The 132,870-nt window shown below is 51.4% G+C and overlaps 2 protein-coding genes across 7 annotated transcripts; both read right to left on the reverse strand.

Moving 5' to 3' along the window:
* Positions 1–1,471: 1,471 nt before the first annotated feature.
* Positions 1,472–75,400, reverse strand: ARHGAP23 (Rho GTPase activating protein 23). Of its 4 annotated transcripts, none has more exons than XM_065908979.1 (24): positions 75,296–75,400; positions 49,734–49,895; positions 47,204–47,231; positions 45,953–46,048; positions 45,668–45,746; positions 45,450–45,504; positions 41,291–42,455; positions 39,473–39,628; positions 39,140–39,251; positions 38,930–38,987; positions 36,873–37,016; positions 31,425–31,493; positions 30,080–30,141; positions 29,682–29,812; positions 29,009–29,130; positions 26,904–27,059; positions 21,173–21,251; positions 18,498–18,571; positions 18,160–18,249; positions 17,368–17,493; positions 11,176–11,217; positions 10,554–10,650; positions 8,524–8,555; positions 1,472–3,980 (listed from the first exon to the last, which is right to left on the reverse strand). In XM_065908979.1, the coding sequence occupies exons 1-24, from the start codon at positions 75,356–75,358 to the stop codon at positions 2,952–2,954; spliced, it is 4,227 nt and encodes a 1,408-aa protein (XP_065765051.1). In that variant the 5' UTR covers positions 75,359–75,400; the 3' UTR covers positions 1,472–2,951. The 4 variants fall into 4 exon arrangements, with proteins under 4 accessions (XP_065765051.1, XP_065765050.1, XP_065765053.1 ...); XM_065908978.1 differs by having other exon boundaries at positions 31,425–31,742; XM_065908981.1 differs by lacking the exon at positions 75,296–75,400 and adding an exon at positions 53,201–53,498 and having other exon boundaries at positions 31,425–31,742.
* A 19,685-nt stretch (positions 75,401–95,085) lies between these two features.
* Positions 95,086–128,831, reverse strand: SOCS7 (suppressor of cytokine signaling 7). 3 transcript variants are annotated; one of them, XM_065909078.1, is made up of 10 exons: positions 127,750–128,831; positions 120,296–120,360; positions 117,624–117,728; positions 117,047–117,148; positions 116,034–116,164; positions 115,383–115,551; positions 113,204–113,332; positions 104,666–104,801; positions 104,098–104,251; positions 95,086–100,704 (listed from the first exon to the last, which is right to left on the reverse strand). In XM_065909078.1, the coding sequence occupies exons 1-9, from the start codon at positions 128,715–128,717 to the stop codon at positions 104,128–104,130; spliced, it is 1,929 nt and encodes a 642-aa protein (XP_065765150.1). In that variant the 5' UTR covers positions 128,718–128,831; the 3' UTR covers positions 95,086–100,704; positions 104,098–104,127. The 3 variants fall into 3 exon arrangements, with proteins under 3 accessions (XP_065765150.1, XP_065765151.1, XP_065765152.1); XM_065909079.1 differs by lacking the exon at positions 117,047–117,148; XM_065909080.1 differs by lacking the exons at positions 117,047–117,148; positions 117,624–117,728.
* Positions 128,832–132,870: the final 4,039 nt, after the last annotated feature.

Consider the following 132,870-nt stretch of genomic DNA (forward strand, 5'->3'; position numbering starts at 1 on the left):
GTGTCATCAGAGACAGCCTGAAGCTGGCAGGAGCAACTATAGAGACATGACATAGAAGCCCGTCCCAGGTTGTAAGCTTCAGTTCAGTTCAGTCGCTCAGTGGTGTCTGACTCTTTGCGACCCCATGAATCGCAGCACGCCAGGCCTCCCTGTCCATCACCAACTCCCGGAATTTACCCAAACTCATGTCCATTGAGCCGGTGATGCCATCCAACCATCTCATCCTCTGTCGTCCCCTTCTCCTCCTGCCCTCAATCCCTCCCAGCATCAGGGTTTTTTCAAATGAGTCAACCCTTCGCATGAGGTGGCCAAAGTATTGAAGTTTCAGCTTTAGCATCAGTCCTTCCAATGAACACCCAGGACTGATCTCCTTTAGGATGGACTAGTCGGATCTCCTTGTAGTCCAAGGGACTCTCAAGAGTCTTCTCCAACGTCACAGTTCAAAAGCATCAATTCTTCAATGCTCAGCTTTCTTCACAGTCCAACTCTCACATCCATCCATGACCACTGGAAAAACTATAGCCTTGATTAGATGGATCTTTGTTGGCAAAGTAACGTCTCTGCTTTTTAATATGCTGTCTAGGTTAGTCATAACTTCCCTTCCAAGGAGTAGGCGTCTTTTAATTTCATGGCTGCAATCACCATCTGCAGTGATTCTGGAGCCCAAAAAATTACAGTCAGCCACTGTTTCCACTGTTTTCCCATCTATTTGCCATGAAGTGATGGGACCAGATGCCATGATCTTAGTTTTCTCAATGTTGAGCTTTAAGCCAACTTTTTCACTCTCCTCTTTCACTTACATCAAGAGGCTTTTAAGTTCTTCTTCTCTTTCTGCCGTAAGGGTGGTGTCATCTGCATATCCGAGTTTATTGATATTTCTCCTGGTAATCTTGATTCCAGCTTGTGCTTCTTCCAGCCCAGCGTTTCTCATGATGTATTCTGCATATAAGTTAAATAAGCAGAGTGACAATATACAGCCTTGACATACTCCTTTTCCTATTTGGAATCATATGTGAATAAGACAAAGGGCAAAATCCACACTGTCCTCTTTATTGTCTGGATCCGGAGTGCCTATGATGACAGCTGGCCAGGAGAGACCCTGGGTTTTCCCAAAGCCTCCTCTCTGCTGGCCAGCACCTCTGAACCATTCTGAAGGTCCAGACAGACCTGAGAAGGAAGGTGCCTGTGCCCTTCCTGGGCTCTGCAGGAAAAGAGAGCAGGTGTGTGAAAATCTGCAGTGATGAGGGTCAGCACCCTTCCATCTTATCTTCTGTGCCCAAGTCATTGCTCAAGCCAGTCTCCCAGGACACCTCCAAGCTACCAGGAAGCAGAGGTGTGTCTCCACTCTGTCACTACCTGGCCCAGCTCCACTGCCCCCGCTCCGTGGGCCAGGTACCTCACTTTTAACCCTTCCCAGTCCCACTCTGTCCCTCTCCTCCCTCCCAAACAAGTGAGACAGCTGACTCATGCCTCAAGGAAGGCCATTTATTTCCAAGATATAGACTATACTGTTCAGACAGGACTTTTCAGAAGCAGGAAATCTTAGTTGTCGCCTAGAGAGGTGTGTCAAGGACACAGTGAAAGGAGACATGCGGACGTCGGGCAGAGGCTTATCCAACACTGTTACAACACTTTTTTAAATGAGCAAAACATCTTTAAAAATCCTTATAAATTCTTTATAATATGTTACACATTTAGAGACAATATTTACAATAAAGGATGAGGGAGGGAGGATCAAGAAGTCTACTTTACAGCAAATCTTTGCATAAAACAAGAGGACCGATAGACATGGCAGTGGGTTCACAATCCCCTGGGCTTCCCTGGGATGAGTGAGGACATGGGTGGAGAGGCCTGTGATCTGAGATCTATTTACAACTGTGGGGGGGGGGAAGGGCGCTGGGCCCTGCCCTTCCTGAAGGAGCAGCCCAGCACAGATCCCATCCATCTGTCTGTGTGTGTGTGTGTGTGTGAGAGAGAGAAAGTGAGCGAGTGAGAAAGAGTGTGAGAGACAGACACTCAGACACCAGGGATGTTTTCTACCCTCCCTCTTAAAGGGAAGACGGTGGGGCCCATGTGCCTGAGCTGTGGAAGGAGCAGGCACAGCTAGAAGAACAAAAAGAGGGGCAAGAGGTCTAGCAGGGGGGACTCTGGACCCTACCCAGACGGTCTGGGGCATGGGCAGCTCCCCATGGTCGTAAGGTAAAGATTGGAAAAAGATTGGTGTGGGGAGTAACCCTGTAAGTGTCAGTCCTGCCTCTGTGGAGGGGCCCCAACCCCCTTCTCTGGCCCTGACCAGCAGCCGGGGAGCAGGATCCCTGTGCAGGGAAGACGGGGAGCCCTGATGGGGCGGGGGAGGAAGGGGCGGGAGTGGCAGGAGTTGCTACTGGAAACACTTGGACAGTGAGGACACACACTCGCACACACCACCCCCCTCCCCCCACGGACACTATCACCCTCCCTCCTCTCCCCCAACATACATACACACACCCCCACCTTAGCTGGCAGCTAGGAGCTAATGCGGGGCGGGGAGGACAGAGGAAAGGCGTGAGGAGCCAGCATCACCCAGTGTCTTCTCCTTAGTCTGAACCTTAGGGGCTCCCTATCCACACCCCAGGGGCCGATAAGGGTCCCTAAGTGCAGACACAAGGGCCCAGAAGGGCACACTTATCCAGGGGCCAGAGACCTTCACAGCCCTGCACGGAGCCGCAGTAGCCTAACCCTTCCGGGTCTCCTCAGCCTCGGAGCCCCTGCCCGCCGCTCACACTCCGTGTCCAGCCCCGGTTTCTCCGCTGGCCACGCCCGACCAAATCCAGCGCACAAACCAGAGACGCAATCTCAGCGCCCCCCACTTGCACCCGGATGCTCCCATGGGCGACCAGAGAAGGGGTGCAGGCAAAGACGACTCCTGGGAAACCAAGGGGCTCCGGGGGCGTTGGCCGACGCGGGCGGTGTCACAGACACTGATGGAGGCGGGAGGCGGCCGAGCGGCGCGGGGGCTGGCTCTGCGGGGCTCCCGGGTCCCCGGGCGCGGGCGGCAGAGAGGCGGCGGTCGACGGGGCCCGCGCCTTGGTGGACTCCAGGCTGCTGAGGCCCGAGTCCTTGTTGTCGCTGTGCGCCCGCGGGCCCGCAGCCTCTGGGGGACCCCCGCCTCCCAGCTCCTTCCACTCGTTGAAGTTGAGGTCGGTCAGCGGGCTCTGCACCACCACTGTGTGGCGGCGCCAGCTGCTCCGGCGCCGCCGCGTCTCGGGGGACAGCGGCCGCCGCAGCCGCACTGCCAGCATGTCGTCGGCGGTGCCGCGGAGGCGCAGCCGCAGCGCCTCGAGGCGCGAGGGCCGGGAGCCCAGCGCCGCCGCCGCCGCCGCCACGGCCGCCGGGGGGCGCAGCGACTCCTGGCTGCTAGACGAGGCCGAGCCCGGCAGCCCGGCGGCCGCGCCCGCGCCCTCGCCGTCCGCGCGGCTCCGGGCCAGGCGGCGCCGCGCCAAGGTGTCGCCGGGCATCAGGTGGTGCGAGCTGAACGAGGGCCGGCGCGCCGGGCGCCCCCCGGGCCCCGCGCCGCCCTCCGTGTCCGTCTCCACGTGGCTCAGCTCGCTGCGCTCGTCGTCCGCCTCGTCCCCCGCGCCCGCCCGCCGGCCCCCGGCGCCCGAGCACACGCTGCGGTCCATGGTGGACAGGGTGGAGTAGCCCGAGACGATCGAGCGCGTGTCCGCGGCCGGCCGCTCCTCCGGCGCCGCCGGGGGGCTGAGGCGTCCGGGGGCCTCGGGGGCCGCGGCTCCCGGCCGCTGCCCCTCCGGCCGGTCCTGGCCCCCCGGCGCCGGCGCCCCCGCCTCAGGCTTGTGCGCTTCCTGCTCCGAGTCGTCGTCTGTGCTGCTGCCCAATCCCCGCGCCTCCCGCCGCTTCTTCCGCTTGCGGTTTACCGCCGAGATGAAGGAGATCGCCAGCATCTCCCGGGTGTACGGCTCCTTCTTGGGGGCCCATGAGCCCTGTGCGGGAGACAGGTCATTGTGCCGGAGGTGCCCTCCAAGCTCCAGCCCCTACACCCCCCACACCACAGCACCTAATCTCGACAGGGCCAAGCCAAGCCCAGCACCCCCACCGGCACCGTCCGCTGTTCCAGATCCGCCCTAGAGCCTACCACCCCCGCCCCCTCAATTCTGAAGCCTCCTTGGCGCCTCCTCTGGTCTTAATCCAGACTCTGAGCTTTTTCCTGCGAGCTGGAGGTTGGTTTCTCACCTCGCCCCAACTTTCATTCCATTCTCCACATCCAGTGTCGCATAAATCGTTTTAGACTCCAGCTCTACTAATAACAGACTCTAAACAGCGAAATGACACTTGACAGTTTGAACCCATTTCACGTGTACTAACTATCCTGGGTTATGATACCAGAGGCTGCACCTTTCTCTGACAACAACTGTTCCCTCCCTTCCTCTCCACTCAGTCTCACCAGGAAACCTGCCTTTTCACCTACTCAGTGGGAACAGCCTCTCTATGGCAACCTGCCCAAGTTCATGTCCCTTCCCACCGCACCCTAAGCATCTCTGTGATCCCACCAGCACCCTGCTGGTGGCTCTGATGATAAAGAATCTGCCTGCGATGCAGAAGACCCGGGTTGGATCCCTGGGTCAGGAAGATCCCCTGGAGAAGGGAATGGCACCCACTCCAGTATTCTTGCCTGGAGAATTCCATGGACAGAGGGCTACAGTCCATGGGGTCGCAAAGAGTCGGACAGGACTGAGTGACTAACATTTTCACTTTTTCTTTTTCCCACCAGCTCTCCACCTCCACAATCCCCAACTCCAGATCAATCCAACCACCAGTTCTGCTGCCAAAAGTGGCTTAAGAATCTTGCACAATCCGATGGTTTGGATTGAAGCCACTCCCAAATTGTGATTTACAGCTGCAACGTGGGCAGCTTTCTGCCACTGTTCTCACTGCTGAGCCCGTGGGTGTTTTTTGGTCCTGGCCTTCCATGATCCCCTAGCAGAGCCCAAGCTGCCCATCACTGCCTCCTCCACCTGGTTTTTAATCCTGCCTTTCTGGCCTGTCCTCTGTCTCCTGGGAGGCTTGTTTTCTTCTTCATACCCCTTAAGAAGCCATGTTCTCAGGGCTCTGTTCTCAGCCCCCTTTTTCTTCTCTCTCCCTGGGAATATCCTGCCCCTGAGGTCTCCCTCTCCAACACCAAATTCTTTATCTCTCGAGCTCCATCCAGAACTCCCCTTTCAACTGCAAATCTGTCTCTACCAAGGGGTCTGCCAGCACCTGAAACTCACCTACCTGGAAACACATTACATTCCCTACCCCTGCCCTAGACTGCCAACATTCACGTCCTCATCTCAGGTGACTCTGACTCCTCCCTCTCCCCTCCTCCCTCTAGATTCTCCAGGAATGACTCCCAAAGTGGTTCATCCCCATTATCCTGTGTTCAGGCCCTCACTCTGCCTTCTCTAGACCTTTGTGCCCTCTCCACATAGGACTCCCTGCCTCCACCCTTACATCATCCCAGCCCCTCCTCCTCAAGAGCAGTCAGTCCTTCTAAGGCAAGGCAGGAATCTGACTGCCTCCGGGCTCTGCAGGACGAGACCCCCATGAGGATAAAGCACAGACACAGGGCCCTCAAAACCTGCCTGGGGTCCCTCTGCCCTGTCCCCAATTGAACACAGCCATCACTCAGGCGATGCAGACCCTTCCCTTGGTAGGGCCGCACTTTAACACTGGCAGCTCTTAGTTGCCCCCCCCCCCCCCCATTTATGGAATGAACTCTTACTCCGCCTACTAGGTACAGGACAAATACAGCATCCTCTGCACGGCAGCCTCCCACCCAGCTCCTTGAGGCTGAGCTGGGAAATTCCTTCTCTACCTGTTCCATAGCCCTTTGAAAATACACATATAGCAGCTCTTTCTCGCATCAGAATAGCTTTGTTTCCACATCATCTGTACCCAGCCCTGGGTTCTCTGAGAGAAGGTCGCGTGGCTCGTGTTTGCACCCATGACCCCTAGCACAGTGCCTGTCACAGAACAGGCACTTGAGAAACGTTAAGTGATTAAACAAATAGGTGAACCCGCGTAGGAAGCTCAGTAGAAGCAGATGCTGGGACTGGTCCCCTGCTGGGCTGGAATGAATGACCTGCCCTGCCACCCCTTCTCACAGGCCACCTCCTGTTGCAGCCACAGTGTAACAGGCACACCTCAGAGATACTGCTGGCTCAGTTCCAGACTACAGCAATAAGGCACATACCGCAATAAAGTGAGTCACATGAATTTTTCGGTTTCCCAAAGCATATGAAAGTTATGTTCATACAGCAGCCTATTAAGTGTGCGCTAGCACTAATATCTAAAAAAGTGGACATACCTTAATTTAAAAATACTTCATTGCTGAAAAACACTAAACATTACCTGTGCCTGCAAGGAGTCGTAATCTTTTTGGAAAAGTAACATCAAAGATCACTGATCACAGAATACCATAACGAATATAATTATCATGAAAAAGTTTGAAACAGCACAGGAATTATCCAAGTGTGAACACAGACACGAAGTGAGTAAATATTGTTGGAAAAATGGTGCCAATAGATGTGCTCAACATAGTGTTGCCACAAACGTTCAATTTGTTTTTTAAAAAAAAAATGCAGTAGCCGTAAAGCACAAAGGAAAGTGTAAGAAAACGAGGTCTGCCTGCAGGGGATGGAGACACAGCACTGTCTCCCATGACCGCCGCCCTCTCTCACATCAGTTAGCTCTGAGAAAACCGGAGCCTGTCAGGGATTCAGGATTCACAGGCCTGTGGCTCCTGGGCCATGGCTGCCCACATGGTGTGACTCGAGAAGGCACGACCTGAAGCTGTGTGAGGTGCAGCACTGCTACAACCAGCCTGAGGTGCATGGTGGCCTCTTCCCTGGCCTTCTTTCCTGGCCTGTGCTCTCTGGGAGACTTGAGAGACCACTGGGCTCATCTGATCAAATTACACTCTCATCTTGGCGAGTTACAGGAGCAATGAAGTCAGAATGGTCACTTCTAGGGAATACAGAGGTCAGCAGGTTCACATAAAGGTAGGGGTCAGTCCAAAAGAGGCTCCAGGAAACCAGGGGTCTGGCATGAGCAAGGGGTGGAAGTGACAAGGAACTAGATTCAGGTCACTATAATTAATTTGCTCCCTGCCATGGTAGTCTTGTGATGGAGTGAGCTCCCTATCACCAGAGGTGTGCAAGCAGAGGCTCTATGAAGAGGTTACAGTGGACTTCTGCACCAGACTGGAGCAGCCTTCTTTCCTTCTGGGCTTTCATCTGACATATAATGAACTAACAAATATGTATTATAAATAATGAATATATAATATATGTATGTATATGTTAATATATAATGAATATAATGACTAGATAACATAATGTGCTTGGTGTCAGGCACACTGATTTTGCTGAGACACAGCCAGGGCTTAGAGATCCAGAAAGAAATGAGCCCAGTTTGACCAGCCAACATTTAGCTGATTTCACGCACTACTATGGACAGAGCTGTTCCCCCCACCAAATTCATGTGTTGAAGCCCTAAGCCCCCAGTGTGATGGTACTTGGGGTATTTGGGAGGTAATTAGGTTTATATGAGGTCATGAGGGTGGGGCCCTTATGACTGCATTAGTGCCCTTATAAGCAGAGAAACCAGAGAGCTTACTCGTTGTCTCACACACACACCTGTTCACTTTCTCTCTGCCACATGAGCACATAGTGAGAAGGCAGCCATCTACAAGCCAGGAAGACAGTTCTCATCAGAAACTGACCATGCTAACACCTTGACCTTGGACTTCTAGTCTCCAGAACTGTGAGAAAATAAATTTCTGTTTTTAAGCCACCCAGTAGGTGGTATTTTGCTATGGCAGCCAGAGTTGATTAAGACACACCCCTGGCCTTCAAGTTCTAACCTAACAGTCGGGCAGGGCTCATCTGGGGCAGGCATCCTTGCCTTACTGGCAGGCTCTGGAACAGGCAACTAGCTGCCTATGAGACCTGGTTCAGAGAACCAGCTTAGGCTTCGTCGTTTTCAATTTCATTGATTTCGGTTCTTATCTTTATTATTTCCCTTCATTTGCTTTGGGCTCTGCAAAGACCTTAAAAACAATCATTATATCACTCATAGTTGTTGTTAACCCCATTTATGAGGAGAAATATTATCCTCATAAATAGTATGAGGAAGCTGAGGATCTTAAAGAAGTTAAATAACTTGCCTAATGTCCCAAAGCTACTAAGTGGTGGAGCCAGGACGCAGGCCCACAACTGTCTGTGCTCCTAACCAGTAGGCAACACTGCCTCGGGCCACCAAACTCCCAAGCCAGAGCTTCTCCTTCATCAGTTATCTCCCCAAGCACTGCCAAGGTGAGCAACCTCAGCTTACCTTGGTCACTCAGGTGTTTCCCACCTTCCTTCCCAGTGACTAACAATCTTCTTCAAGGCTCCAATCACAACTCTCCCAATTGTTGTGACCAAAAAGGAAATGGGCTGGCTTGTACAGGAATATAACTTTCAGAATCACTGTGGCACTTACCTTAGACTTGGCTGAACTACAGGTGGTGGAATCTGTTGGTAAGAAACCAAAGAACAATGAAAGTTGGATTGGGCAAGAGAAGGCTGATTCTTGTGAACACAATTCCCTCTCCTCAAAGGCTTCAGAAACCAGGGAGTTCAGAAACCTGAGCTCTCCCCAGGTCCTGGGAGTGTGGTGGACTTCTGATGTCATTTCCTGGGGGATAAGGATGGAGCAGAGAAGGAAGTCAATCACCACTTCCTTTTGAGGCAGGAAGTGACATCAGGCCACTGGACCTGCATTTGCCCAGGGTTAAGGGCAAGGCGGACTTTTCTTTGGCCTCTCCCCTGCCCTCCTGTCCCTGTTACTCTGAAGCACTAGAGAGAAAATGCCAAACATCAGATGCAGTTCACAGAAACCACAACACAAAACACAGCAAATCACAGATGCTCTGGGGAAATGGAGAGCACACGGTGCAGAGAGGTGGGTGCTCTATACCTCCCCTCACCCCCCAACTTCAGGGACGTGAGAGGGCAGAGGGACATGTGAATGATGGGGTACAGGGCAGACAGGAGATGAGCGGGGCAGGAGGTAGAGAGGGCTGGTGATTGCAGCCTGGAAAGGGTCTACCTCCAGACCAGAGGTCGGGTTGTCCTCAGGGGCAAAGCCCCTGTTTATTATCAAAGTTATGAAGGAGGGCGGGATCCACTCCCTTATTAACACTGGGGTGGGGAGGGACCCAGAAATAAGTCTTGCAGTGCTGTCCCCAGGACTGGGGAGGGAGCAGGCCCACCCAAGGATCTCTGGGGGTCTGAAGGGGGGCAGGTGCAGTTAATCCACACTCTCCAGCAAGCAAGTTAGACGCCTCCTCCCCAGCCCTCCCCTGCACACAGTGAGAAGAGCAGATGGGCTGACCACACAGCGACACACACGGGCAGGAGAGTGGCAGCAGGTGATTAGAAGAGACCAGGGGCTCCTCTCTGCCATCCCCACCCCCATGTCCTCTGGCCCCCTCCCCAGCCTGCCTCTTGCAACTAGGGGTGCTGTGGTATGCCTCTGTCAGAGACACAAGGGGGGGGGGGTCACCCACAGAGCGGGAGGAGTTAGTGGCTAGAGCCAGAAGGCTACCCTCTTGTCCCTGGAATTCTCTGCTATGACAGCCAGGGGCCTGGGAGCAGGACTTAAGGACTGAGTGACCAGGGGCTCCAATTTCAGGAGCAGGAAGAGCCAGCCCTCAGAAGCGGCCAAGGCAGAGCTATAGAGGTACGTACAGAGGCTTCTGGGGTGGCATCCCTGAAGTCTGGAGATGCTAGGTCCCACTACCAGCCAAGCCTCCTCCACCCAGATAATCAGAAGTGGCCGAGCTCAGCGCAGAGAGAAAGCCATAGAGTTGGGGGCAGGGGGGTGCTGTCGGGGGGCAGCCATGTGGTGCCCAGGCTTCCTGGCAAGGGGACCCGACTTGGCTCTAGCAAGTGCCTCCTTCGTCCTGAGAAGGGGCTTTCAGATGGGAGGCTGGTACGCTATTAACAAGCATGGGGAGCTGGACTGTCAGGGAGAGGTCCTCACCGCCCCAGACAGCTCTGCCTGCCCCCCGCCCCATGCCTGCCCAGCCTTCTTATAATCACCCGCCACTGTTAGTGACCGAGGTCGCGATGCCACACTGTACCCTTTAAATCTCCAACAGGTCCGCTGGAGGAGGGAAGGGAGGAGAAGAGGAGAGCAGGATCCAGGGGATGGGGGGAGAGCACAGGGAGAAGAGAGAGGAGGGGTGCAAGGAGAAAAGGAAGAAAAATTAAAAAGAGGCACGTGCCCAGGACACAGCCCTCGAGAAACAAAAAGCTCAGGAAAGAAACTGGTAGAAATGAAGCTCCTACCCAGCCCAGGGCAGCCGAGGAGGCAGAAGCCCCCGCCACAGCCCAGCCCAGTGGTGGGGGCAGGGAGGGGCCCCGTGGGGCAGGAGCAGGGCAGCTGGGCGCCTGGCCAGGCATCCGGGACCCTCAGGAATGCAGATCCCACGGCCTCTCCACCCCGTCCTGGGCCCGTGCTCTCACCTGAGCCCGGCTCTCCAGGCGGCACGGTCCTGCCAATGTTAGGCAGGAGGTACTCGATGTTTGGCACTGACTGAGGCTCCTTGTCATCCACAGGGGTCTGCAAACGGGAGGAGGGTCAGGCCCCACAGCCTCAGATGGGTGGCTGCAGACCCCTCGGAACAGGGAACCCTGAAGACAGGGCGCAGGTCTCCTCCATCAGACTGGGGCTCTCCAGGGCAGGTCCTACCTGTCCCCGCCTTCCCCAGCACCTCGGCTGAACCCTAAAGGCCGAGCTACTCCCTCCGCTGAGGGTAGGATCTGTGTCTCCTCCATCAGACTGGACCTTCCTAAGCCCTCTATCCTCATAGGATTGGAGGGCATGGTCTGCCTTTGCTCCTGGACTCAGATTCCTTAGGGCACGGCCTCTGTCTCCCCCTCAGACTTGGGGTTCATGAAAGCCAGGACTATATCTCCCATCAGACTGGAGGCTCCTGAGGAGAAGGCCTATGCTTCCTCCATCAGACTGGGATGTCTCAAGGGCAGGAACCTTCTCCCGCTTCGGACTTGCTGCCCACCCCAGCCACCTGGGATGAGGGCCCAGCACCAAGCTGACCCCACCCCACGGCCCCCCTGCGTCACTCACTCTCTCTCCCTTGTCCTCGCTGTCGCTGAAGAACCAGTCTGACTGCAGAGGAGACAAAAGCAAGTGATGGAATCAGTGTGGGAAGGGGCTGAGGGAAGACAGCGAGGCGAGACAAGGGCTCCCAAACTGCTCGGTTCAGAGGACCCACTCGGGCACCCGATGGAAAAGCTGGGACCCAGTGTGGAAAGGAAGCACAGCCTGGAGGGGGAGCGGGTCCGGGTACGGAGAGATGCCCGGCTCAGGACAGCTTCTCTCTGCCTGTTTTTCCCTACACAGAGTCCCTTGGCATCACCACGGCCGCTCCCTACTGCAAACCAGAAGCGAGGGGCGCAGCAGCGCCATCTAGTGCCAGCGAGTTCCCTGCAGGGAGACGGCCCGCCCCTGCGGCCGCACCTGCGCGTATCCCACCCCAGCCTGGGCTCCACGAACGGGGCTGGTGCCCCCAGCCCCAGAAAAGGCAAGTGCCTAAGGTGAGGTGTCAGGAGGGTCCCTGAGGGTCAGGCAGGCAAGGGTTTTCTCACACATGCCAAACAGAATAGAAAATAAAAGTCCCACTCAAATATGTTTTGTGAAATTTGAGAATCTTGATGATAACACCCTAAAAGCTTTCTGAAAAACAAAAACGTTGCTTACACGTGAACAGGTATCAGCTTTAACTAGAACTTTCGGCAGCAACGGATACAAGAAGACATGAAATACTTGATGTGTTTCTGAACTAAAATTTAAGGGATTTTGAATCTAGAATTTTATATCTTGCTAAACTCTCATTTGAGTGTGAAATAAAGCTATTCTAACACATCAGAAAGTTTGCTACATGAAGAGTCTCTTAACTGAGTACATGAGCAAGTAAAGAAATGAATCCAGGACAGAACAGGAAGTTCTAAGAAGTACGGATGCATAATAGCATAGAAAAATCAGTTGTTATCAAACTAAGCAATGATGCACACATACATACACAGGCACCAAGTAAACCCATGACAATGTGGACTTCAAATTCATAGGGAGGAACCAGTGACAGGTTGAAAATATACTAAGGTACTTGACTCTTAGATGTGGTGGAAGGAAGACAGGGATACCGATAAACTTTAGAAACTGATAATAAAAATTAAACATAACTACAGACTTTTTGCAATTGCATCATTCAACATAAGTATAGGTTTTATAAATTGTGTAAGTTTTATATCAGGAAAATAAAATCAACCCATACAAAGTTAGGAAAGACCCAAAAAAAACAAATAAAATGAAAATGCAGTAGACAGAAAATGACATTTAAGATGGCAGAAACAAGTCCTAACAGCACAGAAATTACAAAAAGTAAATGAGCTAAGCTCACTAACTCAAAGGTAAAACACACGGAATATTATTTATATTTATGGATATCTTTATACTTAAAATCAGCATGTAGAAGGCGGACTGAAAAGACACAGGTTAACCTATTAGAGTGGGAATTATTGGGGGCCGGGCAGAGTGGGCTTTGGAATGAAGGGAGGAAACAAGGAGACTTGCAAAGCTGATTATGATTTTGGGCCATGAACTTCAGTTATTATTCATCATAATCAGGCATGTGATTAACTCACATAAGCAGCACAGAACAGAAACAAGGAAGAGACACAAGAAAAAGAGTGAGCGGTGATGAGGGAGAAATGCAAGGTCGGGAGTCAGTCACTTCAGGTTCCAGTTCACCTCAGGTAAATTACCTCTCTGAGTCTACTTACTTATCTTTAAAATGGGCATGATACACCAGTATCTACTTTGAGAACTGTGCTGAGGATTAAAATAAAATACCACATGGCCATTATCAAAACGACAAAAATAACAAGTGTCGGCAAGAATGTGGCAAAAACGGAACCCTTGTGCGGTGTTGGTGGGAATGTAGATTGGTGCAGCCTCTATGGAAAACAGCATGGAGGCTTCTCAAAAAATTAAAAATAGAATTACTGTATGATCCATAAAATTCACTTCTGGGTATTTATCTGATGGAAATGAAAACATATATGCACCTCCCTGTTTGCTGCAGCCATATTTACCATAGCTAAGACATGGAAGCAACCTAAGTGTCCATCAATGGGTGAACGGATAAAGAAAATATAGCATATATACACAGTGGAATATTATTCAACAATAAAAAAGAAGGAAACCTTCCCATTTGAAACAACATGGATGGACTCTGAGGGCACTATGCTAAGTGAAATAAATCAGGCAGAGAAAGACAAATACTGTATGATCTCACTTACATGTGGAATTAGGAAAAAAATAATCTAGACTCATAGATACAGACAACAGATTGTTGGCTGCCAGAGGAAAAGGGATGGGGAGGTGACTGAAATGGGCAAAGATGGTGAAAAGGTATAAATTTCCAATTGTAAAATGAATAAATAAGTCATAGAGATGTAATGTACATCGTGGTGACTATAGCTAATAATACTGTGTTATATATTTCAAAGATGCTAAGAGAGTAGATCTTAAAAGGCTTCATCACAGAAAAAGTTTTCTATGTATGGTGTTGGATGTTAACTAGACTTATCGTGCTGTTCATTTCACAATCTATACAAATATTGAATCATCATTTTGTATAATTGAAACTAATAGGTTAATACATCTCAATTTTTAAAAAAGCAAAAAAGAAATACTGTATGTAGAGCTTTTAGCACAACACATTAGTGTATAATAAATGTTAGCTATTATTAAAAGGTGCAGTCCCTGAAGACAGACTGACCAGAAGGAGCCCTAAAAAGCCAGCCTCTAACTCAGGTTTGAGAGTACCTGAAAGTGCTCTGAGAGCCCAGAAGGCTACAGGAAGCTTCTGGAAGTCTACAGGAAGCTTCTGGATGGCCCGCGGTTCTCTGGAAGAATTCACACTAGCTCAGACCACCCTGCTTTTTGCACATGCTGTTCCCTCTGCCTGGAATGCTCATTCTCCCTTCTCTGCCTGGCTAAATTCCTAGTGTCTTTCAGGAACTCCCTGACTCTGGTCCCAGCCCTGCACCCAGGGCTGGGCTGGGACCTTCCATGTGGCTTCTCTGGACACAGCCCAGAGCATGGAAAAGTGATGCCCTCACTGGGCAGCATTCCTTCAGAGCAGGGTCTGAGTTCATTCATCTCTGTGTTGCCAGCACCTGCATTTGTATCTGGTATGGAATAATGACAATGATGGTGATGATGACGACAATGGTGATGACTAACCCTTATACAACACTTACTACCTGCCAGGCACCCCTTTAAGTGCCTCACAGATAATAACTCATGCAACCCTCACAATAACACTGGGAGACAAACAGGAGAGGAAACAGAGGCACAAATAGGATAACTTGTCCAAGGCCTCACAGCATATAAGGGACAGAACCAGGGTTCAACCTCAGGCAGGCTGGCCCAGGGGCAGTGTCCTGAACCCTTGCATCAACCTGAACCCTCAACTGGGGTGACTGTGCCCCTCCAAGAGGGCATTTGGTGATGTCCGGAGACATTTTCAATTGTCACAAGTGGAGGGAGGCTCCTGGCATATGGCCAAGAGATGCTACAAAACATATTATCAGCCACAGGACAGCCCCCAACAAACAATGATCTGGCCCCAAAGGTCACTAGTGCCAGGTTGAGAAGTTCCAGTGCACACACAGTAGGAATCACGTTTGCTGAGTGAATAAATGAACAAATGCCTTGGCATGGTCTTCAGTTCGGTTTCAGCTGGCTTAGTAATCATGGGTATGAGCTGGCTGGTGACTTGCTGCTGGGTGGTTGAACACTTAGGTTTGCTCATAACTCGGCCATATCGTGCTGTGGGACCCTAAGCAAGTCACATTCCTCTTCAAGCCTCGGTTTCCACCCTCTGTACAATGCAAAGTCAGGTCTCATATCTTAAGGCCCCTTCCAGCTCTGCTGCCCAAAAGTTCCATGGAACACAGGAGCCCCAGGCAGGGAGGCAGGGGTGGTCACAGCTGAAACTCCCAGTGGAATGGGAGGTCATGTTACCCATGAACTCCAACCACCTGCTCACTGGCCAGGGGCTCAGAGCCAGAGCAACTGCTGCCACAAGTTCTGCCCTGCCTGGGCTCGGGACTCCACTGGGACTACCCTGGTTCAACAGTCTCTGTGCTTGACAGACCCTGGCCAACTTGGGTGGACGGGCTCAGCGGGCTCAATGTGAATGAGCAGGCAGCTCACTCTCTTGACAACTGACAATCACCCAGGGCTGATTACTTTAATGCCAAGGGGGCTGAAAATGGAGGGGTGCACATTTGGTCATTCCCCAGGAATGATTCCCTTGATAGTAATGCCCAGACTGGCATAACCTCAACAGCAATTCACTTATTTATTCTTTCATTCATTCATTCAACCAACACCAAGGGTTCACTCTATGCCAGGCACAGGTTCAGTGCTGGGGTTACACCAATGAAGGAGACCAATGTGCTCCACCTCCCCCACTCTACCCAGAAAAGATGCTGTCACTGGCTGGGGATGTCCCCTGAGACCCTAGGGTAGGGGACGTGGACACACTTTTGGCCTCCCATGTCCCTGAAGGTCCTGACACTCCAGCTGACCAAGGCTTTGGGCTTCTTTGGACTTTGCTAGGAGTCAGGGGGCTGGTCTCCCTCTCTTCCTCACTGCCTTCCCCACCAAGCATACACTCATGGGGGCTGCATGGGTTCTTCATTGGGGGAGCTGAACTTTTCCAAGTGAGGAAAGCTTCCCCAGACCAAGGCCTCATCAGGATGCCTGATACTGCCCAGCAGCCTTGGCCTCCCCAGCAGCTCTGGAGTGGGCCTCTGGGCTGGTGGTCCCAATGTTAGAGTGAGAACAGGCCTCGACATACCCTCCTATGGCTCAGAGCTCTGACATGCAGTGAAGGAAGAAAAGAAGCAGGCAAGGCCAGCCAGCATGACCAAAGTCTACCCATGGCCTCACTCGGCTAACTCTGACCACCTTGCTCACTCAGAAGCCAGCTCTAGGATGGACCCAGGAGTCGGCCCTCCTGTTCGGTGGGGCGTAAAGCAAAGGAGTTGGTCAGACAGACCTGCCTTCAAATCCTGAGGCTGCTACTTAATAGCTGTGTGATCTTGAAGAAATCACTTTTCCTCTCTGAGCCCCAGTTTCCTCATCTGTAAAACAGGAGTAACGTGACCTGGCTTCCTCCCTTCCCTAAAGTGTCCACGAGGTGCGGGCAGCTGAAGTTCCATTCCCTTGTTTGTTGTTGTTGTTTGTTATGTATATGTGCTCAGTTGTGTCCGACTCTTTGCAACCCTATGGACTGTAGCCTTCCAGGTTCCTCTGTCCATCGGATTTTCCAGGCAAGAATACTGGAGTGGGTTGCCATTTCCTACTGCAGGGGATCTTCCTAACCCAGGAATGGAAACCACATCTCCTGCACTGGCAGGTGGATTCTTTACTACTGAGCCACCAGAGAAGCAAACCCTTTTTTTTGACCAGTTGCCCATCTTATTTCTCTTGGCAGGAGGGTTCTGATTCCATTCTTTGTGGGTTAAACCACAGGTCCCACCAAGATTTGGAAATGGAAAAATCAATGATTCATAAAAACATCTCTGAGTGCCCCCAGAAGGGGGCAGTGCTGCCCTGGGTTTGGCGCTTAAAAAAAAGGGAAAGAGAAAAAAAAAAAAAGGCCTCCTGCGCCCTCTGCTGGCCATTCTGGGTTCTCATCCTGTGATGGATAATAAAAAGACTCCTTAGAAACCACAGACTCTTGCGGGGCCTCCAGGCAGCCTTAAGGAGGAAGGTGAGCAGCCCAAGACACAGTGACCACGCAGCCAGGATCCTGCCCCAGCCCATCATCCGCCCTGCCCCATCCGCCTCCCCCTCCCCCAGGGAATCGCCATTTTCCCCCTGAAGTCTCAGTGGGCCCGCAGGGACAGTGCTGTCCCACCTGTCTGCCCGGTTCTGCTTGGACACCTCTCCCGCGGTCACCTTCTGAAGGCACCCGTTCTTCCACCTCTTCTGCCCTCCAACCCAGCAGCACCTCTCCCCGACCCTCCTCCTCCCTCTGACCCGCACATGCGTCCTGAAACTCAGCGGCCTCCTGGTTCTCCTGCTGGGGACAGGCGTTCAGGATTCATACCCGCCTGGCCTTAAAATGCAGCCTACTGCTTCTGAAGGGCCTCCTGCACCCCTGGAGCATTTTCCACATCCTTCCCTGAGCACACCCACCCCGGCGAGCAGGAGCCAGGTGCCCAGGGAGGTGCTTACGTGCTGGATCAACGTTTCTACAATCTTGTAGCGGTCAGGCATGTGGGTCACCATGTCCGCCATGTTGTCCTCAGACGTCCTCACCAGCGTCGGCCCGAAGACCAGGGCTAAGTTCCGGGGCTCCATCTGGGCAGGGGAGGGAAGCGGGGCAGTGTTAACTAATCCCTGTGAGCTTTGACCTAAAGTCCCCTGGGCCTCCCCTACTCTGGGCCCCTCTGGCCCCCAGCCCGACCACATCCTGAGCTGGCCCTGGCCTGGGGCCATGTGCCTCCTTGCTGGGCATGGAGGTGCCTGGTAAGTAGAGAATAGGTCGGATTTCAGCCCCACTCAACCCCAGGCCCAGCTCTCACGGGCAGTTCCCCACCTGCACACCCGTACTGTCTAGCAGTGGGAGAGGCCAGAGTGAAGACCCACTGAACATCCCAAGGGTGTTTTGGATAGGCAGGAATCCTGTATGTCCCCTCATTCTCCCCCTCTGCAGAACTAGAAGATATAGAGGTTTGCTTAGGAAAATGCAATGCAAGGGATCTGAGCTCAGTCAGAGGGTAGATTCCACCAGATAGGGAGTCTGAAGCTCTCCACCTCTGAAGACCCTCAGAAATTCAGGAGGCGGCTCAGGAAGAAGAACTGGCCAGTATGTGAGGGCAGGGGGACAGAAGGATCCCCTAGGTAGGAGGGCGGGGCCAGTGAAGCTTGAGGTTATCTGACCCGGAGAAGCTTATTGAATAGAATATGCTGAGGAGACCCCACTAGGCTTCCCTCCACCACACTTCAAACTGGAGCTTGACCCACCTTGTTTTTCTCCGAGTGGTCGGCAATGGTCTTCAGATGACTCACGAGGAATTTGAGTGTTTCATAGTAGTGTCCTGGGAGATCCCGGATCTGAGTGGGAGAAAGAAGGGTGTGATGGCTTCTGCCTCCCCACCACACCCCAAAGGGGCTCTGCTGGCATATCTCAGGGGTTCTGGAACCCACTCTCTAACTGCCCCCCGTGGACAGATGGAGAAATAGAGGCCCTGAGTGGAGAAGGGCTTGCCAAGGTCACAGGGGCAGCAGGCGGCCCTGGGCTTGGGCTCCTGGGGCTTGCCTGTCCGGCCTGCCTTTGGTCCAGCAGCAGCCCCTGTCCTTACCAGCTTCCGCAGAGTCTTCAAGCGCTCCCTCGAGTCTTCAATGCGATTGGCCTCGATGAAGTCGTTGTATTTGTCTAGAACAGTGAGGATTCTTTAGAGAGGGGGGCTTCCAGGCTGAGGAGGCCCTGCGGGGAGGTCATGTTTGTGCTGAGGTTGTTTCAGCTGGTGGGAGGGGGGCTCCAGGGCCCCGTGTTCTTGTGACCAAACCCACCGGAGCTGCCCTCAGGCGTGCACCTGGCCCGGAGAAGCCCAGGTGTGCTCATTTGGGCAGAAATAAGACCTCAGCTGCCTGCTGACCCTGGAGAAGGGGTCCCTGCCCCAGGCTCCAGGACAAGGACACCACGAAGTAAGAATAGAGGGTACCTAGAAAGAGGGAGGGCCCTTTCAGCCTCCAAACACCCCTCCCCATCTGTATCAGGGTTCCCCCAACTCCCCTCAGAAGAAGTCCACGGGGAACTTTAAAAAAGGGAATGTGGTAAGTTTATCCTGAAATACACCCGGATGAGAGAATGTGCAAAGACAGCCAAGAATATTCTCCAAGGGAAGAATGACGAGGGAGGATTTGCACTGTGAGATACTGAAATGTACTAAAAAGACAGTACAACTCAGGCAACGTGACACTGACTGGGAAAGGGGATGAAGGGTCAGGAGTGAAAGGAGGGAGACAGGCCCTGTGGATCCACATGAAAAAGCGTTAGTCGCTAAGTCATGTCCGACTCTTTGTGACCCTCTGGACTGTAGTCAGCCAGGCTCCTCTGTCCATGGGATTCTCCTGGCAAGAACACTGGAGTGGGTTGCTATTCCCTTCTCCAGGGGATCTTCCCGATAGCACTTCAAGTCAGCGGGGAAGGGTGGTGGTATCGATAATGTCCTGGGGACTATTAGCTATCTTGTTGGGAAAATAAATCCATTTCTAGCTCACGTAATACACAAACATATTTAATTGCATTACAGAGTCAAAAATAATACTTATTCAAGTATTGGGAAAAATAAGAAAATGTTTTTATAATCATAAGGTATTCCTAAACACTCATGTTTATGTATGTATCTCAGTACAGAATCCATTAAAGGTTAATCTCCTAGTAATGACAGAAATGAAAATGAAAACAATAGTGAGATGCCATTTCCCCTCTCTGATCAGCAAACCTTTAAAATATTAATAACATCATCCAGTGTGATGGGGATGTGGGAAAACAAAATATCTTACACCGCTAGTGGGAGTGTGAACTTGGGTCAGCTCCCCAACATGCAACTTGACTTTAGCTTTCAAAAATGTTTTCCAGGACTCTGACCCAGCCAGTCCACGTCTAGGAATCTACCTCTGGGACCCTGGTCCAAGCATGCAGGGACACAGTCAAGGAAAGTCATTGTTAACATGTATTGAAATAGCAAAAATGTGAAGACAATCTAAATATCCATCAGTAGGAGAGTGATTGAGCTTCCCAGGTGGCTCAGTGGTAAAGAATCTGCCTGCCAAGCAGGAGACACGGGTTCGATCCCTGGGTTGGGAAGATCCCTTGGAGAAGGAAATAGCAACCCACTGCAGTATTCTTGGCTGGGAAATCCCATGGACAGAGGAGCTTGGTGGCTACAGTCCATGGGGTACCAAACAGTGAGACACGACTCAGCAACTAAACAACAAGGGGAGTGATTAGACAACATATTGTCTATTCAGGCTGGGAAACACTATGTGGTTGATTTAAATGGAAAACAAGGTCGAGCTCTTTGTACTGACACGAACGAATCTCAAAATTAATGAGCCTCCTTCTGTTGAGAATCACTCAAGCAGTGGAGCCACTCGCTCACAGGACTCCCGACAACTGGCTGTGTCTGTCTTGTCCCAGCTCATGTCGGTGACAGCAGATTGGGATCCTGAAGCCAGCCATGGCGGGAGTATCTATACTCTAGAAACTGGAAAGTGCTATCATCACAGCTTTATTCCTTTCAGAGCCAGATGAAACAGCTACCAGCACGCCACTCAACTCACCCAACTGCAAGCCCTATGTAGGCACATGTGTCTTTGTCACGCATGAGAGAGGGAAAAGGAAAGTGAAAGTTGCTCAGTCATGCCCAACTCTTTGCGACCCAGGCCAGAATACTGGAGTGGGTGGCCTCTCCCTTCTCCAGGAGACCTCCCAACCCAGGGATCGAACCCAGGTCTCCCACATTGCAGGAGGATTCTTTATCAGCTGAGTCACAAGAGAAGCCCCGTGTAAGAGGGTCTGGAAGCAAACACAGCATACTGTTAACAAGGGGCTCAGCAAACGGCCAAGAGCTGGGCTCTGAGGACAGGTGCTTGGGGTCGAATTCTGGCTCTAACACTTACAACCTCTGTGACCTCAGGCAAGTCACTTAGCCTCTCTGTGCAGCTGCTCCCTCATCTATGGGGTGGAAATAATAGTACCTACTCATGGATTTGTAGGGAGTAGTGCCTGGCACACAGTAAATGCCCAGAAAGTGTTAGGATACCCTCTGTGGACAGGAAATGGGAAGATGACAGAGACCTCTGTGTTCACTTTATTTATATCAGTACTGAAGTTTTTTTAAAGCATGTGTTTCTTTTGTATTTTATCACCCAAAGTAAAACCACACACTCAATTTAAAAAGCAGTCAGGATGCAGCATAGACAGGTATTCCCTCCCCCTTCCGTCCCCCATGTCCACCCCCCAACTCACCATCGGTGAAAAGAGGCTCAGGTAGCTTTCGGAAGAAGGACTTGAGCAGGCTGCTGATCACGTTGAGGTCTTGCCAGCGCTGGGGAGGGGGCAAAGACATAAGGCTGCAGTCAGGCCCTGCCCCAGTGCTCACGCCTCCATGCAGGTCCAGCCCTAGAGCCCAGTCCAGCCTGGTTCTGGCCTTCTCTGGGATCTACTGATACCATACCCAGCTCTGCCCAGGCCAGGGGTCACTGGGCTATGAATACCCATCACAGCAGAACAGAGTCCCCAGCTAGGGCCAAGCCCCTTGAGCCCCTAGCCCCAGCGCCCCCTGCTCCAGCCAGCCCAGTGGGCTTGGACATTTGTCCCTCCACAGAAAGGAGAACACACCTTCCCTGGTGCAGGCACTGTGGGGGACAGAAGTGAGCAAAACCCAGCCCCACATGAGCCTGCCCATTGGACCTGCTGGTGCCAACTCCTACTGGTCTAAATCACGAATTCTCAAACAGGGACGTTGGAACTGTTTGGTTTTCACAACTGGAGCACGCCACTGGCATCGAGTGGACGGAAGCCTGGGATGCTGCTCAACTTCCTCCAGTGCACAAGACAACCTCCCACAAAAAAAGAGTTATTCTGCCCAAAGTGTCAAGGTTGAGAAACTGGGCTAAACAAATGGTTGTTGAACACAAGAATGAACAGCCGGGTCAGTGTCCCTTCTGTGCACCAGGGGGCGCCATCACCCAATGCAAAGTCCTCCCTGGATAGGAACTGCTCAGAATAACCCATGTTCAGAAAGCAACAGAATCCTCCGGCACAGACACACAACTCAGCAATATAGTACTCGTTACAATGGGTCCATAGCTCAACGCTTTTTTCTCCTTAACTGGTAGTTAATTGAATTTTCATCGACAAGCCCAAGTGCAACGAGTTGCTACATGACACATCCTCTTGCCCATCCTACACCCTAGGTCTGCCAGGGACAGATACCACCAGTCCGCAGCTCAAACTTTTGGCTCCTTTCCTACCCCTCCTTCTTCCCTCTCATGCAGCCGAGTCCTAGAGCTGCTCCCAACCTCCTTATCCCCCTGGGACCCCTGAGTCCTCCTGACTGCACCCCCCCCCAAAATGGGTAATTTCTTCCCTAGACATCCTGCTCTGGACTTCCTTAGTTTGCATCCACTGAAGTGAAGTGAAAGGTGCTTAGTTGTGTCCAACTCTTTGCGACTCCATAGATATACAGTCCATGGAATTCTCCAGGTCAGAATACTGGAGTGGGTAGCCCTTCCCTTCTCTAGGGGATCTTCCCAACCCAGGGATCGAACCGGGATCTCCCACATTGCAGGTGGATTCTTTACCAGCTAAGCCACCAGGGAAGCCCGAATACCCATTAGGCATACGCTAAAGCCCGACTTCTCCAACCCGACTCTCATCGATGCCTCCCCAACTGAAGAAACATCCAGGGCTCCCACTGTCCATTAGCTCAAGGTCAAAGGCTTTAGTGAAGCCACCAAAAGCCCTCTGTCCTCAGCCCTGGGCCTCACCCTCTCCACTGCCAAGTCCAAGAGGTGGGTCCACTCTCCGTCCTGACACTCAGATTCCTCTCTGGGACACACAATCTGGTCCCTGATGAGAACCAGCCTTTTCTCTTGTCCACTATTTCACATGTGCTCATCTTGTCTCCCAAGTTCCTTCCCAGGGGCAGGAAGACTGTCTTCTGTCTTCGCATACAGCTTCAGAGTTCGTGACTCATAGGACTTTACTGCCCAAATTCATGGTTTTCTGAAACATCTTTTCCAGCAGTCTCTTTTGTCCAGGAAAATGATCCAAGAAAACCCAATATGAAAAAAATCAACATTATAAAAAGCAGACAGAAGGACTTCCCTGGTAGTCCAGTGGTAAAGAGTCTGCCTGCCCACGCAGGGGAGAGTAGGTTTGATCCCTGGTCCAGGATTCCACATGACGCGGGGCAACTAAGCCTGCGTGCCGTGGCTGCGGAGCCCACGTGCTGCATCTACTAAAGCCAATGCTGCTAGAGCCTGAGCTCCCGAGAGTCCCTGCTCCGCGACGAGAGAAGCCACTGCAATGAGAAGCCGGCGCACCGCAACGAAGAGCAGCCCCTGTTGGCGGCAACTAGAGAAAGCTCACCCAAAGCAACGAAGACCCAGCACAGCCAAAGATAAAATAAATAAATAAAAAGCAGACAGAGCAAAGCAGGTTACTCTGGTTCAGGCAGGGATGCGGGTCCTGGCCTGCCCTCAGCCTCCCACAGCACCTCTGGGGAACCTTAGGATTCTGGGAAACACTGGCCCTACTGCAAACTCTTTTTTTAAGTGAAAATGTTTATTTGGATATTTCCCCCAGTTTTATTGTGATATAATTGACATTTAACCTGCTGCAAACTCTTTTTTTCTTTTTTTTTTTTGCTTAAACAACAGAACTTTCTTTTCTCACAACTCTGGAGGCTGGGAAATCTAAGATCCAGGTGCAGGCCCATTCAGTTTTTGGTGAGGGCTCTCTTCCTGGTTTTCAGGCAGTCAGCTTCTTGCTGTGTCCTCACGAGGTGGAGAGGGTGAAGACAGGAGCTCTTCGGTGTCTCCTTCCACAAGGACACTCACCCTATCATACCGCAGCCCTGACTTCATTTCACCATAATTACCTCCCAATAGGCCCTGTCCCCAATACAGTCACGTTGGCAGTTCGGGCTTTGATGGATGAATTTTGGGAGGACATGATTCAGCTGACAGCACAAGAGAAAGGGGAGATGACAGAGTAGAAATCTGGAGGAAATACCAAAACAGGATTGTGAACGCTGGTTAGAGACATGAACGTTTCTCTCTATATCTGAAAAGGACAAGTTGTAATGAAAGCACAGAAACATTTCTAGACAGGACAGACATTTTGGGAGTTTGCATTAGATGGCCTTGGCCTTGACCTTGGGAAGGCTGCACTCTTCCTCCCCAATCTGCTGTTACCCATCTTTCAGAGTTATTTGACATTTACTTTATATACTCTGTCCAGGATTTTTAGATGTAATCACTAGGAAAAATTGATCAGAGTGTGCTTTCTCTATCTTAACTGGAAGCAGAGTCCTTCTATGTAATTTTTTACCTGCTTAAACACGTCTTTTCGTGAAAATTGAGATCTAATTGACGTTCAGTATTATATAAGTTTCAGGTGTATAGCATGTGTGTGCCAAGTCACTTCAGTCATGCCCAACTCTTCGTGACCCCATGAGCTGTAGCCCACCTGGCTCTTCTGTCCATGGGATTCTCCAGGCAAGAATACTGGAGTGGGTTGCCATAGCCTCCTCCAGGGGATCTTCCCAACTCAGGGATCAAACTTGTGTCTCGTGTCTCATGTCTCCTGCATTGGCAGGTGGGTTCTTTACCACTAGTGCCACCTGGGAAGCCCCCAGGTGTATAGCATAGTGATTCACAATTTTTAAAGGTTATCAGTTCAGTTCAGTTGCTCAGTTGTATCTGACTCTTTGTGACCCCATGAACCACAGCACACCAGACCTCCCTGTCCATCACCAACTCCCAGAGTTTACCCAAACTCATGTCCATTGTGTCAGTGATGCCATCCAGCCATCTCATCCTCTGTTGTCCCCTTCTCCTCCTGCCCTCAATCTTTCCCAGAATCAGGGTCTTTTCAAATGAGTCAGCTCTTCACATGAGGTGGCCAAAGTATTGGAGTTTCAGCTTCAGCGTCTGTCCTTCAAATGAACACCCAGGACTGATCTCCTTTAGGATGGACTGGTTGGATCTCCTTGCAGTCCAAGGGACTCTCAAGAGTCTTCTCCAACACCACAGTTCAAAAACATCAATTCTTCAGCACTCAGCTTTCTTTATAGTCCAACTCTCACATCCACACATGACTACTTGAAAAACCATAGCCTTGACTAGATGGACCTTTGTTGACAAAGTAATGTCTCTGTTTTTTAATATGCTGTCTAGATTAGTCATAACTTTCCTTCCAGGGAGTAGGCGTCTTTTAATTTCATGGCTGCAATCACCATCTGCAGTGATTTTGGAGTCCAAAAAATATAATCAGCCACTGTTTCCACTGTTTCCCCATCTATTTGCCATGAAGTGATGGGACCGGATGCCATGATCTTAGTTTTCTCAATGCTGAGCTTTAAGTCAACTTTTTCACTCTCCTCTTTCACCTTCATCAAGAGGCTCTTTAGTTCTTCTTCATTTTCTGCCATAAGAGTGGTGTCATCTGCATATCAGGTTATTGATATTTCTCCCGGCAATCTTGATTCCAGCTTGTGCTTCCTCCAGTCCAGTGTTTCTCATGATGTACCCTGCACATAAGTTAAATAACCAGGGTGACAATATACAGCCTTGACGTACTCCTTTTCCTATTTGGAACCAGTCTGTTGTTCCATGTTCAGTTCTAATTGTTGCTTCCTGACCTGCATACAGATTTCTCAAGAAGCAGGTCAGGTGATCTGTTATTCCCATCTCTCAGAATTTTCTACAGTTTATTGTGATCCACACAGTCAAAATAGGTGTTTTTCTGGAACTCTCTTGCTTTTTCGAAGATCCAGCAATTTGATCTCTTGTTCCTCTGCCTTTTCTAAAACCAGCTTGAATATCTGGAAGTTCACGGTTCATGTAGTCCTGAAGCCTGGCTTGGAGAACTTTGAGCATTACTTTACTAGTGTGTGAGATGAGTGCAACTGTGTCATAGTTTGAGCATTCTTTGGCACTGCCTTTTCTGGGATTGGTTATATTCCATTGTTATTATAACCTGCTTCAGACTCTCAAGTGTGGTTGTCAGATCCCTTCACAAGCTAGTCTTGTCTGATCTGATCAGCCACCCACATTGCTGGCCACTCCAGCAAACACCATACGCTCCCTTTCTTTTAACCAGGGGTCTGCAAACCATGACCCGTAGGTCAAATCCAGCCAATGACCTGTTTTTGTGTGGCCCTTGAGGTAAGAATGGGTTTTGCATTTTTTAAATGTTGTGAAGAAGGGTTTCCCTGGTGGCTCAGTGGTAAAGAATTCACCTGCCAATGCAGGAGGCCTGGGTTCAACCCCTGATCTGGGATGATCCCACGTGCTGTGGTGCAAATAAACCTGTGTGCCCCAACTACTGAGCCTATGCTCTAGAGCCCGGGAGCTGCAACTACTGAGCCCACGAGTCCTAGAGCCCGTGCGATGCAACAAGAGAAGTCACGGTACTACGAAGCCCACACACCAGAACTAGAAAGTAGCCCCACTTGCTGCAACTAGAGAAGAGCCTGGGCAGCAACGAAGACCCAACATAGCCAAAAATAAACAAATAAACATTGTGAAGATGAAGAAGGAAGAGAAGAAGGAGGAGGAGGGTGCACAGCAGACCACATAACCAAAGCCTGGAATACATGCCATCTGGACCTTTACAGAGAAGGCACGGTGAGTGCCAGCAAGCCTTCAGAGCCACGCTTCCCCAAGCCATTTCCCTGCCTGGACCGCCCTTTCCTGGCTTTCCCTGGCTTTCATGAACTCTACTCATCCTCCAGGCCCAAAAACCTGTCACCCGTCAGCCTCTGCCTCGGGGCTCCCAGGCCCTGACCGCATCCACCTGTTGGGCCGCAGCCGGGTGAGGCCCATCCCTGCGGCTGGTCTGCAAAGGCAAGTCCCATCGTGCCCATCTTGGTGCCCTGGCCCAGTGCCGGGCACATCACAGGGTACAATGAACACACCACACTGGCCCCCTTCCATGGACCAACGCCCAGCGCCCAAGTCAGACTCACCTCATCCTGCAGGTTGATGTCCCCGGGGCCACGGTTGAGCTGTTCCTGCAGGCTGGACACCACTGCATTGTTGCCTGGGACTCGGTAAATGCCCGTGGACTCCAGCCCCCGTGCCTCCACGATTCGACAGCATGCGGCCACGATCAAGGGCACACGCTGGAGATACAGGCAGGGCAGGGGTGTTAGGGAGGGTAAGAACAGCATTCTCCGGGAAAGGATACTTGCAAATGATATGACTGATCAATGAGGAATATGAGCCAACATACATAAACAGCTCATACAACTCAACATCAAAAATACAAACAACATGAGAATTCTCTAGCAGGACAGTAGTTAGGACTCCTGTATACTGCTGGGGACCCAGGTTTGATCCCTGGTTGGGGAACTAAGATCCTGCAAGCCACAGGTCAAGGTCAAAACCAATACAAATGACCCAATTAAAAAATGGGCAGAAGAATTGAACAGACATTTTTCTAAAGAGGAAACGCAAATGGCCAACAAGCACATGAAAAGATGCTCAACACCGCCAGTCATCAGGGAAATGCAAGTCAAAACCACAGTGAGACATCACCTCAGACCTGTCAGAAGGGTTGTCATCAAAAAGATCACAAATAACAAAAGTTGGTGAGGATGAGGAGAAAAGGGAACCCTTGTATTCTCTTGGTGGGAGTGTAAATTGATGCAGTCATTGTGGTAAACAGCATGGAGATTTCTCAAAAAACTAAAAATAGAGTTACTATATGACCCAGCGCTGAAGAATTGATGCTTTTGAACTATGATGTTGGAGAATACTCTGGAGAGTCCCTTGGACTGCAAGGGGATCCAACCAGTCCATCCTAAAGGAAATCAGTCCTGAATATTCATTGGAAGGGCTGATGCTGAAGCTGAAACTCCAATACTTTGGCCACCTGATGCAAAGAACTGACTCATTTGAAAAGACCCAGATGCTGATAAAGATTGAAGGCGGGAGGAGAAGGGCACGACAGAGGATGAGATGGCTGGATGGCATCACCAACTCAATGGGCATGAGTTTGAGTAAACTCTGGGAGTTGGTGATGGACAGGGAGGCCTGGCATACTGAAGTCCATGGGGTTGCAAAGAGTCGGACACGACTGAGCGACTGAGCTGAACTGAACTGACTGATGATCCAGCAATTCCGCTCCTGGATATATATCCAGAAAAAAAAAAAACAACACTAATTTGAAAAGACACATGCACCCCAATGTTCATAGTAGTATTATTTAAAACTGTCAAGATATGGAAGCCACCTAAATGTCCATCAATAGATGAATGGATAAAGAAGATGTGGTACATGTATACAATGTAATACTACACAGTCATAAAAAAGAACAAAATTTTGCCATTTGCAGAAACATGGATGGACTTGGGAAGCATTATGCTCTGTGAAATAAGTCAGAGAGAGAAAGGCAAATACTGTATATCACTTATATGTGGAATCTAAAAAATAAAATAGTGAATATAACAACAACAACAAAAAGCAGACTCAGAGATGTAGAGAACAAAGTAGTGGTTATCAGTAGGGAGAGGGAAGAGGGCAGGGGTAAGGCAGTGGTAGGGGATTCGAGGTACAAATTACTGGGTATAAAATAAGCTACAAGGATATATTGTACAACACAGGGAGTATAGCCAATACTCCATAATAATGATAAATGGAGTATAATCTTCAAAAATTGTGAATCACTACATTGTACACCTATAACTTGCATAATATTGTACAACAACTATACTTCAATGAAATACAATTTAAAAAAGAACAGTATTCTCCCCCAGTGGGCCAGAGGTAGGGAGGATAAGATGGGAACAGAGAAAGGCCAGAATCCCATGGAGGGTAGTTACTAAAGGCTCTCACTGCCTCCCCCAGTCTGGAAGCCAGAAATCACACCAAAGCCTTGCCATGGTCTGGCAAGGAGCACCAGCTGGGAATCAGGGACTCTGACTCAGCTCTCTGCTCCCTCCCTGGGCGGCTTCCCCAGCTGTGCCATAGGCTGAGGTGGAGAGCTGGTTCCAAGGCCCCGGCAGCTCTGATCCTCTGCGCCTCAGTCGCCCCCCTCCCCTGCTGGCCCTGGAGTTCGGCAGGAACCCACCTGGTTCTCCGTGGCTGGCTGGCACTCCTCCAGCCGGACCCCAAATGCCCTGGGGGCTGCCTTCTTGTTCTTCTTGATGATGTTGATGCCCCAGGGGGTTTTGGAGGTGGAGACACTGTCATCTGGGGTTGGAGGAGGCAGAGAGAGCCAGGGTGAGCTAGGGGCCCAGGGTGGGGCAGCAACCACACTTGGTCACAGACACCTGTACATCACATTCACACACTGGACGTAAAGGGACTCCTTCAGAAAGGCAACCAGGATGCTGAGGGCTGATGGGAAATTATACTATCCCAACAGAGAAAGCCAAAGTCATGAGGGTGTTTACCCTGGGGAAGAGAGGCCTCAGAGTAATAAGGGGATTTCTGTATGGGCTCAGGGACTGACAACAAGGTGGGCGCAATAGATTCTGGTACAACCAAAGAAAGAACTTTCTAATGGTCAAAAGTGTATGAAGATGGAAAAGGCTGCCTCCTGCTCCTGAAAGGACACAAGCAGAGACTGGAGGACCACCCAGCTGGGATGTCCTGGAGGGAAATCGGGTTCCAGGCCCTTCCACCCCTGAGACCCTCAGAGCCCCCAGACCCTCACAGGCATACACACATGGGCAGATACATGAGGATAACCAGGGCACACACCCACATGCATACCACCCCCTTAGCAGCCACCTTCCTACCCTTGCTCCCTGCAGGCTGGTCCTGAGTTCTGAAGCCACGTGCCGTACTCTGCTTGAGGAACTCAGACTTGAGTCCCCCCAGGCCACGAGAGCCTTTGGGGGAAGAATCAGCTTTGGGCCCAGAGCTATGGCTGTGTAGGAAGAGGGGAGAGGTCTTCACTGGGGTGGCCCAGCATGCCACCTGCCCTGGCCTCCCATCTCTTCAGACCTCTCCTCCATCCCTAAGCCCATTCCCCCCATGCCCTTCTGGGGACTGGAGGCCTCAATGCCCCTTTGCCCTCCCTGCCCCCAAGTGAGGGCGATTTAGGGGCTGCCCTCAGGTCTGGAGGTAGGCCAGGAGGGTGACCTCTGCCCTGGGGGTCCCCCACCCTGTGGCCAGGACAAAGACTGGGACTTACCTCACTTTGCGATAATCATTAAGCTTCTTGCTGATCAGAGCTTGGTTGGCACAGCCGGGGTCCTGGAAGAGGGGAAGAGAAAGCAGACCCCATCAGTGCCCATGGTCAACCCACCAGGACTTCTCCCTGGCCCCTGCCTCAGCTTCGCCTCCCTTGTCCTCCATCTGCCAGCTGGAGGGGACAGACCCCGGAGCAAGAAAGGCCAGGGCCGGACTCCGGAGCACCCCCTCACCAGCCGTGTGACTTTGGGTAATCCACTTAACCTCTCTGAGCCTCAGTCTCCTCCTTGGAGAGATAATATGGCAACCTCAGGGTTGGTGTACAGAATTATGCATGTGGCATTCATCACAGTTCTGGCAAGGCACAGCCCAGCTGCCGCAAGAGGGGGAGCTGTTGCAATAATGCAGGTGACTTGGGACCCTCAGCTCATGCCCTGTTGGGGACAGCCCAGCCAGTTCCCACAGAGAAGGGCCCCAAACTTCGGGTGCTTTTCTCCCTGCAGCGAGGACAGACAATGTCCTGGGGCAGCAGAGCCTGGATCAGTGAAATGGTGTGTCCTCAGTGGACACTAGGACCCCCTCTGTCAGAGCAGATGAACGTTTGGACCAGGGCTCAAACCCACCATCCTCTTGGCAGAGACCAGCCCCCAGCCCAGGACCCCCACATAACTACAGGGCTGCAGAGGCACCTTTGTGCAGCCACCTAGCGGCTGGAGTGAGCGGAGGCAGATACTCAGCACCGGCCCCTGGCATGCAGCGGCATCGTGGAGGGGGCGCCATTTAAAACTTCTCCTGGATTCCCTGCCAAAGCCCTTGGCTCAGCCCCTGCTGCCTGCTGCCAAAGGCCAATCCCCTTGGCCTCCGCCCAAGGTCAATGTGATTTTGCCCCTGCAGAAAGGCCAGCCCTGGCAGGGGGGTCCCCCACAGCTCTGGCCCAGGGGGACCTCTTTCTGTAATACATTTCACAGGAGACCCCCCTGCCTCCCAAAGCTCCACCAAGAGGCTGAGGTTTGGCCTGGACCTGACCTCTCTGCGCCAGAGCCTGCCCAAGGCAGTCATAACAACGATGATGATAATAATAATTACTGTCACTCTGACAGCTATTATTGTTACTGCCAGTCGTGGAACACTACGGACGCCAGGCCCTCGGTGAGCCGCTGTCTCATTCATTGTCTCTTCACACCAAACCCTGGGCGGGCAGAGTCGCCAGGTATACTCCTGTTGGCCCATTTTATGCAAGGAGGGACTGAGGCTCTGAGTGGCGAAGGGAGGAGCCCGGCCGGTGAGAGGGGCCCGGGGCCTGCCCTGCCCTCCCTGGCCCGCCTGGGGCCGGGCCGGGCCCTCACCTCGCCCTCGGCCCTGCTGTTCTCTCGGATCGCTCTGATCCAGCCCAGCATGTCATCCCGGTCCTCAGCCTGAAAGAGATATTCACAGAAGTCAGCGGTGGTCAGCCGGAACACGTGCCTCCTCTTGGTCTCGCTGTAGGAGATGTCCACCAGGCAGGAGCCGATGCAGACGGGCGCCGCCTCGTCCTCACCTGCGACGGCCGCCGCCGCCCCCGCCGCCGCCGGCCCGGGCTCCCGCCGCTCCTTGCTCAGCGAGAGCGAGCGCGCCCGCAGCGCGGCGTACACCCGCTTCCACTGGCGCAGGCCGCCGCCCGCTTTCTGCAGGGAGACACGGGGAGGGGGAGAGAGGGGAGGGGGCCGGGGTGAGAGGCTGCGCCTGCCCTCCCCGCCCCCGGAGCCCGAGGGGGCCCTAGGAGCTGCAGTGGACAGCGGTGGGCACTCCACCCCACTGCCCGCCGGGAGCCCCTGCCCTGCGCCACTCCCGCCGGCACCTGGGGCGGCCTCCTGCCCGCAGTCCCCCTCAGCGGCCTGGACACCCCTATCCATGGTTCTCAGAGCCCCCAGAGGGTCCCCGACCTTTTCAAGTGAGAAGGCTCCTGCGGCATCAGCAATGCCCCCAGAGAACCGGCAGGGGGCTCCAGAGGGCAATCAGGCCCCCCACCAAGCAGGACCCACAGTCCATACAATCCTCCTAAAGCCATTCGGGGTCCACATTCTGCTCCCCTTTGCCGGCAAAGCTAGTCAGAAGCTGTCAACCACGCTTGCTGTCCCTGCTTCTCTGCCTCTCATTCAAGACTCCGCTCCGTCTCCACTTCTGCCCACCAGGCCTCCTGGGGCCGGTGTTGCCAAAGCTTGTGGCAGCGTCCAGGCCCTTCTCAGCCCTTTGCTTGGCCTCTTGGTGGTGGAGGACCCAGCCAGCAGTCACTCCTTCCCTCCCCAAACTCTCTCTTGGCGTCCAGGATCCTATGGTTTCTGGTTTTCCTCCTAATTTCACTGATTCCTTTTCTACCCCTCCACCCCGCCCCCCAGCAACCAACATCCTCTACACCAGCAGTTCTCAACCAGGAGATGTTTGTCTGGAGACATTTTCAGTTGCCACACCTGGGGAAGTGCCATGGCACCTAATGGGCAGAGGCAAGCCGAGGATGCTGCTAAACATGCTGATGCCAGGCCAACCCCACAGCGAAAAGTCATCTGGCCCAAAATGCCAACAATGCTGAGCTGACAGTCCCTGCCCTAAAGCAGGGGCAGCTCCAGAACTTTGTCCTGGGCCCCCACCCCCTGCACAGCTCCCCCATGACACCATCCACGCCCGTTTTCTAAATCTTGTCTGTCTGATGATGCTGATGCCCAGACGTAGCCCTGGCCCATCATCTCCCCAGAGCCACGCTCCGTACCTCCCACTGTCGGCTCAGTATGTCCACCTGCATGTCCCACAGGTGCTGCAGATGCTGCATGCTCACTATGGGGCACTTGATTTTTATGGTTCCTCTTCCATCCATCTTTTCCAGCTCAGTAAATCCACCCAGTTGTCTGTCCAGAAACCTGGGAATTGCTCTTGATTCCTCCTTGTTCCTCAACCTTGACTCCAACCCATCAGGAAATCACAACTGTTCTGCTACCAAAGTATCACCTCTCTCCACCTTTCCTGCCACCACATCAGCACCTCTTGCCTGGACCACTGCACGAACCTTCCCAGTCTCCACTCTCCCTCCTGCAACCCACTCTGCAAGCAGCAGCTGCAGCCATCATTTGAAAATGTAGCTGAGGTCCTGGCTGCCCCACTTGGTACCCTCACCTGGCTTCCCATCACCGCTGGAATCAAATCTAAGGTCTTTTGTGATCAGGTCCCTGTTCCTCCTAACCCAATCCTCTTTTTTTCTCATGACGCTGAGCCACAGGGGCCTTTTCTAGTGAACAAGCCAAGCCTTTCCTTTCTCCGGATCTTTGCACATGCTCTTCCTTCTGCCCAGAGCCCCTGGTCTTTCTTCTTCATGTGGTTGCCTCCTTCTTACCCTTATGGTCTAAGCTCAAGTGCTACCAACATCACCTCCTTAGCGAAACCACCTCTAAGCACTTCTCCCCTAATGGCAGCTCCTCCTTCCTCCCCACTTAAAGGCAATCACATCGCCCTGTTCATTTTCTCTGAGTGCCCACTGCAGCCTCAGATTACCGGCTATGAGTAGCTTTCTCCATATCGGGAAAGCTCAGAAAAGCTCCTGAGCCAGGGAGCTCATCTGCCCTCTTGCCTCCACACTCTAGAGCCTAGAGCCATGCTGGCACAGGGGAAGTGCTCATCGATATTTACTGAATAAATGAATTAGTCGTTCTCGGAACGACACCCTGCAGGCTGGGGCTCCATCTCCCCCATTAGGTCGAGGGCACTTTCCTCTGGCTCACGGCCTACCCACGACTCCCCAGCCAGCATGAGCCTCTGTCCTCAGAACAAACCAGATGAGACTTCATGGCTGGCAGGTGAACACAGCCACGTCTGGCCATGAACCCTGCCCATCATCCTATACCTACTGGACCCAGGCAGGGATGTTCACAGCAGGAAACAGCAGGGCCCTCCAAGAGAAGTTTAGTGTCAGAGTGAGATGGTGACAAGGAGCCCCACTAGGACTAAACCAGCTAGGTGACCTTGGACAAGTCAGGCCCCCTGCCCCTAGCATCAGTATGCCGTATTGGAAAAATAAGAGGTGACCCAGCTGGTCTCCAAGGTCACATCCAGCTCCAATGATGGGTCTGGCTGCAGGGATATGTCACACCCACCCATCCCATCCTCTGACCGATAGTCAATGGCCTCCGAAAGAGCTGGGGGCCCGAGGCAGGCTTGACTAGGCTGGAGCAGATAACATCTGGCTGGCAATCCCGATCCTGGACAGACCAAAGGGCCCGGGAGGGGCCAGGTCCTTTCCTTGCCCAGGAGATCCTGCGACTGGGCTGCCAGAGGCCTCCCAGAGTGGGGGGCAGCCTACTGGCAGGCAGGAGTCAGCGGCTATCACCTCAAGCCTTGGGCTGGACCATTTGTCCACACCTGCCTACTCCTCCTTGGTCTCCATCCTCCACTTCCTCCCGAGGCCCAGCCGTCTCTTGCTTTCTCCCTCAGTGTTCCTGCTCCTGTGGCTGCAGACGCTCGTGTTCTCTCTGATGGACAAGCACCCTCTCCAGGGGGACCTCCCTCCTGGTGCCACACCCTCAGAGCCTCTGTCACCAGGACGTCTCCACCAGGGGATGCCCCAGGGCCCTCGGATACCATAGGCCCCCAAAGAACCTCTTGGTTTCCTCTCCCCAGACCTGCCCCTCCAGCTGGGGGAAGGGTCCCACCAGTCACTGACCCTCCAGCCTGTGCTGGGACCCCAGGAACCAACACTGCCTCCTCCACCCTCCCTCACCTCCCAGCCTGCAGCCCGCCCAGCTTTCCTTCCCCGTCACATCTCTCTAAATTGTCCCCTCTCCTCCACACCGCTTCCCTCGCTCACCTGGACAACAGCAATGGCCTTCTCTCCGCTTGTCACAGATGCAACACTTACCTCCTGGGCTCACACCTCCGCCCCACCCCCTCACCTGCAAAGGCTTACCCCAAGGGATGGGCCTGCGAGTGGGCAGGCACCCAACTCCACACCTGGCTTCCATCTCTCATCCTGGCTCCCAGTTGCCCTGTCTCATCCTGGCACCCCCTGCCACCTTTCCCCTAGACTGCCCAGGAGGGCATCTGCCCTGTCAGATCACACCCTTCCTGCTTCATGGATCCCCAGACACCCTTCACAGCTCTCCAGACACCCCCTCCCATCCCGCTGAGATCAGGGTCACAGGTTACGACATGTTGCTCCCCTGAGCTCCCCCATCACAGCAGTCAAGCACTGTGCTTTCTCTACCCAGCATGAACCCCAGCAGGGCAGGACTGGCCTGTCTCCTTCACCCCTGAATCTGTAGAACCTCAGCAGAGAACTGGAGCCGACCAGGTTGCCCTGCATCATGAACAGGCTGGTCAAGGGCACAGAGGAGTGCCGGCCCTGCCTCAGCTGCACTCTCAATTCACTTTCACACGGGCCCTTGGAGTAGAATAACACTGTCCCCATCTCACAGATCAGAAAAGTGAGACTCGGACATTTAGGGGGTTACCAGCTGCCTTGTGCCTGATAAGTGGCTGGGCAGGAATTCCAAGTGTGTCTGACTTTGAAGCTTAAGTTACCGCCAGATACAAAGACACCCTAGAAGGCAGGATAGAAAATTCAAACAAGAGCAATAAGCAGAAGAGCAGCTCCCGAGGGCCAGGCACCCAGGTAAACTCTTGCTTAGATCATCTCATTTAATCCTCAGGAAAGATGCATGATCTGGGGATTAGCATTGGCTCCATTTACAGACGAGGAAACTGGGTCATAGGTCAGCAATCAGCCTGAGCTTCACCAGCAACTCAGCACAGTTAAGAGCCAAGCCCAGGTTCACACTAACCGCTCTGCTGGGCTCTGTCTGTGCTGCTGAGAGGCACAGCAGTGGGGTGTCTCCTCCTCCTGCTTCTGCGGCCCATGGTGCTGCCTGGAGCCAGGGTTCATACTCCACAGATCCAGGGGCCCCGCCTTCACCCCTTGGGGTCCTGCTTGTTCCCCCACCCAGGCCCAAGCCCCCTTCATCTCTCACCTGAATCTCCATAGCCGCCCTTACCTGGCCTTCTTGCCTCCCTCTGACCCTGTCTAATTCACTCCCCTCAGAAGCCCAGTGGAAGGGGCCTCAGGGGCTTTTGGTTGCTACTTGTTGTTCAGTCTCTAAGTCATGTCTGATTCTTTGAGACCCCATGAACTACAGTCCTTAGTATAAAGACTTCCCTGGCGGCTCAGATGGTAAAGAGCCCGCTTGCAATGCAGGAGACCTGGGTTTGATCCCTGGGTAGGGAAGATCCCCTGGAGAAGGGAATGGCAATCCACTCTAGCATTCTTGCCTGGAGAATCCCATAGATAAAGGAGCCTGGCAGGCTACAGTCCATGGGATCTCAAAGAGTCAGACACAACTGAGCAACTAATACTTCTCAGGATAAAGACTAAAATCTCTGATGGCCTTGAAAAGGCTGAACTCTGCTTTCTTCTGGGGCTTCAGCTCCCCTAAAAGAATCACCCTGGCCTTGCTCTGTCATTTTCCATGAGCCCCAGTAGCCATTCTGGGTGTGATCTGCCAACCAAGGATCAACCATGGGATAGTATGGTCAGAATTCCAAGCACAACGTGATCAGATCCACCCACAGCAAAGACCATCTCTCTGATTAACTTTTTTTCATGAGTTCTTTAGGATCCCTGGGAAGTTCTTCCTGGCATCTAACCTCTAACCCTCATGCAGCAGTCTTAGCTGGCTCTCTTTAGCTCCAGAGGCAGTGGGGTGGGTGTAGGAAAAACTGGAGAGTTCTGCTGGAGCCAGCTTCCATCCACCTCCAGCTCATTCCTCCAGCCATCTTACCTTCCCTTTCTTGGTGAGGACCTGCTTATAATACAACCAGCCTTCTCTCCTGATGTCGCTGAAGGTCGCATCCGAGAGGTCAGAGGTTGAGTGTCGCTTGGAAGGAGCGTCAGCCTCTTCAGAAGTGCCCCAGCTATCCAAGGACTGAAGAGAGACAACAGAGAGCGATTTAGGGTGGCTCCCACACTACCAGCATCTCAGAAATCCCATGGCCACTTGCAGTCCCACAGGCCTGGTGCGTGCTACACTCCTCTGTGCTGTGTGGTCTCAGAGGCCTTGCTTGCCCTCTCTGATCCATCTGTGTTAATGTCATGAGACGTATGTGATGGAGAAGCCAGAAAGGAGGAAAGGCTATGTGACCTGCAGGCCACCTGCCTCAGCACATTTAACTTTATAGACTTGAAGGAATTAAGGAAACAGGGGAAGTGATTGTGTCCGCATGGAGTTACATAAACAGGGGAAGTAGGAACATCAACAAAGACTGAGTTAGTGGAGCAGGTGGTCATGCCCACAAGGAGTTAACAGAGGAAGTGACAGTGTCAGCAGGACTCCAGCAATAGCAGTGACAGGTTAAGGGAGGGTTAAGTAAGCAGAGGAAGTGATAAGGAGGAAGCCAGGTGACAGAATCATCAAGGTGTTAATGAGATCAAGATGCCAGAAATTCCCTGGTGGTTCAGTGGTTAGGACTACTCGCTTTCATTGCTGAGCATGCAGGTTCAACTAAGATCCTACTAAGCCGCAGGGTGTGGCCAAGAAGAAGAAACAGAAATCAAGATGCCTTTTCCAGCCCATCTATAATAAAAAAGATTTAAGCCTGGACTTCCTTAGTGGTCCAGTGGTTAAGAATCTGCCTGCCCTGTATAACACAGGGAGCCTGGCCCAGTGCTCTGACAACCTAGAGGGGTGGGATGGGGGTGGTGGGTGGGAGAGAGGCTCAAGAGGAGGGAATATATGTACATATATATAGTTAGAACTGATTTGTATTATACGGCAGAAACCAACACAATGTTGTAAATTAAATTAAAAATTTTAAAAAAAGAATCTGCCTGCCAATGCAGAGGACATGGGTTCAATCCCTGGTCCGGGAAGATTCCACGTGCCAAGGGGCAATTAAGCCCATGTGCCACAACTACTGAAGCCCGAGTTCCCTACAGCCCAAGCTCCACAACAACAGAAGCCACTGCAATGAGAAGCTTGCACACCACAATGAAGAGAAGCCCCTACCCATCACAACTAGAGAAAGCCTTCACACAGCAACAAAAGACCCAGAGCTGCCAAAAATAATAAAAAATTTTAAGACAAATAAAATACTTAAAAAAAAAAAAAGACCACTTCAGAACTGATCCTGTGTCTCCCAAGGTCCTGAGGCTGGAAACTTTGGCCTCTCCATCACTCTCAACCCCATGTTCCTGCCCCCCTTTTCGGGGTGTTCGCTGTCCCCTGAAGACACCACACAAATACTGGCCCAGTGCCTCCCACTGTGGGCACTGTGTTAGATACCCAGTGGGGTCAAACAGTGAATAAGACAAATGAAACCCCTGCCCTCATGGAGCTTACATTCTAGCTGGGGAGACAGGCAAGAAAGGAGATGAGTGCATAAAGTGCTTAACAGAAGTGCTCAGAGGAAAGCACAGGGGTGGAGGGAGGCATGAAAGTCAGGGCTAGGCTGAAATCTGATGGAAGGCCTAGAAAAAATCTAGAGGGAAAGAGTAAATCTAGAGAAAGTGAAAAAGTGAGTCCTTGCAGCTATGGTGGTGAGCACGGACAGGACTTTCTAGACGAGAGGTGGGGGGTTGGCAGGACAGTGCAAAGGCCTTGGGAGGGGGTGCTCACAGTGTCTTTAGGGGATGACAGAGCCCCCAGAGAGGGTGGGTCTCATGGCTGGCACAAAGTGAGTGTGGGGAGAGCCAAGAAAGGAAGGAGACAGGAACCCGGGTGACCCATTTGGGATCACAGGAGTCCCAGGCCAGGCCCTGCTGCCAAGGCCAGGCTCCAGAGATGAGGGGTGGCTCACCCCAGCCCTCTGACACCCTCACCAGCACACACGTGCCACTCACCCCATCAGTGAAGAAGCTTCGAAGCATCCGCAGGCTGGGCACGCGGTTCGGCAGGCGTCTAGGGGTTGAGGATCAAGGATGAGGCGTATGAGAGGCACCACTTGGACCTCCCACAAGCCCCAAGGCTCAGAGGTCCTGCAGGGGGAAGCCCGCTGCCCCTCGTGTATAGAAGACCCCAGGACCAAGAGCCCTGCCACACCCAGTCCTCACCGCAGAGCCCGGCCCTCGTCCCGGAAGGTGTTGAGCCCATCATCGCAGGACTTGGAGCGCTCGGTGGTGATGGCTAACAAGTAGGAAGAACGGCGGCCGGCCTTGATGCTGCCTGCAAAGCCGCCCAGAGGGGCCCTGGATCAGCGGGGCAGCGGAGGGGGCTTCCCTGGAGCCCTCCCATCCGGCAGGGCCCGGGGGCCTGGTCCCCAGGGGACCCCAGGAGGAGCAGAAGCCAGTCGGGGGAGGCCAGCCATCAGGCAGCGGGCCCAACAGGGACCAGTGGGATCAGGCGGCAGGGGAGCGGCTGGGGCGAGGGTTGCGGGAAGCACTCACTGCAGTCCTGGGAGTAATGGCGGCCCAGGGCAAAGGTGAAGGTTGGGGAGGATGGGCTGGTGCCCAGGACAGGGGCAGAGTTCATGGCGCTGGAGACCACAGCAGAAGCAGGGACGTGCTTGGCTTGGAGGTCAATGCTGGGGCTGGTGGGCTCGTCTGCGAGAGCGGAGGGGGCGGTGGGTGAAGGCCCCAGAAGCCTGAACCTACCTGCCACCCCGGGCCCCAGCCTCACATCCAGGCTGGGACCATATCCCCAGACTCCAAAACCCTTCCAGGGCCCTCCTGGCAACACCCCCACTGCCAAGGGAACTCACCCACCACCGTGGTCACGCAAGCTCAGCTTCTGCCTCCTCCATCACACGGAGGGCACTCAGGAGGGGGGACAAGTCACCCCTCTTAGACCTGGCTCCTAGAGGCAGGAACTGTGTCTGCCCCACCAGACTGATAGCTCTCTGAGGCCATGGAGTGTGTCTTCCCCATCAGACTGGGAGCTTCTTGAGGATAAGAACCATCTATCTCCCCCATCAACTGGGGGCTCCTTGAAGTGGGTGCCACGTCTCCCCCTCAGACTAGACGTACCTCCTACCCTCAGATCGGGAGCTTACTGAGACGACAGGCTGCGTCTGCCCTGTTAGATAAGGCTGGCTCAGCGGACTCGGGGGCTGGGGTGCGGGGGGCAGGTCGTGCCTCCTCTCCTGGCCCGGAGCTCTCCCCGGGGTCACTCCCATGGCTGCCCTTGGGTGAGCTCACCACCCTCAGGTCCGGTTACCACCTCTGGGCTCCAGTTCCATGAACTTGCAGCCCAGTCTTCCCAAGCCCCCAAACCCAGCCCAGCTCATCCTGCTCCCCTCATGAGCACCTCTTATTTGGCAAACCCGAAACCTTTTCCCATCTCGCTCCTTTTCTTTCCTGATACGGAGGTGAGGCTCTACCCTCCAACAAGGCCAGAAACCTGGGAATCACCAACCCTTCCACTGTCCCGTCTCTCCTTTATGCATCTATTCCTAACGAGTTTGCAGTATTCCCTCTGCTCTCAGAGTAAAGTCCGAACTCCTCAGCAACTAACGAGGCCCCTCCCGACCCACGCAGTGACCTGGAAGGACATCCTAACTCACACTTCGGGGTCTTTGCATATTCTCATCTCTGTCCCTGAGTTTTCTTTCCCTGACTAACTCGTTCGTCTCAGCCAAAAGCTCCTTTCTCTCTTTGGCCACTATGCCCTAGCCCAGCCCTCCTCTATCTCTCAGCGTTCCCTGTGCTCCTATCACACACCCGTTCACCTGGATCGCTCTTGTCTGATCACATATTCCCATGGACCATGTGCTCCAGGAGAACACAGAGCCTAGCACAGTGCCTGACACAACAATGTGCTGGATGCGTGGAAGGATGGAGGGTGGATGGAGAGAACAAAGGGTGAAGGGAACAAAGGAAAGATAGAAAAAGAATGGAAGGAAGGGTGAAAAGAAAGAAGAATGGAAGAACAGAACAAAGGAGGAAGGAGAAGGAGGGAGGGAAAGAAAGAAGGATGGAAGGGAAGGAGGGAGAGGGGAAGTAAAGGTGGATGGGAAAGAAGACTGGACGTCAACGAATGGAGGGAGGATGACAGGATGATGGGAGAGAGATGGACGGATGAATGGATAGATGGATGGACAGACAGATGGATGGCCACAGAAATGAGCTGATCCCATCAGCACCCACCCCAGAGTTTTGCCCGGATGGCAGGTAGGTGGAGTACAACAGTGGCACAGAAAAGCAATCTCCCAAAAAAAAAGAAAGAAAAGCAATCTCCCAAGACAAGCCACCTGTACCATCACTCACCGATGAAGGGAATGGAAGCTAGAGAGTCTTCAGTGGTGGCCAAAGGGGCCACCTTCCTGGCCGGGCGTTCCCCTCGCCCACTGGCCTCTGGCTCTGGGGACTCATCACCAAACCCAAGGTTCATCTGTCTTGCGGGGGGCAGCTGGACCTTGCGGCCCGTGGGGGGCTTCTGCCTCAGGATTACTTCATCACGGCGATCCTCAGCGGGAGGCTCCGAGGCCCGGGTGCTGGGTTCTGGTCGGACAACTCTTGGTGGTTCAGAGGCCTCCGGTGGGAACGGTGCGGGGGACTGGGCCAAGTTGAAGGTGGGCAGCCCCCCAAAGGGGGAGTCTCGGAAGGAGAGCGCCTGCAGGAGGCCAGTCCGGCGCTGGAATGATGGGCTATAGCTCCGGTACCCGATGTACCCGAGGTCGTCCAGGCCTTGCAGGCCAGGCGGGGCTGGCGCCTGGGGCCCAGGCAGGTCCCTGGGTGCGCAGGCAGGGGTGCGGGCAGACGGACGCTGGGAAGCCCAGCCGCAGCGCTCGAAGCGGGGTGACACCAGCGCTCCTGGCCCCAGCGCCTCGGCAGAGCGGGTGGCCCGGCTCAGGTAGTCGTCTGAGCGTGCTCGGTGCCAGCCCTCCTGGCCCAGCTGGCTCAAGGCACCCTGGGAGGTGGAGCAGGGCCAAGGGCGATGGGCAGTCACCTCCTCCAGTCGGTCCTGGGAGGCACTGCGGGCCCGGGGGGGCATGGCGGGGCACCGTCTCTCCCCCGCCCTGCGGGGTACCTGGTTCGACAACCAGTGTGACAAGGCCTGCTGGCACTCCAGTCTGCTGGGGGGCGCCCGGCTGCCAGGCTCCGGGAAGGCACGAGGCGTCCGGGGCTCTGGGGGAAGGCGGGGGAAGGCACCAGGGCTGGGGCGGGGCTGGCTCATCCCCAAGGAAGGGTGGTCCGGATGAGAGCGGGCGGTAGACGGGATGCGGGGCCCCGGGTCACTCCAGGCAGCAGGACTCCGGGGGTCACCGGGCAGTGCTGAGAGCGGCTCAGGAACCATAGTGGCCCAGGTGGAGACCCGGGCTGGCGGGGCGTAGGTCTTTCGGGGGTAGCAGATCGGGGGCGGCTCGGGGATGCTCCGGGCCTCTCCAGAATACGGCTCGTTCCCCTTCAGGTAGGCGTCCTGGGAGTAGGCCTGCCCAGGGACACAGAAGCAGGTGAGCAGGGCTGAACGGGCCCCACAGGGCGCGGTTACGGCAGCCCCTGGAGGTCAAGGCCCCCCAGAAAGGGGCCTGAAGGAAGGGGACCAAGCTGTGGGGGGCGGCCCTGAGAGGGCGGGGGTGAGAAGGCATGCTCCAAAGACAGTCAAGGGGAGGACAAAGAAATAAGAGGCCTTTGAGTCTTACACATACACACACACACACACACACACACACACACACACACACACACACACATTCACTCGAGAAAGAGCCAGGATTTTTCTAAGGCTTATGACAAGGACTGCCTTTAGCCACAAACATTCCAACATCTGCTTTCTGGGGTCCTCCCGTCGTGCTGGCCTCAGCCGCCTCCCTGCTTCCTTGCATCCCATGATGCCCACAGACCCTCGGGCGGAGCTGGGCAGCCCCACCAGAGACCAGTCAAGGAGGCAGATGACAGGGGAGGGAGCCGCCTAAGGGGTGTGTCCAGGGTGGGGTGGGCGGGGGCTGGGAGAGCCCAGCTGTCCCTCCATCCCCCTGGACGGGAAGCTGAGGGCCTGGCTCCTGGGCCACTGGGGGGCGGGGGAGGGACTTGCTCACCCCCTGCTTCTCTGGACCAGGCTTGAGGGAGAGGCCAGACTGGTTGAGGGACCTTGCGCCACCTTCTACCACCCCGGGCCTGGAATTTGGCGCTGGGAGCTGAGGCTGACGCTGCATTGCTGAGGAGTGGCAGGGCCAGCGCCCAGGCCCGGCCAAAAAAGGAGGCAGCCCCCAGGGACAGCGGCCTTGTGGCCCTGGCCTTGCCTGGCCCCTGAGGGGCTACCCAGGGGCCTAACTCAGGGTGAAGTATCAAAGAGGGAGGGTGAAACCAAATACACACAGACACACAGACACACACACATCACAAGGAGACACAGGAAAATACACACCCAGAGACACTCAAACACACACAGAGAAGCACAATGAGACACACACAAACACACACACACACACAAATAACTACAGCTCCAGTCCCGGGCACACACATCACGTGACGAGGGTGAGTAAACCACACCCCGTACTCAGCCCCCTGAGGACCCACACACAGCCAGGACACTCACGTACCTCTCCCTCCTGCCATCCTGCCGGCTCCCCGGACTGCCCGCATCACAGCGGCTGCGGCGGCATCCCGGCCCGCCTCCACCCTCCCCGCGCCCGCTAGCCCCCACTGACCACTGTGCCGGCCCTGGCCTCGGGGCCCCCCAGCCTGCCCTCCCGGCGGCTGCCCTCGGCCCCCACCGACTCTCTCTCGCAGGCGGGAGGAGGAGGGAGGGGAGGATGGGTGTGGAGGGGCCTCGCCGCGTCGGCGGTGGCGTCAGCAGCTGCCGCGGCCCCATTGGCCTCCAGCCTTGGCTCCCAACCACAGGAATGCCTGGGCCCCACCCTCTGGCTAGCCAGGGAGAGGGGGGCCGACGGAGGCCCCCAGATGCTGACAGCTGGGGCTGCTTGCCCACCGAGCTGGGGCAGCAGAGCTCAAAGCTGTTGCCCCACCCTGCCCAGAGGGGAGAGCAACGCCCTAGGTCCCGCCTGGTCACACACAGTCCTCCACCCCACCACAGCAGGCCTCCCTCTGCCTGGAAAAGGTGCACGGGCAGCGCCTTTGAGACTTGGGAAGAGCCGTCCACCTACCTCTCTGGGCCCCCATCCATCCCTGCCTCCCCCTCCCCAGGAAGGGCGAGGGGACAATCGAGGTCACGGGGTGGAGGTTCCCAGAGGGGCATGGTGCCAAGTATGGCACTGAGATTACAGTGATTATGAGCGTACATCCAGGGCAGAAGCCGGCACGGCGGCTCCCAAGGCCTCCAGGCTTGGCCCGCAGCCCTCTCCCAGGGGGCAGTGACCTTGGGGGCAAGCAAGCTGGCCTCTGGCTGGCACCCATGAGACCAGGGAACTGGGCACTGGGCAGAGAGGACTGCTCTGGGCTCTGGGTCAGAGCTGGGAGGGAACAGAGAGGCAGCGTGTGTGTTTGTGTGTGTGCACAAGTCATGCATGGAGTGTGTGGTATAAACGGGTACACACGTGAGTGCAGGGTACATTGTGTGCCCCGTCTGTGGTGCCTGCTCTGTGAGCAGTGGGGTGAAGGAAGGGGCGTCTGCACTGCGTATCATGATTGTGGAAGTTCACGTGGTTGTGGCCCTGCTGAGCACACACGCTGGTGCTGGGATGGAGCAGGCTGGGACGTCTGTGGACACATGCGTCGTGACAGCAGCAAGCATCCGTGATGTCCTAACTATTTGTGCTGCAGTGGTGAGAAGCCCCAGCGTGTGCTGTGACACCCTGGTGGTGTGTGATGGGGATCCGAGATGCTGAGGAATGTGTGGTATGCTGTGATGCGTGTGGTCGTGAGTGTGGGGCAGTGCGTGTCTGCGTACTGAGCGGTTGTGTGTGTGGTGTGTTGTGTCTGGGGTGCCTTATCACATAGGACAGGCTAGATGGAGGGTGGGCTGCGGGCTGCGTGGCGTGGCTGTGTACCGAGTGTGTCTGCGTGAGTATGGGGTGGTCCGTGGTATGCCGTGTGAATGGGAGCACACAACAGTATTGTGTGTGTGTGTTTGTGTGTGTGTGTGTGTGTGTATCTACAGGAGACGTGCTCACACGAGGCCAGGCGGGGAGGGGGTGGGGAACAGACATCTTACAGGAGCCACAGGAACATGCCAGTCTGGCAGGGCCTGCTGGGCCACCTTCCTCCCAGATACCCTGGCAGGAATCCTGCCAGTCAAAGCCAGTGCCCTCCTCTCCCAACACAGCACAGCCCTGAATGAAGCAGCCAGCAGCCCCAGCCCGGGGATGGGCCTGGCATCCCCAGGGGGGCATCGCCGGTCTGGTGGTGCCCCCACACTCTCTCCTCTGCCTCCTAGAGGGGTCAACGCAGGAGAGAAGCCAAGGAGAAGGGCTGTATCCCACCCCGCACCCAGGGTCCTCCACCTCAGGCAGCGGGGAGGACTCACCAGCTGGAGGATGTCCTCGTCCTTGGGCATGATGGAGAGTTCCAGAGTGTCGTCGCTACAGAGACAGGGCAGGGGGTCAGGCCAGGCTGAGGCAACAGGGTCTGGGAGAACAGGGATCCTGGTCGCCAGCGCACCACCAGGGCCGAGGAGGCGGGTGTGGAGGGACTTGGGGAGTGGGCTGGGGGCTCTGATGGGAGAAGGGAGGCAGGGGCGCTCACCTATTCTGGATCAGAGCTATGACCTGGGAGTAGGTCTTCCCAATGACGCTTTCCCCATTCACCTTCACCAGCCGGTCTCCTGGGGACCAGGGGCAGGACCACAGGTGAGCAGGTCAAAGGGTGTCAGTAGCCCCACCTGAGACCCCCTGCATCACATACGGATGACAATGTGGGGCAGGAGCCTCCCCAATGGCTGGATCCCAGCATGGCTGGATCTATCCTAACCAGGGGCGGGAGGAGAAATTCCAGAGAGGTGCAATGAACCAGGTAACTGGGACAGCTCACCTGTGCGAAGGCCCGCCTTATGGGCCGGGCCATCACCCTTCACATGCTTGACAAAGATGGTGTCCATGGGCTCCAGGCGGTGCCGGGGGGAGGGTCCTGCCGAGCATCCGTCAGGTTAGCTGGGGGTGGCTACTGGAGGTCACACCCATGCACAGCTACACACATGGGCGACACACACTCAGAGAATGAGCACACTCACACGGACACAAAACAGAGCCACATATCCACAGGATCAGACAAAACACACTGCTGGGAGGATGAAAAGTTACACGGACACATGGAGTCGCTCCTTAAATGGCTCCTGTGACCTAGCACCATGCTAGAAAGTAGACCTCAGAGGAAGGACAGACGTGGCCGCTGCCCTTCCCGAGCTCATTGTCTAGTGGGGCAGACAGACAGGCATGCACACACACACACACACACACACACACACACACACATCGCAAGACAAAAGAAGGGTGACATAAAAGTCCAGCAGGGAGAGACACCCGCACGCTCAGAGAGTGTCCACATCCAGACCCAGGGAGAGCTGAGCAAAGCCCTGAGGCTCACAGACACCCTGACCTCCCAGGACTGGCACTTGCTCCTTCATGATGACATCACGCTACATCCCAGCCTGACTCCTCTGCTAAGTGCAGCCTCCATCAGAGAAACAGGCCTGCACTAGGTCGGCCGGCTCCTCCCCCATCACAGGCCTCTGCGGTGGGGATTCAGAAAGACAGTCCCCATGCACGCCCAGTAGGAGCCTCAGCGGCAGAGAGGGAAGCCTGCCTGTTCAAGGAGTTCTGCCTTGACTACCCTGGGGAGCCATTTGGGAGAGCAAGGGTGACAGCCAGCGGAGTTAGTCTCACATCTGGAAACAGAAGGACCTCAGGGCCGCCCTTATACCCCGAGAACCCTAGCGTCTCTGCCCCCCAGGACAGCCGTCAATCAGCCTTCCCACCCCCAGGGCCCTGCAGGTCCCGCCTGAGCCTCCATCTAGGCTGGGAGTAACTCTAGGGCAGGGGCCAGGGCTTAGAAACCGATCTGCTCCCCAGAACACCACCCCCAGTGTGAAATGGACAGGTCCAAGGAAGACAAATGTGGAGAAAAGAGGAGCAGAGAGTAAGCATATGTGCAAGTGGATAGACAGGAAAGAGCAGACAGGGGCCGCAGTCAAGGGCGAGGGTGCAGCAGAATTCACGTCGACCTCAGGAGAGGGCCAGACACAGAGCGGGACCCCAGCCCAGCCCAGACCAGCCTGCTCCTTACCTCCTCCTCGGCCTCCATCCTCTTCTTCCTGCAGGGGACAGAGGCGGGTGTCGGCTCTCAGCAGCACAGGGGGAGGCCCAGCTTCGCCGGGGTGGGCCCCTTCAAGCTCCCCCACCCATCAGCCTCCCCTCTTATCATCCTTTAGCTAGCCCAGAAGAAAGAGGGGGAGGGAAGGGTGTCCACAGGGAGGTCACGTCCCAAGCAATGTCCCCCAGTCACAGGAGCCCTCTCTCATGCCTGCTCAGCATCTCAGCCATCTGAAAGCCCCCAACCCAATGGGGGACTCAGGACCTCTTTCCTTGGAGAGCTCGAAGCCCAGTGGAGGAGGGGCCAAACCCACTGACACACAGACAGGACCCGGGCGGACACAGATAAGCAGGTATGACACGTGCAAACAGTGGCTATCAGCTCTCAGAGAATGGGCAGGGGAGGCCTGATTAGTCCCTCTGGGAGGGGGCGGTTTAAGGCAAGTTTCAGGCCGGCTGAAAGGAGGCACTGGGGTGAGGTGAGCAGAGTACGCAGGCACTCGGGGGCAGAAATAGGACTGGGTCAGCTGAGCCAAAGCAGAAAGAGAGTCAACACCAGCAAGTGACAAGAGTCAGACTCAAGATTTCAGGTCTGAAAGGAAAGAATGAGGGAGCCAGTGAAGTTCTTGAGTGGGAGAGTGTAGGTAGGAAAATGTTTCCAGCATCTAGGTGCAGGGCTAAGAAATGGCCTCAAAAAGACCCATGAGGGAGATCTCTGGGCTCATCCTCGTGAGTGAGGGGGGAAAGTGCACTGCATCTGGGGAGAAATCAGGGAAAAGGCTAGAAGTCAGAAAGACAGTCCAGGCCAGTGGGGTGCAGCATTTTCCAGCTGGATAGGACCTTTGGGGTCATCTTGTCTAATCCACTCCCCAGATCATCCACTTTACAGACAACAGGGTGTGATTTGTCCAGGGCCACTCAGAGACAACAGAGAAGCCAGTGCTGGACCCTAGGAGTCTGGGGCACCTCAGCCAGGACAGGAAGCCGCGGGGCTCTGCTGGAGAGCAGTCCCTTGGCGCCCGCCTTCCTGAGCCGGGCGCGTGCCCGCTGATATGAGCTGACAGCGCCGTGAGCGGGAGGCAGCGGCAGATGGATGCATCTAGACAGGTGAGCGCCCTGCCAGCTCCCAGCCCTGGGCATGTTCTGGAAAGGGACAGAGCCCATCCCTGGCTTGCCCTGCCCTGGGGTCTTCCACGTGAGCAAGGTCGCTCTGAGACACGGGCTGACCACCCAGCCTAGACCACTCGAACTGCATCTGCAGGGCCACCCTCCGGAGGTCCCCTGAGAGAAGGAGGAAGGTCCAGGAAGGGGGGACTTTCTGGGGAAGGAGGGACCCGAGGTTCCAGGGAACTGGGAAGCTGGTGTCCTCAGGCATAAGGGGTGAGGCGGTGCCCCTACCACACACCATCAGCCCTGTTACAGCCAATGAGAAGATCTGACTCACACCCAGACTCAGACACGGGTGTGAGAGCTATGCAGCAACATGTACACATGAAGCGTATATATAGACACATGTCTAGATATACACACATGCGTGTACATGACTAGCATACCATGCACGCATGTGTGCATACAAAGAAACATGAGCAGGCACACGGACCCAGGCAGAGAAATCCAATGCCTTGATTCTCTGGCAGGTGGGACTAAGCTCCCTGTCCCTCAACAGCTGTGCAGGCTGGTCCCAGCCCTGGGGGAGGGGAGAAACAGGTTCATGGGCCCCAAAATAAATCATTCTCCCCTCCTGCTGGGAGAGAGGAGGGGAAGGGAACTGGGCCCTCCTGGGGAGTCCTGGTTGCTGTCTAGGTCCCCCTCAAGCCTTCCTGTCAGGGACCACACCCCCGCCCCCAGCCCAAACCGTGTCTCGGTTTGAGTAACCCCCGTTCCTGGACTCAGAGAACCTGGTATTTATATTAGGGCTGGAAGGGTTCCTAGGGGTCAAAGAGATAAATGCCCTCAGGTGACAGCAGCCGGCATGGGGCCCAGAGAGGTTGAGATTCCCCGAGATCCACCGTCAGTTAGGAGTTGTACCAGCACTGGGGCCCAGGTCTCCAGCCCAGCGCAGGGCTCTTTCTAGGCCCAGAGCTGAGACCAGTAAGGGTCTGTAGGCTCTGGGAGGGGTCCCAGAGGTGTGTGAGGACAATTGCTCTAAAGTTCAGGCTGGGGAGGGTCAACTAACCCAGCTCAGAAGTGGCCAGTAGACAAAGGGTCCTTGGAAGCCCATCTCCTGAGAAGTTGTTCACCTTCCAGAGGCTGAGAGTCCCGGGGTTGGGGGAGCATCCTGACTCCCCCACCTCTAGCTCCTTGCCCCAAGCCAACCACCCCGTTCTCCTTAGAAGACTGAGCCCAGAGCGGATAGGGGGCTTGTCATGGCCCACAGATGACCCAGCCAGCGCTGCCCCTGCCTCTTGGTGATCCTCTTCCCCAGGCACAGAAGCACCCGGAGGAGAGCACAAAGGAGTGAAAGCTGAAAACTCCCTCAGAGCAGCCCGGGGGCGCGGGCCTACCTTCAGGCTGCAGTGCACCGCGGACTCGGGCGGGTACACGATGAAGTGGCGCAGGGTGAAGCCGAAGCCATCCTGGAGGCTTTTGTGCAGAAGCAGTGTCCGTGGGCCCTGCCAAGGGAGGGGGCGCGCGGGAGAGCACCCATCTCTTGGACCCAGGGGCAGCTGTGGGAGCAGAGCGAGCAAGGGTGAGATGCCAGTCCTCACACAGCCTCCTGCAGCCTGGAGGACCTGGGGGGACGGCCGGGGCCCACCGACCCAGCTGTGCCCAGACCCCTGCTCCCCTCTCCCTTCCTCTCCCACACTCATCAGCCCAACAGCTGCCTTTTCTTTTTTCCCTCAGTCCCCTCAAGACACCTATGCGTCCAGGGAAATAACTGCAGCAAGTCAGGTGTCCGTTCTGCTCAGTTCAGCCAAAGTTCACTGACTCTAGACACACAGCCTTCCTGCCTGGAAAGTGCCCCGCTGCACAATCTCACACACACACACGTGCACGCGGACACGGGCACAGACACACCCACACGCACTCACGTAGACAGGACACACCACAAATACCCAGACAAGAACACTCGTGTGCAAAGGTGCACAGACATACCGATGAGCACACACATGCTCACCGAGACACAGACATGCGCACACGACACACACAGGCATGGACAGACTGACACACACATGCATCCTTCAAGAGCAGCAGCAAGAAGACGGGAGGGACCATGAGTCACAGGGGAGCAGACTGGACAGCAGACAGTCCGCTGGAGGGACCAAGCCCATGTGTCTGGCTGGCTCACCAGAAATGAGTGGAGAACCGGGCTGGGGAGACACTCCGCTACCCTTTGGCCACCCCACCTAAGTACTTGGGATTCCCCAAGATGGCAGGGCAGAGGGTGTCTGAAGACAAAGGTTTGGGGGCACATGGGTCTGTTTCTGGGCCAAGAGGGAGAGGAGGAGGTTAGTGCCGGAGAGGAGGTTCCCTTCAGGTGCCCTGCTCAGACACAGGGAAAGTGGGTGACAGAAGGGCAGTTCACTAACCCCTGATCTCGGGCAGTCTAACCTACCTGGTGCCCCTAATCCAAACCCCTTGGAGGGCAAGAAGCCCCTCTCCTCCCTCAACAGTCCTCATCCCCTCGCTCTTCCTTGGCACCAGGCAGGAGGAGCCTTCAGATGCAGGAAGAAAGGTGCAGCTGGGTGCAGAAGGAAGAAGATTCGGGGGTGAGGAGCCCCCACTTCATTACGAAATCCCCCTCACTCCCCACCTCGAAACTGCAACTCTAATGTACTCATACGAAGAAGTCCCTGCCTGCATCCAGCCACCCTCCAACTTGCACATCTGGCAGAAGGAGTGGATCCTGTGCCCAGCCCTAAGCTATGGATTTCTGCATGAGGTGGGGGCTGGGCTCCATGGGGCAGGAGGTTTGGGGAGGGGATATCCTCAAATCTCAGAAGATTAAAGTGCCACAGAAGTAACAGGCTTGCTTCATACAGTTCCAGAAGACACAGCCAGGAGAAAGATTTGAGAAGGCCAAGCGAAGTTTCTAGCCAGGGAGATCATTCTAATCACATACATCTGGAAAGTGGCCCAGATGGGGCTGTGAGCTCTCTGTCCTCACAAGGGCCCAAGTGAAAGCTGGATGACCCCCATCAGGGAGGCCATAGGATGCCTCAGCTGCTTTTCTGGCATCAGGCAGAAGGTCCAATGATGCCCCCTCAGCTCCTTTCACTTGTGGCTATAGCCTGGACACTCCCACTGAGCCCCACACCCCCACGGGGGTCTGAGGAGCCCAGAAGAGAAAATTCTCTGGGAATTCTGCTGAGATCTGAAATCCCCTGGATTTCCTATCTCTGCTGACCTGGCAAGGAACAGATGAGGAAGAGAAGAGGGCCTCTGGGGACCCTCCCCTGCCCCCTCCTACCAAAACCCCTGCTCCTGCCCGGCGTGGAGTGCGTCTGCTGCACGTCCTCCACCGGGGCTCTGAGCTGAGGCTGTGTGCACGGCCTATTGTTTTGCTGGTGTCCTGGATTAAGGTTTAAGCCACCAGCTGCCCCAGTGATGAGAAATGGCTGGGACAGGTCCCCGCACGCCCCCCGCCCCTCCCCCAGCACACATCCTGCCTGGAGCTGCCAGCTGCCCGGGGGTGCCACTCCCCGGGGAGGAGGGGCCTGTCATCAAGGGCAGTGGGCATGCCTTTCTCTCTTGGGTCCTCTCCTCACCCAGGCACCACTGGCGCTCCCTCCCTTATCTCTGCCTCTCCCTTTCCTCTTTTCCTTCCTTCCAAGGCCCCTTCCCCCATCCCTGCCAACTAGGCGCCTGAGAATGTCAGTGTGGTAATCCCCCTGCCACAGTAACCACAGCCCTGCCTGAAGAGGAGACACTGCAGGCCCCATCAATGACCAGATTTGGCGGCCCTCCTGTGGGAAGTTCTTCCTTAGGTTTAACCTCAATCCTTCATGCTATTACACATGCTTGTTTCCTCTGCTCTCCTCCCATCTGGGACAGCGCTGGGTCTTGCTCTCATCTTGAGGGGGAGGGAGGTGACAGATGAAGAAACAGAGGAGGGATCAGCAGTGGAAAGTGATTAGACTGGGAAGAGGCAAAACTCACACACCCATCCCCAGCTGTGCTATCTGAGGTAGGTACAGAGACGAGAGGAAGGAGAGAGGGAGGCTCGGGGGACACAGAGACATCACCAAGTAATGCTCCCTAGCACAGATCCACTTCCAAACGCTCCCACCCTGAGGTCAGGAGAGACATCCAGAAATTCCCACTGATGGTGGGAGAAAGGCAGGTGGCCCCAGGGCCGCAAATCAGACAGACCTGGACATGTGATGGGCTGGCAACACCAGGAGCTAGAACCCAGGAGTCCAGCTCCTCCCCTCCCCCAGGAGCATAAAGAGGTCATTGCGGGGAGCACAGCGTTCACACTGGGCATCGCGCCCACTGTGACTCATACCCTGCCAGCCTGGTCGATCTCGGACCTCAGAAACACTGTCCCCACCCCCCCCACCCCCCACCATATCAGTCCTCACCCTGAGGTCACTCATTACCTCCTTGGCCTGTTTGAAAACCCTGTGTGTCTATGTGCCCAGGTCCCCTACCAGGGAGAGGGCAGAGTTCTGACTCAGGATCACTGTCAGCCCAAACTCTCCAGGATTCCATACCCTGGCATCTCTTCAAACAACCCCGGTCCCTTCCATCTTTCTGCTACCTGTAAACCAAGAGGCTTGAGCCCACTGCAGGCCACCACCAGATTGGGGGCTGTCATCCAGCACCCCCAGAAAAGGTCTCGGCCACCACTCTGCCGCCCTCACCTGCATCTCTTTAGCTCCTCACTCCCTCCCCACTCTGGGGCATGGGTCCCGGAAGACTGGGCGGCGCAACACAGCTCAAGGATCGCAGGGAGTTGTTGGTGACTCGGTCCCATCCACCCTGCCCCGCTTCAGCCCCCGGCCCCGCTGGCCCCCGCGGCGCTCACCCTGGCCGGACGCGCCCCCGGCACGCGGCGGTCGCTGTGGCTGAGGCAGGGCAGCCAGAGGCATCGCGGCTCCGGGGCGCTGCAGTCCACGCCGACGGCGCGCTCCCAGCGCCAGCCCCCGGCCCCCGCGCGCTCCACGCGCCACACCGCGCTGCCCACGAGAGCCGCGGCTGGCGGGGGCCCCCGGGGCCGGCCGCCGCCCCGGCCCCAGCGCACCGCGGGCCCGTCTTCCGGAGCCCGGCGCGCCGCGCGGGGGCCGGCGGCCGTTCCTCGGCGCCCGGCGGGCGGCGTCCTTGGTCCCCTCGGCGGCGGCGGGCGGGCCCCGGGGGTCCCCGCCCGCCCCCCGGAGCCGCGGGCCCGGGGCCCTGGGGCCCCGAGGGGACGGACGGCCCGCGCGGACGGAGGCAGGACGGCTGTAGCGGCTCCGCACCTCCCACGCCTCTCCGCCGAGGGCGCCTGAGCCCGGACACACCGGCGAGTCGCGCAGGGCAGACGCCTCCCCCTCCGGGGCGGCCCCTGTCCGCGGCCGCCCCATCCCACACACACACCCACACAGGAGAGGCCCTGCGCAGTGCCCCCGCAGTCACACACTGCACACCCCGTGCAGGCGCGCGTGCATGCACACACACACTCACGCACACACCCCACTCGCAGGAAAACTCTCTGTACCCGCCCGCACACGCTCTACTCCTTCCACTCCAAAGCTCACACATCTTACTGCGCCCCAGAGAAATATACACTCGCATGGGTACACATGTAAACACACACCCAACCCACCTCACCACACACACATCCCGGCATCCCACACCCTCCCCCCACAGGCGCACTCCTTCTCCCTATGTTCACATACCCCACAGAAACACACACACAGACACACTACAACCCGCATACACAGGGTGTGCATGGACACCCTTCTTTATGCACACACGCTTTGGACACCCTCCCTTGGGTATAATGGCCCCCACCCCCCACTGAGACACATTTGCAAGCATATCCACTGTGCCCTTAAAAGCACACCAGGCCCCCTCCTACCCACCCCTACCTACCCACACACACAACCCCCACAGAGAGACCCACAAAACCCACACAGGCACACACCTATAGGACTTGTACACACTACTCAGCACAGACACTCAATGCATTGCTGCTGTGGCCCCTCGGGTCTCTCCGTCTCTCTGTCTCTCTCTCTGTCTCTCTCTCTGTCTCTCTCTCTCTCTCTCTCTCTCTCACACACACACACACACACACACACACACACTGCCCTGCACAGAAAGCAGCTCTCTCTCATACCACCCCATTTCACAGTCATGTTGTACACTTCCCGCCACCAGCCATGGGAACACGTAACCGCCCCTCTTCCCCAGGACCCCCTGCCCATGAGCTCGACCCAGAGGGGACACCACAAGCCGACAATGGGCTCCAGGCTGGCCCCCACCTCACCCCCAGCACGTGAGTCAGACAGGAAGCCGGAGTCATGGCAGACCCTGTCCTCCGCCCCTTCCTGCTCTCTCTTCCCAGGCCCCTTCCCGGGTGGGGCCGGCAGAGGCCTTGGCTGGTAGGTGTGTTGTCGCCACCACCATTTCTATCCACTTGACTGTTCACCGTGTGTTTGCCCCACACAGCGGCCCACTGGGGCCTGGGGCCCCTGCCCTGACCCAGTTTTCAGAGAAGGAAACAGCAGAAATCCAAGAGCACCCAGTCTGTGAGGATGGCACTGGGACTCCAAGTCCGGAGCCCTTCATTCCAACTTTGATCTTACACCTAAACTCTAGCCAACACCAGGGAAGGAAGGCTGAGGGCAGCGGGGAACAGATCCAGCCAAACTCTTTTCTCAAATCTAGGAGTCAGGGAGGAAGAGTCATAGGGTTGGGCCCTTGTGGGGGAAGCCACTAGAAGGGAGAACCAGGCAGAAGAGCCAGCATCCCTTCCCTCCCTCATCCCCATCACCTGCTGTCCTAGGAAAGGACAGGCCAGGACGGACGATCATGTGGGAGGTAGAAGAGAGAGACAGAGGGGCACAGAGAGGAGGTGAAACCAAGGGGCAGAGGGAAAAGAAATAAAGGACCGTGAGGGTGGGCAGGAGCGAGGGAGGGAGGAGGAAGGGTGAGGGTGAGGCGTGTGGGGCCGGGAGCGGTTTTGTTCTCCTGTTTCCTGTTTGCTGCTAGCTGGGCCCCCAGTGCAGGAGCCAGACCCCCACCCCCTCCCTGGCGGAAGCCAGACGGGAAGAGGGAGGCTGCCATCAGCGCTGAGTCAGGAGGGCTTGGGGCAGAGCTGGAAAGGACCATCCATGGTCAGGGGGAGCAGGACTCCTGGCATCTCCATCAGCAAGCTCCCCATCATTAGAAAAGCAAGGCTTCTGAGTCAGGACCACTCCTGCCTTTGTCATGCCCTCCAAAAGCCAGGGCCTCAGACCACCTGGAAACACTGCCCAGATGTCCTCAGACTCTGCCACCCCAAATGAAGGGCTGTGACCATAGGGATGTCCTGACTCAAAGACTGACCTGCTTTCCCAGAAGGCCGCTAGTCAGTCCCTCCAGCTGCCTGGTTTCCTTTCCTATTGCTGCAAGTCTGGTCCCTGGTTCTGAGAAAATGGACTCACTCTCCCCTCTCGTACCCCGTGGAGTCCCTCATGGCCAACAGGTGCTGATGTGTCCATGTGTCCAGGTAAGAACCCACCTCCCTCCCTGGAAATTGGTGAGGCTTCTGAGGGCTGCGGGGAGTGGCGAGGTGGAGTGCGGACGAGCAGCACCAGGCTTCTGTGTGCAGGGAGACCTGGGAAATATAGGCCATCTGTGACACCCATCTCCTGGCAGGGGCAACAAGGCCCCCAAAAGCAGGTAACAGCCTCCTCCAACACAAACCGACACCTTCCCCACCCCACCCTCTTCACCCCAGCTTCCTCTGTAGGGATGGCAGGTGCAGGGTACATACAGCAGGGCCTAGAAACCTATACACAGTTTGAATAAATGATCCTCCAGGCCTGGGGAGCCTCTCAGCCACCTCCCCCATTTCCTTTGGGAAAGGAATGTGGGGTGGGCCCCAGAGTGCAGTCAGGGAGGGGGCCAAGGGCTGGGAAATACCAGGCGTAGCTGAGATTCTATTCCAAGCCTTCCTGCCTGGTGTGAGTCCTCCCCTACACCCTCCTGGCTTCCTCCCCCCAAATCAGGAATTACCCCGCTGAGCAGTCTCTCCCATCATCCTCTAGTTTGACCAGCTTGCAAAATCCATTCAACCTTATCTTCCTGAAGGTCCCTGGGGAGGGCTTGGGGACTACACTCCCAAAGGGAGGGCATCCAGTCTTCCTCTCGCCAGATGAGCTCATCCTTTACTGTTTACAAGTACTTTCACTTTATCTCATTTGATCCTTACCCTAAGAACTGGATATGTGAAATTGTTTTTATACCCATTTTTCAGATGCAGGAACTGAGGCTCAAAGAGGACAAATGACTGATTCAAGACTCACTTTTACTAAGCTGGGACCATCCCAGGATTCTAACTGACTCAAATCTCTTTCCATTATCCCCTTATTTATCTATTGAGGAACTTGAGTGCCTGCTGAGGGCCAGGTGCTATTCTGGGGGCTGGGACACCTTAGGAAGATAAGACAAATGCATACCTCACCCTCAGGGCACTTACAGTGCTATAAGCTCCTGAAATCTTCAGGGGTCTCCAGCTCTAGATTCAGGCCCAAGCCAGCTGCCTTCACCCCCACCAACAGAGACACCCCACACACACACCAAAGGAGCCCCTGTGTCAGGGATTCAGGGCCTCTTCTCTCTGGAAGGGGACAGCTTGTTTGAGGGTGGCATTCGGGGCCTCCCAGGTTAGCCTTTGAACCAGAGGGTCGATGGGGCTGGTGGAGCGGAAGGCTGACAACTGGGAGCTGGGGAGAGGAGAGCGTCCTGGGGCCCAAGGGTCAGGTGAGAGGAGAAGGAGGGAACGGATACTGCTGAAGGGCATGCGGTCCAGGAAGTGAGAGGGAGGGTCTCTGGGTCAATTCGCCGGCTTTTTCTTCCTCTGGCTTGCTTACTGCCTCCTCCCAGAACACAGGCTCCAAACCATGAGACAAGCAATGCAACCACCCCAAGAGAATCATGTGGAATTTCCAAAGGTCTGACTGGTTCCACACGCCCACTGCACATGACCAAACTGGGACCCATTGACACAGGCTGGGACCTGGGACCCTTTGCTGCAGTGCTCACCCCTGGACAAAACTCTCCTCCAGCAACAAAATGCAAAGAAACTATATGGGACTAAAAATAACTGTACACATTCACAGTTGGGGCAAAATTATGGACTAAAGATACAAAGAGACCAAAAAACCCAACTGCCACTTTTGAAGAGCCCAGAAGAAAAGCAGGAGTTGGGGAGAAAAAGAAGGGTATTGCGAATGCCCTGGATACTCAATACCACCAGAGGGGTGGGCAAAATACCTGACACCCCTCCAGCCTGACTCCTCCCCCCATATAAGGAACAAGCCTGCCCCTTCCTCAGGTCACAGCAAGCAAGGCAACTTGTTTGTTCTCTCTAGACCCTGCTGCAGCAGGGGCCCCAATAAGGCCTTGCCTGAATTTCTTGTCTGGCTTCTAGTCAATTTTTATTGATTGGGGAAGGCCAAGAACCCTGGTCGGTATCACCATAACCACCCCACAACCTCACATACAGACAGAGCAAATCCTCTGTCAGCCGGTCCATCCCAGGCATGCAGGCAATGTGATACCAAGGCATGCCCGCCCGCCCACGCCTGGGCCTCTGACCCCTGCCCCAGTCTCCTCGCTCAAGGGCGGCCGCCCCCTCCCTCCTCCTCCACCCTTCTGCCCCACTCGGATGCCTGCTTCTCAGCACCGCTTGTGTGCAGCCGGACGTGCCCCAACAGGCGAAGCTGACAAGCCGGCCAGGCAGGCCCGGGTCTCCCCAACATTCCTCAATGTGCAGATAACCCCGCGTCACTGGGAACCTGAGGACCCCATACTCGGGTCTAGCCTGCAGGCAGTTGCAGGGGTGGCTCAGAGGGTCTCTCCCTAACCAGGGTCAGTCTTGCCCTGAGTAGGGGTGTGGTGACACTCCTCTCCCACTCTGAAACTGGGTCCGAGGGTGGCTGGGGGAAGGGAAGGTGAGAGAAAAGGGAGGAGGAAGCACTTGTGATGCCAGAAATCCAGGAGAGACTGAGTCTCAAGCAGCATGCTCAAGCAGCACCGAATCCCCTAGTTCTTCCAGTGGCAGTGTGGCTCGGGCTTAGCACGTGGACTCCAGGGTCCTCTGGAGTCCAGAACTTCTGGGCCTGTGGCCTGTCTCTACTACTTCCTGGCTGTGAGACCTTGGGCAAATTACTTAACCTCTTTGAGCCGCAGCTCCTCACCAATAAAAAGGGAATGACACTTAAGTTCCACCTCATAGGTTGTTGGGAGAATGAAGTCAATTAAAGGAAGTCTGAGTAGGAATTCAATAAATGCAAGCTTTTGTTTGTTGCTTTTTCTTTTAAAAGGTTTTTTTTATTGAGGTGTAACTGACGTGTAACATTATATTAGTTTCAGGGGTACAGCATGATTGGATGGCTATTCACATACTGGATATTCACATATATTTTGAAGTGATCACTACAAGTCTAGTTAAACATGTTACCACACTTTGCAGATTTTTTTTCCTGTGATGAGAACTTTTCAGATCTACTCTCTTAGCAACTTGCAAGCATGTAATACTCTATTGTTAACTATGGTCACCATGCTATACATGACATCCCCAGGACTTTACTTTTTGACTCCTTCCACCTATTTCACCCACCCCCCACTTCTGGCAACCATCAGTCTGTGAACCTGGTTTGGTTTTTTCTTTTTGTTTGGGGGGGGGGCTTCTTTTTAGATTCCACATATAAGTGAAATCATACTTACAGTATCTGTCTTTCTCTGATTTATTTCACTTGCCCTCAAGGTCAGTGCAAGATGTTTTCAGCATCTTTTGGATATTCACACTCTCACACACCCAACCACACGCACAGTCAGACAAACAGCTCGGCCCCACATACACAAAAACAGTGACATGTACAGATGCTCAAGGAGGTCTGTACGGACCCACGTGAACCTAGTCACGTGGGCATCACCATCATCTCCACTGCCAGCCCGCTTCGTGTCCCACCTCCCCCTAGTAAGCAGGGAGGAATCATCAGGAGCCCCCCACTTTTGTAGCAGAACTTCCTCAGGCCCTGAGCCTTGTCTGTAGGCCCTTTGGGAACGAGGAAGGGGCGGCCAACACGAGACCCCAGCAGTGAGTCTGCTCCCAGCGGACAAGGAGCATGGTGAAGGTGCCAGGCTGGCAGGGCCTCCTCCCAGCAGGACAGTCAGTTCCCTCCCCAGGGACACCAGAGGGAGGGGTCTTTCCTCATGGTGGGAAATGAGCACTTACAGGGCAGGGTGAGTCTGGAGCCAGCCACAAAGTAAACAGCAGGGCCATCGCCCAGGCAACCGTGGCCCCGGCGTGGGACACGGCGCCCCACGGGCCCTCGCAACCCCTGATTTACTTCACTCAGCAGCCCCCCGACTGTCTCAGGGCATGCCCTTTCGGTAGCCATTCTGGTCTCGGGGTCTGTCTGGAGACTCGTCAGAGGGAAGAAGCCATGCTTTCTCCATCAGACTGGGCTCCTTGAGAGCAGGCTTCTTGTCGTTCTGCCCCATGTTATTCCAGAGGCTCTTCCCAGCAGTCAAGCCCTGCGTCCTTCCCTCAGATTGGACAGTGTTCCAGGGCCTGGCCTGAGTCTCTCCCACAAGACTGAGAGTTTCCTAAGGATCATAGCTACTACATTTTCAGAAATGTATTTGTATGGCTAGAGTGCTTTGTCTGTAGTAGGCTCTGAAAAAGCATTTGCCGATGGTGAGAATGTGGAGAAATTCAAACTCTTGTGGTGGGATTCCTTTTGCTGGATTCCACCAGCAAATTCCCTTTGCTGGTGGGAATGCAAAATGGTTTATTTGCATTTACAGAGCCCGGACTTGTGGACATAGAAGGTGAAGTAGAGGAGGGGATGAATTGAGAGAGGGGCATTGACACTACCGTGTGTCAAACAGACAGCTAGCAGGAAGCTGCTGTAAAACACAGGCCGCCCAGGTCCAGTGCTCTGTGATGACCCAGAGGCATGGGACGGGGGCGGTGGGAGGGAGGCTCGAGAGGAAGGGGCTCTATGTATATCTATGCCTGATTTCTGTTATTGTTCATCAAAGATCAACACATTGTAAAACAATTATATTCCAATTTTTAAAATAGTAGAAAACAATATGGTGGTTACTAAAAAAAATTAAACATAGAATTACGATATGACCCAACAATTCCACATCTGGCCGTGTACCCAAAAGAAGTGAAAGCAGGGACTCAAAATTTGTACAATGATGTTCACAGCAGCATATTTCATAAAGATTCCCTTTATGGAAAGGTGGAAACAACCCATTATAGATGAACTGTATAAACAAAATGTGATATATATATATATATATATATAAATATATATATATATATATATACAATGGAATTTTATTGTCTTAAATTCTGACATATGCCACAATATGGATGATCTGTGAAGACAATGTGAATTGAAAGTGAAAGTCACTCAATCGTGTCTGTGACCCCATGGACTGTAGTCCACCAGGCTTCTCTGTCAATGGAATTCTCCAGGCAAGAACACTGGAGTGGGTTGCCACTTTCTTCTCCAGGGGGTCTTCCTGACCCAGGGATGGAACCAGGGTCTCCTATATTGTATGCAGATTCTTTACCGTCTGAGCTACAATAACCCAGTCCGTGAAGACATTATGCTACGTGAAATAAGCCAGATCAAAAAGACAAGTATTGGAGCTTCCCTGGTGGTCCAGCGGTTAGGGCTCCACGCTTTCACTGCAACGGGCACGGGTTTGATCCCTGCTCTGGGAACGAAGATCCCACATGCCACGTGGTATGGTCAAAAAGTAAAAAATAAAGAAAAAGAAAAAAGGAGAGAGAGACAACACTGCTTTAAAAAAGAAAGACAAATATTTTATGATTCTGCTTATATGAGATACCTAGATTCACAGAGGCAGGAAATAGAATGGTGACTACCAAGGGCTGGGGGAAAGGGGACTGTAAGTTATCATTTAGTGGGTACAGAGTTTAGGTTTGGGAAGATGAAAAGGTTCTGGAGGTTTGTGGTGGTGACGGTTGCACAACGATGTGGATGGATTTAATGCCACTGAACCGTACACTTAAAAATGATCAATTTTGAGCTGCCTATATTTTAGCACACACCAAGAAAATGGCAAAGTCAGAATTCAAATTAAAAATATACATACTGTTGAAAGAAAATAGAACAAATGAACAGGTCCTCCAATGGGGCCCAGGAGCAGGCCCTGCCCCCAGTGGATGCCTAGGACACCTGGGGACCTCCTGAGGGGAGAACCTTTCCCTCCCATCCCTTTCCATTGTGTCCTCTCAGAACCCCCATTGTCATCTCTGGGGCACTAGTAGTCCCCGTGCAGGGGGAGTTCTCAAACCCAGGGGAGTCTGAACCTCGCATACGGTAGATCCTTGGCGTTGATGAGGACCTACCATATATCAGGCTTCACTGGTGGCTCAGACGGTAAAGAATCTACCCGCAATACGGGGGAGCCAGCTTCGATCCCTGGGTTGGGAAGATCCTTTGGAGAAGGAAATCGCAACCCACTCCAGTATTCTTGCCTGGAGAATTCCATGGACAGAGGAGCCTGGAGGGCTACAGTCCATAGTGTCATAAAGAATCGTACACAACTAAGCAACTAACTCTTTCACTTACCATCGATCGGAGGCCAGACATATGGATGTGATGTCTTGAAATGCCACATTCCAAGGTGCCAGGACTTTGGAAGAGCTTTTCTAGCAAAGTCAGGCTGAGTATGGGGCTCCTCATCCCCTGAGGTCCGACCCTCCCCTCAACATGCACGTTTTCCCCAAGCCTACATACATATGGTTGCACACTTGTAACATGTGCACACACACCAGGGTATGCACAGAGAGGCAAATCCCTGTTCTCCCATGCTCTCTCAGGCACAGACTCCAAGAAAACCACGCCTGCACGCTGAAGGATGCAGACTTGGCAGAGACACAGGCAGGTCCCGCATGCGGCAGAGCCCCCTGCTGGCCCAGGTCTGGCACATTTATCTCCTTTCACAGCCGAGTGGGCAGGGTGCCCTCATTCCCCGCACTCCCCTTGCCCGCTGCATTGTCCAGGCCCCTAACCAGGCCCCAGGGTCAGACTCCCCAGGGTCAGACAGAGAAGCAGAAGGACAGAGAAACTGTGGACCCTTAGGAAGGGTCTCGCTTTGGTTGGTCAAGGAGGCCTGGAGAGAGGCCAGAGCCCTTTCTCAGACCAGATCGTGTTAGGGGCAGCCACTCCTGAAGGCCAGAGGATGCCTGCAATGACTCTTCCCCAAAGTCATCATATCCGTTCTATGACTCCACACTGAAAAGCTCATTTCAGAGGAGACTGGGAGAGAACTCTGGGCGTGGCTCTTCCTGTGGTCCCCCACACCTCTCTCCAGGAGTTCTTCCCGTTGTCTGACCACCTGGGCAGACAACAGGTGCACCCACTGGTTTCTTTCAGGGGAGCACTCAGTCCAAGTCAAGCTGAGACCACATCCCCTCCCAGGGCAGGTCTCAGCAGATTCTGAAAGTCTCCCCAAGGGCACATGGGGCTGCCTACAGGGAGAGGTTCTCAGCTCCACCCCTGAAACCACCCACCCCCTCAGCCCAGGTCCTGCTCAACCAGGTCATCCTACGCCCAGCGCCCAGCGTAAGAGCTCAACCTCTCCCTAATCCAGCCCCTGTTGCCCCCGAGGCAGCTGGAAGGGTGGAGGGGACGGTGGCTCTGCAGGGACAAACAACCTCCCCTGGCTTCTGCCCAGGAGGGAGCCGCGATGGTTTCTGGGCTGGGCTCTGTGGTCTGGAGGGGACAGACGGCACTGCTTTCAGCTCCAGATCCTCCCCCTCACCAGGTGCCAGGCTCTGCACTTGGGGACACTGTGACAGCCGCAGCAGTAATTAATATTTGTTGAGCCCTTGCTATAAGCCAGGCACACTTCACATGCATTACCTCATTTAACAGCAGATCAGCTTTTTAGGATAAGTGAGACACACACCCACACACCACCTTGGCCTCTTGGGCCCCCCACCCAGTCTGGTGCTGAGCTAAACCATAGGGCACCTAAGGGCGTGGGATAGAAGGCTGGCGAGGAGACTTGAGAAAGCTGACCTGGAGAAAGGGTCACACTGGCCAACGGTTTTGACTCTAGTCCTTTTCTGGCTGTGTCCTCGAGTTCACACAGGTTTTCTTATTTCTTCAGTTACAAAACAAAGGTAGGTATAGCAGTCTGACAAAGTTGCTGGGAAGCATCCTGGGAACCGATAAGTGGGAGGGGTTATAGCCCCGGCCCTACATCCCACCATCTGAGAGTGGACTCTGTCTCCCAAATGTCTCCTGAGTCCACCCACTTCACCATGTCCACCACTCTACTCAAGTCTCCATCACTCCTCTGGCCCCTGACAGTCCAGATGCATTGTTTTAATATGAGGACCACCAGCCCCTATGCAATGAGCCTCTGGGTTCCATGCCCAGCACACCCCCTTCCTCTGTGCTCCGGTTACCCTGGCCTCCTTCCAGTTCCTTTGAAGACTAGGCACCCTTCCAGCCTCAGGCCCTTTGCACATGCTGTTTCTGGAATGCTGTTCCCTCTTCCCCAGCTCCCTCCCTGCCTCATCAACCCACACCCTAATTAGTTCCAACCCACTCTGCAGTTCTCAGCAAAAGAGTCACTCCCCAGAGACACCTCCTCTGGCCGGACCAGGTCAGATCTCACAGTACTCTCGAGATGGTGCCTATATATTTATGAGGTTATTTTGACCAACATCTCCCCCCTGGGGCTGCAGGTTCTAGAAGGCTGGGACCGTGTCAGCTTCTGGCCCAACGTGGATGCTCAGCACACTTGTTTCTGAATGTTCAGGAATGAGTGAGCCTCTCCTCAGAGGGGGTGGATGGTTGGCAAACTCCCATTCCCAGGAAAGGTCTGCCTGGGGCAGAGGCTGCTTCAGATCTTTGTCCATCTTCTTGTACAACCCCCCCCCCCAACTCCTTCCTCAGTAGAAACCAGATCCAGAAAGTGGGGGTGCTGGACGAAGAGAGTCAGGGGTAGGGAGAAAAGGGAAGCTACTTCGTCTCTTTTGCAGGGTCCACTGTCCCCTTACCCCAGTTGGCCAAGCCCTTGTCCACTCAGCGCTGGCCCACCACACCCACAGCTCTCACTCCCTGGAATTTAACATTTGTCTTTCCCTCCCCCACCTTCCTTTAACTTCTCCCTTACCCTCCAGGTCTCAGCTTGACTGTTTCTGAAAAGCTTCCCGGACTGCAAGCTACGGGACTTGCCAGGGAGCCACGGCTAGCAGCAGTTCAGATTCAAGCCCAGGTCTGTCTGCCGGCAGAGTCCAGGCTCTCAGCCACCTCATCACACGCCTCATTACTACGTTTCTCCCTTGAGGCCGGGCTGAGAGACACGCCCCCTCTCTAGGCCTCAGTTTCCTCCCGAGGGTTCGGCTACCCCCAGACTTCAGGAAAACAGAGATGGAAAGTGGCGGAGGAGACACAGGGAGAAGTTCGAGGAGAGGAAAGAAGAGTGGAGGGAAGGAGGAGCGCAGAGGGTGGCAACCTCGGACCAGCCAGACGTGAGTAACGCCAAGTATGCGAACTACGCCAGCCCCTGAGCTATGAATAGGGCGGTCACGCTGGCCGCCCAGGTCTGCCCTTCACGCCCGCAGCCCCCGAGCCCAGCCCTGCATAAGGTCCCGAAATGGGGCGGAGGCCGAGGAGTCACGCTTGGGGGCGGAGGCTGAGTGGCAGGATCCAAGAGGTGTGGTCACGCAGATGAAATGCAAATAGAGAGCAGCTGGCTTATCTGATTGGTGGGTCTCTGTCCTTCCGAAAGCGTGCTCCGAATGGGCTCTAGCATCGCGCTGGGCCCCTGCTCACACTTGTTTTTGCCCCGGCAGTCGCGGTTCCCCAGTGGTCCCTCGGGTCATCCCTTGGATGAGTCGCAGTGATATGTGCAACCTCTACCAGTTCAGGGCTTCCCTGGTAGCTCAGACGGTAAAGCGTCTGCCTACAATGTGGGAGACCTGGGTTCGATCCCTGGGTCGGGAAGATGCCCTGGAGAAGGAAATGGCAACCCACTCCTGTATTCATGCCTGAAAATCCCATGGACCGAGGAACCTGGTGGGCTACAGTCCATGGGATCGCAAAGAGTCGGACACGACTGAGTGACTTCACTTCAACCAGTTCTGTTGAGGCCCTGGTAAGGCGCTGCGGTTGAGATACCATTCCCTGCCCACCCCAGGGCCAGGTCAGCCTCTCCTCCTTGGAGCTCGTATGTCTGACAGCTGGGCTTTTGGAAAATTACAAGAGCCCACCCCGGCCTCCCCTTTTCTCATCAATGACCAAAGTGGGGAGCACACTGGGTCAGGAGCAGGAGACTCAGTCCCCCGCCCAGAGCAACCCCTTGTGTGCCCCCAAAAGATTCAGTCAACCTCAGAGCCTGGCTCCTCTTTCTTTCATTCTGGCATGATTGACTAGGTGTCCCCAAGGGTGAGGAGTCCAAGAGACCTAAGATCAGGTCCTAGCTGTGTGACCCCAGTCAAGTCTCTTCCCTCTCCAAGCCTCAGCTGTGAATGAGGTCCCTGAGAGGGCTCAGTGTGGAATGCCTAGCACATAGGAGTTTTTTTTGATAAATCTTAGTTCAGTAGTCCACAAAGGATTTTTTTTTCATTAATAAAACAGTTCCTGATTTTATGAAGAGACAGACATGAGAGAAAATTTAAAGGCCGCAGAGCATAGTGTTTAAACATTCCTAAACAAGATTCAGAAGAATCTGGCTTTGAATCCCAACTTGGTCACACTTCCTAGCTGTGTGTCCTTGGACTAGTTACTAACCTCTCTGAGCTTCTGTCTGCATTTATAAAATAGAGATACTCTATTCCTATTGTACACATTATAAAACAGAGATACTCTATTTATTGTTGTACACATTAAAGAGATAAATGTGTATAAAGTGCTCAGTACAGCAGTGCCTGACACTGAAATGTTCAATAAAAGTCAGTTGCAACCAGTGCTCCTATTGTTATTATTATGTAGTTTTTACCAGGCAGTGTGAAGTACTATGGTAACTTTCAGTTCATCAGTCAACAATATTCATTCAATTTGGCCAGGTCTAGAAGCTGAAGATAAGAGTAGTGAATAAGATAAAGTCCCTACCCTCATGGGGCTTAAAGTCTAGTGCCCAGAGGAGGAAATCCCTGTATATTTGAGGAATTGGTGGCTGATACGTGTGTGTGTGTGTGTGTGTGTGTGTGTGTGGCAGATTTACAGAGAAGGATATTTGAACTGGACATTGAGGATAAACAGGAGCTTGTGAAATGAAGAAGGCAAGGAAGTTCTATCAGACCAAGGGGAAGAGATGATATGGCATGTTTCTGGGAAGGGGAGGACGGTGACACATCCCACTTGCATCCTGTCCTCTCCGTCTCCAGATCTACATTCAGCCCTCATCAACTCTCACCTGGTCTGCTGCCTCCACTTCCTGACACCTCTCCATGGCTCCACAGTATCTATGGGAGCAAGTCAAGTTCCATAGTACGGCATGAAGGATCCTCCATGAGATGGAGAAGAGGGCCAGGATCTGGCCCTCATTGGCCTTGACAGCCTCAATCTCTCTTTCCTCTCAATCTTGCTCTCACTGGCCCCGTAAGAGGCCAGGCTATTTGATACCTCCTTGCCTTTGCTCACGCTGGGTCCTTCTGGCTAGAATGTCCTTCTCTCCCTTCTTCACTACCCCACTTGTCCCAGCAGGCATCTTTCAAGCCTTGGCAAGCCTCACCTCCTTGGGGAAGCCTTCATCCCTTCAGAGCTGGAGCATCTTTAGCAGGGCAGGGACTCAGCCCACGTTTATTGACAGAGCCCTGGGGTCCTCCATACCACTCACGAGCAATCTCACAGACAGGGGGATCCCCTGTGCATGCAGGGTCACAGAGAAGCAGGACATAATCGTGCTGCCTGCATCCTCCAACTTTCCTTCATTATACCAGCCCCTACCTGGACTTCAAGGCTCAGCTGGAGGCAAGGAGAAGTGTCCACCTTTCCATGATGGGGACTGTGCTCCCAGGCTCTTTCTTGTCAGGGCAAGTAGCCATGACACACGATAGCCTTAGTTAGAATTCAGAAAGGCCCAGATTTAAATTTGGATGCCCGATGACCTTTGGTGGAGTAATTTAGCCTCTCAGGGTCTTGGTTCTTGTTATTTGTAAATGTACAACCACTTCATGACAGCCCTTGAAAATTGATCAAAAGAGGTTTCACCAAAGAATTCTCAACAATAGATTTGGAAAGAGGAGATGAGAGAAAGGAGATTAATCACATCACCAACTGGTTTTTAACCAATCCCTACAGCAATTCTACCCAGTGGCATTGTTTCCATCTTTCAACTCCCGTCACCACTTTTGTGACCACATTTACACTGAAATGATGTTGCAGTGAAGACACCATTTGTATCTACTATAGGTCTGTCTCTCTGGTTAGATCAGGCCAATTTTCATGGTAATATTTTTTTGGGGTGGCAAGGGGTGTCTGCACTGGTGGATAGTATACATGCACATCTCAGAACCCCTTATAAAACCTTAGTGGAGCTTTTGGCTGGTGGGGAAGCAGACAAGGAACCCCTTGAGGGCAGGGTTATTTCATATTCATCCACAGAGAGAGCCTGGAACACAGACAGTGCACAGGAAACGGCCACCAAATGAACAAAGTCCGGTCTGGTCTGCATTAAGATCTCGCCACTGCCTGATTTTCCCAGGCACTGAGCCTCCAGTTCTTGGCATCAGGTCATTCTCCTGCCCCAGGCTGAAATTAGGGAGAGGGACACTCTCAGGCAAGCCAGGCCTGGGAATGTCCTCAGCACCCTGGGCCACACCCAGTCTCAGAGAATGCTTTCCCTAGCACTGTGGGGATCTAAGCACCTGGAAGCCACTGGAGGAGGAAAAGGTCCCAGTGGGACAGGGAGGGGGACACATTTCTCATCCCACCAGCAATCCTGGCCTTGCTGTGTGACCCCCATTGCCTGACTCCCACTCTCCCCTCTTGGAGACATGCCATCCCCTCCTGGGCTGTGGGTCCAACCTCAGCGGCCCCCTTATCCCCTCACCCCCACCAGGTGCTGCAGGGCAGAGGGGGGCACAGAGCCAAGGCTTCATTAGAGCTAATGACGGCTCAGCCCTTCAGATGCCAGTGCAAGATACAGGAAAGTACCAGAGCCACCCGCAGCCCGCCCCCCCATCACAGCCTGGTGCTCAGCTCTCTCCTCCCCTTCTCCTGGGGAGGAACCAGGGGCCACACCCTCCGAAGAGGAAAGGGAGATTAAGTGTCTTCCCAAGTACAGAGTGCCGCGTGATGTCAGGGGAAGATGGGGAGGAGGGGCCTGAACCAGACAACAGCCTCAGGGTGGGGGAGGGGTCTCACCTGGGCTCCGAAGGCTCCGCGGTCCACCGCTCAGTCCAAAGCAACCCACCAACAGATCGCCCCTTCCTTTCCTCCCTTTCACGGAACACAGCAGGTCAGAGCTGGGGAGATCATGGGCTCTTGTCCACTCCCCTCAGGTCAGAACTGAGCAGCCTGAAGCTACTTCTCACCTGGCGTCCAGCCTCCCTCTTCCTCCCACTGTTGCCGGTCCCCTCCCCTCTGCTTCTAGACCCTCGGCCTTGGACTTTCTCCAGGCCCAGAGGTGGGGGCGGCCTTTAATATCCATCCAGCTAAAACTTACAAAGATGTTCCCTCTCTGGGGTGTTGGCTCTCCCTGGCCCCTCACTCTCTTTCAGAGAATGATGGAAACTCTGAGGTGGAGGGCAGGGGTCTGCACTGCAGCCTCCCCTTCCAGCCTTTCGGGGGCTCTTAGACACACCCTGTAAGTCCTGCATCTACACCCAACTCTTTCCAAGGAGCTCTCACACACTTTGAGGAAATTAAAAAGGAAGAAGCTGAAGATTTAGGAGCCCAGAGTCAGATAGAAATCAAGCTAGGGACTGTCGGAAACCAGGAAAAAATGAACTCTGTCCTTCCCTAATTAACCCCCACTTGGCGGCCAAGACCCTGGAGCGGCTGTCCTTCCACATGGCTCCCACATGTCCCCCCAGCCTGGCCACATTCCTCCGGCCCACACACCTCCCACCAGCCTGCCCGCCCGAAGGGGCCGGCGCCGGGTCTGTTTCCATCCTTGGCAGTGGGTCTGTCATCCCCATGCTCCGCCCCAGTTCTCTCCTCCCAGGGATTCAGGCTGAGCTTTGAAAGGGTCACTTCAAAGAGGACCTGCCTGCCGAGGGCCCAGCCAGACCCAGGGCTGGCTGCTGGGCCAGATTCCCGGTGGCCGGGGACAAAGGCCCCACTGTTCCCCCGACCCCCGGACGCCCCCAAATGCACTGGCATGAGAAGTCTTTCTTTCCCCAGTTCTGCTCCTTACAGGCCCCGGCTCTTTGCCACAGGGAGTAGTCCTGATCCCTCGTCCAGCTAAATCTCGAGGGTGGGGAGGTCAGGGAACTACCTGTTTCCCACCCCCACCATACACCCAATACCTTTGGGCAGCCAGGGTGTGGAGGCAGCTTTGGGTTGACTGCAGAGCCCGCGGTCCAGACACCTCACTGCCCCTCAGTCACCAAGCCCTGCCCAGGCCGCTTCTCACACCCATCGGAACCATACTCATCCTCCCAGGCCTCCTCCAGGCAGCCTTTCAGGATTCCCTTTCCTCAGAGGTGCCTCACAGCCCAAACCACAGCAGCCAACCTCTCACTCTTCTCCCCAGTTCCTGACAGCGGGGACCACATCTCACCTGCTCCTCTAATTTCTTACCATGCAGTGCTGATCCCAAAGCAGGATCCTTAGGTTTTTCTGTGTCGACTCCTCACCCAATGCCTGAATTCTCTCTAGTCCAACCTGTGCTTGCTTACCTCCACTGATGGGGGCCTCATTACCTCCAAGGACAGCTCTTCCGATTACTCCAACCATAAAGGGTTCTCTTTATTGAGCCCAAGGTGTATCATTCTCATTTCTAGCCACTGATTATTGTTTGTTTAATAACAGTTTCAGCTAATAGTTGCAATTATCAAATGTCAGCCACTGGGTAAAGTATTACCTCATTTAATCCTTTCAACAATTTTGAGGGATTATTTCAGGGATAAGAAAATGGAAACTAAAAAAAAAAGAAAATGGAGACTAAAAACAACTAAGTGAGTTGGCCAAGGTCATACAGTTAATAAGGGGTAAAGCTGAAATTTGAACCCACTCAGGCTGAAGGCAAGGCCAGACACCCAATGTGCCTCCCAGTGCACCAGAGGCCATGTGAGACCTGGGGCTCTCACCTCCCGCGTGGCCTGTCTATATTAGAAGGCAGATCACACTCCCCACACTTCTTTTTTCCTAGTTAGCTTCCACCAGCCTTTGTCAGCAGATGAAGTGTGGCCTGCGGATAGTGACAGTTTGATGCTAATTCAAAGCAGTCCGTGGGGAACAGAGGGAGTCAAAGGGGAAGAAGTCACCTGACTAGGGGTACACAGGCTGGAGGAAGCTGGAGGAGGTGGCCTTGGGCTTCAGGTTTACAACTCGAGGTGACTGGAAACCCAATACTCCTTCCCATGAGAGATGGAGAATTGGTAGTTGTGACAGGCTCTGTCCCAAACCTGCTACTCCGTCCACCATCCAACTTGAAAGGGAAGGAATCTTCCAAGATGGTACATTGGGCTGAACATCTCAGGGCCAGAGAGATGAAAAGGGAACAGATAACTTTAATCCAACCTGTAGTCTTTTTCCCACCTGCCCATTGCTCAGCACCACTCCCTTAGAACTCTGGGGGAGGAAGGGAGGGAATGAGAGCAAGAGAGAAGTCAGAAAGCTGGGGGCCCCCGATGGCCTTAGAGGGCAGATGTGATAGGGTGTGGGTGAGCTTTTTTTTTTGGCCATGCCACACGACTTGCAGGATCTTAGCTCCCGTCCAGGGTCGGGAGTACAGGCTCCTAACCACTGGACTTCCAGGTAAGTCCCCGGGGTGAGCTTTCCTTTCCTCTCTACCTTTGGTTCAGGCAGTCCTGAAGCAGAGAATAAGATGATGCACCTCTAGGCTACCTTCCCAAGACTCTAACCCAGTTACTTCCAAAGGATTAGACTACAGGATTCCATGGTTTTTTCCACACAGTCGTCAGTCAGTCAGTCAACGAACATTCTCAGAGCTCTGGCTGTGTACCAGGCTCTGTGGACACTAAGATAAACACAGCACCTCTGGGGCTCCTGGAATAAGCATGGTCAACTCCCTAGCTCTGCCGCTTACTAGCTGGGTGACCTCAGGAGGCCATATAATTCTTTGTGTCAGTGTCTTCATCTGTCACATGGGATGGGGACAGTGCACCCCCATGGAAGTGGTGGCCATGATTATTTTTCTTGCCCTCAAATAACTCCAGTCTGGCAGAGAGACTGATGTGTAGACCAAGCATCCCGATGCTGGGCAGAACTGGCCCAGAGCACCCTAGAGGTCCAGGGGAGGGGCTGTTCCCCGGCCTGCATTTCACAAACATTTATGGAGGGCTGGCCGCTCTGTGCCAGGCACTGTGCTGGCCACTGGGGACACAGAGATGAACAGGACACATTGTCCACTTGTCCCTGCTCCTCCCTGCCCTCCCTTTTCCCTCCCAGTGTTGGAACCCTGCACTGGAATGGGGCACCCAGGACAGAGCTGAGTGGGGAAAGGCACAGCCCAGGAGCCTGGGAGTCAGAACGCCCTGGGTTCACGTCCACCACTCTCGGGTTGTCTGGCCTTGGCCACTCTCTGGCCTCAGGCTCCCCACTGCTGGACAAGATGGGCCCTCTGGTCCTGACCCACTCTGACAGGTGACAAGCTCCACTCCAACAGAGATTTCAACTGGCCCCAGAGTCCACCCCAGACTGCTGTCCCACTGAGGCAGTGAGGAGGAGACGCCAGCCTGGTACTGACTGGCACTGCCCTGCTGACAAGCTGGCACAATTTCACATGAAAGAGGGGGGCCTGGATCTAAAGGCGGGTGTTTGAAGCGGGTAGAGGGTGCTAGGGGAAAGGCAGAGCCAGCTCCCACAGGTCCTATTCATGGCTCTCTCTGGGGAGGGAGAGAGAGCAGGATAATTAAAACCAGGCTTTGTCCAAACCCCTGACCAAGCCAATATCTCACCTTTGAACCCCTGCAGCCAACAGAGCACAGCTGATGCCCCTTTGAAAGGAAAACACCAGTGAACCAAGCCACGGACCAAGTGCGGTGGGTTGGCATGGGGTGGGATGGGGGGCTGGAGGAGTAAATGAGCCAATTCTCCACCCACCAAACACAGATGGACACCTGAGGCTTGGCCGTCCTGAGGCATCTTTGTCCCCGTTTCTGTCTCAGCTGAAAGACAAGCCATCAAGCTTCAATCCAGCAAGAGATTGACCTTGATCTTGGCCTGTATCCAAGACAGACCCAGATTCAGGGTGGGAGTAACAGCAGACAAGTCAGGTCATGAGACGTAGGGTAATGGAGTGAGATCATGAACTTAAGCCAGACTGCTGGGTTCCTATCCTGGCTCTGCCACTCGTTAGTAATGTGATTTTGGCCAAACTATTGGTTCTCTGTGCCTCAGTGTCTTCAACTGAAAACTGAGGATAATAAAATAATAGTACCCACATCACTGTGGTTTTGTGAGGACTGAAAGAGGTAACATATAAATCCTGGCCCAGAGAAATTGCTATCTATGTCTTAGCTATCAGCTCTACTATTAAAGCAACTCCTCATCCTTACAACACATTTTTTTCAGGCACTAATGTATATGCTCATTTGAGTATATTTGCATCTCCCATGAATCTCTCCAGATTTTTACATTGGAATCCAACATCATAGGAATCTACCTAGCCCACTACACCAGAGGAAATTTCCCTGCATGATGCTCCAGGCTAGCCTGGGATGCTACAGCTTATAAACTTCTCCCTAGAAGTTCTCTCAAAGAGCTAACTGCAGTCCTTCATTTGGTAACTTATTCCATTCTCCTTTGTAGACTCTCTTTTAATCTGATACATCATGAAGTCCTTAAGTATCCCTGCAATACACGATGAAGCAATAAATGCCTCTGCCCACTCCTGCACTCTCTGTTCTCCAGCACCCTCCCTCATCCCCCGCTCTAGATCAAAATGCTGCACCCATGGAAGGCCAGTCAGGCCTCCTGCTCACCTGGCCCATGAGCTCAGAGCTGGCCTGAGGCAGGGGCACAGAGGTCCCCATCCAGGTTGCCTAAACACAGGGCCTATTCCCAGGGTCCAGTCCCTTTCTGCTTGAGCTGAGATCCTCAAAAGGCTGCCCCATTCTTCATGGTGTCCCAAAGCCACTTTCCTAATACTACCCCCTCCTCAGAGTTTCATCTTGTGCCATGACTCCCATCAGAAGATTCGGCACTATTGTTGTATAGTCTCAGCCGCTAATATCCACCCTACCTGCTCCCAGGGCTTGGCTTTTGAGGCCTTCACATCCAGCATTGAAGGATTTATGCATTGAAACCTAGGGTGGACCCAAACACTTTCTGAGCAAGTAGAAGAGTCTGGGGCTGGGAGCCTTTGGCCTGTGTTTGGAGGTGAGATGACTGGTTATGTAACTGAGATTCAAACTGCATGCCAATGAGTGCATCTCAGTGAGAGTGGCCACTCTGAGGAATGGGGTTGTTGCCCTGACAGAGGGGGAGAACCCCAGGGGATCAAATGCCACCCACCCCCAGCAGAGCCACAGGGTGGGGCTGGGGGTGGAGATAGTAGGGGGGGGTGGGGATGAAGTAGGTGGTGGAGTGTGTGTGGAGGGGGCGATCCAAGGAACTCAAGGATAATGACCTCCACTTCCATCCCCTGTCCATCCTGAAATTCAAGTTTGTAATTAGGAAACACTTTTAGCTGAAAGGTAGAGGGGGAGTCTGGGATAGAGATGCAGATTAAGGGAGAACTGTGCACACATCCAGCTCCTGAGGAACACACCAGGCTTAGAGATTCCAAAGCACCAGACCCCCGCTCAACACTGAGCGGATGGTTGGGAAGGAATAGCCCTAAATCTTCCAGCCCTGATAAAAGAGCAAGAGACCTCGGCCCAGGCCTTGATCCCAACCTGGACTCCCCAGAGAACTTTTTCCCCAGCTCCGACAGTATTCAACTCTTCAGCTTGGAAAGAAGGGGATTGTGTTTTGGGTGGTGCTCCAGCAGAACTGGGCAGTCAGGCTCAGAGGTAGGGAGGGGGATGGCCCCAGTGGAGCCCGAAGGTCCCTGCTGGCCCCTCCCCAGCCTCAGCAGCTGGCAGATGAAAGAACCCAAGCAAAGCAGCCCAGCGCTGAGTAATGCCCCTGGCACCCCGTGCCCAGACCCACCCACAGCCAGCCTGAGAGGGCAGAAGGGAGGGCAGTTGCGCCTGAAGGACCGGGGGTCCCGGCCCCGTTTCTCTTCCCCAGGACCCAGTGGGGCGGAGGACCTGCGCCGGGCAGTTTGTCGGGTGGTCCGGCCCGGCAGGAGGGGAGTGTGGCCCACGGAGGGGGTGTCCGGCCACACTGGCCAAGGACATCCCGCTCTGGGAACCCCCTCCCCCACTCCCTCTCCCTCCAGCTGTGCCGGGGCCTCGCCAACGGAAAACGAAAACTTGGGCAGAGGAAACGGCGGCAGGCGCCCCGCCTGAAAAACCCGGACAAAAGGCGCGGGCCTCCCGCCCTCGCTGCCCGGCCGCCGGGGGCCTGCCACCGCTGCCCGGGTCGGTGCCCCTGGCCCTGGCAGCCCGGAGTGCGTCCCGACCTCCTGACTACCTTCCTCCTTCCCGTCCTTTGCCCAGGGCAGCTCCCGCTCCAGCTCCCTTCCCGACCACCAGCGGATGTCCCCTGCGGCCGTGCCTCGCGGTGCCCGCGCCGTGTGCCCCAGGCTGTGCCCACGGAGCGGGGACGCCGCGACCCCGGCCCTGCTGCTACCTCCCCGGCAGCGCCTGGATCCGCCCCCTTTCCTGGATCAGCGCCCTCACCTTGGGGGGCCGGGGCTCCGGGCGAGGCGGGATCCCGACCAGGCAGAAGACGACTCCATTCATCGGGCAGCAGGGACGGCTCTGTGGCCAGGGCACTGCTGGGGGCGCAGGCAGGGACCCGGGAGGGGCGGGGCCGAGGGGCGGGGTCGAACGCGGAGGGTGGGGCGTCTATTCGCTCCGCCCCCTGCGCTCCGGACAGGGCGCACCCTCTGCCTCTTGCTGGGTTACAGATGCGTACAGGAGGGCTGAGGTTGGGGTTGGCGCTGACAGCCAGCGGAAGAGAGACGGTCTCAGGGAGACAGTTTGGGCTGCCCCAGCCCAGAAAAGACGATGATCCAGGCAGGCCAAGCAAAGAGGATACGGGCACAGAACACAAGATTAGCACCTAGACAGGGAGGGAGGGAGGGAGAAGAAACGGAAAGGGGAGCAGAGAGAAACAAAGCCAGACAGAGACGATCAGAAACAGAGACGGAGAGACTCAGAAAGCAGGAGAGAGGCTGAGACAAGATAGAGACAGAGAGAGGCAGAGAAAATAAGAGACAAAGATGAAGAGATTCAGGTTGGAAGAGAGGGAGAGACAGAAAAAAGACTTAGGGAGACTTCCATTCAGAGACTCAGGGCAGTTGAGACAAGGGCAGAGATGGGGGACGGGGGAGGGTACCAGGGGAGCTTTCAGGAGTTTTTATGCTCCTCAATCTAGGACTCCCTTCCCAGTCTCAGCTCTTGCAGTCAGGGGAGAGGACGCTGTAAAGGAGAAGCAGACCTTCAGACCCCCACCCAGCCAGCCTGTGGCTCACGCCTTTAGACAGCTCACAGACCCACTCTGCAGTGGGTGACAATAAAAGCAGAGACCCTCCAGGCTTCCCAGTCACAAGCTCCCACAGCCTCCTTTCCCAGCCTCATTCTGAGCTGGGCCCAAGGAACAAACCAGGGTCCTGAGTCCATTTCTCATTTCCCTGCCCCCAAGCAGCCCATCCCCTGATGACCCTGGAAGGGACAGTCTCTCAGGCTTTAGTTTCTGTTGGAAAGTTCTTTCTGCTGTCTAACAACATCGTTCCTACCTCCTTTTTTTACATTCTATGCTTACCTCTTTTCCTTGCATTCTTGTAGTTCTAAAGGACTCCTGTATTCCTTCAACCAAATTGTGAAGAAAGGAAGGCAGAGGTCACAGATAAATAGAAATGTGATTTGGATGAAGAAGGCAACGAAAGCAGGAAAGCCAACTCTGCCTGCTGAAGTGGCCCACTCCCTCTGGGGCAACGAGCCTCATAAAACCTATTTGCTTTACCACCACTACCCTGACTCCTGAGAGCTGATCAGTCTCAATGAGGAGGATAACTCTGATGAGGATAAACTCCTCATCAGTTTTATGAGGAGCATAAAAACTCCTAGACCCTCAGGATCAAGAACTCAGACCCTATAGGGGACAGTGTTGTCCAGACACCATCTAGACCATCCCTACTCCTATAAGCCTGAGGAAGGAGATGTTGACTTGTTAAGTCTTTATGTTTTATTTATTATTATCAAATTCTCTGGAAGTCAGTAGAAAAGGATGCTTTTGTAATGATGGAGGGTCAGTTAATGACTCCTCTTCCTTCCTCACCTCTCTTCATCAAGGTCATATGCAGCCGGAATTATGCCCCACTTCTGAGAAGTCTTTCCTGCTATCTAACTGTAACCCTTCACACCGCCTGTATTTTCTTGCTTAGTCTTCAACGAAGTCCCTCTGTCTGACTTTCTGCCCTGAAACTCCAACAGTCCAAGGCTGGCTCAGGGGTTCTTTGCTCTCAAAACAAATCGGTTGTCTGTGTACAGGGGGAAGCAGTGACATCTGAAATCCAGACTGGACTGAGGGTGTGGGGAAGCGGGGAGGGTGGCCCCTGGGGTGCCCCTGGCTCACTTTTTCCAGAGCCTCATGCCCTCAGACACTGCAGGAGGCGGTGAGAGGAAATGAGCTCACACTGGCCGGCAGGCAATTCCTCCCTCCACAATGCACTGCGCTCACCTCCCCCACCCTCTCCCACTTCCCAGAAAGTGCACTCTTCCCCCACCCTGCTGCCCTTCCCACCTCTTCCTGCACCTTGACCTGCACCCCCATCCTGTCCTGCCCTCCCCCATCCATCTTCTCCAACATCTCTCTCATCTTTCCTTTTCACCTCGGTTCCCCATCCCCTCTGACATCTGTATCCCATTACCTGTATCCCACCATCCACCCTGGAATCCACTCTATTCCTGGCACACTCTCTGGGGAAAAGGGCAATAAAGTCCAATATGGGATGGAGGGTGCCCCTCACTGAGGACCCTCTTTATATTCTTCCCTTTCTAAATTCCTCTCTAAGCCCACTCAGCTTCTTTCCTTCGCAAATATTTATTGGGAATCCTAATATACCCTGGGGTAGGAGAGTGGAGGTGGCCCCTGGGGATAAGAGATAAGGCTTAGCTCCTTCCCTTTAGGAGTCCTGGTCTTACCAACCCTGACTCTAGTGTGAGATCCCAGGAGAGGAGCCATGGAAGGCGGCAGAAGCAGAGGAAGGCTTCCAGAAGCAAGCAGCCATGATCTTTGGAGGGTGTCATGGATGGGACAGGGTGGGGTGGGCCATGGGAAGAAAGAAGATCATGGACAAAAGCAGGGAGGCAGGAGAAAGCAGACTCCAACAGTGTGGCTGGAACCAAGTGGAAGTATCATGGGCAGGAAGCACGGAGGGATGAGGAAGGAAATGTGGGTGGGGATGTCACCGTGGAGTGACTGGGCCTGAGGCATTTAGATTCTAGCCTAACTCGAGGCAGGGATGTGCCAGGGCCACTGTAGTATGATGTGGGAAAGAACGGAGGTGCGGGAGGGCAGTAAGGAGCCAGGGGTGGGGGATCAGATGGGAGGGTCCTGCACCTGGGCGGGGGCACCAATCATCAGAGGCCCCCAGATCTTGTTAACCAACTAGGTATTATGGAAAGGAAATGGAAGAGTCTAGAACAACTCCCAATGGGCTCCCCTTGTGGTTCAGCTGGTAAAGAATCCACCTGCAATGCAGGAGACCTAGGTTCAATCCCTGGTTCAGGAAGATCCCCTGGAGAAGGGAACAGTTACCCACTCCAGTATTCTCACCTGGAGAATTCCATGAACTGTAAAGTCCATGCGGTCCCAAAGAGTCGGACATGACTGAGCGACCTTCATTACACTTCAGAACAACTCCAAGTTTTATGGCTCAGAATATGAGATATTAGTTGTCCAGAATGTTCTCAGGGAGAGGGGACATGCCAGGCACTGGGCTAAGTAATCCTTTGTATATATTATTCCAATTCAGCCTTATAAAGGGTCTATGAAATAGGTATTATAATCTTCATCTACAAATAAGGAAGCTGAGGCCCAGAGAGCTTCAGCATCTTACCCAAGGCCACCCAGGATTTGAACCCAGGCATTTGGGCTCCCCACTCCAATATTCTTGCCTGGAGAATTCCATGGACAGAGGAGCCTGGTAGGCTACAGTCCATGGTGTCACAAGAGCCAGACACAACTGGGTGATAACACACACACACACCATTTGGGCTCAAGTCCACACACTTAACATACAGGCTGTGCTGTAGGTGGGGTATTGATTGGCAGCTTGAACCCTGGATCCTTCTCCCTGAAGAGAGAGGCCTGAGCTAGAGACATGGCTTTGGAAGTTATTCGTGGATCAGGAGTGGGGTTCGGATTCTCCAGGGACACTGCAGAGAGGAGATGAGACGTGGGATGGGACCCGAGGAGCACCCACCTTTCAGGGCAGGCAGGAAGGAAGAGGCAGCAAGGAGGACTGAGGGGAGAGAGCTGGAGGAAGTGACACTGTGTCGTTAGCAGGGGACAGGCGGGGCGGAGGCCAGACTGTGCAGTGAGGAAGAGCATCAAGTGTGAAGAAATGGAATTGGGCCACTGAGAGAGTTAGCAGGAAGGGACGGGGGACAGGTGAGTGGGGCTGAGGTACAGCTCCAATTCCAGGGGCGGTGGGGGGGACACTGGAGCAGACTTTTTGGTTGGGGAGCAGGAGCCAAGGGAGAGAGCCTGAGGGTGTGATAAGTGGAACAGAGGAAAAGGAACCCAGCATCCTGCCAGTGGAAGAACCTGCCTTCCCCAGACCCAGGTAGGGCTAGGAGAGGAGCGTGGGGGGAAGTCAGGGAGGCCCCAGACCAGAGCATTCCAGGGCCAGAATCAGGCCGGCCTAGGAGCCATTGAGGGGTTTTATGGTGTCATCAAGGAGCCCCGAACCAAGAGCACATTCAAGTTCCCATCCTGCCCACGTAGTAGCTGAATGTCTTTGAGGAAAAGTACATACTCTGAGCCTTAGTTTCACCCTCTGTAGATGAAAACAATAGGCCTTCTCCACCAGTCTCCAATGGAGAGCTCACATTTGATAAAGAATCAAAGCAATGAGTGGAAGACTATAGGGGTGATGACCATAGGGGCTATGGTCACAGGGGTTATAGGGGTGATGACCAAGCATACACCTGGCTACAGCTTCCGGCCTTTCCACAGAAGGGGAGAGAGCACCCCCTGGTGGAGAAGGGCAGGAGGGCAGGACTGGAGGGACCGGCTGAAGAGAGACCTGACCTGTTCCTCTGGCTTTCAGCCCCCAGGTTTTCTGCTTGTTCCCTTGAAGCAACTCATGCCCACCTAAATTTTAATCTCCAAAGAAGGTGGTGGCCCATAGGACTTCCCTGGTGGCCCAGTGGCTAAGACTCTGAGCTCCCAATGCAAGGGGTCCAGGTTCAATCACTGATGGGGGAACTATTAATAGATCCCTCATGCCACAAATTAAAAGTATGCATACCACAACTAAAGATCCTGGCACAGCCAAATAAATAAAAACATTAATTAAAAAAAAGAAGGCGGTGGCCCACTCCGGTCAAGTTCAAAGACATTTATTGAGCTTTGACTACATGCAAACTGCTGTGTGGGGAATGAACCAGGTGATGTGTTTGTCCTTAAAGAGCTCATTTTCCAGGCAGAGCAACAAGCACAGCAAAGGTGGCTGGGATGGTGCTGGGATGGTGCTACAAACAGAGCACTGGACAAAAAAAGAGGGAGGCTTCCATAACGAGGGGAGAAGGCAGGGGCCTTGGGAGGGAGTGTTTGCCTTAGACCTCGAAGGCTGGTAACAGACAGGTGGCAGGAAAAGGAGGCCTGAAGGCTGAGGCTGGGGAAGGGTGGGGGGCCCAGCTCTGGCAGAGCCCCAGGCACCCCGGAGAGGGGACCTCAGACCTCATCAAGCCCCTTGAACAGTGTAGGGTAGGGCCTCAGTCCACTCGAGACCATGCCAGTCCTCACCCTCATCCCTGCTGCCAGGTCCCTGAGGAATCCTGGACAAGAGGGATCCCATTATCTGAAACTCCTTGAGGAGAGAGGTACAGCCCTCTGGCCAGGCGAGGGCTGAGAGGCATTGGCAACCTGCCAAACAGCTAGGGCCCCAGTCCAGCAATTTCTGGACCTCTGACCCTGGTGGAGAGAGAGGTGGCTGCTTCCCTGGGCAAGCCACACTCTGTGAACCCTAGTGTCAGGTCATCAGGTAGGGGGTGGACAAAACACGCCCACACCTGCCACTCTCAACTGGCAGCACCTCCCCGGGGAATCATGCTGGAAAACTTATGTCACAGTTTGGCCCTGGGCTGGGGTCTCAACCCCACAGGCTCTCCACTGTGTGAGAACTATGTGTGTGTGAGTGTGTGTGCAAGGCTAAGTGACAACTGATGAAGACTGTCACATCACCTAGCAGGGGCCTGAAAACACCAAGATGGAGAGGAATGGAGTTAAAGTATGTTGCGCACCTACTATGTGCAAAGCTGTTTGCAAACATTATTTCTTTACTAACATGAGTCCCCAAGACAACACTATAAGGTAGGTATTATTAGTTTCACTCTATAATGAAGAAACGGGCTCAGAGAGGATAATATTTGCTGAAGTCTGACACTGAACCCTTACTCTTTCTACCAAGCGCGATACCTCTGGGAGGAGCTAGGCCAGGTTGTCCCTTTTAGCTCCAGGATGCTAAATTCATGGTTCTAGGTGAGGGCTTTTAACTGCTGCCAGCAACTGGCCTGCATCACTTCTGCCACAGGCCACCTGGACCCTCCCTCACACTACCTGGCCTGTGCACACCCCTGCATGGAGCAGGATTTGCTCCATCTCCTCCCAGTCTCTCTGCCCTTCTGGGAGGATGAGGGGTGGTGAGAAGAGGAGAGAGGAGGGGAATGTAGGAGCAGGGAAGAGATGGCGGGAGGAGAGGAACAGAGGGGAGCGAAAGGAGGTGGGGAGGGGTGACTCCCACCTCCCCCTGGAAGCTCTGGAAATCCCCGGCAGCTGCTCCCCTCTCCTCTGTCTGGCGCCGAGCCAGCCCGGGGAGGGAGTGAGGGGAATTAAATGGAGAAAAAAAGAGGGGCAGGGCACGGACCACAGGGGGCAAACCCCTCTGTCCTGGCACTCACTCCACCCGGCCATTCCAACCCCTGTGAGAGATTCCAGGCATGCTCCCCTTTAAGGAAACCCTCCATGCCAAAATCCACACATACCAAACAGACACATCAGGGCGGTCCTTGCACTATAAAAGGATTCTTTGCTTTACAAGAGGGCTCCGCACATGGGAAACTTAAAATAGGAGCTTCCCCTGGGGTGGTGAAAGAAGCTCTGATTTCAGAAGCACCCCATACACCCCATGCTTCTGACACATTCAGGAAGCTGGTGACACGCACAGGGCTGGCAGGGCCGCGGCTGCCTCCAGGCGCTGACATCAGCGTGGGCACCTCCACGGCTGTGTTGATCGGCAGAGTCCCCTTGTGGGCTGTGGGGAGGAGGGCGTGTCACTGTCTAGGGGACAGGCTGCCTGCTGTGCTTCTCAACAGGGCTGTTTTAGGACACCTAGAAAGGACTCGAAAGCCACCGCTCAGCACAGCTGGTAGGGATCTCATGGCAGCCCGGAGAGGACAGATGTCCACGGGCTCCCAGGGCCCCTTTGATGTCCTGACTCTCCTCCGTGTTCTGTCCTCCCTTCCACAATGCCAGGGCACAGGAGAGCCAGGCTCTGCCTCTGGGAACAGAAAGCACCTGACCCCCAGCAGAAGTACAAAAGGCAAATGGAGGAGCAGCTCAGACTGAGCCACAGGCCCACTGAGATGTGTTTAGGGTCCACCAGGCAGAAAGCAGTGGTGTTCCCTAGCCCTACCTCTCCTTTCTTTAAAAAAAAAAAGAAAGAAATGGAGATGAAATTCACAAAACATAAATTTAACTCTTTTAACGCGAGCAATGCAGGGGCACTTAGTCCTGTCCCTCCACCCCTGCTTTTTCATGCTCAGAGTGGAGTTGAAGGTAGAGTCAGTAACGACAACAGCAGAGAATGACGAATGGACCCCTGCCAGGCCTGGTGCTCCAGGGAGCTGCCAAGGGCCATTTAAATTAACAGCCAAGATGCCCAGCAGGCCTGGAGACTAGACCTGCCCCCAGCCCTCTCCACACATAACACCCAGCCCAGGGAAGATGTCGAGAGCCCTTCATGACTCCTCAGAGCCTCCCTTCAGCCCCCAGAACTGAGGATCACCCCATCCCCTGACTCCTCACCCTCCACCCCTTCTCACCACCGTCACAGGCAACCCAAGAGCCCCTCTGCCATACAGGGGAGGGGTTTCAGAGCCCAGGCCCCGGATACAGCTTTAAGCTGAGCCTGGGAGCATGGACATGGAAAGGCACATGCAGAACAGAAAACCTTTCCACTCCAGACCCTACCCCAAGACCTCTCACTGAGTTATGACCAGGAAGGGAGCAAGGCAGCCCCCTCCCTCCAGCCCACCTCAGGATGCTGCCCCTCTTAGAATTGGGGGCAGCAAGTCAGGATAGAGGGCCCCTCCCACTCACTTAAGGGGACCAGCCCCTCTTGTCCAGGATTTACTGAGCTCTGTGGAGGGAGTGAGGTGCTCTGACCTAAGGGGGCCATCACCAGGACCCTTCTGATGGAGACTGGGTGAAAGGAAGCCCCCCAGGGCCTGGCTGGGGTGGCTTGTCTGTATCTGGGGGGCATGCGGACAAGCTGCCCAGCCCACCCCATCTTTTCACTGCCGTGAAATGGTGGCAGCAGCTGCTGCAGCTGCTGTAACTGGGACTGGAGGGAGAGCCTGGCAGGGAGAAGCCCCTTGATGTGCAAGGGGGGAGGGGATGGTTGTATCGCGAGGTCCCACTGTGGGGAGGGGACAAGGTCGGGAGGGTCAGCGGTAGTTACACGCCCTGGGAGAGCCACCCCCTTCTCTGCCACTCCTTATTATGCAGAGCTTGCTAGGATCCTGGAAGGGGGCACCGGGACCTTATCGAGTGGGAGGGGAGATTCTAAATGTTCTCCTTCTGGAGAAGGATGGGGAGCGAGGGAGCGTGTGAGCCCTCGGTGAGCGCATCCCTCTGTGTCAGTGGTGGGAGAGTACTTGCGTGTGCGTGTGTGTGTGCGCGCGCGCGCCAGCTCTATGTCACACCAGCCCTATCCCCTCCCCAGAGCTCTGGCCCCGCCCGGAGCTCCAGAGCCCCAAACCCCTCCCGCCGTGGCGGGCCCCGCTCCTTCTCGGCGCGCCCACCCTCGCACCCGAGCCCCGGGCCCGGCACCCGCTGACCTGCTCCATGCTGCCGCCAGCTATGCGGTCCTCGCCGCGCCAGCTCGGTGGGGCGCAGTGGGCGGCGGCCCCTCCATGCGCCCAGTCGGTGTTGCCGCACCCGCACCCGGCCACCGCCGCGCGCGAGGAGCGCCCGGAGTCCGCCACTCAGGCCCCGCCCGCAGGCCCCGCCCCGCCCGCCCCTCCGTCCACACCCCACCCGCGGGTAGGGGCTCCGCGCGCGCGCGCGCGCACACACCTTACACACCACACACACACACACTCCTCACACATCCAGGGGCGCATCCCTGCCAGCTTCTCCTGTTCTGCCTGTCCTGGGGGCACTTAGTCCAGAGAAGATCGCCTCCAAAGGGAGCCCCTCTCCTCATTTCTGAGGTTACCAGACTCGGACGGGCCCCACCCCTTATTTTACAGAGCCCTCAGAGGGGCTGGCCCAAGGTCACAAGCAGCTTAGTGACAGAGCTGACCCCCTGGCCCAGACCACTGTGATTGCCCGAGAGCGGGCCAGAGAGAGAGAGCCTGGACCACAGGGAGACCCCACCCTGATGAGCCGGAGGTCAGAAGCTGATGGGGAGAGGCCCCTCCCTGTTTGCCTCTCTTCACACCGTGTTCTGAGGCCCTTGGGTGGGTGTAGGGAACAGGAATGGAAATTCCTGTCGCCTACCGTGTTCCCTGCTCCAGGCCTGTGCCAAGCAGGAGGAGGAGCTGAACTGTTTGCTGCCAAAGAAGGGTCCTCTGAAGCTCCAGATGCCAGTTGGGGACCTGCCTTGTGGAGAGCGGAGCCACCGACTCTGGTGAAAGCCAAGGAGGTGGCAAAAAGACGGCCTCCCACACTGAGACCCCCCCACCCCATCAGGGGTGGCTCATGACTGCCTGCTGCCCGTCTGTCCTGCCCCTGTGAGGGCAGGGCCACACCAAGGGGCTATCGGGTGTGCAGGAGTGTGAGAGGCAGGCATGCTGCCCAGTACAGGAATGTGGAGTCCTGGGTGGACAGGGGTGGGAATTAACCTGCTCTGAGGTGGGCAATGGGGCTGGGGCATCGGCGTCCAGGGGCTGGTGGCCCAACACCCCTGGGCCAGTGCCGGGAGGCATGAAGGGGATTGCACGCTTCCCACTGCACCCTGGCCTCTTTGTTAGCACCAGGGGGTGAGGGAGCGGAGGGCTGGAAGCTGAGATGGGGAGAGTTAAGATCCTCAGTGGACCCAGACAAAGGGGGCTTTATAGGCTGGGTGTAGGGGGCATGCTAGGGGGAGGAATTCAGGAATGCAGGCTGGGGAGGCCCTGAGCCCCCTGGGCAGCCCAGTTTGGGGCTGGGGTTGGACTCCCCCTGCCCTCCCATGCTTTGGCCCTGCAGAGCATTTGCTACTTTGCTCCTGGGACTGCAGCCAGGAGTCCCGGCAGACCTTCATCCCCGGCCGCCCCTCCTCTTGGGGGTCTGGGGGGCACTACCCACACACTCCCAGTCTGCTCCACCCAGCTGGCAGCAGACTCCCTTGGCTTCCCAGCCATGCCCTCTCAGCAGCCTCGTGGCCCTGTCTGCTACCAGAGTGAGTGCCCTGCCGGCTGCCAGGGGAAGGGAGGGACAGACTTGGTGAGTTCACAAGGCTATGGGGTCAATGGGGCCCTTTGTCCCTTCAAATGGAGTCTGTCTTGGGCTAAAGAGATGGGAGACAGAGAAGCATATCATCCAGACCCTGACCTGGCCTCTCCCAGGCTATGGTGGAGCTGAGCTCTAGGCTGTGGAAGGCAGGCTCCATTCTTCCCAGAGCTCTCTGGTTCTCTTTCAGGGCTGAAGTAGCTACTGGAAGTAAAAACTAGGAGCTGGAGGAGATGGCCCAGTGGCAGCAGCCACCCATGCTGGCCTCTGAAACAACTGTTGCTTGGCCAGGCCTAAGTTCTGGGCTTGGGCTTTGCAAGGTTGAGAACTGTCTGTCCCCAAAGATGCTGATCTGGCCCTAAAGAGTGGACTCCTACTGGCCAAAGTCATGGTGTCTAGATTGCTAGACAGCAAAGCTCTTTTATCAATGCAACCTGAGCACTACAGGAAACCTTGCAAACAGAGAATCCCAGTGCACCGAAGGGAAAGGATGATACTGCCCACTGTCTCTGCCCCAGCCTTCAGGATCCACATGTGCAGCCTCCCTCTTGTCTGGCAGGCTGGATCTCTGACAAGCTCCTACTCCGATTCCTGATTCTACACTGGCCATGGTTCAGAACCTTCAACAACAGCAGTACCTCAAGGCAGGCGGGTGGCGGGGGCCAGGGTCCAGCTCAGGTTGTCTTATTTTATCTGCTTCAGAAGATTAAAAAGAGGACAGTCTTATCTCTTGAAGAGTGTCTCGGACAAAAACCTTCTTTTAGGGGGTGAAAAAAAAAATGTCCAAGTCTGGTCAGTATCCTCCTTTCCATCTCATTGAGAAGTCAGGCTGGGGGGAAGTAGACTGAGATTCCAGTCCTGGGTCTGCTCTTCAGTAGCCCTATGGTCTCTGGCAGGTAAGCTCGCCTCTCTGAGCTCCAGCTTCCACACCATGGGGTCGATGAAAGATTACATGAGATGGGAGTATAAAATGCTCGGTCCCCTGAAGGCCCCATAAATGATCAATGAAAGTTAAGTACCGTCTACAAAGAGCTGAATGAATTCATTTCATGTCGATTATTAGTAGCCTTAGCTCAGCCGGTGACAATTTTTGACCTTGTTCCCAAGTTCTGGGAGGCCAACTGCTGTCTACAACCAGGTGGTCCTTTGGAAGGTGGCACCTGCCTTCAGCTGGGTGGAGGAACAGAAATGAAGGGCGGTTTCCAGCCTGGTGCTGATCCCTGCCCCCCAGCCTCCTTCTCTTTGCCTCAGCAGCCTCCGGGGCTCCTTGGGGAGCAGGAGTGGAAAGGGAGCTAAGAGTCACCAGGTAAGGCAGACAATCCCCGGGTGCCAGGGGCCTGAGAAGAGAGGAAGGAGGAAGAATACCCAGGAGAGAGCAGGAGATGAGAGGGAAGGGGGGGCCGTGGGCATGGGGGGTGCCCACTTCTCCACCTGCTGCTCTGCAAACAAAGCCAAGAATGATGCAATCCTGGCCTGGTGCAGCTGAGGCTACAAGGCCCTGAGAGGGAAAAGTGGGCTTTGGGGGGCAGGGAGATCAGGAGCAGCAGGGCAGATGCAAGGGCCCTATGGATGCTGGACTCTGGTTCCCTGCCCGACATGTGACTGTGGCTCCTGGCTGCCTCCTGAAGCCCCACACCCAGGGTCAGACTCCGCCTCAAAGAGTCACAGCTGCCTTCAATGCAGGAGGCAGACATGATGCAATGAGGACATCATTCCACAAGGGGCAGGAGATGACAAGAGACCCAGACACCAGGTTGACTCGGAAGCCCCCATTGGGCCCTTCACCAGCAGGCCTGGGGCTGCAAGTCTCAGTGTCCCCTTCCTCCCTGGAGACAAAGGGCAGAATCCTCCAGAGATGTGGGATGGGAAGGCCCAGGAGAATCTCACCCAGGCCCTGCATAAAGTAGTACATTTTTATAGAATTAAAGAAAAACCCAAAGCAGGCAGTGATCCAGGTCTGAGTCCCCAATGCCAGGAGACCCTGGCATCCCCCTGGGGCAGGTGTACCATTAGCAACCATCAAGCCAGTGGGGGTGGGGGTGAGGGTGGGGTGGGAGGGTACCCCTCCCAACCTCGCTGGGTGTCTGCCTCAGTTTCCTAGTCTGTCTGGGAGCCAAGAGAACAAAGGCTTCCCCCTCGTCCACCTGGAGAAAAGGGGCTTGTCCCATCCTCCAGGGCCATGGGGAGGATGGGTCACTGGCCAGGGTCTCCAAGGGGACACCACATATTAAATGGGGGCAGCAGAAGAGGATTGCTGAAACTGTGTTCAGGATATCTTAGCCCAACCTCCCCCCACCATCACCCAGACCCGAGGGGACAGCTGGGTGGCCTAGCCCAGAGCAGCCACTAGGTGGCAGGAGAAGCCCAGCAACTCAGCCAGCTCCACCTGCTCCCACCACCTGCTCCCACCACCATCCCCAGTCCTACCCACCCACAGCCTCCCCTCTCCTCCCTCCTCCCTCCAGCCCATCCCTCACTGCCTCCTGCCTCCCATGATGGGGCCCCTGAAGTCTTTTCATTCTTCCTTTTTGCCTTTGGGAAGGGAAAATGCCACTAATAGCAATGATAATAATTAGTGCCCGTGATTGTTTGAGTGCTGAAGGGGTCCCAGGCATTTCACATGCATTATCTCATCTACTCACACATGAGGTAAGTAAAGAAAACCTCTCTCTCTTTTCAAGAGGAGATAGAGAAAGCATAAATAGATTGCTCTCAAACCCAGGGTCCTGACTCGAGAGTGTTATCTAGTGGGTGTAGGCGTGGGGAGGAGGGGAAGGACCCCTCAGATGCATCTGAGCTGTGTCCCTACCTCTCCCCTCCCCCACCTCTCGAGATTCTAGGAGGATGCCTTAGACTTGGGGTGAGTGTGAGGTTTGAAAATGTTGTACAAGTGATTCAGGCTCACAAAAACCCCTCCCTGGCTGAGAATCACTGCACCTTCACCCCCTGCCTCTCCTCCAGGCTCCACAAGGCATTCTGGGCTCTCCCGTTGCCCGCCTTGCTTCCGGTGCACGTTCGCATTGCAGTGTGCCTGCCCCCCACTCAGGCCCAGAGGTAATCCCGGCCCAGAGGGCCTTCCCCCACTGCTGCTTCCACTTCAGCCTGGCTGTCTTTGACCTGCTCCAGGGTTTTCAACAAACATTCATGGGGGCATCTCTCAGTATGCTGGCACACCACTAGGCTGTGGGGGTGGAGGACAAGTTGAAGATGAACAAGACACAAAACACTCCTTCCATGTGCAACAATTGTTTCATTTGTCTAAAGCTGGTCCTACCATCACTTCTATGTATGGTGTTCCTTTCAAAAACTAGCCTGATATCCAAAAGAAAAGGATATCCATCTCTACTGCTGTTTTCATCGCAACATTAGGACATTGGAAAAGGTGGCAGCTACAGGGAAGGGGCACAAGAAAGTGACACCCAATCCACAGTGAAACTTCTCGAAATCTTTAACTCTGCCAATCTCTCAAACAAGATAGCTGCTGCCTGATGCTCCTGCCCCATTCCATATCTTCCAAACTCCCTCAGGCTCAACTGTTAACCTTCTCATACTTACTTTTCTCTCTAAGGATAAATCTAACTAGCCTCTCCTATTTTTCTGCTCATCCCATCACCCCTCATGATTGGCAGAATAAAGACCCAGAAACAAAGCCATATCTTTCAGAAGCGGGAAGGGGGAAAGCCAGGGATGAGATGAGAAGCCCGTGTGAAGGGCACCTGAGGTGGTCCAGTGGTTAAGAATCCACCTCCCAAAGCAGAGGACACAGGTTTGATCCCTTACAGGGGAACTTTTATATGAAAAGGCAAAAAGTTATGACACTGAAAGATGAACTTGTCAGGTTGGTAGGTGCCCAATTTGCTACTGGAGAAGAGTGCAGAAATAGTTCTGGAAAGAATGAAGAGGCTGAGTCAAAGCGAAAACAATGCCCAGTTGTGGATATGACTGGTGACAGAAGTAAAGTCTGATGCTGTCAAGAACAATATTGTGTAGGAATCTGGAATGTTAGGTCCATGAATCAAGGTAAATTGGAAGTGGTCAAACAGGAGATGGCTAGAGTGAATATTGACATTTTAGGAATCAGTGAACTAAAATGGACCAGAATGGGCAAATTTAATTCAGATGACCATTTTATCTACTACTGTGGACAAGAATGCTGTACAAGAAACAGTAGCCCTGATAGTCAACAAAAGAGTCTGAAAAGAAATACTTGGGTGCAATCTGAAAAATGACAGAATGATCTCTGTTCATTTCCAAGGCAAACCATTCAAGATCACAGTAATCCAAGTCTATGCCCCAACCACTAATGTCGAAGAAGCTGAAGCTGAACAGTTTTGTGAAGACCTACGAGACCTTGTAGAACTAACACCAAAAAAAAAGATGTCCTTTCCATTATAGGGGACTGGAATGTAAAAGTAGGAAGGCAAGAGATACCTGGAATAACAGGTAAGTTTGGCCTTGGAGTACAAAATAAAGCAGAGCAAAGGCTAACAGAGTTTTGCCAAGAGAATGCACTGGCTGTAGCAAAAACCCTCTTCCAACAACACGAGACAACTCTTCACGTGGACATCACCAGATGGTCAATACTGAAATCAGATTGATTATATTCTTTGAAGCCAAAGATGGAGAAGCTCTATACACAGCAAAAACTAGACCAGGAGCTGAATGTGGCTCAGATCATGAATTCCTTATTGCAAAATACAGGCACAAATTGAAGAGAGTAGGGAAAACCACTAGACCATTCAGGTATGACCTAAATCAAATCCCTTATGATTATACAGTGGAAATGACAAATAGATTCAAGGGATTAGATGTGATAGAGTGCCTGAAGAACTGTGGATGGAGGTTCGTAACATTGTACAGGAGGCAGTGATCAAAACCATCCCCAAGAAAAAGAAATGTAAAAGGACAAAATGGTTGTCTGAGGAAGCCTTACAAATAGCTGTGAAAAGAAGAGAAGTGAAAGGCAAAGAAGAAAAGGAAAGATGTGTGTGTGTGTGTGTGTATATCAGTTGCTCAGTCGTGTCCGACTCTGCGAACCCATGGGCTGTAGCCCACCAGGCTCCTCTGTCCCAGGAATTCTCCAGGCAAGATATACCTGTCTGAATACAGAATTCCAAAGAATAGCAGGGAGAGATAAGAAAGTCTTCCTAAGTGATCAATGCAAGGAAATAGAAGAAAACAATAGAATGGAAAAGACTCGAGATCTCTTCAAGAAAATTAGAGATACCAAGGGAAAATTTCATGCAAAGATGGACACAATAAAGGACAGAAACAGTATGGACCTAACAGAAGCAGAAGATATTAAGAAGAGGTGGCAAGAATACACAGAAGTATACAGAAGAGATCTTAATGACCCAGATAACCATGATGGTGTGATCACTCACCTAGAGCCAGACATCCTGAGAAGTCAAGTGGGCCTTAGGAAGCATCACTACAAACAGTTAGTGGAGGTGATGGGATTCCAGTTGAGCTTTTTCAAATCCTAAAAGATGATGCTGTTCAAGTGCTGCACTCAACATGCCAGCAAATTTGGAAAACTCAGCAGTGGCCACAGGATTGGAAAAGGTCAGTTTTCATTCCAGCCCCAAAGAAAGACAATGCCAAAGAATGTTCAAACTACCTCACAATTGCACTCATCTCACACACTAGCAAAGTAATGCTCAAAATTCTTCAATCTAGGCTTCAACAGTACATGAACCCAGAACTTCAGATGTTTGAGCTGGATTTAGAAAAGGCAAAGGAATCAGAGATCAAATTGCCAACATCCACTGGATCATATAAAAAGCAAGAGAATTCCAGAAAAACATCTTCTTCATTGACTACACAAAAGCCTTTGACTATGTGGATCACAACAAATTGGAAAATGTTTAAAGAGATGGGAATACCAGACCACCACCTTACCTGACTCCCAATAAATCTGTATGCAGATCAAGAAGCAATAGTTGGAACTAGACATGGAACAACAGACTGGTGCCAAATTGGGAAAGGAGTACGTCAAGGCTGTATATTGTCACCCTGCTTATTTAACTTATATGCAGAGTACATCATGCGAAATGCCAGAATGGATGAAGGCATGATCTGGAGTCAAGATTGCTGGGAGAAATATCCATAACCTCAGATATGCAGATGACACCACCCTTATGGCAGAAAGTGAAGAGGAACTAAAGAGCCTCTTGATGAAAGTGAAAGAGGAGAGTGAAGAAGCTGGCTTAAAACTCAACATTCAAAAACCAAAGATCTTGGCATCACTTCACGGCTGATAGATGGGGAAACAATGGAAACAGTGACAGACTTTATTTTCTCAGCCTCCAAAATCACTTCAGATGGTGACTGCAGCCATGACATTAAAAGATGCTTATTTCTTGGAAGAAAAGCTATGACCAACCCAGACAGCATATTAAAAAGCAGAGACATTACTTTACCAACAAAAGTACATATAGTCAAAGCTATGGTTTTTCCAGTAGTCATGTATGGATGTGAGAGTTGAACCATAAGAAACCTGAGCGCTGAAGAATTGATGCTTTTGAACTGTGGTGTTGCACAAGATTCTTGAGAGTCCCTTGGACAGCAAGGAGATCTAACCAGTCCATCCTAAAGGAAACCAGTCCTGAATATTCATTGGAAGGATGCAGAAGCTGAAGCTCCAATACTTTGGCCACCTGATGCGAAGAACTGGCTCATTGGAAAAGACCCTGATATACAGGGAAAGATCAAAGGCAGGAGAAGGGGATGACAGAGGATGAGATGGTTGGATGGCATCACCGACTCAATAGGCATGAGTTTGAGCAAGCTCCAGGAGTTGGTGATGGACAGGGAAGCTTGGTGTGTTGCAGTCAATGGGGTCTGAGCAACTGAACTGACTAAGGGGAACTAAGATCCACGTGCTGTTGGGCAACTAAACCCGTGCAAGATAACTACTAAGTCCACACGCTGCAACAGAGACCCATTGCAGTCAAAGTTGTTAAAAATAAAATATGGAATAAAATAAAACTAAAAAAAGGAGGTGTCTGAGCTGAGCTTTTTAACTGCAGGCTTTCTTATCCAGCAGGGGCCAGTGGGTGGTTCAGTGCAACCTCTGGTCACTGGACAAAGCCTGCTGACCCTACATTGGCAGCACTTCCACCTAAAGGGCAGCATCTTTGTCATTCTGATACCACTGACACCAGGAGGAAGCAGTCCACATCCTCCTTGAAATATCTTACATTACAGCTACACCACTTAATCCATGCTCTTACTCCACTCACCTAAAGTCCAATCCCTTCCTTAAAATTCTCAAGAAGCCTGACTTTTAGGGTCTAAACCCCCCACCCCCATGACTCCATACAACCAAGTTGTCCTATGCAAATGATGAAAATCCAGGTTCAAGGCTGGCTGACTAGGAACACGAGGCTGCACTCCTGGGAGGGGGGCTGATCTCACCTTTCCTCAAGTCCTACCACCTTGGCAGTGTACCAGCCCGGAGGCAGGGAGACAGCTGAATAGGACACAGGTTCTGTCCTTCACAGACCAGAGGTTATAGTCAAGTAACCGCAGACACATGAACAAATATTTTAACAGAGAAAGGAGCATTTGTTTGGCTGAGAGTGGCTGGTGAAAATTCCAGAGGTGACTGTGGAGGGAAATCCTTGAAGGATGAGCAGTTCTGCAGGTGAAGAGGGTAAGAAGTAGTGGTCTGCCAGGTAGACAAGACAGCATGAGGGAAGATGGAGTGTCAGGAGAAGGGATGCCATGACCTGGGAACTTCAAGTCATGCATTGTGACAAGTGCATCCTGTGTGGCGGGAGCAGGAGAAATGGCCTTGAACATTAGGTTGAGGAGTTAAGGTTTTTGTATCTAGTTTAAAAGTCGTCAGTGATTTAGGGAAGTGACTTGAGCACATCTTTATTCTGGAAGGACTGGAGAGGGGAAACAGGAACAGGAAGGCCAGTTGGGAAGCTGCTGAAATTGTCCAGGTGAAAAAGGGGAAATGCCTAAACTAGGGCAATGGAGGAGGGATGCATGACAGGTCATAGCATAAATGGGGATTGTGAACAGAGTAAAATTGCAGTCAAAATTCCTCTTGAGAACCTCTGGGGAAGGGGCTCCATTAGAAATTAATGGACTCTTCAGAGATTTTAGTACTTCTTCAGAGCTGGAGTCAACTCTCGTGCCTTTGGCTGAGCACCAAAGGAAAACGGTTGGTCTTCAGAATCCATATGGCACAAGATGCTTGCACTCTAAGAGACTGGAGAGGAACCAAAACAGAAAATTCACTTTTCCCATCTCACCCTCAATCGGGGGACACAGATGAAATGGAGGAGGAAATCTGCACAGTTACTGTCATGTGCTTGTAACTGCATTCAAGGAGGTTAGGAATAGGTATGGTAAGACACAACTGAGGTGAGATGGAATGAAAAGTGGAAGCTGAAAGTAGACAGGAAACATAGGAATTGAAGGAGGTGGTTTCAGGTTTTGGGGGTGAGGAGGGAGGGGAGGGACTATTTTATTTGGGGCTCCCTCTTTCCAAAAGAATGCCTTTTCTTCTATGGCTTTATCACTCAAGCCAGAGGGGACTAGTACCTCTTTCCCAACAAACCTCACACATCGTCACTAACATGAACAATGTTGATTTGAAATGATGAAAACCTATGTCATCACTTTCAAGAAATGCCCACTAACACTCTTGACTGTTGGTGTTGGCAAAGATCTTTATGATCGACAGACCAAATGGGGGACATTAGAGCACTGGAATTACTGATTCCAAGTGAAGCATTTTCCTTTGTAATGTTCTTCTTACTTCATAGTTTGGAGCATTTTTTTCTTCCAAAAGGGAAGAGAACTTTCATCAGGAGTTCATGCCTTCACAGAATAGCTATCAATATTGCTAAGACATTGTTTCATCCTAATATGGACCTGCGACTTGGGTGTGAGCTGAGTGGGGCCAGCTGGGATCCTAAGACCCCCTCCTGGGGCACTTTAATCAACTCTAAGACAACACCACGGCTGAGAACCAGGGTTTCAGCTCACTTAAGTGTGCTTTCCACTCTGAGGATGCAGAGAAACTGCAGAAAACTCTCCAAAATGTGCCAAGATTATTAGCACGCCAGCCTTCTAAGTGGGGAACTTGGAGACGAACTGGGTAAGAGAGTTAAGAGGGAAGATTTGATTGGCTCCAAGTAGCCACAATCAGAGAAACATTTCTGGTCCTCTCCTCTCAAAAGAGGACCACTCAAGAGTGGGCTAGGGACACAGGTTAAACTCATGAAAAACCTTGACTGCCAGTCTAGATATAAACTAGGAATGACCATTATGGTATGCAGTATGAACTCTCCCAAAATAGAGCAGAAAGGCCCAGAAAGCTCTCTGGAATTCCCCTGCACTTCCTAGGGAAGGAGAAAGCAGCTATGAGCAACGGCCATCAGCCTCAAGAATTTTCCAACCTAATTCTGACAAGACCACTTCTGGATGTGATCCGTTCAGCTGACATCACAGGGATTCCCCGAGTGCCAGGGTGGCCATCTGACCCTCAGTGGGTCGTTATTGTGTCAGGGGTCAGGAGATGAGAGAGGGACTGAGAAACCACCACCCAAATAACATGAAATAATTTCTAAACATTTTTATTTCAAATCTCTTTTCACCCCTTCCGCAAAAAGACATGGGTCAGTACAGCAATCATAAAAAGGAGATACAAACACAAGAGTCAAATGTCTCCCGCACTGACACTTTACAAAAAACCGGGAATTGTACATGGGTTTTCCAAACAGGACCTGCAGCAGCTACTAATGTCCCTTTACAAGAGTCAAACATGCCTATTAATACAGTATATACAGACACCCCATTCTGGAACTAATCTATAGGGACATCCCAACACCCCCCATCTATCCCCAGAAAAATACCAAAACACATCCAAAGTGCATTTGTTTTGTTTATATCAAAACATCTTTCCCTTTCCCCACCCCACCCTCAGACCCTCCCACCCCATTTAAGATTGGCCTGCAAGTCTATTTTAACCATTTAGTAATTTTTTATAGTTTATGAAAATAAATTATACAGCAAATATTTTAATAAATTAAGCACAAAAAGGTTGAGGAAAAGGAGAAAAACTAAATGGGAAGACAAAAGCCAGGCCACACTTTGGCTTGGAGGAGGGTGGGGTGGCAGAAGAGGACGGAAGTGGTTGCAGGGGGATGTGGCTCCCCTTCTGGTGAAGAACTGGCAACCACCCCGAGCCCAGACTGACACCCCTCTTCATTGAGTTCCTTAAAAACAACCAAAAAATGTACAGCAGCGGCTGTGCCACAGGCAGCACCAATTCTGGCATTCCAACGGGCCTGCCCAGAGCGGTGCCTGGATTACGCTTGTCCCTTGGAGGAGGTTCTGGGCCTGACAGTGAGGGGCAGGGCCCTGTTCAAGGAAGCACCAGGGATGGAGTGGTCAGACCAGCCTTCCCGCTCCACCTGAGCTGAGTAGGGGGCTTAGGATGCAGCTCGGTGCGGGGCTGTGTGGTTTGTGATCTCCTGGGTTCTGATCAGAAGTGTCCTAACTTCAACTACACTCCATCTCCAGGAGCAACTAGGATCGCAGTCCAGCTGCGAGCAGACATTCAGGTCTTCCACTGCCCTGACTGGCTGCTGTTTGCCAGCCCCTCTCAGCATTTTGAAAGAGGGGGTAGGCGGGGGGGAGGAAGCAATTCCAGGTACCCTCTTAAGAAGATGAAATGGGCGTGGAGGCATGTCACAGACTCAGCATGCAGGACTGGCTTCCTGGGAGGGGGACCAGAGTGGGGAGGAATGGGAGAAGGGGCAGAGATGGGAAACAGGAAGAATTCAGGGGCACCTACCAGGAAGGTCAAGAAGCATGAAAAGGACAAAGACAATATGGTATCTGCATGTAAAGAAAGGTCTTTCCCTGGCAGATTAGAGAATCGATCATTTAAATACAGTTCCTTACTCTATTTTTCTAACTACAGCATCTAAGTCCCCAGTGCCTCTGTCTCTATGCTCCAACTCTCACCTCACACCTCCCAAGGCTTCACTCTTATCTTCTCAAGGCCTCCTGCCATTTTGTGCTGAGCATGAAGACTTCAATGTCAAAACAGGATAGATCACGGGGACTGGCAGACTTTGCCTTCTTGAGCTGTGTGGCCCAATAATCCTATAGCTATCATGGGGGGAGGGGGGACACACTTTTTTTTTTCTTTTTCTTTTTTAATAAAAAAGGTTTTACTCCCCAGGAGCAAATAAATCATTTCGAACTACTGATAAACACTGCTGCAGTGAAAAGAAAGATGGCTCCATGTATGCAATAGCACAAATTCCGTGTAAGAACAGCTGTGTCGACAATTAGAGCTAAAAATCACTTCTCCACTTCCCCCTTTCCCACGAACCAAACCAAGAGGATTCCCATAGGGAAAATGTCTAACTCAAAAGCTCCTCCCTTAGGGACAGGGGCATGTCATTCTCTTAGAAGTGGACAACAAACAGCAGGTCTCCCCTCAGTGGAGATGCTCTCCACACCCCCATTAGTGGCAAGACTTCTGCACATAAAGACACACACACATGCACACAGACTTTCAGACCTCCTTCCAGCAGCCACGGAGCTGTACATCCCAGTGCTGAGGCCTCTAACTTCAGGGCTCAACCCCTAGGGAGAGGCGGTAGGGCAGCGGGGAATCTAACCAAGGGGACAAGTTCCTCCAATCGCCATTTCCTACTAGAGTCAAGGGTTTCAAGCAGGCCATGTTCTTCTGGGTCCTGGGGTGAGGGCTTCAAGGCTGGCATCCAGCTTTGCCGTAGTCTCTCACCCCTGGATCTGGGAACACTAACCACCCTGTCTCTCACCAGTTCTTGCTGGAAGCATAGGGGTTCTGTGGCCATCCCCACGTCACTCCCAACCTTAATAAGGGGCTTGTGGAATCAGCCCCAGGGACAAGCATGAAAGCAGAAGAAACGACGGTGACGGGCTCCCCACCACGCCTCTGCCCTCACGAGGCTGGGGGCTGCCACCCAGGGCCGGCTTTCCAGGGTGTCAGTCACTGTATCTAGGCACAGGCAGGCAACCAGGCCAAGGTCATCGCCAACTGTCCCTAAGACCTAGTCATCACCTATTTATCTAGTCCCACACCAAAGACCCCATACCTCCTCACTCCTGTGTGACCACAGCACATGAGTTTCAAGTAATAGCAAGTTGTAGCAGTAACTGTCAGTAGCTCACAGTGGTTCACACCTGTCCTGAGGAAGGTTACAGTAGATTAGGCATAAGCAAGAGAAGGTTAAACAGGCAGATCCGAGGTACTGACATCACCTAGCCACAACCAATGACGGGTCCCTAAAAGTGAGAATCTTTTCCAGTCTGTGACTTGAAAATACAACCACCACCAAAAAGGAATGAGTTCCTAGTGCAGACTGCTTTTCAATTAGCACTACACAGAACTGGTAGCGGGACAGGGGCACAGCCGGCGGGTGAAGGGGAGATGCTGACGACAGCCAGCTTGCTCCCACTCTCTCTCTGTTGACTGACTGGGCTGGTGTCCTTCCTCCTCACCTCTGGATGGAGCCTGTCTCCTCTGGCACAATTCTGTTCTGTAGCCACTCTACTGAGGAAGAAGTAGAGTATAGCCTGGGCTGTGACTCACGCACAGACAGATCATCGACATGGTCAACACTACCCTTCCTGGGAGGAGAAAGGATGATGGTTGAGGGTGGATCACGCCTCCTCATCTGGTCTGGATTTGTACCTGAGAGTATAGATTCTCCAGTGGAAACCGCTGGTACCACAAGGGGTCCAGGGCTGTGCCTCCCTCCCTCTGGCTATGCTGTGAGCAGTGAAGCCCCAGCCACGGGCAGGGGCAGGGGCCCCTGGCTGACTTCTGGCTCTGGGCTCCACTTTGCCATCATAACCCCTCAGCATTCACATCTACCTGATGACCAGGAAGTTTGGGTCTACACCACAGCACAGAAGAAGGATTCTTTGATGCCGCTGCTCTAACCTGGGGCTGTGCACTGTTCAGTACACACTGTGCAGATATCTGCATCTGCGCTCTTGTTCCTGCATTTCTCAGTGTCCTCCCCTCACCTAAAAACCAAGTCTCACAGCCCCAGAGCTCTCCTAGACCATATGGTCTACCATGACCTTACCCACTCTGAACTTAAGACCCAGCCCTTGATTCTCCTCTGCCACGCTGAGTCATTCTCCAAATGTGGCCATCACCTAAAAGCTCCCTTAGGCCAGATAATATGTCTTCCACCTCTTGTGTTTTCCACAGTAGCTAGCCTAGAGCCAGGCAAGTGCACACTAAAACCTAATTTTTAAAGAAAAAATTTCAGGTAGCTGCAAAACAGCCACTTGAGGATCTCAGTAGATTCCAGTCAGTAGGCTTTTGGTGGGTGGCACTTTCTGCAAAATGGCAAGTTAATTTGCACCTTCAAGAGGTAAGACCCACTGGTTAAGCCAACTCCTGGTTGGTAATACTACCACGACAGCCAGAGAGAAGAGGCACCACACGACAAAGCAGAGGTGTGCTGGGTTTATGCTGCAGAGCTCAGTTTGTGGGCTACCTCTTGACAGCCAGGTAACAATGCAAGCTTCCACCCTATTCAGCTAAAAGGAGGAAGAACGGTCATTCCACACAGGACGTAAGGCAGAAGGTCAATGTTTCCAGGTGAGGCAGTCCTATAAATTACCAGAACACTGGGGCCTCACCCTAAACCATCAGGAAACCACAAACCTGACATTATTTATCTCACTAGATGAGGCAGATATAAACACAGGGGAACCAAAAGAGGCAGTCTACTGGAACACTTACTGCAAAAGAGTAATAAAGATCAAACAGCTCAATTTTCACATCTTAATAACAAACCTCTCCCCAGAGTAACTCTACATAAAAGCAAACTCATAATGCTATGTGATTTGACAATGGCCCAGTTCAGAAAAGCACTGGAATTTTTCTCCCTCTTCCTCTACTTCCATCTGGAAAAAAGGCAACTCTCAAATCAGCATCTGACAGACTTCATAATGAAAGGAGGGCAAACAAGATATTACTCAGGAAGATGTCTGAGTTGCTAGAAAGAACTCAGGAAAATAAAGAAGCCTTTGCTACCTCCTGTTTCAGACCAACCTAAGAAGATGAGCTGTTAATGCTCTCCTCCCTCCTCACTGATCTCAAACATCCCATTAAAGCTTAGCCATGAGGGAGCTTTCTCTAGGAAGAGCACAATAGTTTCCTTTCTCACCTTCCTCCACATTCCCTCTTACTAGCTGACAGACATATGGAGGTGAGCAACACTGACTCCTCAGTCATGGGTGCCATTTGCCATTAAGAATCTGGAAGCACCCTCCATTAACGGCAGCAGCCCGAGACTGCAGCTCTGAACTGCTCAGGTGATGAAAAGACTACTGCCTGACAGCCGGGAGAAGCAGTAGGAATGATGTTACCACGACCAGAGTGAAATGAAGTTATCGCGAGGGAAGGGATTGAGGGGAGAACAGGGCTAACGTGAAGTCATAGAATTCAGTAAAAACAGAACGAATACAGCTTCTATGAGAGGTGATTCTGAAATTAGGTTCCTAAACCTCAGAAGGAAGGTATATGAGGAGTCACTACTTCCCCAGTAGGGCCATGTGCCAGGTTTTGTCCAGCATCTTCTATTTGAGACTATCCAACCTCTTTTCTTTCCTGCTCCTGCTAAAGCTACCCATGCTTACAGAGAAGCAGGTTCTCCTCAATCAGCAACTCCCAACAGATCTGCACTGTCTCCTTCTTTCCCCTTCTTCAAGGTCAATGTGAAGACTGGAATTCTGCCTTTGGCACCAGCTGAATGACCATCACTGGCAACCCGCTCTCCTCTTCTTCCCTCCCCCAGACCTGCTCACCCTCGGCACCACTTCCAATCCAACGGGCACAAACCCCAGGTGCCTTTAGGGTGAGTCTGTACCGAGATATGCAAATATACAAAACAAAACTTCTGAAAAAGGAACAGTGTTGAGACTTCTTCCCGTTTTCCGGGCAGTTCATCCAGCTCCAGGAGCACAGGGCTGGATGTGACATGGTGGAGCCCTGCTCAGAGTCCGCTGCTGTGCTTCATCCAAGCCCCAAGGTGGTGAGGGGAACCAGTCTCTTGCACAGAGGATCCCAATCCTTCCTACTCCCTCCTGTTTTCCTCACTCCTTTTCATGGTAGCTTCATTTGGTTCTTTGAAACTGGAGCTTGGCAACCAAATGCCTAGGTTAAAAAAGGGGAAAATTAGAGTGGCTCAATACAGTGGAATCAAAACGGAGGCAAAGGACAGCCTCTGGAGGTAGAGAAGGACAACTCAAAGGGAGAATGTAGCCTGCAAAGCCCAGTGCTTCCACAAACACTGCAGGTGGCTGGGGATGCAGGGGTGGCCTTTGTCATGGAGACCTGAGCAGCCTACCACCAAATGACAAATAAAGATGCCCCTCACACCACTTCCCTTCTCTTTCCCTTTCCCTTTTATTTTCCATTCACTCTTCCCCTCTGCTTCTCCCCTAAGGCACACCTGCTCTAGGGACCAAAAAAGGAACTGAGTCCCTGGAGGAATCCCTGGTGAGTCAGGCTAGAAACAGCTGCAAGCCTACGGCTTCTGGCCAATGAAGAGGGCTGACATATCATCACAAAGGTTAGTGTGGCGTCAACCTTCCGATTAAGAAGGGCACTGTGCCAGCTGTCACTCTGTCCCATAACTCCAAGCACCCTGGCAAGAAATTCTCCAGGAAACAGCATGCACAGACCAAGTGGCCTCTAAGGACTCTGAAATTAAAACAAGTCTGACCAACAAGAAATCATAATGGCCAAATTTCATACCTTAAAAGGCCTTTCCCTTGGGAAGAATTCCCAAGAGAACCTCCCTTTTTTTCAAGGGGTCCTCAGAGCAAGCACAGCAGGGTGCTTATCCTCTGCTACAAGCAACAATCCCAGTGTCACAGCAAAAAAGACTCCGGGAGTTCAGTGCAATCCTCTACTGATACATGACTGCCCCTCCACACTCATGACCAATGGCCAGCCCCAGCCTATACCTGATCATATCAGGGCCTTTGTACTTAGAGGATCTCTTGCCTAGAATGCCTGCTCCCAGGTCCTCTCACAGTTAACTCCTTGATATTCAAATCTCAGCTGAAATGTCACCTCCTCACAAGAGCCTTCCCTGATCATTCAAACTTGAGTGTGAATGACATGTTACCACTAACCACTGAACTTCACCCAATTTAATTTCCCTCACAACATGTACAGTCAACTGAAACTAGCCAATTCACTTACTCACTTGTTGCTGCCTATCTCTCCCTAAAGAACTGCAGCTCTGTGAGAACAGGGCCTTTGATTATCTTGTTCAGCACTCTCTTCCCAATTCATACTGGCTACTTAATATATAGAGGTCTGCTGAATCAACAAATGGGGAATTCACTAACTCCTGCGGAAAACCATTCCGTATTTGGATCTATTCAAAAGGTTCTTCTAAAGATAAACTGAGGACTTCCCTGATAGTCCAGTGGTTAAGAGTCCAAGCTTCTGCTGCTTGGGGCACAGGTTCAATCCCTGGTCAGGAAAATTCCACACGCTGTGCAGTGTGACCAAAAACAAAATAAAGTAGAAATAAAGCTGGAGACTGAATTCTTTTATAACTTACTCTGTGTTCCTGCCCTGCCCCCTGGAACCACACAGAATAAATTTGATCACTCTTAGGAAAATCTATCAAACACTTCTTTTAGCCTCCAACCCCTCTCACCTTAAAACTTCTCTGGTCCATGGTAATAATTTATTCCCTGCATCATGAAGTGTGGACAGCCCCCACCATCCTGAACCTTTCTCTGAATGTACATGTGCTCATGTAGGCTCCTCCTAAGGCACAGCACCCACAGAAGCAGCGCTGTAATTGAAGGGTCCCAATTATTCCTCAACAGTGCAGATGAGTAGGTGGGATCCCCTAGTTCCCTACCCTAATCACTGCAAAGCCACCAAACAGAGAAACCCTCCTAGACAACAGAGCACTTAAATGTTTTAGGAGACACTTCTGAGCACACACAACTTGCCAATCCAGGCACACCTCATTTAACTTGCTTTGTTGCACTTTTATAAGTTGAATGTTTGTGGCAATTCCACATTGTCAGATGATGGTTAGCATTTTTTAGCAACAAAATATTTTTAAATTAAGGTATGTAGATTTTTTACACATGCTAGTGCACACTTAACAGACCACAGTATAGTGTAGATAAAACTCTTCATATGCGTTGGGAAACCAAAAAAATCATGTGACTTGCTTTATTGCGATATTTGCTTTTTTCCAGTGTTCTGGAACAGAACCTGTGATACATCTCCCAGGTATGCCTGTAACTAAAGATTTGACAAAGAAACTGCACATCCAGCCCAGGATCCTTTAAGTTAAAACTCAACTGCCTCCCAGAGTTACCATTTCTTGATCTCTCTTCATTCCTCCTCCCCTGGCTAGTCCTGGCTCACATGCTCTCCCTTCAAGAGCACAGGATCAGAGACATCCAGAGCCAAGAGAAGACACACAGCTGGGGTCATCTGAGTCATGGCCCAAAAACACCCACGGAACAAAAACACCAGCTGTCACTCTCTCCCATTATGAAGAGAGCTGAGAGGGTGGGAAGAGTTAAAGCCCCCTCTCCACTCTAAAGCTGTCACACCTATGGGTTTTCCCCCTTTGTGTTGTATTGGGGATGTGATTAGAAACAGATGAGGTTAGAAGAATTCAGTGCTTAGAAAGGACACTCCCCACTGAGAGGGGGAGGGCAGTCTCTGACCCCACCAGTAGGTCACTAGAACATGACACGTAACCCTTACTATCAAAAGCACCGCTTTCTGGTAATTCTGTTCCCTACTTACTTCTACTTTCAATATTCACATTAATGTAATTTAAGAAGACTTTTTTTTTGGCTGAGCCCCGAGGCATGTGGGGATCTTAGTTCCCCAACCAGGGACCAAACCGGAACCCTCAGCACTGGAAGCGTGGAGTCCTAACCACAGGGAATCCCCAAGACTAATCAGAATTTATCTGTACAAACCAGTATTCCAAGGTATTTTATGGGAAAACAAACAAATAAAACTCAGTATAGCAATGGGATACACTCTTATATAAATGAATTCCTTAGTTAATTCATTTATTCTTTTCACCAATTTACTTTTCAGTGGCCCAGATGGAATTTTAAACAGAAGAGCAAGCTGTTTTTTTCCTCATTCCCATATTCCAAGCTATTGGACAGGAGAACTCTCACTGAAGTGCATGCCTATTGCAATTAAGGGCATTTTGTGTTCCCTTTGATGAAGTTTTCTTCCCCTTTGGTTTCCTGCTTTACATGTCATTTGTGCAACAGCTGTACTTCTATGGCCTCCTCTTTATATATATTCAGTGATTAGCATGCATGTTGCTTTGCAAATACTCAAGCCTCTCTTGTCTATTTGTTCTCCCCGTTGGGATATGTGCCCCCCGGGGACTCTGTGATCAGATGTGGCAACTCTCTGGAGAGACGCCTGGATTGGGGTATGTGCATGGGGTGGGAGGAAGAGGGCTAGGTCCAGTGCAGGATAACTGCCCAGGAAGAGACCAGGCTGGACAGTGAGGTGGAGTATGCATACCCTTGGTGGTGATCAGCATGGGGCCCCTCGCTACGTGGAGGGTTCCAACACCTCTTGCTTCTGTTTGGAAATGAGCTGCGCTTCCTTTAGAGACAGGTATACCTCTTCCTGAGGATCATAGTAGTAGAACTTTCGGATATAAGAGATCAGAGGCCTAAGAATAATACAAGAGGGGTACACACAAGTGTTATACAGAACTTAAAAAAGAAAGATCAACTTTATTCAACCCTCCCTTCTTTTCAATCCCTATATGGCTGAGACAACAGCAAAAAGTCTCTGCCAACTTGAGAAAATCCCCACATTCTCACTTATTGTAGTTGTCTCCCTCCCTCTTACCATCTCCACTCCACTCTTCACAGAGTCTGCAGAAGGGAAAGTGACACATGCACACACCTTCCTCCTTCGGGGCTGTACTGTGACATTTCTAAGTTAGGTGCTGAGACACAGGAGAAGTGAAAAGATGATGCCTGGGAGTTGCCAGACTCTGCCTGGACACTCCACTTGCAGGCCTCACTGACACTGTAAGTAACCCTCCACTCCTGCTCTGGCTCTAAAGACCCCATCATACTTAGGCAGTGGGAGATCCGGGATGTGATCGATCCGGACGAGCTGTCGGATTCGGAATCGGCAAAGGTGCTGGAGGGATTTGACATTGCTGAAACGGGACACTGGATAGAGCAACTGGACTGGAGTTGGTGGCAGTCCTTTAAGAACAAAAACCAAGAGAAATATTCAGATGAGACAAGGTAGCTAACTATATATAATCTTCCTTATGAAGAGAATCCAGGCAAGGGAAATGGTGCTTCTTTACAGTTCACATAGGTCTTCTGTGCAAAAGTGCCCCTCCACAAAACTTGGTTTCCATAGTACTGCTACCATATTTCATACTCAGGGGAGCCTACCCTCTGGCAGGGGGCCTCCCCAGCCTGACTTCTAACAACTGAGAGTCTTGCTCTTCGGACAGCTCAATGAAAAATGCCGAGCTAGAGACTTTGCTTGGAGCCAAGTGGCTAATCTCAGGCCCAAGGCTCTCAGTGAAGGACAACGGCCAAAGGTATCCTTGTTGGGAATGGGAGACACTTGTTTAGCATCTAGAGTATCTCGAAGGTGAGGACTCAAAAAGGCTGTTCAGAGGGGTCCCCACCAAATTCCAACGGAGAGACAGTAAGCAGAAGGCAGCATCTAGGATCAAATTTTACCGGCCGGTCACACAGTTATTTACTTCAGGCCGGGACAGTCAGATTTAGCTACCTTTTACTCCCCGCCAACACTCCACCCCCACCAACCACCCTTCTTACTTCTGAAAATTTAGGTTGGGTACAGGAACAGAAGAAAAGATGATGATACTTTTTCTTTTTTAGATACAACTTCCAAATAATATTCATATTGGTTAATTATTTTTTTAAAAGGTTCACTTTAATTCTATGTGCTCAGTTGTGTCCAACTCCTTGCAACCCCATGGACTGTACCCCACCAGGCTTCTCTGTCCATGGGATTTTCCAGGCAACAATACTAGAGTGGGTTGACCATTTCCTTCTCCAATGGATCTTCCCAACCCAGGGATAAAACCAGCATCTCTTGCGTCTCCTGCTTGGCAGGTGGATTCTTTACCATTGTACCACCTGGGAAGCCCAGGATAATACTTATAAAAGAAAAGCAACTACAGTAGCTTGGGCGAGCTGGAATTGGTACTGCTCTGTGTACAAGTGCCTGCTGACTAAAGCCAGTCAGGCCCAATGGAAGCCCCGCACTCATGTTTCATCACAGTATCAGCAGGCTCCATGCTGGGAAATTCCAACCCCCAGGGGTCAATGCCACAGAACGGAGACACCCACAATGGCAGGGACACTGAAACGCATCCAGAGAATAAAGAATACTCTCGTTTCAACAAACAAAGGACGATGAGTAAACAAGCAAACTGCTCTGAGAGAATCTGAGTTGCAAAACCTTTGAAAGAATTCTTTTCTCAACCGTTGTTGAATCAAATGAAATTCTGTAGACACAACTTGTTGGAAAATAAAATATCTATTTTTGGAGTTTAATTTCAAACAGTTTTAAAATTTTGTTTGAAGCCATGAGAAGAAAAATTAAAGCTTGCAGATTGTCTCCCAAAGCCTTTTCATGGTTGTTAACAACAGACTTTCTAAAAAAAAAAAATTGAAATACATTTTATGCTATATAAGTAAGCTTATCTTAAAGTCATCTAGCTCAGTCTTCAAAGCTGTGCTCCCAAATAGATACCACTAATACCCCCACTGCTCAATGAAGAAACTGAGGCCTACTGAGCTTACAGAATTTGCTCACAGCACAGAACCAACAGAACTGGCCTTCCCTGAACACTTGCTCTGTCTGAGGAAGAGTTGAGCCCAGGGAACCTCAAAGGAGCGTTCTCCAGGAGTCTCCCAGAGCACCTGACCATGTGACTGTCTAACGGGCACTGCTGTCGAGACAGGCACAGCTTCTTGATTCAGGACCAGTCTCTCTTAGTCCTTGACTTCTCACCCCTATCCCTTCAAATCTAACACTGTATTTTTAAAGCACTGTAACCCTCATCCTCAGGGGCTGGTTCCCCTGGGGGTCGAAACCAGGACTTTCTGCATGTAAAGCTGACCTGCTAACCACTACACTACGGAAACATAAGCTCAGATCATGAGCTCCTTATTTCCAAATTCAGGCTTAAATTGAAGAAAGTAGGGAAAATTACTAGGCCACTCAGGTATTATCTAAATCAAATCCCTTTTGATTATATGGTGGAGATGATGAATAGATTCAAGGAATTAGATCTGGTAGAGTGCCTAAAGCACCATAGAAGGAAGTTCGTAACACGGTATAGAATGCAGTGACCAAAGATCCCAAAGAAAAAGAAATGCAACAAGGCAAAGTGGTTATCTGAGGAGGCTTTACAAATAGCTGAGGAAAGAAGAGAAGCAAAAGGCAAGGGAGAAAGGGAAAGATATACCCAACTGAATGCAGAGTTCCAGAGAACAGCAACGAGAGGTAAGAACCCTTTCTTAATTGAATAAGCAAAGAAACAGGAAAACGGCAGAATGAGAAAGACTAGAGATCTCTCCAAAAAAATTGGAGATATCAAGAAAACATTCCATGCAAGGATGAGCATGATAAAGGACAGGAACAGTAAGGACCTAACAAAAGCAGAAAAGATTAAAAAGAGGTGGCAAGAATACACAGAAGAACCATACAAAAAAGATCTTAATGACTCAGATAACCACAGTAGTGTGGTCACTCCACCTAGAGCCAGACATCCTGGAGTGTGAAGTTAAGTGGGCTTTAGGAAGCGTTACTATGAACAAAGATAGTGGAGGTGATGGAATTCCAGCTGAGCTATTTAAAATCCTAAAAGATGATGCTGTTCAAGTGCTGCCCTCAGTATGCCAGCAAATATAGAAAACTCAGCAGTGGCCACAGGACTGGAAAAGGTCAGTTTTCATTCCAATCCCAAAGAAGGGCAACACCAAAGAATGTTCAAACTACCAAACAACAGTGCTCATTTCATATGCCAGCAAGGCTATGCTCAAAATCCTTCAAGCTATGCTTCAGCAGTATGTGAACCAAGAATTTCCTGATGTACAAGCTGAGTTTACAAAAAGGCAGAGGAACCAGAGATTAAATTGCCAACATTTGTTGGATCATGGAGAAAGCAAGAGAATTCCAGAAAAACATGTAGTTCTGCTTCACTGACTATGCTAACACCTTGACTGTGTGGATCACAACAAACTATGGGAAATTCTTAGAGATGGGAATACCAGACCACTTTATCTGTCTCCTAAGAAACCTGTATGCAGGTCAAGAAGCAACAGGAGGACTGGATGAGGAACAAATGACTGGTTCAAAATTGGGAAAGGAGTATGACAAGAATGTATACTATCACCCTGCTTATTTAACTTCTATGCAGAGTACACCACGCAAAATGCCGAGCTGGATGAATCAAAAGCTGGAATCAAGATTCCAAGAGAAATCAGATATGCAGATGATACCACTCTAATGGTAGAAAGTAAAGAGGAACTAAAGAGCCTTTTGATAAGGGTCAAAAAAGGAGAGTGAAAAAGCTGGCTTAAAACTCAGCATTAGAACAACTAGGTTCAGGGAATCTGGTCCCATCACTTCATGGCAAATAAAAGGGGGAAAAATGAAAGCAGTGGCAGATTTTATTTTCCTGGGCTCCAAAATCACTGTGGATGATGACTGCAGCCATGAAATTAAAAGACATTTGCTCCTTGGTAGAAAAGCTATAACAAACCTAGACAGTGTATTCAAAAGCAGAGACATCACTTTGACAACAAAGGTCCATATACTCAAAGCTATGGTTTTTCCAGTAGTCACGTATGAATGTGAGAGTTGGACCATAAAGAAGGCTGAGTGCTGAAGAACTGATGCTTTCGATTTGTGGTGCTGGAGAAGATTCCTGAGAGTCCCTTAGACAGCAAGGAGATCAAACCAGTTAATCCTAAAGGAAATCAACCCTGAATATTCATTGGAAGGACTCATCCTGAAGCTCCAATACTCTGGCCACCTGATGTGAAGAGATGACTCAGTGGAAAAATACCCTGATGCTGGGAAAGACTGAGGTCAGGAGAAGTGGGCAACAGAGGATGAGATGGTTACATCATCTCAGCAATTCAATGGACATGAATCTGAGCAAATGATAGGAGATTAGTGGAGGACAGAGGAGCCTGGTGTGCTATAGTTCATGGGGTCCCAAAGAGCTGGACACGACTTAGCAACTGAACAACAACAAAAGCCCTCATCCACTCACACACACCACTGGTTGGCCCTCTCCTCATATACCATTAAAAAAAAATTCACACATGGATTTCTCTCTTGAATATATTTAAACTCAAGTGGTTTTAAAATGATTCTGGGTTCAAATGCCTCTTTGAATTTTACATTTTCATCTTGTAAATTACACTATGATGAACAGAAAGCTTTTGGGAGGTTGGTTGTAATATTGCTAAACTCAACATGATGTTTCAGAGACAAAAGTAATTTATGCACCTAATTATTTATTCCCAAAGACAGTACTATAGGACTTGCACTTAAAGAGGTCAGGATAATAGTAGCATATAATTATCTGACTGTTTGCCTACTTAAATTTCAATGACCATATATACTTGTCTATTTAATTGTGTTATTTTTAGACTTAGGTTCACAAACAGCAATCTGAAACCTGTGAATTCTCTGATATTCCCTGGTGTTAACTTGATTGCTTACTGTTTGCCCCCAAACACAGCAAACAATTGGAACTCTGACATCCAAAGCATGTTCACTGAAGAGATCAGAAATGGAGATAAATCCAACACAAGACACCAGTGCAGCTGAAAGGGAAAGGCAAGATACAACAGTGGTCATCAAGAACTTTCCTCTGGTCCTCATGCCAGGGTGCTGTGCACAAATCCAATTTCCAGCCACTTTGCTCTTTTTTTTCCCCTAGAGGACCAGGGTTAGGCATGAGGGCTTTCCAGGTGGCTCAAGTTGTAAAGAAACCAGTTGCCAATGCAGGAGATGTTAAGAGATGTGGGTTCAATCCCTGGGTTGGCAAGATCCTCTGGAGGAGGGCATGGCAACCCAGTCCAGTATTCTCACCTTAAGAATCCCACTGACAGAGAAGCCTCATGGGCTACAGATCATGGGGTTGAAGAGTCAGACACTACTAAAGTGACTTAGCATGCATGCACACAGGCATGATGAATCTCTTTCAGAAAAAAAGTAAAAAGAATCTCTTTCAGGTCTGAGCACCCAAATACCCAGGTCTTTCTCCCACAACAAACTGTTCCCTGAAGACCAGAAATATCCAACCCCAAATGTCTGTTAACAGGACTGAATTGAGAAATCTGAGATACAAGGAAAACATGTCACTGAACAATTAATTATAGTCTTAATGATGGTGCAAAAGAGGAAGCAATGGATTTCCTTAGAGTGTCCGACTCAAAGTGTGATTAAAAAATATATATATATTTTCTCTTCAGGCACTTCAGAGATGATGGAGATTCTTCCAACTAAGACGAACACATTCAAGTTGAGTTCTGGCTCTCACAGTACCAGTTTTGTGCTAATCCAAAACTCTTTTGGAGACTTTTGGAGTCTGCTCTTTTGGAGACTGCTGCATGGTGTTAGGTGTTTAGCTTACAACTGTGAATCGGACCAGACCGAGATGTAATCAGCAACCTCAGGTTTACCATGACCATGTTCCCACACTGTCATGAGAAGAGATAAGGGGCAAACTAAGCTCAGGGGCCATCCTTGATCAATGATTTCTCCCCTAATTGCTAATTATTCTACTTATTAAATCATTTCTGCTTCTCACTTGGTGCCATCTAGAACTTTCATTAGGGCTGGCTTAATAATCCCTATAATTCCTGGCATCCTTTTACACCAGGCTGGACATGCTGCTAGTACATCCAGCTCTAGATTTGAGCCAGAAAAACCTGACTCTGCATCCTGACTCTGTAATTCACTGTGCATTGGTTTCTTAATCTGTATTTTAAAGAAGATAAAAAAGGAGGGAGAGACTGTAACATTCCTCCAAGGGATCTCATGAGGGTTAAATGAAACAATACGAGCCCCTTGCAGGCAGTTACCAGCATCCCTAAGTCTAAACAAAAGGGCTCCTTTACCATCCACTGAGTTAAAATCTCTGGTATAAGCTGACAGAGCTCAACCTAAATCTAATGACTACCACCTCCTCACGGGAATCCTCTCCCCTAATAAAGTCAGCCTTACAGAATGCCTAGACCACTGATAAGCAAAAGGAGGCAGAAAACAATGGTAAAGGAGAACACTGATCTGGCCTTCTTTGTCCCAATCTTTCAAAGAGAAGTCACTTATGGTCTAGGGGCAAATACTAATTTGCTTTCCCTTCTCAACTTGATTACAATTTTAAGTGCAAATAGATATCCTACTTCTATCCTAGAAAGACACTCTCCACTGTGTTTATCCACAGATAAACACAATTCTGACTTCTTTATGTCCTCTCAACAAATGCCAGGAAACTCAATCTCCAACTTGCTTACTGCTATTTTTTTTTCCCATAGCAGAGGGTGGGAAGTAAAGCACAGGAGTTGGAGTCAGTTAGACCTCGGTTAGAATCCTGGCTTCAGTACTGATTAGCTAAGTAACCTTTAGAGTAAGTGGCTTCACTTTTGAGACATCCTTAGTTTCTTCATTGACAAAATAAAAAAAAATTTTTTTTCAAGAGATCAATCTATTAGCTAACTTTGAGGCTGTTGCAAGAAATTAAGAGATATTTAAATAAAGACCCTGACAAAATACCTGGCACATGGTAGGGAGGCACATAACAAATAGCAACAATCATTGCAGGTACGAACCTTCAGCAATGTTAAAAATCTTACTTAAAATTTCTTAAAATCTTAAGAAGTAAGATTTCTTAAAAAATCTTACTTAAAATTTGTGGAATGAAATGAGCTATACCTGAGGAGTCCAAGATTCCACGAAGTCTCTCAATACTCTACAAGTGATACATGCTTCAGACTCCTCTGAGAGGATCTCCCTGGTTCACCCACAAACAGATATGACTACCCACCCTGTCCCTGTCAATCACCACCAGGCTTTATATAGAATTTAACACGGGCTCTTGCCTTCTCTTCCTACCTATCCCCTTTTTGAAGCTAAGAGCTCTCTTAAGGGTAGCATATGTGCTCAGTCACGCATGTCTCTTGCGACCCCAAGGGCTGTAGCCCATCAGGCTCCTCTGTCCATGGGATTTTCCCAGCAAGAATACTGGAGTGGGTTGCCATTTCCTCTTCCAGGGAATCTTCTCAAGCCAGGAATCAAACCTGCATCTCCTGCATTGGCAGGGGGATTCTTTACCACTGAGCCACCTGGGAATCCCTCTCTGAGGTGGAGAAGCGGCTTATTTTTGATACTGAGTTTATTCGATACTGTTTGTTTATTAAATAAACACCCCCCAAAAGCCACAAACTCTAAAAATTGCTAGGCAGAATCAGTTCCTATAAGAAAGGATTCTAACTTTTTCCATTTAACCAAGTCAACTGCATGAGACCCAACCGTGTTGACAGCACTGAGGCGAGTAGTTAATGAAGTGAGAATTAATACAGTTCACACCCTGTCATGCCTTATTTAAATCACCAAGATTATAAAACACATTCCTGTAACCTGGCTCAATCCTGTTACTGATGTTCTGCCGGAGGCTTCCCCATAACTTCTTTTTAGGGCAATTTCTTGACATCTGGTTTAAGAATCTTAATTTGATTCAACGGGAAAGCATGATGTTCTCATTTTAAGTTCTGTTTCTATCTTACAAATTCCTCATTTTACTTTTTTCCAACATTATAAAAGCAGATTCCTCCAAACCATCCCTTCAACAAAGATGATATAGATACCCCTACTTAGTGGGCAGGATAGGTACTGCCAGCGCTCCCAAACGGAGACGAGTCTCTGAATTCAATACTGGCAGGGATACAGGACACAACAAAGCATCTACTCTCTGACAGAAATTTTAGTACAAATGCACAGAATCCAGAGCAGACTGCTATTAAATTCAGCCTCCTTGACACTCCCATTTCTAGTGAAGACTCTATTACTTTCCCAGTTTCCCATGAAAATGACCCGAGAGTTGTTTCACATGTAAATGTGAGATGCCTGGATTAGGGACAAGGAAAGACCTCTGAAAGTTAAATGTGAATACATGACACCCAGACATCAGGGGCAGGATCAGTTTTCTCATTCATGTGATCAGAGAAGCAAAGATTCCTTCTCAATATGTGTGTTAGTCAGCCGTGTCCAACTCTTTGCGAACCCATGGACTATAGCCCACCAGGCTCCTGGGGGATTAATATATAAGAACAGGATATTACCCACTAGGCTCGAGGAAGAGTGGATGCTCTAAGAACCAGGAAAAAAAGCTTTAAGTGTTTCTGGTTTGGGAGTTTTTTGGGAGAATGGGTGCAGGAGTGGAGGTAGAGATCCTGCACTGGATCATACTCAAGTTAAATAGTTAATATAAAGCTGTGAATAACTGAGGGGGAAGAGGGAGGGGAGCCATGGGGAGTAGACATTATGCTCGACCATACCCAAGTAAGTTAAATAATTAATGTAACGACAGCCTTACCTGGAACCCTGGATCTCAAGAAATAGAGAAACTTCCCATTCTTGGAGTGCATGATGGCCCTCTTAATGAACTCCACCACTGATTGACAGCGATCCTCAAACTTGGGATGACACCACAGGCTGAAGGTTCCTGCCATGGAAAGTTACGGAGAGGTAAAAATGCAAAACTTACTTTAGGAAGACTTGAGAAGTTGGCTCGAACATTTTAATGAGTTTCCCTCCTGGAAAGGTAGCTTGTGGTCAAGCTGAGTCAGAGGTCCCTGTTCCTGCTTGTTCTACAACTAATGGAAAGAAAGATGTTGCTTTTAATAAGATATAAATTAGGTCTTACAATATTTCTGTTAAACAATAATAAATTCGAGTCAGAAAAAAGATAAAAAAAATTTTATTGAGTATGAACATTAATCTTTAAACCACAGACCATAAAGAAAAGGCAGCTATGCTAAAGTAAGTTTAAATGACATTCCCTCAGAAAGATTTAAATCTTCAAGTATGCATAGAATAGGAAAGACAGGAACAGCGGTTTTGTGGATCTTACTCATTCATGTATGTGTTAAGCACAAAAATCAAATTCTAAGTCTTCTCCTTCTATAACTTCTAAAATCCCACGCCCCAACATGTTACAAAGATCCCACCCCAAACTTTAGAATCCCAAAGGCAAAAAGCAATCTGAACTCCCATAACTTAGAAAAAAAAAAAAAAACTTCAACAACTAAAGCACTAAATCCAAGAGTCACAAAAGGGATACTCAAGAGAACTGCAGATTTGAGAACCTTGACTACTCTTTCGGGATCACTTAAAAAGATGAAGACAAATATTCCATTGCAAACTGGCAACTGAAAGGCCCAGGGCTTCTATTAAAAATTCCATTTATTCAAGGAAGAAAAGTTCCTTTGAACAAAAAGTAATTGGAGAATCATTTGAAAATATTCTCAGATAGGCATCTCGCCTATCGGGAACCTAGAGGTCAAGCATTTATTCATTATTTCCATGGCCTAGTCATTTATAATCTTAATAGGTTTATAAAAGCACTTCACGCCGAAATGCTATGTTTTGCGTTTTGTTTTGTTTATTTGACTTTTGATTTTAGGAACAGCAGGAAAACAAGTAGCAGTCTACCCCACAGTTCTCTAACTAACTCTCTCAAGTCTTTGGACTGAAGTTCCTTTCTCTTCATGCATCTTGGAAGCAGAGATGGGGGCAGAGGAAACCATGGACAAAGCTATGCTAACCTAAACAGCTACTTCTTGCCTAACAAGAGAAGCAAACCAAATTAATTCAGCAGAACACGACTGAGAGCAGGAAAGATACAGTGGTACTTGAGAAGAGCATGAAAGAGCCCCTTACGTGAAACGCAGTATCTCACACAGTTCATTTAAGGTTGATCACATGTGGGAAGAGCAAGAGGAACTCCCCAGAGTTCTCCACAATTTTTAAATTTGTAGCATACTGCAGGTATTTTGACAAAGTATGTATTAGTCAGCCCCACCAGCAATGACCATTACAAGTTTGTGGCCCAAATCAAATACCAAATGTCCTGATGCAAAGTCCATCCAGATAGCAGTATTGAACAAGTCAGCTTCTCGACATGACTGGAATATTAAGCACAACCTGACCACAGAGGAAGACAGACAGTATGTTGATTTCACAAATTCTCATAGAGTTTTGATGACTATTTCCTACAAGACTACAAAGTTGACCAGAAAAAGACATAATTATCATCGATGTGACTGCCAGGCAAACAAATTCAGAACAGAACAGTCACAGGATCCACAAATTCTCCTCTTTATCTACATGACTAATATCTCTAGATGCTAAGTTTAATCATGAACCAAAGCTTGGGAGAATGTGTCTCATGGTCCTAGGTTATTTCTTCCTGCTACCCAGAGAGTTTTACTGGCTTTATTCTGTTCTTCAATAGTCTTCTTCAGAGTCTGTTTAGGAGACAAGATGTGCTGAGAAAACTTTTAAATGGAACATTTATGCTCCTTACCATCCCCGCCAATATTTCTCATGATCGAAATCAGTGCCCATATATCAATATTCAATTGAGTCCATGAGATTTTCCTACCTATTCACAGTTCCATTTCTGTGAATCCTTCCAATGAGAAAGTCAGATAGCAAAGGTAGAAAAAGCCAAAGGGGAAAGAAGGCTTCCTTCAAATGCCAGCACCTCTCACCTCTGTAGTGCTCCATTCTGGTGTGGTGAGTGATACCCTGTGATCGGAAACTGAGGCTCAGGATATAACGAGGATCGGAGCTGTCTCGTACCAGGAAAGAACCATCAGGCTTGCCTTTCAGCTTCATCTCTGCATCTTCCCAGTTCATCGGCCCCCAATACCAACCACACTATCAAAGAAGTGGCAAGGAGTTAGAACACAGGAATGTCAAAGTTTTCAGCACAATTACTCTGACCACAAGAACCCCCCATTTCCAAAACACTGCAGTAGGTAAAAGCTGCTAGGAGTGCCTCAACCATTAGCAATGAATAATCGGGTTCATCACACTTTCAGGCCTCCAAAAGTAACAGAAAAATAATTTTACAGTTCTATTACCAAAGCCCTACAAAGAAGAGAGGAGGGACCTAGGTCAGCTTAGACTATGTAAATATTTCTCCATAACCTTTCTCATTAGGTTCAGACATTCAGACGTTTTTTTCAGATTCAATTTTACAACATCTCATAGAACTAATGATAGCAACATATTATTTTGTCACTGTAAATACAGAAGCAAGGAAACTACTCTTCCTCTAAAAAGAACAGAAGGGGAGCCTGGCTTCGAATTAGGAGAATGTGAGAGGAGGAAGCTGTCAGGCCTCAGGCACCACCCACCTTCTCCAGCTCTCGCAGGCTAGCCGCAAAGCTGCTCGAGTCAGGCCGGTAGAGGGGACACTGGAGGTGCTGCGGGGGCTGGCTGTGCAGGGACTCAGCGACTCGGATGGGAGCGATCCGGGGAAATGCGTCTGCAGGGCAAGACAGCAGCGGTCACTTGTTGACCCTTATCGTTCCCAACCTCAAGTAGACCCTCCCTCCCCCCAAAACAGAGATGCTAACTGAAGACGGGCAAGGCATTAGAAGCTAAGCTGGAAAGGGTGGAAGCCAAAGCAGTGGGGAAGAGCTGGATGGGCTGGGATAAAAAGCTGTGTGGGCTCGTGTAAGCTGTGAAGGATGGGTGGGGGCGTTTAACCCCAGGAAAGGGGGAGGCAGCAGCTCACTAACCTGACTAAGGTGACTACTTCAGGGCTTTCACCAGCCTAGAGCGATTCCAACTTCTCCCACCTCGAGATGAAGTGCCGGTAAGGCAGCCTTGGAAATAGTGACTCATTTAACTTGCCCAGGAAGAGCAACGATTTTGCCAAGCAAGTAGAAAAGAATGCTGATTTCATTCATTTTATCCCTTGGGCACTGGGGGCTGGCCAAGCAGGTATGGGCTACTGAATGCTTGGTACTTATTTACAAGGCTGCAGTAAATGCTAAAAGCTTAGAAAAACCACAGAACTTTGAAAACCAGCAACACATTAAACCTCCTCACTCTACTGAAATTAAGGCAGTTTCCTAAGTGATATTGACCCGAGGATTGCAAACAAGTTTCAGTAGCAAAGAGACAAAAAAAATCCAACAGTCTTTTATCTCTACCAAAAATCAGATTTGCCTCCATAAAGAAAACAGGCTAAAATAACTAGTGCTTGGCCTCATTTCCAAGGAGTTCTGGTCCAGTCAAGGGGATATGACTTAAGCTTTCTCTTAAGTTCTTTTATTTCCATAAATAGATCTCTCCCATCCTTCAAAAGTGTTTCACTTTGTACTCCCCACTCTTGCAAGTCTTGCCTCTAAGCTAAGCTAACCTGGGGCATGGGGTGGAGGAGGCGGAGGTAGGGGGAAAGACTGCAGGGAAGACCCCATCGGAGCCACAAGGACAGATGTAGGCAGCGTCCCACTGATATCATCTAGAAGAGAGAACAAAAGCAAGAGGTTCAGAAATATGGGCACAGAATGAGCACAGGGAAGGCAGAGGAGAGGGAAAAGGATCATCAGGCTGCCCTCTGGGGCAAAATGGCCTGAGCTTCACCCTATCTTTTTTGCACAGAGGGCCACAATCATCTTAATCTGGTTTCCTTTGCTTAAAAGTAGGAAAGTAAGGATATCCCTAAAGCTGCCCAGTGGCAGTAGATTCAAAACAAAATACTCTTTATAAATAAATAAAGATTGAAACAATATATGGACAGTAGATATTACAGCATGCAGGTAAGAGACCCATTTAACCACTTCAGAGATGAGAGGGGTGCTGAGAATGGGACAAGAAATGAAATAATTGGGTCATCATTAGAAACCCAGGAGTCTGTTTGGTTCCTGGCAAAAAACAACAGGTCGACAGAGCTCACTCTCCCACAGGGCAAGAAGGAAGAGGGAAGAAAACTATACCTAGGAGGCTGAGGCTTCTTCTTGGAGGAGGAGGGGGAGTTGGAGGGTGTGGAGAGGTCAGGCCCCGCTGGGAGATGTCCACGTCCACCAGTGACACTGTTTCACCTGAGGGGTTCATGGAGCAAGCATGTTACAGCAGCACCGTGCCCAAAGCCAAGGCCAGGAAGCAAAAGGAAGCAGAGAGCAAGCAAGGGACGCCGGAGGTCCACGGCTCTCAGAAAGTTCAAGATCTAATGCTCCCACGGCTGGAATCCCCCCAGTCCAGACACCTGAGAAGTCAGTTTTAAATTCCATCACTCCTTTACTCTGTTACAGATCACGGATCTTTAAGACAAAATCATGGGATTGACAGTGAAAAAGCCAACTAATGCTGGCTCTGCCGCTGAGGATATAACCTTGCACAATAAGTCTTCTTTATTCAAAAGGAACCCACACCATTTATTTTTACAGATTTGGGTATCAATTTTTGCCTCGGGGAGCAAGACAAGCAACTTTTTACAAGCCCAAATGGACACGGACAACAAGCACCATTAAAATGTAAGAACTGTTAAGCTGAATCCAGATAAAGATCCCAATGTTACCCCCAACTTCTTCCTAAATGGCTTTCCACATCGAGATTTTCCAGAATAGTCACTCCTAAGAGGCCCAACCATTTCAGATATCAACTAATTCCTAACAGCTGGGGCTACAAAGACTGAAAAGTGCATTTACAGCCCTAATAATTAATTATTTCCACAGTCAGGCAAAAGTCAGGTAAGCTTAGAGGAAGCTTCTCAGTAGGAACTCTGGGTGGGGGGGCGGGGGGAGGTACACATGGTTTCTCTTACTTTTCAGCATGTTATGCAGTTCTGTTCTCTACCAAATTCACTCCTTGTTGCCACCCAGCACAGCTACCCTCTCTCCACATGAATCACCAGAGAATGAAGGCTATTTTATCAACCTTCTGTTGAAGGTCACAAAGAGTCAGTTTGTTTTGGTAGATCCTATCCACAGGTCAGAATTTGGGATTTCTCTAATTTGGCCCTCAGGGTATTATTTCCAACACCTTTTTCTTTTGTAGGAAGCTGAATTAGTCTCTAGCTAGAATCTTAATGTTTCCCAGTTAAGAAAATGAGGTAACAAATATCTCTAAAAGGCCAGGAACTGCACATTCAGAACCTAATACAATTTGTGATATCCTTTTTTTTCCCAAGACCAACAAAGGTCTTGAACACTAAGATAAGCAGAAAATCTCTTCCAAAAGTCATCAGTGGAAGTTCTAGGAATTCATCACACAGCTTAATTACTGAGGGCCCAGGACTTCCCTTGTGGCTCAACTGGTAAAGAATCTGCTGGCAATGTGGGAGACCTGGGTTCCATCCCTGGGTAGGGAAGATCCCCTGGAGAAAGGAAAGGTTACCCACTCCAGTATTCTGGACTAAAGAATTCCATGGACAGTCTATGAGGTCTCAAAGAGTCAGACATGAATGAGCGACTTTCACTTTCACTTTAGCTGCCCAGAGCAATGCAACAAGCCCAGGTTTCCAGAAGGGTCAGACAGGTCTAGCTTGTAGGTAGTATAGCACTTAGAGGAAATAATTCAAGAGAGCTAAGGTTCTTTGAAATAAGAACATGGGACCTGAAACTACAAATGTTAGTTTCATTACTTGAAAAGGGAAACAACTACTAGCTAGAAAGACATTCTGCTACAGGATAATATCCTTTAATTCCTTGCTTGGGCTAAGAACAGAGGACCTCCTTCTCCACTGGTGCCTATTACAGGCACCAAACTCACCTGTTCTGACAGTTCACAGCAGTCTACTCAGTAATGGGGGTTCCACCAGCCTGTTGAACATTTTCCTGAAAATTTCCAGTCCCAGATCACAATTCTTGTAATCATCTTTTTCGAGGGACACAATATCCAAAAGAGTTTGAAACTAGGATTAGGTTTAAAGGATTCTTGGTCACACCCAGCGAGGAGCACTCAGTTTCTGAAACTTGAGGCTGTGTGCTCCAGATGTCCTTTTCTACAGCCCATTCAAGCAGAAACTCCACAGCTGACTCACAGGAACAAAAGGTTTCCCTCCCAGAAAAAGCTCCCTTCAAAGGAGAAGGTGAAAGGATATTTGACCACTTTCTTACTTTAGCAACTGTGTTCCCTGCTGCATGAGGAGAGACTTAAATTAGATGCAATAAGAACTCTTAGCAGCTGCAAGAACTGTTATCTCCCAAAATGGGTAAGACAAGAGTTCATGTGATTCCCCTTTGCCCAAAGTCTTTAAAAATAGACCAGATCATCGTGGATCATGTTTATTAGATAATCCATGAACTCCCTTTGGAAGCAAGCACAGGAACTGTATGACTTCCAGAGTCCTTTATGTGCTCTGAGCCTATAAATTTGTATTTTCTACTTTTAATTTATACGTGATGACCCTGAACTAAAGCCTGCATAACTGCCAGGGCCACCTAATTACCAGCAAGCAGTCTCTACCTCAAACTATAAAGCACACAAAGTTAAGAACACATTCCACACCATAAAAATAGCGTCACCCCAAACCCAGCAGGCATAGAATGAAGAAAATAACTGCAGACATGCCTGCAGCTCCCTCTGTGATGCATCTGCAAGTGTTTCCTGACACGTCTCAGAACAGCCCTGCTTTTAGACGTTAGAGAAAAAGAAACAGATCACCTACCTGTGAACAGCGGGCTGAAGGAGACTGGAGAAAAGGCACTTTGAGTTCTTGTCAACCTGGGTTTCCTGAGGGGTGAGAAAGCACAGAGAATGAACACACATGCATTTAAATCACTGCAGTGCTCAATTCCAGATGAACTGAAAAATAAAGCAAACCCAAGTCATTGTCAACCGCACTTTTATAATAAAGACTAAAATTTAAAGAGGGAAAAATAAAATAATTAAGGTGATTCCTTAAATAGATTTGGCTACAGAATTCACCAGCCTCCAAAGCAATAAGAAATCTCTTTGGAGCTTTCCACACCCATCACCTTAAAAGAGTAAAACATCTTGAGTGGTAATTAGTAAGTCCACTTCTAGAGGAAGGAATTCAGATGCAGAGTTGATTCTCACAGGAAAGCCAAGAGAAAGGCTCTTGAACCTGAAGAGGTGCCACTTCAGAGCACCAGCTTTCCCTCTGGGCCTGCTCTTAGGAACAGGAGGTCCCAAAGTGAATCAGGCAAGATTTTTGGATTTGAGAATAGCACTACAGGATATACATGCAATCTTCAACCAGTAAGGCCTCTGATTTCTGCAAAATGCCCCCAAGCCACGGGTCAAAGCCAACAGCCAACAAGGGAGCCTCTTCAAGTTAAGATGCTCTGCCTAGCACCCAAAGAAGGTGGCCTCTTCTTTTTTTGAGCTGCTAGTCATAGCCTCCCCACCACCCCATGCCTGTTCTTGATGCTGCTCCCAAACCAGCTGGAAAACCCAGATTTTTGAAGACACACCAAAGGTAACTTCACACTGCACCAATTTCAACTGGCTTGGGGTGAGAAATGAAATGAAAGGAATCCAAAAGACTGATAAAATTCTTTCTGGCTAGAAATGTGCTAATCATCTCAGGATGATTGAACTGACTACAAGGGAAAGAAGTGGAGGTGATGAAAATATGCTGCATCTTGATTGCAGAAGAGGTTATGATTTTGACATCTGTCAAAATTAACAGAACTAAGCAACAAAAAAAGGTGAATTTTAGGTGGTATATAAATTGTATCTCAATAAATCAGCCTTTAAAAAAAAATCCACCACCAAATTAAATGCCTGACTCCACACCTTAGAGTTGGCTCACTTTCCAAAATTACTCTCACCCAAAGGTTTAAATAAAACTTCAACTGCACCAAGAGATGGGGAAAAGCAAAGAAAATCCAAAATGAAATCCTACTTTGAATTATCTGACTTTGGAAGATCTTTATGCATTTACGTTTTAACACAGATGTCTGTGCTTCTCAGAACTCACTTCAAACAGAATTTCAAAACCATACTGTGAAGACCTTGCTCAGAAATAGCTGAGATGCTGGGCTCCCTCTCCTGACCCATCTCACACTCCCTCTGCAGCCGCCTCCATGCTGAGACTTGAGAAGTCTAATGACGGTGCCCACTGTGCACACCCCGCCCACGGCACACACAGGAGAGGTGGCTGCATCCGCAAAAGACAGGAGCACACACAGTCCCTCTATTTATCAAAGTTGCTTGTGGCAGTCTGCAGCTTAGTCCCAGCACTCCAGAGGTCTGGGACGGAAAATGAATCCCACTGGACGTTAAGATTGAAGAGCGTCCAAGCTGATTTTTATTCGGTAACTTGTGGATACAACACTAAACGCAGCAAGCAGAAACCTAAAGCACTGGCCTCTCAGAGGGTTCACACCTCAGCCATTTGGCTGTTTGCCTCTTTTCAAAGGAAGCTGCATCACTCTGCCATCTGCCCATGCTGAGGACGAAGCTCCTCAGTGCCGAGCACCGAAGAACAGCAGCACCCAATGCACACATCTTGCCGAGGCCGCCTCGCTCCAGCTCATCTTCTCCCCGCCCCCGACATTTTGAAGAAGAAAATCATAGTTTCTAGGATCTAGAAAAAGAAATATATATGACTCTAAACCCAGGCAGAGCCATTTGAGTGTCTCAGAATGGTTTTGTTTGTTTTTTTTTTTTTTCAGACAAATAAGGAAGCTTAGAGAGGTAGAAGGTCTAAGAGGCTGAAAGGCTAATAACAAATACAAGTGCTTCCTTCTCTCTTTGGGGAGATATTGTCTAACTAAAAATCCAAAGCAGTTTCTGTCTCAAGGATCCTGAGAGCATTCTAATGGCAGTCATTCATGAAAAGACAAATCTAGACAAACATAAAAAACAAAGCAAGGGAATGATTAACATAAAATTGAGGATGGTGGTTACACTGGGGAGGGGGGAGATGTAATCAGGAAGTCACACTCAGGGGTCTTCAAAGGTACTGATAACATTTTATTTGTTAAGCTTAGTGATGGTTACCTAAATATACATTTCATTATTATTATAGTATATACATTTTAGAAATTTCTTTTTGTATATCTGAAACATTTAAAATGATAACCATTCTAAGCTAGATATGCTGTTTTTTGGAAAGCAACAAGAGTGATATGGCTCCAGGTAAAATTTTTAACTAACCCTTCAATACGACATTCCCATATTATTCTTCTCCTCCCCAAATCACCTTGACAAGCATTAGGTACAAAGTTAAGCCACTGTAACTCTGCCAGTGGACCACTTGCATCTTAGCAGCAGAAAGACCTGAAGGGTGATGTCAGGTAGGACATGGTGGGCTATGCCTCAGGTGGCAAGCAGAAGACTTTAGGTCTTCTCTGCGGCTAGCAGTCCTTTGTGTCAGCAATGCACTGCTTGTGCTTCGGGTAACAAAGACATAAAATGTCTCTGTCCATTTCCACTCTGCAAATTACTAATTAAATGGCAACAGATCTGTGGGATAAAAGGAGTTAAAAGCATTAGACTAGACAGGCTGACAACACATTGATATAACTACTGGCCACTTTTCAAATTCCCTGAAAGCTAAAATACAAACAACAACATAGTAATGCCCTTTCTCTCTTGTCCATAAATCCCCTCTACAGTGTCCTAAGACTTACACATGTCTTCTGCTAACTTTTAAAGTAGGGATACAAATATCAGGTTTTGCAGCCACAATTTACCTCTGCCCCTGTTAAAGCATACAGTGCCAAGTCAGCCAGCCTGTGCCATTTCCAACACATTACAAGCCAGTGTCTGTTCATGTGCTACAGGCACAAAAACCATGTGCTCATTTTTAGTTCCAATACACAGACATCTGTGCAACAAGGTCAGATCCAAAACTCCACCATAAACCAACTAAAGAACCTATGGAGGGAACTTCCAGGGAAAAGCCCAGAGGGGTAGCCCAAGGTCTAAAAGCTTAGAAATGATGTCAGTGAGCAAAATGTAAAGGAGTAAAAGACACAAGACTCAAATGGACAGAGATTTATAAAGCCAGGTTGCTCATTCCAAAACAGAGTTGCCAATTACAACCACTTTGTGGAAAAATAGTTGAAAAGATCAACAGAATATGGACCCAAAACCTACACATAAAGACAGACCCTCTTCATCACACCATAAAATCATTTTTCTCTCAGTATGTCACGCCCTTTCTCAAAAAGACTCTCTTAGACCTGAAGACCCAAGAAAACAGAGAAAAGGGTTTCTCATGTCTGCCAGGTCTATCCATGACAGCAGGGCCCCAAACTGACGCCAAGGCAGCCTCTCTTTCCAAAACTGTATCTTTTTTCCCAAACAAATAGATAGGAAACCACTACAAAACTGTTCTCCATTTTTCCACCTCACAACTATGAAGACTGCCAGTAATAGCCTCAACCATTAAGTAGGAAAAAAAAAACCCTTGAGAAATGAACAAGGTACCCATTTCCAACCAAATGTGTATTATGGAATGCTTCAAAAAAGTCGGGTTGAATGATATTTCTCACCAAATACAAAGGAAGACAATCAGCTAAACATATGTGAACCAGACAAGGGAACTTCACTGGTTTTCCTGAAATAGCAATCCTATATAACACTGAAGCCCATAGGCATCAAGCCCAGCTCTCTGAATTTCAACATATGTGTGTTACACAGCCTAGCCCAGTTCTCCAGAACAGAAACCTGATTAGCTGGTAAGCCTATGTATTCCTTCACTTCAAGAGTCCTCTACGCTAACTCATACTAGACCTCAGGACCTAAGACTCAGTGTATCCAGGAAGGTCAACTTGGCAGACTCCAAAGCATCTGAAAGGAACTAAAGTTTTGCTTAATGTTATAATACAAGGGACTTCCCTGGTGGTCCAGTGGCTAACACTGCAGGTGGCCTGGGTTCAATCCCTGGTCAAGGAACTAAATCTTGTGTCCCGCAACTAAAGATCACAGCCAAATAAATAAATATTTTTTTTTAAATATGGAAAACTATTAAGTCTTGTAAAATGATCACAGGGGGACTTCCCTCGTGGTTCAGTGGTTAAGACTCTGTACTTCCACCGCAGGGGGTGCAGGTTAGTTCCTCTGGTCAAGGAACTAAGATCCTACGTGCCATGTGCAGCACTGCCCAAAAAAATAAATAAAATTTAAAATAATTGTAGGAGGGCTTCCCTGGTGGTCCAATGGTTGGGAGGCGGCCTGCCAGTGCAGGGGACACAGGTTCAACCCCTGCTCTGAGAAGATCCCATATACCCTGAGGCGACTACGGACTCAGTGCTCCAGAGTCCACAAGCCACAACTACTGAAGCCTAGAGGTTGCGCTCCGGAACGAGAGAGGCCACAGCAATGAGAAGCCTGTGCACTGCAACCAAGAGTGGCCCCTGCTCACTCCAACTACAGAAGGCTTATGCACAGCACAGGAGACCCAGCACAGACAAAAATAAAATAAACATTAAAAAAAAAAATGATTGTTGGAGATACTTTCTCATGATAGCTGTGGGAAAGGTAAATGCTGAGAAAAGCAAAGAGAATCATGCCCAGAGGTTACTGCAAAAGCCCCAAATTATACAGCAAAGACTGCAGAGACTCATAATTAACTCCAACCAACAATAAGAAGGCAGGCATATACCTTCTGGCAAAAGGCTGACACTTCTCATGGCTTCCAGGTCCTACCAATAGAAACAAGAGAACAAGCTAAAAATCCAAACTTATCCTTCCTCCCAACAGGGCAGACTTACTAAGGAGGTGCAGATCCATAAAAATCACAACTACCCTGGCCAGACTTATCAAGTTTCTCACAGCTGCAAGACTGCCAGCAAGACTGGCACATAGTAAGCTATGGAAAATCTAACAGTACCAAATCCTAAGCATTTTTTAAAACTTCCCCAGTTCTATTTTACTACCTCTCCTCCAAAAGCAAAAAATATTCCATCTCAATTTCTCTCGTCTTCACTCTATTCCTATAAGGTCAGGAACAAGACAGGAATCACTCCCATTTTACAGATTAAAAAAGGAGGGAAGCGTGAAGAAAACAAAATTGGCCTGCATCTCACAGGTGATGTTGGAGTCTTACATGGCATCCAGATGTTCATATTCTCTGTACAACATGCTGCCTCCTAACAGCAGTCAACCAAACGTCCATACACGAATACCTAGCTCTTCTCCAATGCATCATAAAAAGTTCTTGGACCAAAAAATGTAATTCTCCAGTGCCCTGAACTAAGCTTCTTTGCAGAGCTACAGACCAATTTGCTCTGCAGGAGAAATCGGTACTGTGCTTAGTGTGAGGGTTGGTGACACAGCAGCCAATGACCATTAAATTCTGCTTCCAAAGGCAAAAAACCGTATAATGCTATATGCCTTTTCCTCTTCCTAATCTATTAGACGTTGCAGCTAATTTCACGCCACACCTCATATTTGGCGTCTCTGGGATCTCAGACCAAGTCCTGGTCAATATGGAACAAAGGCAGGACAAACCACAAGAAAATCAGCAATCTATCCTAGGTCATTACCCACAGTTTCAATCCTGCCCTGCCCCCAGAAAATGAAAATTTCATCTACACCACTAAGTGGAGCATCGAATGCAGAGCCTACCAGAAAAAAGCTGCTTCAGCAGCCACACGCTTTTTCAGACCTGAACTCCCAGCATGAGTTCATTGGGAAGCAAATGGTGAAATACACATTTACCTGAAGGGATAACCCGCATCAACTTACTGGTTTCTTCAGGGAGTTTAGGTTTTGTCTGATCCCAAGATGAGACCCTGGCAAGCTGTTCAGAAAAGGCAACAAAATCAAACTGACCAGGAATTTCCTGGCGGTCCAGTGATTAGGACTCCACACTTCCACTGCAGGGAACACAGGTTCCATCCCTGAGTCAAGGAACTAAGATTCCCCAGGCCACTCGGCCAAGAAACAACAAAAAAATGACCCCATGCTTTCCTCTTGGAGTAAAAATTTCCTTTGAAAGGAGAAGTCCAAAAAAAAAAGGAAAAAAAAAGAAAGGAGAAGTCCATGGATGAGTGATTTTCAGTCCAGATCATATGAGGGAGGTTTTTTTTTTAATTCAAATTTGGGGGCCATCTGATCTTTTCCCAAAGCTCCCCACGTGAATCTGGTGCACAGTAAAATTCTCAATTTGTCTACCTGTTTTTCAGGCTTGGGTTGTGGCTGCTGGTGCATCTCATGAATCCAACACATGAGTTGCACCAAAACCAATTCCAAACGTTCTAAGAACCCATTCAGCAGTGCAAACCACAATGGCAATTACCACAAGGGAAAATCTAACACTGGATGTCAGAGAGCTGTCTGCACTTCAGAAATGCAGGAAAAAACTCTATGTCTAGGTTTGGAATTTTCACCAACTGGGGTAGAATTCATGTACCAATACAGGTGGCCCAGTGGTGTAGAATCCGCCCGCCAATGCAGGAGACGCAAGAGATGCAGTTTCGACCCCTGGGTGGGGAAGATCCCTGGAGGAGGAAATGGCAACCCATACCAGTATTCTTGCCTGGAAAATTCCATGAACAGAGGGGCCTGGTGGGTTGCAGATCAGACACAATGAGTATGCATGTACACCATACTTAGAATTCTCATACAGGTTTGAGAACAATGCTATTTTCTATTCTCACAGTGGTTAGCACACAGGCTTGAGATACCATGTCTAAGAAACCAATCAAGAAAACATTAAAATTTTGACTAGAGATGCCCAGTTAACTGCTGGCCTACAACTACACAAGTTTGTCACATCATTTGCATGCATGAGCGTGAAGAGTGTGAGGTGCTGGTACACAGAAAGAATAAGCAAGGTGGTCAAACTCAAACCCTTCGGCCCCAAAGGCCACACCTTTCCAGCAAGCTTCCTGCCAGGGGTAATGGTAGACACATACCTTGAAAAAACTTTAAAAGTTGGGCGGGGGTGGCGGCGGGGTGGTTTCAAATCACCGCCCAACTAGAGAGATGCTAACCAGCTGAGAAGTGGGGGTGGGGGGGGAGTGAAGAACAGCTCTGACCTATTAGGCGATACTACCACTTTTAGCCCCAAGTCTCTGCCTCCTGATGAAGGCCACATCTTAAGAACTGTCAGGATCTTTTTAGCAGTAGAATAAAAGGGAAATGAAACGAGAAAAGGAAGTTTGTCAGCCAGCCCCAATGCCCCCGAGCCGGTCTCACCTCCCCGTGTCCAGCTCCCGGCCCGCAGAGCCGCCCATGTCTGTCAGGCTCGCAGCTGAAGCAGCCAGCTCTCCAGAAGGCCTCTTGCCGGCCCCATCCCCACCGCCAGAGCCACCGTTGCAGCTCTTCGTGCGAAAGAGGCGACTGAGGCGGATTTTGAGGGAGCCCTTCCGAGAAAGGCCGGCGAGTGGCCGGAGGGGCCCAGGAGGAGGCGGCGGCGGGGGAGGCTGCTGCAGCTGCTCCCCTCGACTCAAGCGCCCGGGAGGGACCAAGTCCTGCATCGGGAAGGGCACCGGGGGTAATTCAGGGCCGGGGGGCTGCAGTAGAAGCCGGCCGCCCCCTCCTCCTCCGCGGCCCGGGCTGCTGAGCTCCTCTTCCGAGCAGCTGTTAGTCTCCAGGCTCTCTGCCTCCGACTCCAAGCCCTCCAGGACCAGCAGCGCGTCGCTCGTTTCCGTGGGGTCCTCCCCGGCCTGCGGGGCGGCAGCAGGCGGCTGGGGCTGCGGAGGGAGCGGCTGCGGAGGACACGGGCACGGGCAGCAACCCCCACTGACCATCTTGACCCCCGGCCCCGCCGGCTGCCCGAGCCCCAGAGCGGCCAACTGCGCCTCTAGTCCAGCCGCCGGGCCCCAGGTCCGCTCTAGCGCCAACCCCGGCGGCAGGGCCTTGGGGTCCAGGGCACAGCGGTGCCGGGGACACAGCAGTTCCGAGGGTCCCGGCTCCTGGGCCGCCTCCGCGTCCTCCTCCTCCGGCGGCCGACCCACGTTGCGGAACACCATCAGCTGAGGCGGCCTGGAGCCCCGCGGGCCGGGCCGCGCGAGGAAGGGTGGCGGCGCGGGGCCATGGCCCGGGGGCGGCGGCGGCGGGCCTGGCTCGGGGGCCGCCTCTCCATAGCCGAGCAGGCGGCTCAGGACGCGGTACGAAGCGGCCGCCGCCGCCGCCTCGCCATCCCGGAGCTCGGCCCCCTGCATTGGGGAGAGGGAGGGCGGGCGGCTGGGAGCCGAGCTGGGGTGGGGACTAGGCCAGGCCCCGCCGGAGCCCCGCCCGCCGCGGCCCCCGGAGCGACAGCGCTAACGGCCGCCGCGGCCTCTGCCTCATAGAGGGGGCGGGGGGCGCGCGGAGCCCAGCGCGAGCCCAGGCCGCGCGTCGCCGCCACCGAGCACCGCCCCCAGATTGCGTCACTTCCGGGAGATGGTGGTCACGCCCCCTCCCCCAGGGCTTGCTCGCCCTGGCCTCTACCGAGAGTGACGTTGCGTGAGGCCTGGGCCGCTATTGGTCGTGAGCTGCTTCTCGCCTGGTCTTTAGTCCTCAACTCCGACCCTGGTTTTTCACTTCCCGGGCGCTCTGGGCGAAACCACCCCTTCGGTTGAGGGTAAGGTGGGATGGCCCCGGAAAGCCTGGTATCGTCCTGGGAGAGAGCCGCTGGCCTTGGGAGGACAATACCTCTGGCTCTGGTCCTACCTATGCAGCTTGCGATGTGTGACCGTGGACGAGTCATTTGTTCATTGACTGTATCCCCGCCTTGGCATCCAGTGAATATTTATAGAGTGACACGTGAGGAATATGTTCTAGAGCCAGGGCTGTGCTGATAAATGTTGAACAGCCGACTGTTGGGAGAAAAGGGGGATGTATGCATATGATATATATGTACATAAATTTATCATAAATTGTACTGATATAGGCGGAGAAGGCAATGGCAGCCCACTCCAGTACTCTTGCCTGGAAAATCCCATGGGCGGAGGAGCCTGGTGGGCTGCAATCCATGGGGTCGCTAAGAGTCGGACACGCCTAGCGACTTCACTTTCACTTTTCACTTTCATGCATTGGAGAGGGAAATGGCAACCCACTCCAGTGTTCTTGCCTGGAGAATCCCTGGGACGGGGGGAGCCTGGTGGGCTGCCGTCTATGGGGTCGCACAGAGTCGGACAAGACTGAAGCGACTTAGCAGCAGCAGCAGCAGTACTGATGTAAAGGATATGTAGCACAGAATTTACAAATAATAATGTACATTTGCAAATTCTTTATAACCAATTTATTCTCACAGAATACTTTCATTGATTTTTGCCAAACTCCTATATGGGTAGCCAAACTGGTTTCGGTTGAGGGGGGGAATGTAATTGTGTCATGGTTATTAGTTGATGTCCTCTGTGTCAGTGTAAGAAAAAAATGAATAAACAAAGACGTCTTAACTGTCACTTATGGGAGCAACTTCCTTGCTGATCAGAAAACAGTTTTCAAATAACTGAAAGAATGTTTCCTCAAGCTTTGTCTATCCAGAATGTAATGGCATAATACATTCATTTAAAGTCAGAATTATTATTCTCCATTATTTTCTTAAATCTAGATAAAGAATGAAACAATAAATCAAGTCCCTTTCTGTAGTGTTTGCCAATTCTATGGTGCAAAGATTCCCACCAAGGCTGGTTTCAATCTACCATCCTGACTTTATTGAATACAGAGAATACTCTTATGTGGTAGTTTCATATTTTGTAGCAGAAGCAGTAATACAAATAGCCTCAAGAGCATAGGTAAATAATAACAGTAAAATTATTAAGAAGTGATGAGTTTTGGGAATTTATTACCTTTGTTTTTAATAAATTTAGTTATAGGTTTGTTTGATTTAATTTTCAATAATTGGCTGTGTTTAACAACTGGCTTACAAAATTTCTGAAATTTTAACTGGTCTTTCACAAGCCAGTTCCACATCACCACTATACTTCAGTTTTCTCATCTGCAAACTCAGGATAAGGATTGTTCCTTTGCTTACCTGCAAGCATGCTGTGAAGATCAAATAAAACCAAGCCTGTGTAGAGGAGGTGTGACTGGAGGCAGGGAGACCAGTCCCACTGCAATCATCCCATGAAGAGATGCTGAGGGATGCAAAGGATAAGGAGGAAGGATTGTCTACCAGTATTTAGCAACTTTAGTACCTGAAGGTGCATTGAGGGGTAGATGTTCGAGCCATCTGCTCTGAGTTTTATAGCCAGAGAGACCTTTTAAAACTGAATATTTGCCAGTAGCCTGTGATTATAACCCTCTGTGGTTTCTCATTGTTCTTAAGCTAAAGATAGAACTCCTTAAGGAGGCCTATGGGGTCCTGTGTGATCCGACCCCTGCTTCTCTGGCCTCATTTTCCACCAAGCTCCACCTTGTTCTCTCTGCCCTGCAGTTCCGGTAGCCCCCTGGGTCAGGCTCACACACTTTATGACCATCACATAAGTGATTCCCTTTTCCTGAAAGGCCTTTTCCCTCCATTTTTTGCTTCCTACTCATCCTTCCAGTTAGACTTACTCCTTTCTACCTCAGGGAAATCTCCTTGCCTGGGTAATTCCTCCTCCCTGAGTTCTAAGACTACTCTTTTGTTGCACTTAATTGCACAAGTGTGATTTGTCATCTGTCTGTGGCGTTATTTGATTAAAGTCTGTCTTCCCTACTAAACCATCAGCTCCGTGAGAGCAGGGGTCTAGTTTGCTTTTGTTCCATCATGGACTCTCCAGTGCCACGGACTGCCTGGCACAGAGTAGGCCCTTGATACATGGAATGATGGTTCCATGCTTATAAGAGACTCCTGATACAAATTCATCTCTGATTCTGCACAACAGAATTAATAGCCTCCCTTGCCCAGGTCACACAGTCCAAAAAGATGCAGTGGAATTCAAAACCAGTTCTGATCCCAAAGAGTATATTTTCTACCCTCTCTCCCTCAGCTCCCTCTTAGGTGTCACTTAAGTTTCTGGAAAAAAGAAGAGAAATTGCTATATTATCATAGAACACCAGAGGCCTAAGAAGACCACCCAAAAAAGACCCTGGTTATTTCTGGAAAATTCTGGCTGGGGAACAGATTACCCCATCAATACAAGGTCTTGAAGCTCTGCAGCACCCTCTGCTGTCCAGCTAATTTCTTGGCCCCAGAGGGAAGCTGGCTGTTTCTGCCCCCTGGGTTATATCCACCAGCCCAGAACACACAGGGTCCAAGGGGAATGTGCACAGGCTCTTTCTAACGCAGGACAAGGAATGCTGCCTTTTTCCATTTCCCTTAATATCCAGGGGCCTGTAGCCCAGTTCCTGGAAAAAATATTGAAAATTAAGCTCCAAGCAAAGGAAGTGTATTTTTGGGTGAGTTGGATTTGTGTGAGTGTGTGTTGGGTGGATTTTGTGTCCATAGATACCTTTTTCTTGAGGGCTATATAAGTTGTCTCTGCAGTAGTCGAACCCTAGTTTTAAAGGTTTGCAAAAACAACACAGAGAATCTAAACCAGTTTTGAGTTCACGCTCTCATTCAGCAACGGCTTCGAGTACAGTGATGAGTAAGACAGGCACGGTCTCTGCCCCTCTGGAGCTTGCCATCTAGTTTGAGTCCTAGTCCTGCCACTTCCTCAACATATTACCAAGAGCACATAATTAAAACACCTTTGAACCTGTGTTTCATTTGTAGAAATAGGTCAATCCCGCCTTGATGGGGCTGTCGTAGGGATTAAATGAAAACTTTCATGCAACTGCTACGTGCGTGTGTGCTAAGTCACCTCAGTTGTGTCAGACTCTTTGCAACCCTGTGGACTAGAGCCCACCACTTAGGTCGGTTCTTTACCACTAGCACCACCTGGGAAACAAATGCTACAGTGCTATACAGACATTAGTTATTATGAAAAACTTCTTGGAGGAAAAAACAACTATTATGTCTTCACCAAAAGTGTCCTGTTGGCTCTTGGCTAACAGTAACCAGTAATACCAAGAACATGGAATGGGGCACTTGCTCACCACGCCCGCCCCCTGCCACCCCTCTCTCTTAGCACATGGAATCAGAGAGGCAAAGGAGGGAAGTATGGATGTGTGATACAGTCTGACCCCAGTGACCACTTGCTGTAGGCACCTTAGTTCTAACATTATAGGGATTTTGTGGGGAGTTGTCCCCTAGCCTCCATCTCTTCCTCCACCCTTTACATTCCCAATGAAGGTTCCAAAGCAGAATTGATGTTTGTAGAGGCCATGGTTAAAGCAAGGGAACTTTTTAGTAACCACCACCCAACCCTTCCTACCTATACTCGGGGATCTGGGGCATCAAAGACTTAAGAAGGGGGTGGGGCAGACTGGGAAGGAAAGAAACTAACAGAGAGCCATGCACAG

Source organism: Muntiacus reevesi, chromosome 18, assembly GCF_963930625.1.
Source record: "Muntiacus reevesi chromosome 18, mMunRee1.1, whole genome shotgun sequence".
Taxonomy (NCBI): Eukaryota; Metazoa; Chordata; class Mammalia; order Artiodactyla; family Cervidae; genus Muntiacus; species Muntiacus reevesi.

Coding starts and splice junctions, on each gene's coding strand:
- ARHGAP23 (XM_065908978.1), bottom strand. CDS start 75,358: ATGAATGGAGTCGTCTTCTGCCTGGTCGGGATCCCGCCTCGCCCGGAG. Junction 42,456..45,449: donor ACGAGGACATCCTCCAGCTG/GTGAGTCCTCCC, acceptor GTCCCTGGGCAG/GCCTACTCCCAGGACGCCTA. Junction 39,252..39,472: donor CCATTACTCCCAGGACTGCA/GTGAGTGCTTCC, acceptor GCGGCTTTGCAG/GCAGCATCAAGGCCGGCCGC.
- SOCS7 (XM_065909078.1), bottom strand. CDS start 128,717: ATGCAGGGGGCCGAGCTCCGGGATGGCGAGGCGGCGGCGGCGGCCGCT. Junction 117,149..117,623: donor AAGAAGCCTCAGCCTCCTAG/GTATAGTTTTCT, acceptor TCTCTCTTCTAG/ATGATATCAGTGGGACGCTG. Junction 115,552..116,033: donor GCCTGCGAGAGCTGGAGAAG/GTGGGTGGTGCC, acceptor CTTCTTTGATAG/TGTGGTTGGTATTGGGGGCC.